The following is a 144179-nucleotide window of genomic DNA, read 5'->3' as shown; positions in this document are numbered from 1 at the left end:
TGTTAATAATATATATTGTGTAGCTGTTATGTGCTAGAGTTAATAATATATATTATCTAACTGTTATGTGCTAGTGTTAATAATATATATTGTGCAGCTGTTATGTGCTAGTGTTAATAATATATATTGTGTAGCTGTTATGTGCTAGTCTTAATAATATATATTGTGTAGCTGTTATGTGCTAGTGTTAATAATATATATTGTGTAGCTGTTATGTGCTAGTTTTAATAATATATATTGTGTAACTTTTATGTGCTAGTGCTAATAATATATATTGTGTAACTGTTATGTGCTAGTTTTAATAATATATATTGCGTAACTGTTATGTGCTAGTGATAATAATATATATGGTGTAACTGTTATGTGCTAGTGTTAATAATATATATTGTGTAGCTGTTATGTGCTAGTGTTAATAATATATATTGTGTAACTGTTATGTGCTAGTGTTAATAATATATATTGTGTACCTGTTATGTGCTAGTGTTAATAATATATATTGTGTAGCTGTTATGTGCTAGTGTTAATAATATATATTGTGTAACTGTTATGTGCTAGTGTTAATAATATATATTGGGTAGCTGTTATGTGCTAGTGTTAATAATATATCTTGTATAGCTGTTATGTGCTAGTGTTAATAATATATATTGTGTAGCTGTTATGTGCTAGTGTTAATAATATATATTGTGTAACTGTTATGTGCTAGTGTTAATAATATATATTGTGTAACTGTTATGTGCTAGTGTTAATAATATATATTATCTGTTATGTGCTAGTGTTAATAATATATATTGTGTAGCTGTTATGTGCTAGTGTTAATAATATATATTGTGTAGCTGTTATGTGCTTGAGTTAATAATATATATTATCTAACTGTTATGTGCTAGTGTTAATAATATATATTGTGCAGCTGTTATGTGCTAGTGTTAATAATATATATTGTTTAGCTGTTACGTGCTAGTGTTAATAATATATATTGTGTAGCTGTTATGTGCTAGTGTTAATAATATATATTGTGTAACTGTTATGTGCTAGTGTTAATAATATATATTGTGTAACTGTTATGTGCTAGTGTTAATAATATATATTGTGTAACTGTTATGTGCTAGTGTTAATAATATATATTGTGTAGCTGTTATGTGCTAGTGTTAATAATATATATTGTGTAACTGTTATGTGCTAGTGTTAATAATATATATTGTGTAACTGTTATGTGCTAGTATTAATAATATATATTGTGTAACTGTTATGTGCTAGTGTTAATATATATTGTGTAACTATTATGTGCTAGTGTTAATAATATATATTGTGTAGCTGTTATGTGCTAGTGTTAATAATATATATTGTTTAGCTGTTATGTGCTAGTGTTAATAATATATATTGTGTAGCTGTTATGTGCTAGTGTTAATAATATATATTGTGTAACTGTTATGTGCTAGTGTTAATAATATATATTGTGTAGCTGTTATGTGCTAGTGTTAATAATATATATTGTGTAGCTGTTATGTGCTAGTGTTAATAATATATATTGTGTAGCTGTTATGTGCTAGTGTTAATAATATATATTGTGTAACTGTTATGTGCTAGTGTTAATAATATATATTGTGTAGCTGTTATGTGCTAGTGTTAATAATATATATTGTGTATCTGTTATGTGCTAGTGTTAATACTATATATTGTGTAACTGTTATGTGCTAGTGTTAATAATAAATATTGTGTAACTGTTATGTGCTAGTGTTAATAATATATATTGTGTAACTGTTATGTGCTAGTGTTAATAATATATATTGTGTAACTGTTATGTGCTAGTGTTAATAATATATATTGTGTAACTGTTATGTGCTAGTGTTAATATATATTTTGTAGCTGTTATGTGCTAGTGTTAATAATATATATTGTGTAGCTGTTATGTGCTAGTGTTAGTAATATATATTGTGTAACTGTTATGTGCTAGTGTTAATAATATATATTGTGTAACTGTTATGTGCTAGTGTTAATAATATATATTGTGTAACTGTTATGTGCTAGTGTTAATAATATATATTGTGTACCTGTTATGTGCTAGTGTTAATAATAATATATTGTGTAGTTGTTATGTGCTAGTGTTAATAATATATATTGTGTAACTGTTATGTGCTAGTGTTAATAATATATATTTTGTAGCTGTTATGTGCTAGTGTTAATAATATATATTGTGTAACTGTTATGTGCTAGTGATAATAATATATATTGTGTAACTGTTATGTACTAGTGTTAATAATAAATATTGTGTAACTGTTATGTGCTAGTGTTAATAATATATATTGTGTAACTGTTATTTGCTAGTGTTAATAATATATATTGTGTAACTGTTATGTGCTAGTGTTAATATATATTGTGTAGCTGTTATGTGCTAGTGTTAATAATATATATTATGTAGCTGTTATGTGCTAGTGTTAATAATATATATTGTGTAGCTGTTATGTGCTAGTGTTAGTAATATATATTGTGTAACTGTTATGTGCTAGTGTTAATAATATATATTGTGTAACTGTTATGTGCTAGTGTTAATATATATTGTGTAGCTGTTATGTGCTAGTGTTAATAATATATATTGTGTAGCTGTTATGTGCTAGTGTTAGTAATATATATTGTGTAACTGTTATGTGCTAGTGTTAATAATATATATTGTGTAACTGTTATGTGCTAGTGTTAATAATATATATTGTGTAACTGTTATGTGCTAGTGTTAATAATATATATTGTGTACCTGTTATGTGCTAGTGTTAATAATAATATATTGTGTAGTTGTTATGTGCTAGTGTTAATAATATATATTGTGTAACTGTTATGTGCTAGTGTTAATAATATATATTTTGTAGCTGTTATGTGCTAGTGTTAATAATATATATTGTGTAACTGTTATGTGCTAGTGTTAATAATATATATTGTGTAACTGTTATGTACTAGTGTTAATAATAAATATTGTGTAACTGTTATGTGCTAGTGTTAATAATATATATTGTGTAACTGTTATGTGCTAGTGTTAATAATATATATTGTGTAACTGTTATGTGCTAGTGTTAATATATATTGTGTAGCTGTTATGTGCTAGTGTTAATATATATTGTGTAGCTGTTATGTGCTAGTGTTAGTAATATATATTGTGTAGCTGTTATGTGCTAGTGTTAGTAATATATATTGTGTAACTGTTATGTGCTAGTGTTAATAATATATATTGTGTAACTGTTATGTGCTAGTGTTAATAATATATATTGTGTACCTGTTATGTGCTAGTGTTAATAATAATATATTTTGTAGCTGTTATGTGCTAGTGTTAATAATATATAGTGTGTAACTGTTATGTGCTAGTGTTAATAATATATATTGTGTAGCTGTTATGTGCTAGTGTTAATAATATATATTGTGTAGGGTTATGTGCTAGTGTTAGTAATATATATTGTGTAGCTGTTATGTGCTAGTGTTAATAATATATATTGTGTAGCTGTTATGTGCTAGTGTTAATAATATATATTGTGTAGCTGTTATGTGCTAGTGTTAATAATATATATTTTGTAGCTGTTATGTGCTAGTGTTAATAATATATAGTGTGTAACTGTTATGTGCTAGTGTTAATAATATATATTGTGTAACTGTTATGTGCTAGTGTTAATAATATATAGTGTGTAACTGTTATGTGCTAGTGTTAATAATATATAGTGTGTAACTGTTATGTGCTAGTGTTAATAATATATAGTGTGTAACTGTTATGTGCTAGTGTTAATAATATATATTGTGTAGCTGTTATGTGCTAGTGTTAATAATATATAGTGTGTAACTGTTATGTGCTAGTGTTAATAATATATATTGTGTAACTGTTATGTGCTAGTGTTAATAATATATATTGTGTAGCTGTTATGTGCTAGTGTTAATAATATATATTGTGTAGCTGTTATGTGCTAGTGATAATAATATATATTGTGTAACTGTTATGTGCTAGTGTTAATAATATATATTGTGTAGCTGTTATGTGCTAGTGTTAATAATATATATTGTGTAACTGTTATGTACTAGTGTTAATAATATATATTGTGTAACTGTTATGTGCTACTGTTAATAATATATATTGTGTAACTGTTATGTGCTAGTGTTTATAATATATATTGTATAGCTGTTATGTGCTAGTGTTAATATATATTGTGTAACTGTTATGTACTAGTGTTAATAATATATATTGTGTAACTGTTATGTGCTAGTGTTAATAATATATATTGTGTAACTGTTATGTGCTAGTGTTTATAATATATATTGTATAGCTGTTATGTGCTAGTGTTAATAATATATATTGTGTAGCTTTTATGTGCTAGTGTTAATAATATATATTGTGTAACTGTTATGTGCTAGTGTTAATAATATATATTGTGTTGCTGTTATGTGCTAGTGTTAATAATATATATTGTGTAACTGTTATGTGCTAGTGTTAATAATATATATTGTGTTGCTGTTATGTGCTAGTGTTAATAATATATATTGTGTAACTGTTATGTGCTAGTGTTAATAATATATATTGTGTAACTGTTATGTACTAGTGTTAATAATATATATTGTGTAACTGTTATGTGCTAGTGTTAATAATATATATTGTGTAACTGTTATGTGCTAGTGATAATAATATATATTGTGTAGCAGTTATGTGCTAGTGTTAATAATATATATTGTGTAGCTGTTATGTGCTGGTGTTAATAATATATTGTGTAGCTGTTATGTGCTAGTGTTAATAATATATATTGTGTAACTGTTATGTGCTAGTGTTAATAATATATATTGTGTAACTGTTATGTGCTAGTGTTAATAATATATATTGTGTAGCTGTTATGCGCTAGTGTTAATACTATATATTGTGTAACTGTTATGTGCTAGTGTTAATAATATATATTGTGTAACTGTTATGTACTAGTGTTAATAATATATATTGTGTAGCTGTTATGTGCAAGTGTTAATAATATATATTGTGTAACTGTTATGTACTAGTGTTAATAATATATATTGTGTAGCTGTTATGTGCTAGTGTTAATAATATATAGTGTGTAACTGTTATGTGCTAGTGTTAATAATATATATTGTGTAGCTATGTGCTAGTGTTAATAATATATATTGTGTAACTGTTATGTGCTAGTGTTAATAATATATATTGTGTAACTGTTATGTGCTAGTGTTAATAATATATATATTGTGTAACTGCTATGTACTAGTGATAATAATATATATATTGTGTATCTGTTAACTGCTAATGAATAATATAACAGGGACAATGTGCTCAGTTTCTGTCATTCTTATGAATTTGCAGCATTACTTGTTAAAAAAACATCCAACCCGTTTTTTAAATAGTGAAACATTTTCTTTTTGCCAGATTGGCTGCTTCTTGACATGTGACTTTTCAGGGGATTTCTGGGAACTGTAGTTTTATACCATTCCTCCCCTTACTTACTTCCTGTACAGCTGCAGCTGGGTGAGTGAGTCAGGCTGTGTGTATTGTGTGATTATAAGTTTGTGTTTATTTCTGAACTGCTGAAAAATTATCAGTTTTTATAAATATTGTCCTTTTAGTGCATGTTATTCACCTGCTTGTGCCAGGCAATGAGATAGTAACTGATGTTTAATTGTTAGTGCTAGTGAAGGGTTAATACACACTGTGCTGCTCTCTGTGCTAGTGAAGGGTTAATACACACTGTGCTGCTCTCTGTGCTAGTGAAGGGTTAATACACACTGTGCTGCTCTCTGTGCTAGTGAAGGGTTAATACACACTGTGCTGCTCTCTGTGCTAGTGAAGGGGTTAATACACACTGTGCTGCTCTCTGTGCTAGTGAAGGGTTAATACACACTGTGCTGCTCTCTGTGCTAATGAAGGGTTAATACACACTGTGCTGCTCTCTGTGCTAGTGAAGGGTTAATACACACTGTGCTGCTCTATGTGCTAGTGAAGGGTTAATACACACTGTGCTGCTCCCTGTGCTAGTGAAGGGTTAATACACACTGTGCAGCTGTCTGTGCTAGTGAAGGGTTAATACACACTGTGCAGCTCTCTGTGCTAGTGAAGGGTTAATACACACTGTGCTGCTCTCTGTGCTAGTGAAGGGGTTAATACACACTGGGCTGCTCTCTGTGCTAGTGAAGGGGTTAATACACACTGTGCAGCTCTCTGTGCTAGTGAAGGGGTTAATACACACTGTGCTGCTCTCTGTGCTAGTGAAGGGTTAATACACACTGTGCTGCTATCTGTGCTAGTGAAGGGTTAATACACACTGTGCTGCTATCTGTGCTAGTGAAGGGTTAATACTCACTGTGCTGCTCTCTGTGCTAGTGAAGGATTAATACACACTGTGATGCTCTCTGTGCTAGTGAAGGGTTAATACACACTGTGCAGCTCTCTGTGCTAGTGAAGGGTTAATACACACTGTGCTGCTCTCTGTGCTAGTGAAGGGTTAATACATACTGTGCAGCTCTTTGTGCTAGTGAAGGGTTAATACACACAGTGCTGCTCTCTGTGCTAGTGAAGGGTTATTACTTACTGTGCAGCTCTGTGTGTTAGTGAAGGGTTAATACACACAGTGCTGCTCTCTGTGCTAGTGAAGGGTTAATACACACTGTGATGCTCTCTGTGCTAGTGAAGGATTAATACACACTGTGCTGCTCTCTGTGCTAGTGAAGGGTTAATACACACTGTGCTGCTCTCTGTGCTAGTGAAGGGGTTAATACACACTGGGCTGCTCTCTGTGCTAGTGAAGGGGTTAATACACACTGTGCAGCTCTCTGTGCTAGTGAAGGGGTTAATACACACTGTGCTGCTCTCTGTGCTAGTGAAGGGTTAATACACACTGTGCTGCTCTCTGTGCTAGTGAAGGGTTAATACACACTGTGCTGCTTTCTGTGCTAGTGAAGGTTTAATACACACTGTGGTACTCTCTGTGCTAGTAAAGAGTTAATACACACTGTGCTGCTCTCTGTGCTAGTGAAGGGTTAATACACACTGTGGTACTCTCTGTGCTAGTAAAGAGTTAATACACACTGTGCTGCTCTCTGTGCTAGTGAAGGGTTAATACACACTGTACTGCTCTCTGTGCTAGTGAAGGGTTAATACACACTGTGCTTCTGTCTGTGCTAGTGAAGGGTTAATACACACTGTGCTGCTCTCTGTGCTAGTGAAGGGTTAATACACACTGTGCTCCTCTCTGTGCTAGTGAAGGGTTAATACACACTGTGCTGCTCTCTGTGCTAGTGAATGGTTAATACACACTGTGCTGCTCTCTGTGCTAGTGAAGGGTTAATGCACACAGTGCTGCTCTCTGTGCTAGTGAAGGGTTAATACACACTGTGCTGCTCTCTGTGCTAGTGAAGGGTTAATACACACTGTGCTGCTCTCTGTGCTAGTGAAGGGTTAATACACATTGTGCTGCTCTCTGTGCTAGTGAAGGGTTAATACACACGGTGATGCTCTCTGTGCTAGTGAAGGGTTAATACACACTGTGCTGCTCCCTGTGCTAGTGAAGGGTTAATACACACTGTACTGCTCTCTGTGCTAGTAAAGGGTTAATGCACACTGTGCTGTTCTCTGTGCTTGTGAAGGGGTTAATACACACTGTGCTGCTCTCTGTGCTAGTGACGGGTTAATACACACTGTGCTGCTCTCACTCTGTGCTAGTGAAGGGTTAATACACACTGTGCTGCTCTCACTCTGTGCTAGTGAAGGGTTAATACACACTGCATACCTCCCAACATTTCAAAATTAAAAAGAGGTACACCCCCCCCCCCCCGGCAAAAAAAAATGACATGTGGTGGGCGGGGCTTAAAAAAATCATAAGACCAAAGTAATAAAAATAAAATTCTAAATAAAGTCATATATTTTAATACACTTACGGCTAGATTTAGAGTTTGGCGTTAGCCGTGAAAACCAGCGTTAGAGGCTCCTAACGCTGGTTTTAGGCTACCGCCGGTATTTGGAGTCACTGAAAATAGGATCTAACGCTCACTTTTCAGCCGCGACTTTTCCATACCGCAGATCCCCTTACGTCAATTGCGTATCCTATCTTTTCAATGGGATCTTTCTAACTCCGGTATTTAGTGTCGTTTCTGAAGTGAGCGTTAGACATCTAACGACAAAACTCCAGCCGCAGAAAAAAAGCAGGAGTTAAGAGCTTTCTGGGCTAACGCCGGTTTATAAAGCTCTTAACTACTGTACTCTAAAGTACACTAACACACATAAACTACCTATGTACCCCTAAACCGAGGTCCCCCCACATCACCGCCACTCGATTAATTTTTTTTAACCCCTAATCTGCCGACCGCCAACTACGTTATCCTTTTGTACCCCTAATCTGCTGCCCCTAACACCGCTGACCCCTGTATTATATTTATTAACCCCTAATCTGCCCCCCACAACGTCGCCGCCAGCTACCTACACTTTATTAACCCCTAATCTGCCGACCGCAAAGCGCCGCCACCTACGTTATCCCTATGTACCCCTAATCTGCTGCCCCTAACACCGCCGACCCCTATATTATATTTATTAACCCCTAATCTGCCCCCCTCAACGTCGCCTCCACCTGCCTACACTTATTAACCCCTAATCTGCCGAGCAGACCTGAGCGCTACTATAATAAAGTTATTAACCCCTAATCCGCCTCACTAACCCTATCATAAATAGTATTAACCCCTAATCTGCCCTCCCTAACATCGCCGACACCTAACTTCAATTATTAACCCCTAATCTGCCGACCGGAGCTCACCGCTACTATAATAAATGGATTAACCCCTAAAGCTAAGTCTAACCCTAACACCCCCCTAAATTAAATATAATTTAAATCTAACGAAATTAATTAACTCTTATTAAATAAATTATTCCTATTTAAAGCTAAATACTTACCTGTAAAATAAATCCTAATATAGCTACAATATAAATTATAATTATATTGTAGCTATTTTAGGATTAATATTTATTTTACAGGCAACTTTGTAATTATTTTAACCAGGTACAATAGCTATTAAATAGTTAAGAACTATTTAATAGTTACCTAGTTAAAATAATAACAAAATTACCTGTAAAATAAATCCTAACCTAAGTTACAATTAAACCTAACACTATACTATCATTAAATTAATTAAATAAAATACCTACAATACCTACAATAAAACCTAACACTACACTATCAATAAATTAATTAAATACAATTCCTACAAATAACTACAATGAAATAAACTAACTAAAGTACAAAAAATAAAAAAGAACTCAGTTACAAAAAATAAAAAAATATTTACAAACATCAGAAAAATATTACAACAATTTTAAACTAATTACACCTACTCTAAGCCCCCTAATAAAATAACAAAGACCCCCCAAAATAAAAAAATGCCCTACCCTATTCTAAATTAATAAAGTTAAAAGCTCTTTTACCTTACCAGCCCTGAACAGGGCCCTTTGCGGGGCATGCCCCAAGAAATTCAGCTCTTTTGCCTGTAAAAAAAACACATACAATACCCCCCCCCCCAACATTACAACCCACCACCCACATACCCCTAATCTAACCCAAACCTCCCTTAAATAAACCTAACACTAAGCCCCTGAAGATCTTCCTACCTTGTCTTCACCTCACCAGGTATCACCGATCCGTCCTGGCTCCAAAATCTTCATCCAACCCAAGCGGGGGCTGGCGATCCATCATCCGGTGCTGAAGAGGTCCAGAAGAGGCTCCAAAGTCTTCATCCTATCCGGGAAGAAGAGTAGATCCGGACCAGCAACCATCTTCTTCCAAGCGGCATCTTCTATCTTCATCCGATGACGACCGGCTCCATCCTGAAGACCTCCAGCGCGGATCCGTCCTCTTCTTCCGACGACTTCCTGAGGAATGACGGTTCCTTTAAGGGACGTCATCCAAGATGGCGTCCCTCGAATTCCGATTGGCTGATAGGATTCTATCAGCCAATCGGAATTAAGGTAGGAAAATTCTGATTGGCTGATGGAATCAGCCAATCAGAATCAAGTTCAATCCGATTGGCTGATCCAATCAGCCAATCAGATTGAGCTTGCATTCTATTGGCTGTTCCGATCAGCCAATAGAATGCAAGCTCAATCTGATTGGCTGATTGGATCAGCCAATCGGATTGAACTAGATTCTGATTGGCTGATACCATCAGCCAATCAGAATATTCCTACCTTAATTCCGATTGGCTGATAGAATCCTATCAGACAATCGGAATTAGAGGGACGCCATCTTGGATGACGTCCCTTAAAGGAACCGTCATTCGTCGGGAAGTCATCGGAAGAAGAGGACGGATCCGCTCTGGAGGTCTTCAGGATGGAGCCGGTCGTCATCGGATGAAGATAGAAGATGCCGCTTGGAAGAAGATGGTTGCCGGTCCGGATCTACTCTTCTTCCCGGATAGGATGAAGACTTTGGAGCCTCTTCTGGACCTCTTCAGCACCGGATGATGGATCGCCAGCCCCCGCTTGGGTTGGATGAAGATTTTGGAGCCAGGACGGATCGGTGATACCTGGTGAGGTGAAGACAAGGTAGGAAGATCTTCAGGGGCTTAGTGTTAGGTTTATTTAAGGGGGGTTTGGGTTAGATTAGGGGTATGTGGGTTGTAATGTTGGGGGGGGGTATTGTATGTTTTTTTTTACAGGCAAAAGAGCTGAACTTCTTGGGGCATGCCCCGCAAAGGGCCCTGTTCAGGGCTGGTAAGGTAAAAGAGCTTTTAACTTTATTAATTTAGAATAGGGTAGGGCATTTTTTTATTTTGGGGGTCTTTGTTATTTTATTAGGGGGCTTAGAGTAGGTGTAATTAGTTTAAAATTGTTGTAATATTTTTCTGATGTTTGTAAATATTTTTTTATTTTTTGTAACTTAGTTCTTTTTTATTTTTTGTACTTTAGTTAGTTTATTTCATTGTAGTTATTTGTAGGAATTGTATTTAATTTATTTATTGATAGTGTAGTGTTAGGTTTTATTGTAGGTAATTGTAGGTATTTTATTTAATTAATTTAATGATAGTATAGTGTTAGGTTTAATTGTAACTTAGGTTAGGATTTATTTTACAGGTAATTTTGTTATTATTTTAACTAGGTAACTATTAAATAGTTCTTAACTATTTAATAGGTATTGTACCTGGGTAAAATAATTACAAAGTTGCCTGTAAAATAAATATTAATCCTAAAATAGCTACAATGTAATTATAATTTATATTGTAGCTATATTAGGATTTATTTTACAGGTAAGTATTTAGCTTTAAATAGGAATAATTTATTTAATAAGAGTTAATTAATTTCGTTAGATTTAAATTATATTTAATTTAGGGGGGTGTTAGTGTTAGAGTTAGACTTAGCTTTAGGGGTTAATCCATTTATTATAGTAGCGGTGAGCTCCGGTCGGCAGATTAGGGGTTAATAATTGAAGTTAGGTGTCGGCGATGTTAGGGAGGGCAGATTAGGGGTTAATACTATTTATGATAGGGTTAGTGAGGCGGATTAGGGGTTAATAACTTTATTATAGTAGCGCTCAGGTCCGCTCGGCAGATTAGGGGTTAATAAGTGTAGGCAGGTGGAGGCGACGTTGAGGGGGGCAGATTAGGGGTTAATAAATATAATATAGGGGTCGGCGGTGTTAGGGGCAGCAGATTAGGGGTACATAGGGATAATGTAAGTAGCGGCGGTTTACGGAGCGGCAGATTAGGGGTTAATAATATAATGCAGGGGTCAGCGATAGCGGGGGGCGGCAGATTAGGGGTTAATAAGTGTAAGGTTAGGGGTGTTTAGACTCGGGGTACATGTTAGAGTGTTAGGTGCAGACGTAGGAAGTGTTTCCCCATAGGAAACAATGGGGCTGCGTTAGGAGCTGAACGCGGCTTTTTTTGCAGGTGTTAGGTTTTTTTTCAGCTCAAACTGCCCCATTGTTTCCTATGGGGGAATCGTGCACAAGCACGTTTTTGAGGCTGGCCGCGTCCGTAAGCAACTCTGGTATCGAGAGTTGCATTTGCGGTAAAAATGCTCTACGCTCCTTTTTTGGAGCCTAACGCAGCATTTTTTTGGACTCTCAATACCAGAGTTATTTTTATGGTGCGGCCAGAAAAAAGCCCGGGTAGCTAACGCACCCCCTTGGCCGCCAAACTCCAAATCTAGCCGTATGGTAGCAAATCAAACACAAGCTCAAACCACTGGTATGGCTATGTGAGCGCTGTATTTAATTAGCCTTTGCAAAGACATTGCTAAATATTTTTATCTTAATTGCACATTTATTAATAAATTCTTTAAAACTACTCTCTGCATTCCCCATTAATATTCTAGATTCTGGCCTTTAAAGTCAGCAAAAATGCACAGTAGCACTGTACCTAGCATACACTTACACATGCAGATATACACACACACACACACTACTTAGCATACACTTATACATGCAGATACACACATACTACATAGCATACACTTATACATGCAGATACACACACACTGCATAGCATACACTTATACATGCAGATACACACACTACATAGTATACACTTATACATGCAGACACACACACTACATAGTATACACTTATACATGCAGATACACACACACTACATAGTATACACTTATACATGCAGATACACACACACACACACACTACATAGCATACACTTATACATGCAGATACGCACACACACTACTTAGCATACACTTATACATGCAGATACGCACACACACTACATAGCATACACTTACACATGCAGATAAACACACACACACTACTTAGCATACACTTATACATGCAGATACACACACACTACATAGCATACACTTATACATGCAGCATACACACATACTACATAGCATACACTTACACGTGCACATACACACACACTGCATATCATACACTTATACATGCAGCATACACTTACACATGCAGATACACACACACTACATAGCACACACTTATACATGCAGATACACACACACACTGCATAGCATACACTTATACATGCAGATACACAGACACTACATAGCATATACTTATACATGCAGCATACACTTATACATGCAGATACACAGACACTACATAGTATACACTTATACATGCAGATACACACACACTACATAGCATACACTTATACATGCAGATACACAGACACTACATAGTATACACTTATACATGCAGATACACACACACACTACATAGCATACACTTATACATGCAGATACACAGACACTACATAGCATATACTTATACATGCAGCATACACTTATACATGCAGATACACAGACACTACATAGTATACACTTATACATGCAGATACACACACACTACATAGCATACACTTATACATGCAGATACACACACACTACATAGCATATACTTATACATGCAGCATACACTTATACATGCAGATACACAGACACTACATAGTATACACTTATACATGCAGATACACACACACTACATAGCATACACTTACACATGCAGATACACACACACTACATAGCATACATTTATACATGCAGATACACACACACTACATAGCATACACTTATACATGCAGATACACACACACTACATAGCATACACTTATACATGCAGATACACACACACTTATACATACAGATACACCCACACACTACATAGCTTACACTTATACATGCAGATACACACACACACTACATAGCATACACTTATACATGCAGATACACACACACTACATAGCATATACTTATACATGCAGCATACACTTATACATGCAGATACATACACTACATAGCATACACTTATACATGCAGATACACACACACTACATAGCATACACTTATACATGCAGATACACACACACTACATAGCATATACTTATACATGCAGCATACACTTATACATGCAGATACACAGACACTACATAGTATACACTTATACATGCAGATACACACACACTACATAGCATACACTTATACATGCAGATACACACACACTACATAGCATACACTTATACATGCAGCATACACTTTTACATGCAGATACACATACACACACTACATAGCTTACATTTATACATGCAGACACACACACACTACATAGCATAAACTTATACATACAGATACACACACACAGTTATGGATACAGATAGACACACACACCACATCATATATGGGTTTCTGTAATTCATTGTATGGGGTCCTGGGATTGGCAAGCACATTAGCTGGCAGTCTGCGGCTGCCACTGCTCATTGTATAAAACTGAAGGCATGCAAGTATTATCCCCAGGGGTTAGACGTCATCACTACCAGAGGTAGGTTAGAGAGGTCACCATTACCCGTGGTCAGAGTGTATACAGCCTTCTTACTCCTGCTTAACCCACACACCATTCCTTTTCCACAGGGAATATAACAGGTATCTAACCCTGTGAGAGCAAAGCCAGCTGCTTCTGAGTATGGGCCCAATAGAATTTAAAAAAAAAAAAAAATTTTTTTTAAAATGCCTGGGGCAAATCGGGACAGATGGCTAGCAACTCGGGACAGAGGGACAGACCCCTAAAATCGGGACTGTCCCGCGAAAATCGGGACAGTTGGGGGTATGCACACTGTGCTGCTCTCTGTGCTAGTGAAGGGTTAATACACACTGTGCTGCTCTCTGTACTAGTGAAGGGTTAATACTCAATGTGCAGCTCTGTACTAGTGAAGGGTTAACACACACTGTGCTGCTCTGTGTGCTAGTGAAGGGTTAATACACACTGTGCAGCTCTCTGTCCTAGTAAAGGGGTTAATACACACTGTGCTGCTCTCTGTGCTAGTGAAGGGTTAATACACACTGTGCTGCTCTGTGCTAGTGAAGGGTTAATACACACTGTGCTGCTCTCTGTGCTAGTGAAGGGTTAATACACACTGTGCTGCTCTCTGTGCTAATGAAGAGCTATTACACAATGTGCTGCTCTCTGTGCTAGTGAAGGGTTAATACACACTGTGCTGCTCTCTGTGCTAGTGAAGGGTTAATACACACTGTGCTGCTCTCTGTGCTAGTGAAGGGTTAATACACACCGTGCTTCTGTCTGTGCTAGTGAAGGGTTAATACACACTGTGCAGCTCTCTGTGCCAGTGAAGGGTTAATACACACTGTGCTGCTCTCTGTGCTAGTGAAGGTTTAATACACACTGTGCTGCTCTCTGTGCTAGTGAAGGGTTAATACACACTGTGCTGCTCTCTGTGCTAGTGAAGGGTTAATACACACTATGCTGCTCTCTGTGCTAATGAAGGGTTAATACACACTGTGCTGCTCTCTGTGCTAGTGAAGGATTAATACACACTGTGGTGTTCTCTGTGCTAGTGAAGGGTTAATACACACTGTGCTGCTCTCTGTGCTAGTGAAGGATTAATACACACTGTGGTGTTCTCTGTGCTAGTGAAGGGTTAATACACATTGTGCTGCTCTCTGTGCTAGTGAAGGGTTAATACACACTGTGCAGCTCTCTGTGCTAGTGAAGGGTTAATACACACTGTGCAGCTCTCTGTGCTAGTGAAGGGTTAATACACACTGTGCTGCTCTCTGTGCTAGTGAAGGGTTTAATACACACTGTGCAGCTCTCTGTGCTAGTGAAGGGTTAATACACACTGTGCTGCTCTCACTCTGTGCTAGTGAAGGGTTAATACACACTGTGCTGCTCTCTGTGTCAGTGAAGGGATAATACACACTGTGCTGCTCTCTGTGCTAGTGAAGGGTTAATACACACTGTACTGCTCTCTGTGCTAGTAAAGGGTGCTAGTAAATGCTCGTGCACGTGAAGTTATCTGGGAGCAGGCACTGATTGGCTAAACTGCAAGTCTGTCAAAAGAACTGAAATAAAGGGGCAGTTTGCAGAGGCTTAGATACAAGATAATCACAGAGGTTAAAAGTATATTAAAATAACTGCGTTGGTTATGCAAAACTGGGGAATGGGTAATAAAGGGATTATCTATCTTTTAAAACAATAAAAATTCTGGTGTAGACCCTTTAATACATACTGTACTGCTCTCTGTGCTAGTGAAGGGTTAATACACACTGTACTGCTCTCTGTACTAGTGAAGGGTTAATACACACTGTACTGCTCTCTGTGCTAGGGAAGGGTTAATACATACTGCTCCTTTCTGTGCTAGTGAAGGGTTCATACACATGGACCATGGTGTTGCTCTTAGTGCTAGTGAAGGGTTAATACACACAGATTTGATCTCTGTGCTAGTTAAGGGTTCATACACATGGACCATGGTGTTGATCCCAGTGCTAGTGAAGGGTTAATATGCACTGTGCTCCTCTCTGTGTACAGCCTATAATAGAGTATACTAGCTAGTGTTTTTTCTAATGGAATGTAATAAATATAAAGTGACAATGTAGTGTTTGTTGCAGTAGACTGTTAATATATAAATAGTTTTATGTACCATTAACAGTCCTGATACTGCAAGGTCACGGACAATACTTAGACTTTGTAAGCTCACAGACTATACTTCGAAGGCCACGGATACTTAGACTTTGTAAGGTCACGGACAATACTTAGACGGCCACGGATAATACTTAGACTTAGAAGGTCACAGACAATACTTAGACTTTCCCCTCTCCCCCTCTCCAAGCTACACCTCCCCCCATACACCTACCCCCCATACACCTACCCTTTATCCACAGGAAGTTTTACCTTTAAAACCATCTTTCTCACACAGACCTCACAGCAACAAGCAGTCCTACAGGCTCTCTGCAAACAACATACATTTAAAGATCCCACAGTCGTTCTGCAAACACAATACTTGGACAATACTTGGACTTAGGAAGGTCACGGACAATACTTAGACTTTGTAGGTCACAGACAATACTTAGAAGGTCACGGACAATACTTGGACTTAGGACGGTCATAGACAATACTTGGACTTAGGAAGTTCACGGACAATACTTTGTAAGGTCACAGCCAATACTTAGACTATGGAAGGTCACAGACAATACTTCAACTTAGAAGGTCACAGACAATACTTGGAATTTGGAAGGTCACGGACAATACTTAGACTTTGGAAGGTCACATACAATACTTGGACTTTGGAAGGTCACAGACAGTACTTAGACTTTATAAGGTCACGGACAATACTTAGACTTTAGAAGGTCACATAAGATACTTGGACTTTGGAAGGTCACAGACAATACTTAGACTTTGGAAGGTCACGGACGATACTTAGACTTTGGAAGGTCAGGGACAATACTTGGACTTATGAAGGTTATGGACAATACTTGGACTTTGTATGGTCACAGACAATACTTAGACTTAGAAGTCCACGGATAATACTTAGACTTAGAAGGTCACAGACAATACTTAGACTTTCCCCTCTCCCCCTCTCCAAGCTACACCTCCCCCCATACACCTACCCTTTATCAACAGGAAGTTTTACCTGTAAAACCTTCTTTCTCACACAGACCTCATAGCAACAAGCAGTCCTACAGGCTCTCTGCAAACAACATACATTTAAAGATCCCACAGCCTTTCTGCAAACACAATTGTGACAGACCCTTCTGTCAGGACTGAAGGAGTTAATTGTGTTTAGCTAAGAAACTAATTTCTAAAGACAGAGTTGCTGGCTCCAGCTATAATCTAATTAGTGCTAAGCATTCTATTGTTTGATCACCTAACGCCTAAGTGATAAGAAGGGCCAAGAGTGTCTTGTGGTTGAAGTGTTTAAGTAATATAATTCTATTGTATCATGTCAAAGGGCTTGTTCCCTCCATGTAATGTACAACAGCCTTTCAACCCCCATCTGGGGGGGGGGGTCAGACCTGCATAAATACTAGGCATAGCCTTTTAATAAATGTCATTCTGTTTTAAACCTGAAAACTGGCTGGGTTGTGAATTGCTGATTCCCTATGCAGGACATTGTTCATCTTATATTAACCTTGGTACACTGTTGGTACCGTAACAATTGGTGGCAAGCGACGGGATGAACCTTATCGCCCAGAAGAGCAACTACACAAGCCAGTAACCTCAGGAAGAGGGGGATTATTACAATACTGACTAAGATGGAAAGAGTACCAGGGACAGAAGGAACCAATGGGCCCAGCATATCAGACAGAACCCCTGAAGAAGCAAGCTTTGATCGGGCGGTTAAAATAAGACTGGCATATTATGGCCCCAACCCATCTGCGGAAATTATCGACCGGGTCATAGCAGCTGTGGAGGCCAACCTACTTCGCCAAAGCAGCGCTGCAGCAGCCCAAGTGGAAAAGAGAAAAGTAAATTTTGCAGCTTTTAAAAACTTCCTGGAAACAGAAGGAGAGATTGATGGGTTCCTTGCGGATTTTGAGAGGCAATGTGCACTACACAAGGTACCCGCAGAGGACTGGGTCACGATATTATCCGGAAAATTATCCGGCCGGGCCAATGAGGCTTTTCGGGCCATTCCAGATGAGGAGGTTGGGGATTATAATACTGTGAAAGAGGCTCTGCTCTCCAGGTATGCGGTTACACCGGAGGCATACCGGAGGCGGTTCAGAGACACTGTTAAATTAGCTGGTGATTCCTACGTTGAGTGGGCATGTAAGGTGCACCGCACAGCAGCTCACTGGATAGCGGGGTGCCAAGCCGTATCTGGGGAAGAGGTGCTGCAGCTATTCCTGTTGGAACATTTCTTTGACAAGTTATCAGCAGGAGTTAGAGAGTGGGTTCGGGACCGTAAACCCTCCACCCTGCATGAAGCTGCTCGCCTGGCAGATGAGTATATGGATGCCCGCAAACTGGACACTGCTACCACTAAGCCCCCTGCTAGAGTGGAGTACAGACCCCCAGTCACCCCAGCAGCTGCCAGTTACCAATCCCCGGCGCACCGCTATACCACACGGCCTCCGGCCACGAACTACCCTCAGAGAGCCCGGTTCAATTCACGGGGCTACTCACAGCCTATTTGGTGCTTTGGATGTAAGCAACTAGGACACAAAAGACCAGAGTGTCCCCTAAATGCAGCGAACCAAGCACAGTCCTGGAGAAGACCCGCCGGCGGAATTCCATGTAACTCTCAGCCTGCGGCCCGCTACGTAGAGGCGCAAGAATGCTGGAGCATCCTACATGAGGCAGACCTTGTGCAAGCTGCCCACCGGAATAACCGGCAACTGGTTAAAGTGAATGGGAAGAAGGTCAGTGGTCTACGGGATACTGGTGCTACCATGACCTTGCTTCAAAAGAACTTGGTGTCTGAGAAACAGTACACTGGAGACACTGTGGCTGTGAGGGTAGCAGGGGGCGATGTGTTCAGCCTACCTGTTGCCAGGGTACATTTGGATTGGGGAGTGGGTGCTAGACCTGTGAATGTGGGGGTCAAGAAGGACTTACCTGCTGATGTTCTTCTTGGAAATGACTTGGCTCCCCTTGTTTCTGCCTATGCTCCCATGGGTCCCGCTGATGTTAACCCTGTGACTACCCGTGCTCAGATCCATGCAGCAGAGACTGACCCCCCTGCTGCTAAGCCCCAGGACGCTGAGCTCAGTAAATCTCTATCCGCTATTGATACGTGGAAGTCCCGTTACAATGCGCTGATGAAGGAGAAGAGGAGCGCAGAGGAAAAAGCACGTTTAGAACGTGAATCTCTGCTAGACAAGCTGCACCGACAGACTGCAGAAAACACCAGCTTGAGAGTGGGACATGAAACATTAAAGACAAACTTAGCGACACTTGAGGAGAAGCTGACGCTGGCTCATAGTGAGGTGCAGCAACTCAAGGGCACCCTATGTCAGTATGAAGGGATTGTGGATACCTATAAAGAGCAGGTACAGAAAACTCGTAAAGAAGCTGATGGGATTTTGAAGGACTGTTTAGCCCTAGTCTGGGCACTGAGGAAGTTGAACCCTTCTTTGTATGGACAGGAATTCTCTCTCATAACGGGAATACAGATGGATTGTCCTGGCAAACTGACATGCCTACCACCTCCTAGTCCGGTCATCCCCAGGTTGACCCGCCAAAGGGTCAAGCCGGGTCTGCCGGAGTGTTCCACAAGGGGGGAGATATGTGACAGACCCTTCTGTCAGGACTGAAGGAGTTAATTGTGTTTAGCTAAGAAACTAATTTCTAAAGACAGAGTTGCTGGCTCCAGCTATAATCTAATTAGTGCTAAGCATTCTATTGTTTGATCACCTAACGCCTAAGTGATAAGAAGGGCCAAGAGTGTCTTGTGGTTGAAGTGTTTAAGTAATATAATTCTATTGTATCATGTCAAAGGGCTTGTTCCCTCCATGTAATGTACAACAGCCTTTCAACCCCCATCTGGGGGGGGGGGGGTCAGACCTGCATAAATACTAGGCATAGCCTTTTAATAAATGTCATTCTGTTTTAAACCTGAAAACTGGCTGGGTTGTGAATTGCTGATTCCCTATGCAGGACATTGTTCATCTTATATTAACCTTGGTACACTGTTGGTACCGTAACAACAATACTTGGACAATACTTGGACTTAGGAAGGTCATAGACAATACTTAGACTTTGTAGGTCACAGACAATACTTAGAAGGTCACGGACAATACTTGGACTTAGAAAGGTCATGAACAATACTTAGACTTAGGTCACAGACAATATTTACACTTTCCCCTCTCCCCCTCTCCAAGCTACACCTCCCCCATACCTACACCCCATACACCTTCCCATTTATCAACAGGAAGTTTTACCTTTAAAACCTTCTTACTCACACAGACCTCACAGCAACAAGCAATCCTACAGGTTCTCTGCAAACAACATACATTTAAAGATCCCACAGCCTTTCTGCAAACACAATGCTTGGACAATACTTGGACTTAGGAAGGTCACAGACAATACTTAGACTTTGTAAGTCACAGTCAATACTTAGAAGGTCACGGACAATACTTGGACTTAGGAAGGTCATGGACAATACTTGGACTTAGGAAGGTCATGGACAATACTTGGACTTTGCAAGGTCACAGACAATACTTAGACTTTGGAAGGTCACGGACGATACTTGGACTTTGTAAGGTGACAGACAATACTTAGACTTAGAAGGCCACGGATAATACTTAGACTTAGAAGGTCACAGACAATACTTGGACTTAGGAAGGTCATGGACAATACTTGGACTTTGGAAGGTCACATACGATACTTGGACTTAGGAAGGTCATGGACAATACTTGGACTTTGGAAGGTCATGGACAATACTTGGACTTTGGAAGGTCACGGACGATACTTAGACTTTGGAAGGTCATGGACAATACTTGGACTTTGGAAGGTCATGGACAATACTTGGACTTTGGAAGGTCATGGACAATACTTGGACTTTGGAAGGTCATGGACAATACTTGGACTTTGGAAGGTCACGGACAATACTTGGACTTTGGAAGGTCACGGACAATACTTGGACTTTGGAAGGTCATGGACAATACTTGGACTTAGGAAGGTCATGGACAATACTTGGACTTAGGAAGGTCATGGACAATACTTGGACTTTGGAAGATCACAGACAATACTTGGACTTTGTAGGTCACGGACAATACTTAGACTTTATCACCTGTCATCAGTAACATTCACATAAGTGATGAAGATACTCATAACCTTGTTATGTTTTGTCTAATTATGTATTTGGATGATATAGTCAGAGGCGTAACTAGAAACCACAGGGCCTAGGTGCAAGAATCTAAGAAGGGCCCCCTACCCCCCCCCCCCCCAAAAAAAAAAAAAATAGGTGAATTTGATTTTTTTATTTTTTATTTTTACATTTAACACAGAAAAAAAAAATGTGAATCAGATTACATGTCTGCAAAAGGAGGTACCCTGTGCCCACAGTCTGTGAGATGGTCTGACCCACTATTACTGTATATTGTGACACTGTTTAACCCACCAGTACAGGTCAACATTTTTTATTTAAAAAAATAAATACATTTTAAGCTGGACCCCCACCCTCAGGGGCCCAGTCACAGTTGCGACCTCTGCATCCCCTGTAGTTCCGCCCCTGCCTATATACCTAGATTGTAAAACAATGCAAATGTTTCAGTTTTAAAGGTCTTTAAAGCATATATTATTTTATCTGCAGATATTTTATAATACTATTAATGGTACAATAGTCATGCTGAGACTGTAATTTAATATATTTAATTTTAAGTAGTGAAAAAAGCTTTGCAATATACAGTTGTGCTCATAAGTTTACATACCCTGGCAGAATGTATGATTTCTTGGCCATTTTTCAGAGAATATGAATGATAACACAATAACTTTTTTCACTCATGGTTAGTGTTTGGCTGAAGCCATTTATTATCATTCAACTGGGTTTACTCTTTTTAAATCATAATTACAACAGAAACTACTCAAATGACCCTGATCAAAAGTTTACCTACCCTGGTGATTTTGGCCTGATAACATGTACACAAGTTGACACAAAGGGGTTTGAATAGCTATTAAAGGTAACCATCCTAACCTGTGATCTGTTTGCTTGTAATTAGTGTGTGTGTATAAAAGGTCAATGAGTTTCTGGACTCAGCAGTGTTCAAACACTAGTCAAGAAGTGGAAAATGAGGGGTTCTGTTGAAACCAAACCACGGTCAGGTAGATCAACTAAAATTTCAGCCACAACTTCCAGGAGAATTGTTCGGGATGCAAAGAAAAACCCACAAATAACTTCAGGTGAAATAAAGGACTCTCTGAAAACATGTGGTGTGGCTGTTTCAAGATGCCCAATAAGGAGGCACATGAAGAAATATGGGCTGCATGGTCGAGTCTCCAGAAGAAAGCCATTACTACACAAATGCCACAAAGTATCCCGCTTACAATACGCCAAACAGCACAGAGACAAGCCTCAAACCTTCTGGCACAAAGTTATTTGGAGTGATGAGACCAAAATTTAGCTTTTTGGCCACAACCATAAACGCTATATTTGGAGAGGAGTCAACAAGGCCTATGATTAAGGGACACCATTCCTGCTGTGAAACACGGAGGTGGATCGCTGATGTTTTGGGGATGTGTGAGCTACAAAGGCACAGAAAATTTGGTCAGAATTGATGGCAAGATGAATGCAGTATGTTATCAAAAAATACTGGAGGAAAATTTGCATTCATCAGTCCCGAAGCTGCGCATGGGACGTACTTGGACATTCCAACATGACAATGATCCTAAACACAAGACCAAGTCAACTTGTCATTGGCTACAGCAGAATAAAGTGAAGGCTCTGGAGTGGCCATCTCAGTCTCCTGACCTCAATATCATTGAGCCACTCTGGGGAGATCTCAAACGTGCAGTTCATGCAAGACAGCCCAATAATTTACAGGAACTAGAGGCTTTTTGCCAGGAAGAATAGGCAGCTTTACCACCTGAGAAGATAAAGAGCCTCATCCACAAATACCACAAAAGACTTCAAGCTGTCATTGATGTTAAAGGGGGCAATACACGGTATTAAGAACTGGGGTATGTAAACTTTTGATCAGGATCATTTGGGTAGTTTCTGTTGTCATTATGATTTCAGAAGAGTAAACACAGTTGATTGATAATAAATGGCTTCAGCCAAACACTACCCATGAGTGAAAGAAAAGTTATTGTGTTATCTTTTATATTCTTTGAAAAATGGAGAAAAACATAAATTCTGCCAGGGTATGTAAACTTAAGCGCACAACTGTACTTTCATTATGTATTTTGTCCTCTCTTCCTATAATTTAACCCTGTAAATTGTGGGCTTTCTAATCTTTGTTAAGAGTGGAATTACAGACTCCAGACTAGGCAAGAGAGAAAATTCAGATTCAGCATTTATTTTGCACATACAACAGGCGAATGTTGCTGCCTGCGACCATATTCAGAATTTGTTTAGCAAAAGAATGACGAATCCAAACTTTTTCCCATGCCTACTCCAGACTGCTTTATTAAACTTGCTTGTTTGCACAAGCCAAAGACTCATTTAACTAGGTTACAACATGGCAACGCTCATTGCTCTTTGTTCATTAAAACATTACACTTATTTTTAATTATTAAAAAACAAATAATATTATAAAAAAATATTATTTTCAGGTTAATCTTTGCTTTGAATATATAATTCTGTCTAAGATTTATTTAGTGTCCCTTTAACTGCTGATGTATAAAAATGGATGTATTAACCAATTTATGCCATTAGGACATTCCATGATGTCCTATCAGCGCTGGGCTTTAACGCCGTTAGCACGGCATGGAACGTCCTGCCATTTATGGCATTACAAAGCTTCCTCCTTTTAGGCAAAAGCAGTCACGCATGATCTGATCACAGCCTTGAAATCACGTAATCACATCGACAATCACTTTATTTAATTCCTCATGCAAGTGTTGACATATGAACTTAGCCTCGGCATGAAGAGGGTTAAGGAATGACTTTAGAGTTGCTTTTAAAATAATAAATATCTCCCTCATGGATATTTTACTACTGTATCGTTTGCAATTTTTTAAGCCACCCATATCGTCCTCATAAGGCTTCATGACCAGTTATAGTTAACCCTTCTCTTACTGGGGAATCTAGAATTTGCAGTCACATAATAATCTATAATTACACCTATTTACAACCTCTTAGTCTTTCAAATAAACACATTTGTAAAATATTCTGTAAAAGTCAAAAGAAAAAAAAAATTTTTTTAGGACTCTAATGAAGGATTCATTTTCGTTGGTTTACATTTGTCCTTGGCATAAACCATATTCACAGACCCTGACATAAGTATATATTGTTGAGGAACAGAATATGGACCATCTAGTATAGGTGACACACAGTTCCATCCACTTATCTGTAACTTTTAGTAGGTCCTTTTATAGTGACATTTTTATTAAAAAATAAACACAAAATAGCTATAAATGCATTTCCCATTGTTTTATACTTGTAAATCCAAAACCTCTACACTGTAAATTATATTTTTTACTGAGTTTTGTCTTTAGATAATTTAATAAATCAGCAACATAATAACACAGACATAAAGGAAGTAAGAGATACAGGAGAATATGTAGATGATTTAAAATGTACAGTTTACTATAAATTTATCTCATGTTTAATGTGCTCCAATTATGCATTTTACCTCCTGGAGCACATAGTTATACACATACTGCCTTTACCTCTATCTTATGTGAAATAGCTGCCTTTGAATGTTGACTACTCGACCTATATTGAAAATAACATAGTATCGACTATAGAAGAGCTATGTAAACAAGGGACAGCAGCTGATGTCAAGCTCTCAGGGGGATGGGGAGAGAGAGATCAGATGGTTGAAATGCTGTTCCTGCAGCAGCTATAAATAAAAATGTTATATCTAAAAATATAAATTTCATTTTTATACAGTCAAGAATTAAAAGAAGTGGTATCTCATTTGAAAAGGACTGAGTTCCCTCTTTTTATTTTATTATTATCGGGAAATTTAGCAAAGTTACCCCCCCCCCGCTGTTAGATATAAATAACGGCTTCCTATGTCTATTTGCGCAGGATTTCCAGTAAATCTACCAGAGAGAGAGGAAGAGAAGATGGACACTGCAGATTATGAGACTACAATAAAGACTGAAGGTGTTACATCAGCTGGTGAGAATCTTCTAAACGTAACACGTGACTCTAACAGGGCCCTGATCTTACTGCTTCTAGTTGTCTAATTTGTGATATCCCAGATCCGGTAAAGTAACCCTCCTCATTCCTCACATATCACAGATCCGGTACAGTAACCCTCCTCATTCCTCACATATCACAGATCCGGTACAGTAACCCTCCTCATTCCTCACCTATCACAGATCCGGTACAGTAACCCTCCTCATTCCTCACCTATCACAGATCTGGTACAGTAACCCTCCTCATTCCTCACATATCACAGATCCAGTACAGTAACCCTCCTCATTCCTCACATATCACAGATCCGGTACAGTAACCCTCCTCATTCCTCACCTATCACAGATCCGGTACAGTAACCCTCCCCATTCCTCACATATCACAGATCCGGTACAGTAACCCTCCTCATCCCTCACATATCACAGATCTGGTACAGTAACCCTCCTCATTCCTCACATATCACAGATCCAGTACAGTAACCCTCCTCATTCCTCACATATCACAGATCCGGTACAGTAACCCTTCTCATTCCTCACATATCACAGATCCGGTACAGTAACCCTCCTCATTCCTCACATATCACAGATCCGGTACAGTAACCCTTCTCATTCCTCACATATCACAGATCAGTTACAGTAACCCTCCTTATTCCTCACATATCACAGATCTGGTACAGTAACCCTCCTCATTCCTCACATATCACAGATCTATCTAGTACAGTAACCCTCCTTATTCCTCACCTATCTCAGATCTAGTACAGTAACCCTCCTCATTCCTCACATATCTCAGATCTAGTACAGTAACCCTCCTCATTCCTTACATATAACAGATCCGGTACAGTAACCCTCCTCATTCCTCACATATCACAGATCTATCTAGTACAGTAACCCTCCTTATTCCTCACCTATCTCAGATCTAGTACAGTAACCCTCCTCATTCCTCACATATCTCAGATCTAGTACAGTAACCCTCCTCATTCCTTACATATAACAGATCTGGTACAGTAACCCTCCTCATTCCTCTCATATCACAGATCTAGTACAGTAACCCTCCTCATTCCTCACCTATCTCAGATCTAGTACAGTAACCCTCCTCATTCCTTACATATAACAGATCCGGTACAGTGACCCTCCTCATTCCTCACATATCACAGATCCGGTACAGTAACCCTCCTCATTCCTCACATATTACAGATCCGGTACAGTAACCCTCCTCATTCCTCACCTATCTCAGATCTAGTACAGTAACCATCCTCATTCCTCACATATCTCAGATCTAGTACAGTAACCCTCCTCATTCCTCACCTATCTCAGATCTTGTACAGTAACCCTCCTCATTCCTCACAAATCCGGTAAAGTTGTTTTCCACAATAGATATAAAACTTTAGTGACCTATTATTTGATGATCTCCCACTGCCTGTTATAATTAATTACCGTATTGCTTGTCATCTGGTTTTTCATTGGTTCCTTCAGACAGTTTAGAGGTGACGTTAGAGAATGCGGAGCCACACATTGAGGATCATCTGACCATCATAAAGACTGAAGTTGATACATTTCCTGTTGACCGTGAGTATATACATATATATATATATATCTTTTTCTAGTGGACAAAATGTATGTTAGAGACTAAGCATGTGGTTATGTGTGTTTATCTCAGAGAGACTGTTTGTGTGTGTGTGTTAGAGAGACTGTCAGCATGTGGTTATGTGTGTTTATCTCAGAGAAACTGTGTGACTGTGTGTGTGTGTGAGAGAGACTGTCAGCATGTGGTTATGTGTGTTTATCTCTGAGAGACTGTGTGACTGTGTGTGTGTGTGTGAGAGAGACTGTCAGCATGTGGTTATGTGTGTTTATCTCTGAGAGACTGTGTGACTGTGTGTGTGTGAGAGAGACTGTCAGCATGTGGTTATGTGTGTTTATCTCTGAGAGACTGTGTGACTGTGTGTGTGTGTGTGAGAGAGACTGTCGGTATGTGGTTATGTGTGTTTATCTCAGAGAGACTGTGTGACTGTGTGTGTGTGCGAGAGAGACTGTCAGCATGTGGTTATGTGTGTTTATCTCTGAGAGACTGTGTGATTGTGTGTGTGTGTGAGAGAGAGAGAGAGAGAGAGAGAGAGACTGTCAGCATGTGGTTATGTGTGTTTATCTCTGAGAGACTGTGTGATTGTGTGTGTGTGTGAGAGAGAGAGAGACTGTCAGCATGTGGTTATGTGTGTTTATCTCTGAGAGACTGTGTGACTGTGTGTGTGTGTGTGTGAGAGAGAGAGACTGTCAGCATGTGGTTATGTGTGTTTATCTCAGAGAAACTGTGTGACTGTGTGTGTGTGAGACTGCCAGCATGTGGTTATGTGTGTTTATCTCTGAGAGACTGTGTGACTGGGTGTGTGTGAGACTGCCAGCATGTGGTTATGTGTGTTTATCTCTGAGAGACTGTGTTACTGTGTTTTTGTGTGAGAGAGAGACTGTCAGTATGTGGTTATGTGTGTATCTCTGAGAGAATGTGTGACTGTGTGTGCGCCAGAGAGACTGTCAGCATGTGGTCATATGTGTTTATCTCTGAGAGACTGTGTGACTGTATGTGTGTGAGAGAGACTGTCAGCATATGGTTACGTGTGTTTATCTCTGAGAGACTGTGTGTGTGTGTGTGTGTGTGTTAGAGAGAGAGATTGTCAGCATGTAGTTATGTGAACTGAAAGACAAAAAAGAAAAACGTGGTGAATAATAAGAAAAGTTGGGTTGCACATCAGAATTATTCCCCCATTCAATATAGACAATATGACCATCATTCTTGGGTTTATAAACAACAGGAACATAGAAACAATTCGTATATACTGAACTTTCATTATAACTATAAGTCTGACCAAGGAACTAGTGAGAGGAGTGACTTTGGATATAAAGATGATTATTATAGACCTAAGGAGTACCATGATGTGAGACAAGAACCACTTGACCAGGGAGGAAATAGGGATAGTCCAAGATGTTTTCCAGAGAATAGAAACACAGGTTACACACACAGACGCCATGAGAATAGACAATTACAACATAAACCTCAGGTTTTTAAATTCAATCAAAAACCAAATCACAATCCACCACATCTAAGACATACCCCTATACGCTTGAAACAATTGGACAGAGTCCTAGTGAGAGAACAAGTAATCACACCTACAAAGAAAAGTTCATATGCAAATGTGGCAGCAGAGTGCGAGCTAAGTCATCCAAAAAGGAGAAACTTAAACGAATGAGAGAAGGCATATATAATTTATCCAGTCATGTTCTCACGAATGAGGAAGTCTGTGTTTTGATTGGAGACCTTTCCTTTTGCCTCTCAAATAATCATAATTTATTTGAATTGTTTGTTGATTTAAACAAATTTGTGCGGAAATTGTCAATTCAGAGATATTTCTGTGATAAAAAAATTAAAAGGTATGGGTCATTTACCCATCCTTTTAGATGACATGGTAGATAGACCAACAACAGAAATGATCTTTTATGAACCTGACACCTTGTGTGAGGATCTATTTGATAATTATATACACTCAGATTTAGTATCTAAATCTAACTTTAATCTCCCCCACCAAGGGATATAGTATACAATTATTCCAAAATCTTGTGCAGTGCAGGACTTTGGAAATCTACCAATGGGTAATGTTAAAAAATCCAATCTAAATAATTATGAAATTAAAGCTTTGTCCAAACTTGCGGCCAATAAAGATCTGGTTATCAGACAAGCTGATAAGGGAGGGGCTATAGTGGTGCAAAACATGGTTGATTATTTGAAAGAGGTGAATAGGATACTCATACATACTGAATACTCCAAAAAATTAACATTCAATCCCACAAATAATTTTTTAGCTAACTATCAAAATGGTAGACACAGGTTGGTTAGAGGGGATACTCACGAAAAAAAGAAAGAGAATATTTTACTCCATATACACCTAACCTTGCATATTATTATCACCTTCCAAAGATACACAAATCTGTCACCGAACCCCCAGGGAGACCGATTATTTTGGGGATTGGCAATTTAACATGTAATTTGTCAGAATATGTTGACCAATTCTTGAAAAAATCGGTAGTAATGTTGCCATCTTACATTAAAGATGCCCCTGATCTCATATCTAAATTGTCTACTATTAAGAAGAATAATAGGAAACTTCTTTTGCTTACCTGTGATGTCTCATCATTATATTCTAATATCTCCCACGAGTTTTAGAGGTGATTGAGATTTTTCTGAAAAGAGATATATACATGCCCGATAAGCAGAGGAATTTTTTATTGGAGTCTATATCATTTGTATTAAAACATAATTATTTTGTTTACCAGGAACAATTTTTCCTCCAAGTGAAAGGAATGGCCATGGGAACCAGATTCGCCCCAAGTTTTGCCAACTTATTTATGGGTGTATTTGAGGAGAGATACATATAACCCTCCACCCATGGGGTGAGTCTGGTCTTCTATGGCCGTTTTATCGATGATCTTTTATTTATAATGGGAGGGAAAAAAGACAGATGCATTGGATTTTGTGGAATTTTTAAATAACACAATGGGTTTAAATTTCACATCCAAAATTGAACAGAGTAGCATTGATTTTTTGGATTTGATTTTGGAATGGGACAAGGAAGGTTGTATCATCACTAAAACATTTTTCAAATCAGTAGACACTAACCGTTATCTAAATTATAAAAGTAATCATCATAAACCATGGAAAAGTAACATTCCGTAAAACCAATTCTGTAGGATACGCAAAAATTACACCCATATGGATATATATGAAGATCAACCCAAAATTTTTGAAAAGAGATTCTTAGAGAAACAATATCCCAGTGATCTTATAGAAGCCAGCTATCTGAGGGCTAGAAATAAATGTAGAACAGATATTTTTTTTTTTAAATAATGAATCAACAAGTATGCCAGGTAATCATTTGGATGAGCAAGCAGGGGGAAACAATAATACAAACAATAAAAAGAAGAATATAAGATTTATTACTCAATTCAGTAATAATCACAAGGAGATCAGGAACATTTTTAAAAAGCATTGGTTTGTTTCACTGGGAGACCCATTACTTAAAGATACTATAAGTCAAGACCCCATTTGTACTTTTAGAAGAGCACCAACTTTAAAGAATAGACAAGTAGTAAAGTGGTAATGAAATCATATAGTTCAAGAACTAGGAGCAAAAATAGCAATCTGAGTTCATTTTTAGGGAAACCAGGATTTTACAAAAGTAATTGACACAATTGTGGTCTTTGTGCATACACTACAGGCAAAATAACGTATTTTGTTTCTTTCGCGAGTAAAGAGAAATTCGAGATTAAGTCTCATTTTACTTGTGATTCTTCTTTTGTGGTGTATATGCTGGAATGCAGTTGTGGAATCCAATACATGGGGAGAACGTCAAGGCCCCTCAAAAAAAGATGGGGGGGAACATAATCAAAATATTAAGAACGCAATAAAAAATCATAGCGTCCCCAGACATGTGAATCTATGTCATTCTGGCCTAACTAACAGTTTTAGTATGTTTCCATTAGAACAGGTTAATTCCAAATGGGGTAGAAACAGATATGTTCATTTGAGACAAAGGGAGACATTTTGGAAATAGAAACTTAGGTCCTTGTCTCCCTTGGGCTTAAATGAGCATATTGATATGGCGGCTTTCAATTGATGACCACTTGGGTAGTTACATTATTAGCATCATTACTTAAGTAACTTTCATCACTGGGTAGTCAAAAAATATTTTCATAACTTTCATTATTTGGATTATTTAGAAGTAGGTCAATTACAGGGGAAGACACATTGCTAGATGTCAGTTTAGCATTTAGCGGGAGACACCAAATACCTCCAGTATATACACATTCCAGTTCTTTATAGGTATACTGATGATCACCACCTCCAATTGGAGCACAAACTACAATCAGCTTAGCTGGTTAGGTTATAACTAGGTTCTTTATAGGGTAAATACAATGCAAGATAAGATACCATTTTAGAGCTGCAGATACTCCATGCATTCCTATAGAGCAATATAAATTGGTATCTTCTGGTTATATTTATCACTAAAATGATCAAGTAGGACATAGGTAAAAGAATTTAGATGAACACAAATATATTTACCTTGTGGCAAGATCATCACTTAGGTGACAGAGTATTACTATAAGAATAAGGTAGTCTTTATGAATATATATATAAATTTAATATGTATGTGTATATACAACTATTGTTGAGAATAGATTAGGGAACACATGGCATATAAATTATAGATATATGCCATTTTTTAACATCCTAATAGATTTTATGTTTTTATATGAACGGCTTGGTTTTAGGTTTTTTTCATAGAAATTAGTTGTGTCATGTTAGACTCTTGCTAGTGCTAAAGGCCAAGGTTGTAGTTCTGTGACATTTGAGGACAATTTGATTCGTTATAATCGCAATCGCATTTTATAATAGGGGCACGTAGTGTATATGGCACGCTTTAGACGTATATCAAAAGGCGATCTATTAAGTAAGACATGCTGGCAAAGCAATGTATACACAATATTGACAATCATATGGTAAATGAGGAAATTTACATAAGTCAATCACGCCCCCTAGATTGATAATGATAGGCCAGCATTGTCTTCCAGCACTATGTCATATGACACTAGGAGGCTGGTAGAGGTTATTTCTTTATGATTGGTATAATAAGGACCAATGGAAGTTGAGATTGAGAAGCGATGTTTATACTTAGAACGTGGCAAACCTTCGCGCATATGCATTTAGAGGAGGCCGTTTTAGGATTTACAAGTCGTGGATAATGTATTGTATGTTTATGCACCTGATGAAACGGTCGTGTTGGATCGAGAAACGTTGTGTACAATATTAAAGTCTTTTTAATATTTCTAAACAGACTGGGATCCACGACTTTTTATTACATAGCCAACATTTATACTAGAACATAACTGATTTAGTTAATTAATTTATATTAGAACATAACTGATTTACCTCTTGGGCTACACACCGCACAGAGGCTATTATAGTGGGGCTGTCTACTTGGCTCTAAAGATCTCTGCATGACAATTGGACAAGGATTGTTCAATTCGCACTGCATCTTGGACAATATTACCGGAGGAAGTTGTCTGGATGACTTTTAAGAGTCCAGAAGGCAATTGTGACACTTCTCAAGTATCTGCGTTCAGGGCCTGAATGAACTATTGATTGTGCACTATGGAGCCGCCTTCTTCTTTTGTTTTTTGACCTTTCTGCCGATGTTATGTGTGTTTTTCTCATAGAGACTGTGTGAATGTGTGTGTGAGAGAGAGACTGTCAGCATGTTGTTATGTGTGTTTATCTCAGATAGAATGTGTGACTGTGTGTGAGAGAGAGTCTGTCAGCATGTTGTTATGTGTGTTTATCTCAGAGAGACTGTGTGACTGTGTGTGAGAGAGAGACTGTCAGCATGTTGTTATGTGTGTTTTTCTCATAGAGACTGTGTGACTGTGTGTGAGAGAGAGACTGTCAGCATGTTGTTATGTGTGTTTATCTCAGATAGAATGTGTGACTGTGTGTGTGTGTGAGAGACTGCCAGCATGTTGTTATGTGTGTTTATCTCAGACTGTGTGTGTGTGACTGTGTGTATGTGTGTGTGAGAGACTGCCAGCATGTTGTTATGTGTGTTTATCTCAGACTGTGTGTGTGTGTGAGAAACTGCCAGCATGTTGTTATGTGTGTTTATCTCAGATAGACTGTGTGTGTGTGTGTGTGTGTGTGTGAGACTGCCAGCATGTTGTTATGTGTGTTTATCTCAGATAGACTGTGTGTGTGTGTGTGAGACTGCCAGCATGTTGTTATGTGTGTTTATCTCAGACTGTGTGTGTGTGAGAGAAACTGCCAGCATGTTGTTATGTGTGTTTATCTCAGATAGACTGTGTGTGTGTGTGAGAGACTGCCAGCATGTTGTTATGTGTGTTTATCTCAGACTGTGTGTGTGAGAGAGACTGCCAGCATGTTGTTATGTGTGTTTATCTCAGACTGTGTGTGTGTGAGAGAGACTGCCAGCATGTTGTTATGTGTGTTTATCTCAGACTGTGTGTGTGTGTGTGTGAGAGAGACTGCCAGCATGTTGTTATGTGTGTTTATCTCAGATAGACTGTGTGTGTGTGTGAGAGACTGCCAGCATGTTGTTATGTGTGTTTATCTCAGATAGACTGTGTGTGTGTGTGAGAGACTGCCAGCATGTTGTTATGTGTGTTTATCTCAGATAGACTGTGTGTGTGAGAGAGAGACTGCCAGCATGTTGTTATGTGTGTTTATCTCAGATAGACTGTGTGTGTGTGAGAGAGAGACTGCCAGCATGTTGTTATGTGTGTTTATCTCAGAGAGACTGTGTGACTGTGTGTGTGTGTGTGTGAGAGACTGTCAGTATGTGGTTATGTGTGTTTATCTCAGATAGACTGTGTGACTGTGTGTGTGAGAGAGAGACTGCCAGCATGTTGTTATGTGTGTTTATCTCAGAGAGACTGTGTGACTGTGTGTGTGTGTGAGAGACTGTCAGTATGTGGTTATGTGTGTTTATCTCAGAGTGACTGTGTGTGTGTGTGTGTGAGAGAGAGACTGTCAGCCTGTTGCTATGTGTGTTTATATCAGAGAGACTGTGTGACTGTGTGTGCGAGAAAGACTGCCAGCATGTTGTTATGTGTGTTTATCGCAGAGAGACTGTGTGACTGTGTGTGTGAGAGAGACTGTCAGCATGTTGTTATGTGTGTTTATCTCAGACTGTGTGTGTGTGAGAGAGACTGCCAGCATGTTGTTATGTGTGTTTATCTCAGATAGACTGTGTGTGTGTGAGAGAGACTGCCAGCATGTTGTTATGTGTGTTTATCTCAGAGAGACTGTGTGACTGTGTGTGTGAGAGAGACTGCCAGCATGTTGTTATGTGTGTTTATCTCAGAGAGACTGTGTGACTGTGTGTGTGAGAGAGAGACTGTCAGCATGTTGTTATGTGTGTTTATCTCAGATAGACTGTGTGTGTGTGAGAGAGAGACTGCCAGCATGTTGTTATGTGTGTTTATCTCAGAGAGACTGTGTCACTGTGTGTGTGTGTGAGAGACTGTTAGTATGTGGTTATGTGTGTTTATCTCAGATAGACTGTGTGACTGTGTGTGTGCGAGAGAGACTCTCCGCATGTGATTATGTGTGTTTATCTCAGAGTGACTGTGTGTGTGTGTGTGAGAGAGAGACTGTCAGCCTGTTGCTATGTGTGTTTATATCAGAGAGACTGTGTGACTGTGTGTGCGAGAAAGACTGCCAGCATGTTGTTATGTGTGTTTATCGCAGAGAGACTGTGTGACTGTGTGTGTGAGAGAGACTGTCAGTATGTTGTTATGTGTGTTTATCTCAGAGAGACTTTGTGACTGTGTGTGTGCAAGAAAGACTGCCAGCATGTTGTTATGTGTGTTTATCTCAGAGAGACTGTGTGTGTGTGAGAGAGACTGCCAGCATGTTGTTATGTGTGTTTATCTCAGAGAGACTGTGTGTGTGTGAGAGAGACTGCCAGCATGTAGTTACGTGTGTTTATCTCAGATAGACTGTGTGTGAGAGACTGTCAGCATGTGGTTATGTGTGTTTATCTCATAGAGACTGTGTGACTGTGTGTGTGTGAGAGAGACTGTCAGTATGTGGTTATGTGTGTTTATCTCATAGAGACTGTGTGACTGTGTGTGTGTGTGAGAGACTGTCAGTATGTGGTTATGTGTGTTTATCTCAGATAGACTGTGTGACTGTGTGTGTGTGTGTGAGAGAGAGACTGTCAGCCTGTTGCTATGTGTGTTTATCTCAGATTGACTGTGTGTGCGAGAAAGACTGCCAGCATGTTGTTATGTGTTAGAGATTGCCAGCATGTGAGTGTGTGTGTTAGAGATTGCTAGCATGTGTGTGTATGTGTTAGAGATTGCCAAAATGTGTGTTTTAGAGATTGCCAGCATGTGTGTGTTTTAGAGATTGCCAGCATGTGAGAGCATGTGAGTGTGTGTGTTAGAGATTGCCAGCATGTTGTTATGTGTTAGAGATTGCCAGCATGTGAGTGTGTGTGTTAGAGATTGCCATCATGTGAGTGTGTGTGTTAGAGATTGCCAGCATGTTGTTATGTGTTAGAGATTGCCAGCATGTGAGTGTGTGTGTTAGAGATTGCCAGCATGTGAGTGTGTGTGTTTTAGAGATTGCCAGCATGTGAGTGTGTGTTAGAGATTGCCAGCATGTGAGTGTGTGTGTTAGAGATTGCCAGCATGTGTGTGTGTGTTTTAGAGATTTCCAGCATGTAAGTGTGTGTGTTTTAGAGATTGCCAGCATGTGAGTGTGTGTTAGAGATTGCCAGCATGTGAGTGTGTTTTAGAGATTGCCAGCATGTAAGTGTGTGTGTTTTAGAGATTGCCAGCATGTAAGTGTGTGTGTTTTAGAGATTGCTAGCATGTGAGTGTGTGTTAGAGATTGCCAGCATGTGAGTGTGTGTGTTAGAGATTGCCAGAATGTGTGTGTGTGTTTTAGAGATTGCCAGCATGTAAGTGTGTGTGTTAGAGATTGCTAGTATGTGAGTATATGTGTGTGTTTGAGTGTTAGAGATTGCCAGCATGTAAGTGTGTGTGAGTGTTAGAGATTGCCAGCATGTGCGTTTTAGAGATTGCCAGCATGTGTGTGTGTGTTAGAGATTGCCAGCATGTGTGTGTGTGTTAGAGATTGCCAGCATGTGTGTGTGTGTGTTAGAGATTGCTAGTATTTGAGTATATGTGTGTGTTTGAGTGTTAGAGATTGCCAGCATGTGAGTGTGTGTGAGTGTTAGAGATTGCCAGCATGTGCGTTTTAGAGATTGCCAGCATGTGTGTGTGTGTTAGAGATTGCCAGCATGTGTGTGTGTGTTAGAGATTGCCAGCATGTGTGTGTGTGTGTTAGAGATTGCTAGTATTTGAGTATATGTGTGTGTTTGAGTGTTAGAGATTGCCAGCATGTGAGTGTGTGTGTTAGAGATTGCCATCATGTGCGTTTTAGAGATTGCCAGCATGTGAGTGTGTGTGTTAGAGATTGCCAGAATGTGTGTGTGTGTGTGTGTGTTTTAGAGATTGCCAGCATGTGAGTGTGTGTGTTAGAGATTGCTAGCATGTGAGTGTGTGTGTTAGAGATTGCTAGCATGTGAGTGTATGTGTGTGTTTGAGTGTTAGAGATTGCCAGCAATTGAGTGTGTGTGTTAGAGATTGCCAGAATGTGTGTGTGTGTGTTTTAGAGATTGCCAGAATGTGTGTGTGTGTGTTTTAGAGATTGCCAGCATGTGAGTGTGTGTGTTAGAGATTGCCAGAATGTGTGTGTGTGTTTTAGAGATTGCTAGAATGTGTGTGTGTTAGAGATTGCCAGCATGTGAGTGTGTGTTAGAGATTGCCAGCATATGTGTGTGTGTGTTAGAGATTTCCAGCATGTGAGTGTGTGTGTGTGTCTTAGAGATTGCCAGTATGTGAATGTGTGTGTTAGAGATTGCCAGCATGTGAGTGTGTGTGTTAGAGATTGCCAGCATGTGAGTGTGTGTGTTAGAGATTGCTAGCATGTGAGTGTATGTGTGTGTTTGAGTGTTAGAGATTGCCAGAATGTGTGTGTTAGAGATTGCCAGCATGTGAGTGTGTGTGTTAGAGATTGCCAGCATGTGAGTGTGTGTGTTAGAGATTGCCAGCATGTGAATGTGTGTGTTAGAGATTGCCAGCATGTGAATGTGTGTGTTAGAGATTGCCAGCATGTGAATGTGTGTGTTAGAGATTGCCAGCATGTGAGTGTGTGTGTTAGAGATTGCCAGAATGTGTGTGTGTGTGTTTTAGAGATTGCTAGAATGTGTGTGTGTGTGTGTGTGTGTTAGAGATTGCCAGCATGTGAGTGTGTGTTAGAGATTGCCAGCATATGTGTGTGTGTGTGTTAGAGATTTCCAGCATGTGAGTGTGTGTGTCTTAGAGATTGCCAGTATGTGAATGTGTGTGTTAGAGATTGCCAGCATGTGAGTGTGTGTGTTAGAGATTGCTAGCATGTGAGTGTATGTGTGTGTTTGAGTGTTAGAGATTGCCAGAATGTGTGTGTTAGAGATTGCCAGCATGTGAGTGTGTGTGTTAGAGATTGCCAGCATGTGAGTGTGTGTGTTAGAGATTGCCAGCATGTGAATGTGTGTGTTAGAGATTGCCAGCATGTGAATGTGTGTGTTAGAGATTGCCAGCATGTGAATGTGTGTGTTAGAGATTGCCAGCATGTGAATGTGTGTGTTAGAGATTGCCAGCATGTGAATGTGTGTGTGTGTGTTAGAGATTGCCAGCATGTGAATGTGTGTGTGTGTGTGTGTGTTAGAGATTGCCAGCATGTATGTGTGTGTGTGTTAGAGATTGCCAGCATGTGAGTGAGTGAGTGTGTTTGTGTTAGAGATTGCCAGCATGTGAGTGTGTGTGAATGTGACGAACCCCGGCTACCTCGACTGGGTAGCTCGGCCAAATGGGTCCTGCTTCCTCCCAGCCTACTGCAGCTGTGTAGCCGCCAAGTGATTGTAGCCCACCTCTGTTGGATACCAGCTACCCCGACTGTTTAGCTCGCCAGAAGGATCCTTCCTATAGCTGGAACAGACTGCTATGTATCGAAGAAAGTGATTATAGCGAGGCCCCCCAAATAACTAGACAGAATAGTATTCAGGAGCCCACCCAAAGAACTAGACAGACTAGTATTCAGGTGAAACAAGAGCTGATTTAATGTGAAACACACACTGGTAATATATACACATTTAGAGCCTTATCTGATATGAAGATCTCCCGCCATTCCCGCCCCTCCATAGGAGCCACAGTCCCATAGAGTCCCCATAGTACTTAGGTCGGGGTGATCCCGGGGGAGCGGCGTCACTTCCAGGGTGTCATTGGAAAGCCCTCGGTCCCCAGATGCCACAGTCCAAATTACAGCCTGGGGAAGTTATGGGGGTAGGGGTGTCCAAAACCCCTGGTTCCCAAGGGAGCTCCCTTCCAGCAATCACCCCCTCTGGTCCTCCCTAGGGGCTATCAATGTGTGCTTGTGTGTGTTAGTGATTGCCAGCATGTGTGTGTTAGAGATTGCCAGCATGAGTGTATGTGCATGTGCGTTAGAGATTGCCAGCATGTAAGTGTGTGTGTTAAAGATTGCCAGCATGTAAGTGTGTGTGTGCGTGCATGTGTTAGAGATTGCCAGCATGTAAATGTGTGTGTTAGAGATTGCCAGCATGTAAATGTGTGTGTATGGGTGAGTGCAAGGGGCGGTGTGATGGATCTCCAGCTACCCCGACTGGGTAGTTCCGCCAACGGGTCCTTCCGACCCCTGGAACCAGCCACTATGTAGCAAAGATAAAGATTTTGAACCAGGCCCCACCCAAATAACTAGACTTACCAGTATTCAGGTGGACAAAGAAGAGAATTTTATTAGGGAACACACACAACATTTATAAACCAACTGATCTTGATAACATGCCTTATCTGACCCTAACATCTCCTGCCATTCTGCCCCTCCAGACAGACTAATGCCTTCATTGTGTCCATTGTTCCCCCAGGGTTCAGCGGTACAAAGATGGTGTATTCAGGGTGATCCCGGGGGAGCTGCGGCCCTTCTAGTGTGTCATTGGAAAGCCCCTGACCACCAGCTGCTTTAATCAAAAAAGCACCTTAATCCATGGCTGGGAGTCGGAGTTATGGCTTGCCCAACGTACACCGGGCAGGCCATTGGGTAAAGGGGTAATGAGGGGGGGTCCGAGACCCCTGGTTCCTGAGAGAGTGCACCCCTGAAAATCACCCCACCTCGGATCCTTCCCAAGAGGCATTAATTTCCCAAATAGCGGAGCTCTGGAACAAAGGACCGCTGGAGCTACCTGGGATGAAGAGGGCAGGGGATCCGAGCTGATGTGACCATCTGGCGGTTCCATGGGGCTGGCCTAGTGAAGGGCGGTAGATCCAGGGGCCCGGCTGGCCTGAGAGCGATGTGTCGGTCTGTCACGCTTCTGCGTTGTACCTTTAAGACCTAGTATAGGAGCCCTATTTAAGGCTCCTCCTTTCAGGTCTCATTGCTAGGTAATGAAGTCTTCATACAGGAAGTGCAACTTCTCATTCTAGCCTCGAGCTGAGCTACTCTTTGCGCTCATTCCGAGCCTCCTTCGTCTACACTTCCAGTGCTTCTGGAAGACCCCTGCAAGCCCTCAGCTGCCTCTCTCTAACGGAGTTGGTTTGATCACTCCGTTTCTTCAGCAAACTACAGACTGTGTTCCGCTGCTTTCGGCATTCACTTGTGAGTTCTGACGTCACCTGCTCACTCTGTCCTGCAGCACCGGACTCTCTCCCTCTGAGGTGGAACAGCGGATATCGGTAACTCTGTATCAAAACATTGTAATCTGCAAATTGCCAGCTTGTTTTTGCAAACATTCATAGTCTGCTTACTCAGTACCTTCTTCATGTTATGTGGCGTTTCTCAAGCTTTTTAACAACAACTGCTTTAACCTGCTGCACTCTACTCTCTGCTTATACGCTGTGGGTCTGATTACAAAAGTTATCTCATTCTTCGTAAAATATTCCTCATATGAACTACTATTAATATAAACTGTGTCAACGTTGTATATATGTATATATGAAATTAGCAACAGCTTCTCATGAAATAAGCCTCATATGAATTCTGTCAGCTTGGAAAATAATCAACTTAAGATCACCAATTCTAACCAGCTGCCATGGACTAAATGAACTGCCTATGCTAACTATTTAACCCTACTAATACTATTCTCTGAATTTATTTATTGGCATCCTGCTTTGCTGAGATTGGAAGAGTATTGCTGAATATTTATCATTTCTCGTGCACATAACTTACCACACTTGTGTTATATGTAGTTATGAACTGAGACAATTACTGTTAACTTATATTCTCTGAACTACCAGCAATATTTTATCATCATAAGAGTCTGATTGTTGTATATTCCACCATACTATAATCCTCTTTACCTACGTATTGCCTTATTAATATGACTATATCGTCATCCCACAGTCAATGAGCATATTTGAAATCTGATTATAACATCCATAGATTTCAGGTCTTGTGTGAGACTGTGTGGCAATTGTTAGTGTAAATTGGCTATCAGGCTTATAATAGCAGTAGACAGCAAATTACTACCCTGCCATACAGGGTGTACCTTACACGGTCAGAGACCAGCTCTTTCAAGATCAGGTTTCACAGAACAAAATAAGGTCAATAAGAGCTCTAGGAGATCATTGTTGCTCTGTGGAGCCCAATACTGCTGAGATTCAAGAGGGGGTAGGTGGTGGGGGGAGGGGTAGGAGCTTAACCCCTGCAGCCCGGCATCTGTGACAGGCGGGTTATAAATCTGTGATGCTTACACAGCCTCAGGACCTATGATCTAGAGCAAAAGAGTTCCCTATGCAATTCAGGCAGCTCATTTGCTCTGTGCATGTATGTGAGGTTATCAGTATGTTTGTATGTAGTCAGTGTGTATATTGGAGATGAAATTGTGACCAGGTGTTTGCATGTGAGAGAGAGACTGTGCATACGGTTTTCTCTGTATACCCTTAGGGCAAAATTTATCAAGCCCAGAAAAAATGCGCCTAAAAAGTCGTGATTATTTCCGCAATAGTTCAAAATGTGTGAAGTCAATAATGTTGCCAGTATTTATCAAAATTCTAGAGACATTTTTGGGGCAAATTTTTTATTCTACAAGATATGACGAGTCCACAGATTTCATCCTTACTTGTGGGATATTAACCTCCTGCTAACAGGAAGTGGCAAAGAGCACCACAGCAGAGCTGTATATATAGCTCCTCCCTTCCCTCCACCCCCAGTCATTCTCTTTGCCTGTATTAGTAATAGGAAGAGGTAAAGTGAGGTGCTAGTTTAGATTCTTCAATCAAGAAGTTTTTTATTTTAAAATGGTGCCAGTGAGTATTATTTTTCTCACAGGGAAATCATTAGTCTATTGCGTCCCAAGAGGAGTGGAGACATCTTATTTTCTGCCCTGATGTTCATGATCTTAGCAAACACTATTTAAGATCCATGATGGTTCCCACAGCACAGCTGAAGGTAGTGTGAGAAAATCTTCAGTGTGGAGAACGGTGTCTTGCTACAAGCAGCATTGAGGTATGTTCAGTCATTTGTTTCTGGGGAGACTTGATGCATTAGAACAGGCTGACATTGTTCCCTATATGGGGAAGGGTAAGCAGTATGCACTATATGAAAGGAAATGGTGTACCTGAAATCTTTTTATTTTATTTGCCAAAGTATGTAAATATACCTTTGAGGCTTATTTTGGGCTGGACGCTGGGAGTTGCGGTTTGCTTAAGGGCTGTTAACTTTATTGCTGGCCTGAAGGAGTGCAGTGTTACAATGTTGTCTGCGTATACAAGAGGGCACATGGCTTATGTTTTTTCTTACAGTCAGCATGTTGTTTTTACTTGCGACCCATGCGGGTCTAGTCAGGATTAGAGTAACGCCCACGGTGGGCGGGGCCTATTTTCGCGCAGTATCATCCGGATCGCATAGCAAGCAGAGGCTGGGGCTCTGGTGGGGCCTAAGTTGTCTACAACCTATGGAAGGGTTTTTCAAGCTTATCAGGCTACAGCAAGTGCATTCCGGGGGCAGGGGCCAAATTTAGATAATAAATTAATTCCCGTTATAATCGATATATATTGTCTTCTTACATATCTAAGCAAGTGGATGCAATACTAAGAGAATATTTTGGGCACTTTAAAAATAAAAAAAAATTGTTCCAAACACGTTTTTGCAGATATCAGAAAAATAGTTGCGCTTTTAAAATTTAAAGGCGCAGTACAGTTTTTTTGGCATTAACTTTTTCGGATACAATTTGAATTCAGAGCTCAATATTTTAAGCAAAGTACGACTATTATTAATATTGCTAGTCTGTTTAACATGTCTGGCACTGAGGAGGAGACTCCTTGCTCTATGTGTTTAGATGCCACTGTGGAACCCCCTCTGGTTTTTTGTCCCTCGTGTACTGAGAGGGCCTTACAATGTAAAGCACAAATTTTATGTAAAGAAAATGTGTCTAAGGATGATTCTCAGTCTGAGGAGAATCAAGGTATACCGCTAACTTCTCCCCAAGCGGCACAACCTTTTAAGCCCACCCAAGCGACGCCTGGTTCTTCAACCGCGTCTAATTCATTTACTCTGCAGGATATGGCTGCAGTTATGCCAACTACCCTTACAGAGGTATTATCTAAGTTGCCAGTGTTACAGGGCAAACGCAGTAGGACAGAGGTCAATGTGAATACTGAGTCCTCTGATGCTTTGTTAGCTATTTCCGATGTACCCTCACAGGGATCTGAATTGGGGGTCAGGGAACTTCTGTCTGAGGGGGAACTTTCCGATTCGGGAAGTGCGTTACCTCAGACGGACTCGGTCGTCATGTCCTTTAAATTTAAGCTTGAACACCTCCGGAGGTTTTAGCGACTCTGGATGACTGTGACCCTATTGTGGTACCACCAGAGAAATTGTGTAAGATGGACAAATACTTAGAGGTACCTGCTTACACTGACGTTTTTCCGGTTCCTAAGAGAATCTCGGAGATTATTATGAGGGAATGGGACAGACCGGGTATCCCGTTTTCACCCTCTCCTAATTTCAAGAAGATGTATCCCATATCTGACACTGTTCGGGACTCTTGACAAACAGTCTCTAAGGTGGAAGGAGCTATATCTACCTTGGCTAAGCGTACAACTATTCCTATTGAGGACAGCTGTGCTTTCAAATACCCTATGGATAAGAAATTGGAGGGTCTTCTAAAGAAATTGTTTATTCATCAGGGTTTCCTCTTACAACCAACGGCCTGCATTGTACCAGTTACCACTGCGGCGGCCTTCTGATTTGAGGCCATAGAAGAGTCCCTTAAGACTGAGACTCCTTTAGAGGATATTTTAGATAGAATTAAGGCTCTTAAGATGGCTAATTCTTTTATTTCAGATGCCGCCTTTCAGATTGCCAAGTTGGCGGCTAAGAATGCAGAATTTGCTATTTTAGCGCGTAGAGCGTTATGGTTAAAATCTTGGTGATGTGTCATCTAAATTAAAGCTTTTGGCTATTCCTTTCAAGGGGAAAACCCTATTTGGGCCTGACTTGAAAGAGATCATTTCTGACATTACGGGAGGTAAGGGTCATCTCCTACCTCAGGATAGAACTGCTAAACTGAGGGGTCAACAAAATAATTTTCGTTCATTTCGGAACTTTAAAGGAGTCCCCTCTTCTTCCTCTTCCTCCGCCAAGCAGGAAGGGAATTTTGCTCAGGCCTAATCCGTCTGGAGACCCAACCAGGCTTGGAACAAGGGTAAACAACCCAAGAAGCACGCTGTTGCTATCATGAAGGGGCGGCCCCCGATTCGGGACCGGATCTAGTAGGGGGCAGACTTTCTCTCTTTGCCCAAGCTTGGGTAAAAGATGTTCAGGATCCTTGGACACTGGAGATTGTGTCCCAAGGGTATCAGCTGGAATTCAAAAGTTCTCTCCCAAGGGGGAGGTTTCTTCTGTCACGATTGTCTGCAGACCAGACAAAAAGAGAGACGTTCTTACGTTGTGTAAAAGACCTCTATACTATGGGAGTAATTCGTCCCGTTCCAAGACAGGAACAGGGACAGGGGTTTTACTTAAATCTTTTCTTGGTCCCCAAGAAAGAGGACACGTTTCAACCCATTTTAGATCTAAAGAGTCTAAACAAGTTTCTCAGAGTCCCATCCTTCAAAATGGAGACTATTCGAACAATTCTACCATTGATACAGGATGGTCAATATATGATTACCGTGGACTTGAAGGATGCATACCTTCATATTCCTATCCACAAGGATCATCATCAGTTCCTAAGGTTTGCCTTCCTGGACAAACATTTTCAGTTCGTGGCTCTTCCCTTCGGGTTGGCCACAGCACCCAGGATCTTCATGGAGGTTTTAGGGTCCCTTCTGGCGGTTCTGAGGCTGCGGGGTATTGCAGTGGCGCCTTATCTGGACGATATTCTGATTCAGGCATCGTATTACCATCTGACAAAGTCTCATACAGACATGGTTCTGTCCTTTCTGAGGACTCACGGGTGGAAGGTGAATCTAGAAAAAAGTTAATTAATTCCACAGATCAAGGTTCCCTTCCTGGGAACTCTAATAGATTCCATAGCCATGAAAATATTCTTGACAGAGGTCAGAAAGGTAAAGATTCTGAATACATGCCGAGCCCTTCAGTCCAATCCTCGGCCAACAGTGGCCCAGTGCATGGAGGTAATTGGATTGATGGTGGCGGCAATGGACATAATTCCGTTTGCTCGTTTTCATCTCAGACCACTATAGCTGAGCATGCTCAGACAGTGGAATGGAGATTATGCAAATTTGTCTCCTCAGATAGATCTGGACCAGGAGACAAGAGACTCTCTTTTTTGGTGGTTGTCTCAGGATCATCTGTCCCAAGGGACATGCTTCCGCAGACCCTCATGGGTGATAGTGACGATGGACGCCAGCCTTCTAGGTTGGGGTGCGGTCTGGAATTCCCTGAAGGCTCAGGGGGTGTGGACTCAGTCAGAGTCACTTCTTCCAATCAATTTTCTGGAATTGAGAGCAATATTCAATGTGCTTCAGGTGTGGCCTCAGTTGGCTTCGGCCAAATTCATTCGCTTTCAGTCGGACAACATCACGACTGTGGCCTACATCAATCATCAGGGAGGAACAAGGAGTTCCTTAGCGATGACAGAAGTATCCAAGATAATTCAGTGGGCGGAGGCCCACTCTTGTTATCTGTCAGCAATCTACATACCAGGAGTGGACAACTGGGAAGCGGACTTTTTAAGCAGACAGTTGTTTCATCCGGGGGAGTGGGAACTCCATCTGGAGGTCTTTGCCACTCTGATCCTCAGATGGGGCAGACCGGAGTTGGATCTGATGGCATATCGTCAGAATGCCAAGCTTCCAAGATACAGATCCAGGTCAAGGGATCCTCAGGCCGAACTGATAGATGCCTTGGCAGTGCCTTGGTCGTTCAACCTAGCTTATGTGTTTCCACCGTTTGCTCTCCTACCCCGGGTGATTGCTTGTATCAAACAGGAGAGGGCTTCAGTTATTCTAATCGCTCCTGTGTGGCCTTGCAGGACTTGGTATGCCGATCTAGTGGACATGTCCTCTCTGCCGCCGTGGAAGCTTCCATTGAGGCAAGACCTTCTCATTCAGGGACCCTTCCAACACCCAAATCTAGTTTCTCTGCAACTGACTGCTTGGAGATTGAACGTTTGATTTTATCTAAGCGGGGGGTTCTCTGATTCGGTCATTGATACTTTGATTCAGGCACGTAAGCCTGTCACTAGAAAGATCTATCATAAGATATGGCGTAAATATCTTGTTTGGTGTGAATCCAAAGGCTACTCATGGAGTAGAGTTAGGATGCCTAGGATTCTGTCTTTCCTCCAAGAAGGATTGGAGAAAGGGTTATCAGCAAGTTTCTTAAAGGGACAAATCTCTGCTTTGTCAATTTTACTGCATAAACGTTTGGCAGATCTTCCAGACATTTAGTCTTCAGGCTCTAACCAGAATTAAGCCTGTGTTTAGATCAATTGCTCCACCCTAGAGTTTGAATTTAGTTCTTAATGTTCTTCAAGGGGTTCCGTTTGAACCAATGCATTCCATAGATATTTAGTTGTTATCTTGGAAAGTTTTATTTTTGGTTGCTATTTCTTCTGCTCGTAGAGTTTCGGAGCTTTCAGCATTACAATGTGATTCGCCTTATCTTATCTTCCATTCTGATAAGGTGGTTTTACGTACCAAACCTGGTTTCCTTCCTAAGGTTGTTTCTAATAAGAATATTAATCAGGAAATTGTGGTTCCTTCATTATGTCCTAATCCTTCTTCTAAGAAGGAGCGTATGTTGCATAACTTGGACGTGGTCCATGCCCTGAAGTTTTACTTGCAGGCGACTAAGGATTTCCGTCAATCATCTTCATTATTCATTGTTTTTTCTGGAAAGCGTAGGGGTCCGAAAGCTACGGCTACCTCTCTTTCTTTTAGGCTGAGGAGTATCATCCGTCTGGCGTATGAGACTGCTGGACAGCAGCCTCCTGAAAGAATTACGGCTCATTCTACTAGGGCTGTGGCTTCTTCATGGGCATTTAAAAACAATGCTTCTGTTGAACAGATTTGCAAGGCTGCAACTTGGTCGTCTCTTCACACTTTTTCCAAATTTTATAAATTTGATACTTTTGCTTCTTCTGAGGCTATTTTGGGAGAAAGGTTCTTCAAGCAGTGGTGCCTTCCGTTTAGGTTCCTGTCTTGTCCCTCCCTTTCATCCGTGTCCTGTAGCTTTGGTATTGTATCCCACAAGTAAGGATGAAATCCGTGGACTCGTCATATCTTGTAGAAGAAAAGGAAATTTATGCTAACCTGATAAATTGATTTCTTCTACAATTTGACGAGTCCACGGCCCACCCTGTCATTTTTGAGACAGGTATATTTTAGTTAAACTTCAGTCACCTCTGCACCTTTGGCTTTTCCTTTCTCTTCCTAACTTCGGTTGAGTGACTGGAGGTGAAGGGAAGGGAGAAGCTATATATACAGCTCTGCTTTGGTGCTCTTTGCCACTTCCTGTTAGCAGGAGGTTAATATCCTACAAGTAAGGATGAAATTTGTGGACTCGTCATATCGTAGAAGAAATAAATTTATCAGGTAAGCATAAATTTCCTTTTTTTGCAATGTCAAGCGAATGGCTGATCCTAGTTTTCTTTCGAAAATATCATTTTCACTTTATTTATCAATCTTAACTTTAGACACCGGTAAATGGTTTATTGTTTTAATCAAGTGATTGTTTGTAAGAATGTTTTTTCTTATATATTAAAGTTATTTTTATTTTGCCCCTTCTTTGGCTCTCTTTCATTGAGGAAGGTTGCCGTTTTTTGGAACTTATCTTTGTTCTTTTTAATACACTTATTTCAATTGCACTTTATTTTACAATTTATAAATTTGTGTATACCTTTTTGTTATTTAATTATTATTATTATTATTCAGGTTCTGCGCCTTGTTGTGGGCAATTTCTAACCCTAGATACAGCAAGAAATCTGTTTGGAGATTTCTGTGTCAGTATCTGGAGATTTCTGTGTCAGTATCTTTGTCAGTATCTGTTTGGATATTTCTGTGTCAGTATCTGTTTGGAGATTTCTGTGTCAGTAGTATCTGTGTCAGTAGTATCTGTGTCAGTATCCATGTCAGTAGTATCTGTGTCAGTTTCTCTGTCAGTATCTGTATCAGTACCTGGAGATTTCTGTGTCAGTATCCGTGTCAGTATCCATGTCAGTAGTATCCGTATTTCCAGACAACTTATTTGCATATATTTAAGACTTGCGAATGGTCATAAGTCAGTTTGTTCGCACATATGAAAAGTTGTGACTTTTTTGGCACACAAACTTTCATAAATATGGTGATATAATTTGTGAAGATTTTTTGGTAATAAACGTGAGCATTTTCTTATTCTCACTTTGATAAATTTTGCCCTTAGTTTGATAATACAAGCTGCCATTCATGATCAGTTTACTAATTTCCCTCTGTGTCAGTATCTGTTTGGAGATGTCTGTGTCAGTATCTGGAGATTTCTGTGTCAGTATCCGTATCTTTGTCAGTATCTGTTTGGATATTTCTGTGTCAGTATCTGTTTGGAGATTTCTGTGTCAGTAGTATCTGTGTCAGTAGTATCTGTGTCAGTAGTGTCTGTGTCAGTAGTATCTGTATCCATGTCAGTAGTATCTGTGTCAGTAGTATCTGTGTCAGTTTCTGTGTCAGTATCTGTATCAGTACCTGGAGATTTCTGTGTCAGTAGTATCCGTGTCAGTAGTATCCGTGCCAGTAGTATCCGTGCCAGTAATATCTGTGTCAGTAATATCTGTGTCAGTAGTATCTGTGTCAGTATCCGTGTCAGTAGTATCCGTGTCAGTAGTATCCGTGTCAGTAGTATCTGTGTCAGTAGTACTGAAAAAGTGGTGGGTATATGGTGCGCAAATCTGCCCCTTGCAATACACACTAATCTGCTCCCATAAAGCAGATAATGCAAGAACTGGTACAAAGAAAAAGAGAGATGTGTTAATGCGCTAAACAGCTCTGGGGATGATGAATATTCTATAAATATATATTAGTATATTTAGAGATATGAATTATGAAGGTATATATTATGAAAACACTTTGTGTGGCATAAAAATATAGTGTAGGTGTTACAGAGTCTACCTGTGCGACTGATTTAAATCAAATATCCAAGCAACTAAAATGAATCAAATATCAAAGCAATATGTATATCAAAATAAAATTTATTTATCTTAATTAAAATAACAATGAAATATTGTCTACTGATACTGTGATAATATGACCGGTCATATATAGTAACAAACTCTATGCTAAAACATAAAAAATAAGCTAAAAATAGCTGACTATTTGTGCAGCTCAGTCTAAAATTATATTGGGATAGTAGCCCTATATGAAAGAGTAAATCCACCTATGGAATCTTGGCTTTTATAACAGTGAAAGTTCCGTTTGGGAAAGAGGTAGATATCAAACTACCTAGGGATGAAGTATTATTATGGCTCCGTTATAGGAGTAAACAGGTGTTAAAAGTCTAAATTGGCAAGATGAGTATATTTTGGCAACCAGCGACGTAAGCTCGCTGTACACCAGTATCAAACACGATAAGGGCATTGCAGCCATAGATTGGTTCCTAAAAAGCGAGAACAGCTTCCAATTGAACCATAAACAATTTATATTAACATGTATTGAATTTATACTGGAAAACAATGTTTCTCCAACATAGGTGTGTCCGGTCCACGGCGTCATCCTTACTTGTGGGATATTCTCCTCCCCAACAGGAAATGGCAAAGAGCCCAGCAAAGCTGGTCACATGATCCCTCCTAGGCTCCGCCTACCCCAGTCATTCTCTTTGCCGTTGTACAGGCAACATCTCCACGGAGATGGCTTAGAGTTTTTTAGTGTTTAACTGTAGTTTTTCATTATTCAATCAAGAGTTTGTTATTTTCAAATAGTGCTGGTATGTACTATTTACTCAGAAACAGAAAAGAGATGAAGAATTCTGTTTGTATGAGGAAAATGATTTTAGCAACCGTAACTAAAATCCATGGCTGTTCCACACAGGACTGTTGAGAGCAATTAACTTCAGTTGGGGGAACAGTGTGCAGTCTCTTGCTGCTTGAGGTATGACACATTCTAACAAGACGATGTAATGCTGGAAGCTGTCATTTTCCCTATGGGATCCGGTAAGCCATTTTTATTAAGATAGTAAATAAGGGCTTCACAAGGGCTTATTAAGACTGTAGACTTTTTCTGGGCTAAATCGATTCATTATTAACACTTATTTAGCCTTGAGGAATCATTTATTCTGGGTATTTTGATATGATTATATCGGCAGGCACTGTTTTTGACACCTTATTCTTTAGGGGCTTTCCCTAATCATAGTCAGAGCCTCATTTTCGCGCCGGTAATGGCGCACTTGTTTTTGGAGGACAGCATGGCATGCAGCTGCATGTGTGTGGAGCTCTGATACATAGAAAAGTCTTTCTGAAGGCATCATTTGGTATCGTATTCCCCTTTGGGCTTGGTTGGGTCTCAGCAAAGCAGATTCCAGGGACTGTAAAGGGGTTAAATATAAAAACGGCTCCGGTTCCGTTATTTTAAGGGTTAAAGCTTCCAAATTTGGTGTGCAATACTTTTAAGGCTTTAAGACACTGTGGTGAAATTTTGGTGAATTTTGAACAATTCCTTCATACTTTTTCGCAATTGCAGTAATAAAGTGTGTTTAGTTTAAAATTTAAAGTGACAGTAACGGTTTTATTTTAAAACGTTTTTTGTGCTTTGTTATCAAGTTTATGCCTGTTTAACATGTCTGAACTACCAGATAGATTGTGTTCTGAATGTGGGGAAATCAAGGTTCCTTCTCATTTAACTATATGTATTTTATGTCATAAAAAATTTAGTAAAAATGATGCCCAAGATGATTCCTCAAGTGAGGGGAGTAAGCATGGTACTGCATCATCCCCTACTTCGTCTACACCAGTCTTGCCCATACAGGAGGCCCCTAGTACATCTAGTGCGCCAATACTCCTTACTATGCAACATTTAACGGCTGTAATGGATAATTCTATCAAAAACATTTTAGCCAATATGCCCACTTATCAGCGAAAGCGCGACTGCTCTGTTTTAGAAAATTCTGTAGAGCATGAGAACGCTGATGATATGGTTTCTGAAGGGCCCCTACACCAGTCTGAGGGGGCCAGGGAGGTTTTGTCTGAGGGAGAAATTTCAGATTCAGGAAACATTTCTCAACAAGCTGAACCTGATGTGATTAATTTTAAATTTAAGTTGGAACATCTCCGCGCTCTGCTTAAGGAGGTGTTATCCAATTTGGATGATTGTGATTATCTGGTCATGCCAGAACCACTATGTAAAATAGAAAAGTTCTTAGAGGCCCCGGGGCCCCCCGAAGCTTTTCCTATATCCAAGCGGGTGGCGTACATTGTTAGTAAAGAATGGGACAGGCCCGGTATACCTTTAGTACCTTCCCCCATATTTATAAAATTGTTTTCCTATAGTCGACCCCAGAAAGGACTGATGGCAGACAGTCCCCAAGGTCGAGGGGGCGGTTTCTACTCTACACAAGCGCGCCACTATACCCATAGAAGATAGTTGTGCTTTCCAAGATCCTATGGATACAAAATTAGAAGGTCTGCTAAAGATGTTTGTTCAGCAAGGTTCCCTTCTACATCCAATTGCATGCATTGTCCCTGTCACTGCAGCCGCGTGTTTCTAGTTTGATGAGCTAGGAAAGGCGATTATTAGTAATTCTTCTGTTTATGAGGAGATTATGGACAGAATTCGTGCTCTTAAATTGGCTAATTCTTTCACCCTAGACGCCACCTTGCAATTGGCTAGGTTAGCGGCGAAAAAATTCTGGGTTTTGCTATTGTGGCGCAGAGCGCTTCGGTTAAAATCTTGGACAGCGGATGCGTCTTCCAAGAACAAATTGCTTGACATTCCTTTCAAGGGGAAAACACTCTTTGGCCCTGACTTGAAAGAGATTATCTCTGATATCACTGGGGGCAAGGGCCACGCCCTTCCTCGGGATAGGTCTTTTCAAGACCAAAAATAAACCTAAGTTTAAGCAGGAAGGTAATACTTCTCAAGCCAATCCAGCCTGGAGACCTATGCAAGGCTGGAACATAGGAAAGCAGGCCAGGAAACCTGTCACTGCTACCAAGACAGCATGAAATGCGGGCCCCCGATCCGGGACCGGATCTGGTGGGGGGCAGACTCTCTCTCTTCGCTCAGGCTGGGGCAAGAGATGTTCTGGATCCTTGGGCGTTAGAAATAGTCTCCCAAGGTTATTCTCTGGAGTTCAAGGGGCTTCCTCCTAGGGGGAGGTTCCACAGGTCTCAGTTGTCTTCAGACCACATAAGAAGACAGGCATTCTTACATTGGGTAAAAGACCTGCTAAAAATGGGAGTGATTCATCCTGTTCCATTAGGAGAACAAGGGATGGGGTTCTACTCCAATCTGTTCATAGTTCCCAAAAAAGAGGGAACGTTCAGACCAATCTTCGATCTCAAGATCTTGAACAAGTTTCTCAAGGTTCCATCGTTCAAGATGGAAACCATTCGAACACTTCTTCCTTCCATCCAGGAAGGTCAATTCATGACCAAGGTGGATTTCAAGGATGCGTATCTACATATTCCTATCCACAAGGAACATTATCGGTTCCTAAGGTTTGCATTCCTGGACAAGCATTTCCAGTTCGTGGCGTTTTCTTTCGGATTAGCCACTGCTCCTAGGTTTTTCTCATAGGTACTAGGGTCCCTTCTGGCGGTGCTAAGACCAAGGGGCATTGCTGTAGTACCTTACTTGGACGACATTCTGATTCGAGCGTCGTCCCTTCCTCAAGTATAGGCTCACACGGACATTGTCCTGGCCTTTCTCAGATCTCACGGATGGAAAGTGAACGTGGAAAAGAGTTCTCTATCTCCGTCAACGAGGGTTCCCTTCTTGGGAACTATAATAGACTCCTTAGAAATGAGGATTTTTCTGACAGAAGCCAGAAAAACAAAACTGCTAGACTCTTGTCGGATACTTCATTCCGTTCCTCTTCCTTCCATAGCGCAGGGCATGGAAGTGATAGGTTTGATGGTAGCGGCACTGGACATAGTTCCTTTTGTGCGCATTCATCTAAGACCATTACAACTGTTCATGCTCAGTCAGTGGAATGGGGACTATTCAGACTTGTCTCCGAAGATACAAGTAAATCAGAGGACCAGAGACTCATTCCGTTGGTGGCTGTCCCTGGACAACCTGTCACAAGGGATGACCTTCTGCAGACCAGAGTGGGTCATTGTCACGACCGACGCCAGTCTGATGGGCTGGGGCGCGGTCTGGGGATCCCTGAAAGCTCAGGGTCTTTGGTCTCGGGTAGACTCTCTTCTACCGATAAATATTCTGGAACTGAGAGCGATATTCAATGCTCTCAAAGCTTGGCCTCAGCTAGCGAGGGCCAAGTTCATACATCAACCATCAGGGGGGAACAAGGAGTTCCCTAGCGATGGAAGAAGTGACCAAAATCATTCTATGGGCGGAGTCTCACTCCTGCCACCTGTCTGCTATCCACATCCCAGGAGTGGAAAATTGGGAAGCGGATTTTCTGAGTCGTCAGACATTGCATCCGGGGGAGTGGGAACTCCATCCGGAAATCTTTGCCCAAGTCACTCAACCGTGGGGCATTCCAGACATGGATCTGATGACCTCTCGTCAGAACTTTAGAGTTCCTTACTACGGGTACAGATCCAGGGATCCCAAGGCGGCTCTAGTGGATGCACTAGTAGCACCTTGGACCTTCAAACTAGCTTATGTGTTCCCGCCGTTTCCTCTCATCCCCAGGCTGGTAGCCAGGATCAATCAGGAGAGGGCGTCGGTGATTTTGATAGCTCCTGCGTGGCCACGCAGGACTTGGTATGCAGATCTGGTGAATACGTCATCGGCTCCACCATGGAAGCTACCTTTGAGACGAGACCTTCTTGTTCTAGGTCCGTTCGACCCACTCCAGCTGACTGCTTGGAGATTGAACGCTTGATCTTATCAAAGCGAGGGTTCTCAGATTCTGTTATTAATACTCTTGTTCAGGCCTGAAAGCCTGTAACCAGAAAAATTACCACATAATTTGGTATATCTGTTGGTGTGAATCTGCAGGATTCCTTTGGGACAAGGTTAAGATTCCTAAGAGTCTATCCTTCCTTCGAGAAGGATTGGAAAAAGGATTATCTGCAAGTTCCTTGATGGGACAGATTTCTGCCTTGTCCGTGTTACTTCACAAAAAGCTGGCAGCTGTGCCAGATGTTCTAGCCTTTGTTCAGGCTCTGGTTAGAATCAAGCCTGTTTACAAAATTTTTGACTCCTACTTGGAGTCTCAACCTAGTTCTTTCAGTTCTTCAGGGGGTTCCGTTTGAACCCTTACATTCCGTTGATATTAAGTTATTATCTTGGAAAGTTTGTTTTTGGTTGCTATTTCTTCTGCTAGAAGAGTTTCAGAATTATCTGCTCTGCAGTGTTCTTCTCCTTATCTGGAGTTCCATGCAGATAAGGTGGTTTTCCGTACTAAACCTGGTTTTCTTCCAAAAGTTGTTTCTAACAAAGACATTAACCAGGAGATAGTTGTACCTTTCTTTGTGTCCTAATCCAGTTTCAAAGAAGGAACGTTTGTTGCACAACTTGAATGTAGTTCGTGCTCTCAAATTTTACTTAGCAGCTACTAAGGATTTCAGACAAACTTTGTCTTTGTTTGTTGTTTATTCTGGTAAACGGAGAGGTCAAAAAGCAACTTCTACCTCTCTCTCCTTCTGGATTAAAAGCATTATCCGATTGGCTTATGAGACTGCCGGACGGCAGCCTCCTGAAAGAATCACAGCTCACTCCACTAGGGCTGTGGCTTCCACATGGGCCTTCAAGAACGAGGCTTCTGTTGATCAGATATGTAGGGCAGCGACTTGGTCTTCACTGCACACTTTTTCCAAATTTTACAAGTTTGATACTTTTGCTTCTTCTGAGGCTATTTTTGGGAGAAGGGTTTTGCAAGCCGTGGTGCCTTCCATTTAGGTGACCTGATTTGCTCCCTCCCTTCATCCGTGTCCTAAAGCTTTGGTATTGGTTCCCACAAGTAAGGATGACGCCGTGGACCGGACACACCTATGTTGGAGAAAACAGAATTTATGTTTACCTGATAAATTTCTTTCTCCAACGGTGTGTCCGGTCCACGGCCCGCCCTGGTTTTTTTAATCAGGTCTGATAATTTATTTTCTTTAACTACAGTCACCACGGTACCATATGGTTTCTCCTATGCAAATATTCCTCCTTAACGTCGGTCGAATGACTGGGGTAGGCGGAGCCTAGGAGGGATCATGTGACCAGCTTTGCTGGGCTCTTTGCCATTTCCTGTTGGGGAGGAGAATATCCCACAAGTAAGGATGACGCCGTGGACCGGACACACCGTTGGAGAAAGAAATTTATCAGGTAAACATAAATTCTGTTTTTCGCTTTTAATGATGATATATATCTTCAAACACAAGGTACAGCAATGGGCACGAGGTTTGCTCCCAGCTATGCTAACTTGTTTATGGGTAAATGGGAACACCATTTCACCCAAGAGCATGAGTTGGGAGCAAACCTCGTGCTGTTCAAAAGATATATCGACGATATTTTAATAGTATGGAAGGGGAGTGAGGAGAGCTTAATAACCTTCTTCCAAGATATGAATCACAATGATCTAAACTTGAAATTCACTTACACAATAAGCAGACAACAAATAACGTTTTTAGATTTGGACATCTTTATAGAACACGGAGAACTAACAACTAAAAACCATTTCAAAACAACGGATGCCAATAACTATATCCCCACACATAGTTGTCACCTGAAAAGGTGGATAAACAACATCCCTAAAGGTCAATTCCTTAGAATTAGACGCAATTGCTCCAAACTTTCTGATTACGATACACAGGTTAAGATCCTAGAGGACAGATTCTTAGAAAAAGGATATGATCAACATATTCTGAAAGATGAAATCATTAAAGTGAGAAATATGGACAGACAAAATATACTCTCAAAAAAACCAAAAGTTGATAACCAAACCAATGAAATCTTAAAAGTACCATTAATAACTAATTATAATTATCATCACAAACATCTAACTAGAATTTTAAACAAACACTGGCATCTGATTAAATCTGATCCAATTTTGGGAAACAGTATCTCCGATCACCCTAGTATTGTGTACAGGAAAGCAAATAACATTAAAAATATTCTTGCACCTAGCGACTTTAAGAAAGCAAACCATAAAACCAAAGAGAAAGATTTGATGGGAAGAAAATTAAGGGGATACTACCCATGCTATAGCTGTAAAGCTTGCCAACATAGCACAAAATGTAAAGATTACAAATCCTTCAATACAGGCAAGACATACAATATCAAAGAGACCATTAGATGCAGTGATAAGGGCATCATATACCTGATTCAGTGCACATGTGGCAAACAATATTTGGGAGAAACCTCCAGAGTTTTACGCACTAGAATTAGGGAACACCTCAATCTCATAAAAAAAGGTGACCAAGAAACTAGGCTGTATGAACACTTCAGGACAGTACACCACAATAACACCAACGACCTTAAATATTGGGGTATTTGCAAGATCGCAAAACCATGGAGAGGAGGAAATTTTGATCAATTACTCCTTAGAAAAGAAGCAGAACTTATTTTTGAATTAAATACATTATTCCCACAAGGACTAAATTCGGAGCTAGATTTAAATCCATTTATTCTAGACTGCTAATCTTACAACTCCCCACCATTCCAACATTGTACACACCAGTACAATAGCCAAATAATAGCCTCAATGGAATTGTATTTCAAACATTAAAACATAATACCTTCCCATATGTACCCTACTATAGATTCAATGATCCTTTTTAAGATTCTTTATACGATTACCTTACCTTTAGAGTCACAGTTCATATAAGACATTTTAGTGAATATAATTGGGATCCACAATTATTATATAAAATACACAGTCATACAATATTTAAAAACTTCTGAACCAATTAGGTCATACATATTTTTGAGACCAAAGACATTTATGGGACCTTTTATCTTACAAGACCAACTATTAAGTACTGACATCTAGGGTTAATAACGGTTTAACAACAATAATGTTGTATAATTTTTAACTCACATATGCTAATACTGATAGAAAAAGAAAAAGTTCTAATGAATAAAGATGTAAGCTTTAATTATATCAGTCCCAATTTTAGATGATCTGTATAATGTATGCATGAACGACGAGTTTGTATTGTGCATATATTTACAGTATATAACTTTGTATACTATTTTTAGGATTCTATTACCAATTTTTAAAGAAACACTACTATGTTTATATTATACTAACTCCATTTATATGTTTTATAGAATATATCAATTGAGTAAAAGGAATTAATTTTTAATATACAGATCTTACATTTTTACACCATAAGAAATCATATATATACACAAAAGCATCTATATACAAACTGCATTAAGAAATAGCTCTATTCAATACAAAAAGAGAACCTAGATAATCCACTTTAAGTAAATCAACCTTTAAGCAAATCCACCTTAAGGAATCAACAATTTATCAATTAACTTATGACCAATCACAGATGAACTACACATTTATAAAGGATCTCAGAACCAGCTTAAACCATCTTGATAAAGCCATTCTATATGGTGAAACGCGTTGATGGACCTAGAAGAACAACTACAAAGTGAAAATATATAATTATCTACAAGGATTGCAAAGGATTCGTTGGGATTATTTGATCCACTTCTAAATACTCTGCGCAGAGTTTTTTCATCGAGACCGGACCTACATTCGACACGCATCCAGCGTTCCTGACGTCACCAGCTGTAGTGAGCCGCGCCGGACACCTGTGCCATACCTTGACGGAGGATTCAGCTCGACTAAAGAGCAGGTAGGCACCATAGAGGTGTAGCGGTCCTGCAGCGTGGTTGTCAGTGGGTTATTCCTAAAAGAAGGTATCAACTTATTTTCACAGAAACTGCCAATTACGGAACTTTCAATATCTCCATACGGGACTTTTAACACCTGTTTACTCCTATAACGGAGCCATAATAATACTTCATCCCTAGGTAGTTTGATATCTACCTCTTTCCCAAACGGAACTTTCACTGTTATAAAAGCCAAGATTCCATAGGTGGATTTACTCTTTCATATAGGGCTACTATCCCAATATAATTTTAGACTGAGCTGCACAAATAGTCAGCTATTTTTAGCTTATTTTTTATGTTTTAGCATAGAGTTTGTTACTATATATGACCGGTCATATTATCACAGTATCAGTAGACAATATTTCATTGTTATTTTAATTAAGATAAATAAATTTTATTTTGATATACATATTGCTTTGATATTTGATTCATTTTAGTTGCTTGGATATTTGATTTAAATCAGTCGCACAGGTAGACTCTGTAACACCTACACTATATTTTTATGCCACACAAAGTGTTTTCATAATATATACCTTCATAATTCATATCTCTAAATATACTAATATATATTTATAGAATATTCATCATCCCCAGAGCTGTTTAGCGCATACACACATCTCTCTTTTTCTTTGTGTCAGTAGTATCCATGTCAGTTTCTGTGTCAGTTTATGTGTCAGTCTCTGTATCAGTATCTGGAGATTTCTGTGTCAGTATCCGTGTCAGTATCCGTGTCAGTATCCATGTCAGTAGTATCTGTGTCAGTAGTATCTGTGTCAGTATCCGTGCCAGTATCCGTGCCAGTATCTGTGTCAGTAGTATCTGTGTCTGTCAGTAGTATCCCTGCAAGTATCTGTGTCAGTATCCATGTCAGTAGTATCTGTGTCAGTAGTATCTGTGTCAGTATCCGTGTCAGTATCTGTTTGGAGATTTATGTGTCAGTATCCATGTCAGTATCTGTGTCAGTATCCATGCAAGTATCTGTGTCAGTATCCATGTCAGTAGTATCTGTGTCAGTATCCATGTCAGTAGTATCTGTGTCAGTAGTATCTGTGTAAGTTTCTGTGTCCATATCTGTATCAGTATCTGGAGATTTCTGTGTCAGTATCCGTGTCAGTATCCGTGTCAGTAGTATCCGTATTTCCAGACAACTTATTTGCATATATTTAAGACTTGCGAATGGTCATAAGTCAGTTTGTTCGCACATATGAAAAGTTGTGACTTTTTTGGCACACAAACTTTCATAAATATGTTGATATAATTTGTGAAGATTTTTTGGTAATAAACGTGAGCATTTTCTTATTCTCACTTTGATAAATTTTGCCCTTAGTTTGATAATACAAGCTGCCATTCATGATCAGTTTACTAATTTCCCTAAGTGTGATGTATCTAGGTGTGTATCTGTGTCAGTATCTGTTTGGAGGTTTCTGTGTCATTATCCGTGTCAGTTTCTGTGTCAGTATCTGTTTGGAGATGTCTGTGTCAGTATCTGGAGATTTCTGTGTCAGTATCAGTATCTTTGTCAGTATCTGTTTGGAGATTTCTGTGTCAGTAGTATCTGTGTCAGTAGTATCTGTGTCAGTAGTGTCTGTGTCAGTAGTATCTGTGTCAGTATACGTGCCAGTATCTGTGTCAGTAGTATCTGTGTCAGTATCCGTGTCAGTATCTGTTTGGAGATTTATGTGTCAGTATCCATGCCAGTATCTGTGTCAGTATCTGTTTGGAGATTTATGTGCCAGTATCCTTGCCAGTATCTGTGTCAGTAGTATCTGTGTCATTAGCATCTGTGTCAGTATCCATGTCAGTATCTGTTTGGAGATTTCTGTGTCAGTATCTGTATCAGTATCTGTGTGGATGTTTCTTTGTCAGTTTCTGTATCAGTATCTGTGTCAGTATCTGTTTGGAGATTTGTGTCAGTATCTGTTTGGAGATTTGTGTCAGTATCCGCACACAATATGTAGCAAGACCCTAGCTTTCACAGACACCTCTGTAACAGGGTATGATGTACCTTTCAGGTACAAGATGCAAGCCTTATTTGGGGAGGTACCTGCAAAGCCCAGAGATACCAATGCCATATTCCTACAAAAACGGTTGCAGGATTCTACTGCCAGAGAGGGAGTGTATGAGATGGGACAAAATGTTCTGGTACTAACACCCATGAGGCAGAACAAGCTACAGGCTACATGGGAGGGTCCCTGCAACATATTAAATCAGCTGGGTAGAGCAAATTGTGTGTCATTTTTAAATGGAGGGCATCCGGATGGCAAAACTGCTATATGCGGTTCGTCTGGCAATGGCGTTATCACCGCAAGTGGAAGATCCCTTTGATACTCAGCTGGAGTGGCTTGTAGCCACATCCCTTTGCGTCTCTTATTTGGGGAAGGTGTCATGAATACCCCATTATTGAGCTGCCAAGGGGTTAAGTCTCTTTAGTTTGTGAGCTAAAAACAGTTGTTTCTTTTTTAAGAACTGTGTGCTGTGTTAGGGAAGCATATGATTTCCATTTGATTTGCCAGAACCCCTAATAAATAGTTTCTAAGTCCCACTTGACTAAATGTTATCATATAGGCATTGGTGCATCCAGGCAGTAAAAGTGTCGGTTTTAGAGACTCAGAGCAGTGCTTCTTCCCAGAAACTGATAAGGCCAATAAAGGCACATGGGTATAATGTATATATGTGTTTAAAACATGACATTAGATGAAGGGAAATATGGCAACCATGTCATATTTTGTATCAAACTGATTCTCACAATGTAAATAAGAGATTGCCTTTTATATATATCTATATGAAAATGAATGTATCTAGCAGAAAATTATAATGTGTTCTCTGATGTCAGCCAAAGGTACTTAATGTTTATTGACTGTTGTAAAAGATAGGGGGTTTCCCAGCCAGCCCCTGCAAAGGGGGTGAGGTCAGGTAACCTGATCTATTGAAAAAATGTATAAGGGTCTTGTGTTTTAACAATGAAAGGATCATTCTTACAAGGGAGGCTGTGACGAATGAGTAAGGACCCATTGCTTCATGCCATATCCCTGGCACAGATATTAAGACTAGTAAAGTATAAAATCTGCTTTTTTCTCCCTTTTTATTTTAAAAAACTGTTTGCTGTGTGTAATTTTACTTGTAACAACTTTTTATCAATAATGCATAATAATTTTTGGCATAATAAATAATTAATTTATTAAGCTTTGGCCTTTGTCTAATATTTGAACCACGTTACTGAAAGAGACTGGTAGTTATAAGACGGTATAGTAGGTTATTTTTTGCTAAATTGTATTCTTAGAGTTAATGTGTAAATCCTGGGGTTTCCTTAAAGGGACACTAGCCAAAAAAAATATTTTGTGATTCAGATAGAGCATGCAATTTTAAGCAACTTTCTAATTTACTCCTATTATCAAATTGTCTTCATTTTCTTGGTATGTTTATTTGAAAAGCAAGAATGTAAGTTTAGATGCCGGCCCATTTTAGGTGACCAACCTGGGTTGTCCTTGCTGATTGGACAGCACCTTTAAACAAGTGCTGTCCATGGTTCTGAACCCACAATTTGCTGGCTCCTTAGCTGAGATGCCTTCTTTTCAAATAAAGATTGCAAGAGAATGAAAAAAAAATTGATAATAGAAGTAAATTAGAAAGTTGCTTACAATTACATGCTCTATCTGAATCATGAAAGAAAAAATTTGGGTTCAGTGTCCCTTTAAGATTTCCCATATCATATAATCTTAAGTGGTGGCAGCTAGATATTATAGTTAGTTTAGTGTGGGTGGCATTAAAGGGGAGTTTTGGGCATTCTTTTTACGTCTAGTACAGACTAGAGAGTGTTGTTAACCCTCGCACCCACTGAACTACGTCACAAGCTTGCCTGGCATGGCTAGATTGTGATCGATTAGTACAGTAGAAGGGTTCTGATAACCCTTTCGGTGCCAAAAAAGTGACTGGCGCAGGGTTGGTTAACCCTGTTTGTCACAAATCATGTGACAACCGATCCAAAAAAGAAACTTCCTTCCTGTCAAATAAGGATTCTCATTCCCCTCTAAGCAGAAATGTCAGGAGATCGCCTTTTTCGCACAGTGATCACCTGCATCCTAGGGGAGACAAGTGAATGCTCCGTTTTATATGCCAACTTCTAACTTTTCAAATGTTATTTCACTTGTCGCTCTAGGTGAACAGGGTAGAGTTAGGGGCTCTATTAGAACCCACCCTCTACTAAATTAGTCAGTGCAGATAATCGCTTTGCATCATATTTTGGGCAAGTAAGCAATAGTTTGTAAGAACAGGCTCGCCTCTTTCAAGAGAAGGGTCTCCTACCTATATAAGTGAAGTTGATATAGGGGCTGTGTAATAGCCTCCGTAAAAAAAACAACTTTCTAATACCCTGACGCAGATGATCCCTGTTTCTAACAAGTGATCACCTGAAGCCTAGGGGGTAAGTTATCTTTCATTTTAAGGTGTAGATTTTCTAGGTTTAGGAGTGTTAAGCTCAATGTATCTAGGGGCCTCTGGCCAAGTGGTCTTCTCCTATGGGGCCTGCATTAACAGAGTGAGTGCTCTGGAACTGGATAAGTGCATATCCTAGGAACTGGAAGTAGCATTTACCTATATAGTAGTGGATGTTGGATTTGTAGCCCACAATAGACATACACTGTTGTCTATATGTATCTTGTGAGTGCCACATGAAGTGATCATTCTGTATAATGGTGTAAAAAGTGATCTTTATCCAAGCAGTACTTGGTGAGTGTCTACACTGGACAATGCATGCTTGTCTTTATATTTACCTTGAGAGCGCCTGTAAAGAGCATCAACTAGTCATATTTCTTAGAACCCTAAAAAAATGAGTGTGCCCAAATGAATGATTTACCTAATAAACAAGGGAGGGTCAGATGAAAATATCTTCAAGAATGTATGTGGCCCAAGGGCTGGTAGGTTGTGACCACTACTTTAGGTCAAGTGGGGGGAAGATAAGGGCTCTTTTAAAACCCCTCCTTCTCAGCTAACAGTTGCTGCAGGCAGTCATCTACATCTTACAAGGTCAAGTGACCACCTCAACCTTTCCAAACCAGGGTCACTTGTCCCATTGTAGGGGGCAGAAATATAAACTCCAGAATATATATCCCACTCAACCATGAAAAACCGATTTCTCCTGCTGCAGACTGCGCTTTCAAATATGGTGTCACATATAGCTTTTATTTGTTTGTATATATTTATGTTTATATTTTTGCATATCTGTATAATCTGCGCATTTGTGTGAATATCTATGTGCATGTGTATATTGCATCATGTGTATACTATGTGTTTCTGTGTCTGTGTACCAACCTACCTAGTGACCTGACAACCTAACAAACTACCTACCTACCGACCTGTTTACTGATCTATAGCTGTACCTGTCTAACTACAGAAATAACTAGTTACAGAAATATTGACCTATAAGTGGGTATCTGTGGATGTGATTGTACGCATACGGTTAATTTATATTTAATACTTTTTTGGGGGTGTAGGGGCAATAAAACAATCCTTGCGCCCAGATTCCAAATACCCCTGGCTAAACTCTGCTTGTTTTCAAACTTTACATATGCAGATATAGATGGTTTCATTAAAGCACCAAGAAACCGAGGTGTTCCTGACTATGGCTTGGTGAAACTGCAGGAAGACCAGGTTTGTTATTTACTAACTTTAGAGTATTAACATCCAGGTGGGGCATACAGCTGAAATTTGAGTTGTTTTTGCTGATTTTATATAAAGGATAATGTCGCTTATAGGTTTTATACCACTGCCCCTTGCACCTAACAATATTTCCCAAGGCCTTTAAATGTCATCCTGGTACCACAAATATCTTGAAATTAAAGCACCTACTGCAAGATTGTTTAAGTGGGGAACTTCCAGCTTTGTTCTTTTAACTATTAACTTTGTTTATCCATAATAACATTACTAAATGAATGTGTAATTATTATCCATAATACCATTACTAAATGAATGTGTAATTATTATCCATAACAACATTACTAAATGAATGTGTAATTATTATCCATAATACCATTACTAAATGAATGTGTAATTATTATCCATAATAACATTACTAAATGAATGTGTAATTATTATCCATAATAACATTACTAAATGCATGTGTAATTATTATCCATAATACCATTACTAAATGAATGTGTAATTATTATCCATAATAACATTACTAAATGCATGTGTAATTATTATCCATAATAACATTACTAAATGCATGTGTAATTATTATCCATAATACCATTACTAAATGGATGTGTAATTATTATCCATAATAACATTACTAAATAATTGTGTAATTATTATCCATAATAACATTACTAAATAATTGTGTGATTATTATCCATAATAACATTACTAAATGGATGTGTAATTATTATCCATAATAACATTACTAAATAATTGTGTAATTATTATCCATAATACCATTACTAAATGAATGTGTAATTATTATCCATAATAACATTACTAAATGCATGTGTAATTATTATCCATAATAACATTACTAAATGCATGTGTAATTATTATCCATAATACCATTACTAAATGGATGTGTAATTATTATCCATAATAACATTACTAAATTAATGTGTAATTATTATCCATAATAACATTACTAAATAATTGTGTAATTATTATCCATAATAACATTACTAAATGAATGTGTAATTATTATCCATAATAACATTACTAAATAATTGTGTAATTATTATCCATAATAACATTACTAAATAATTGTGTGATTATTATCCATAATAACATTACTAAATGAATGTGTAATTATTATCCATAATAACATTACTAAATAATTGTGTGATTATTATCCATTATAACATTACTAAATGAATGTGTAATTATTATCCATAATACCATTACTAAATGAATGTGTAATTATTATCCATAATAACATTAATAAATGCATGTGGAATTATTATCCTTAATAACATTACTAAATAAATGTGTAATTATTATCCATAATAACATTACTAAATAAATGTGTAATTATTATCCATAATAACATTACTAGATAAATGTGTAATTATATGTCAGTTTGTTCATCATATTTCCTGTACACAGTGTGTGACCGAACTCTATGTTAATAGTCTGTATTTAATTACAGAAATATATTGGTAGATGTACATAGAGCAATATTTAAGAAACAAGTTGAACGTTGCCACCATCTCTGGCATTGTACCTTCAGATTTGCAACTATACATTTTGTCTAATAACTTATTTTTATATTGGTTACCACTTTTGGTGTTACATATAACACGATAATAGCAGGAAGGTGATATTGTTCTAGTCTTTTGTTGTATTGATCTGTGTTGGCTAGTGTGTACAGTATTTTGTTGTATTGATCTGTGTTGGCTAGTGTGTACAGTCTTTTGTTGTATTGATCTGTGTTGGCTAGTGTGTACAGTATTTTGTTGTATTGATCTGTGTTGGCTAGTGTGTACAGTCTTTTGTTGTATTGATCTGTGTTGGCTAGTGTGTACAGTCTTTTGTTGTAGTGAACTGTGTTGGGAAGTGTGTACAGTCTTTTGTTGTATTGAACGGTGTTGGCAAGTGTGTACAGCCTTTTGTTGTATTGATCTGTGTTGGCAAATGTGTACAGTCTTTTGTTGTATTGAACTGTGTTGGCTAATGTGTACAGTCTTTTGTTGTATTGAACTGTGTTGGCTAGTGTGCACAGTCTTTTGTTGTATTGAACTGTGTTGGCAAGTGTGTACAGTCTTTTGTTGCATTGAACTGTGTTGGTGTGTACAGTCTTTTGTTGTATTGATCTGTGTTGGCAAGTGTGTACAGTCTTTTCTTTCATGTAATTAGCAAGAGTCCATGAGCTAGTGACGTATGGGATATACATTCCTACCAGGAGGGGCAAAGTTTCCCAAACCTTAAAATGCCTATAAATACACCCCTCACCACACCCACAATTCAGTTTTACAAACTTTGCCTCCGATGGAGGTGGTGAAGTAAGTTTGTGCTAGATTCTACGTTGATATGCGCTCCGCAGCAAGTTGGAGCCCGGTTTTCCTCTCAGCGTGCAGTGAATGTCAGAGGGATGTGAGGAGAGTATTGCCTATTTGAATGCAGTGATCTCCTTCTACGGGGTCTATTTCATAGGTTCTCTGTTATCGGTCGTAGAGATTCATCTCTTACCTCCCTTTTCAGATCGACGATATACTCTTATATATACCATTACCTCTGCTGATTCTCGTTTCAGTACTGGTTTGGCTTTCTACAAACATGTAGATGAGTGTCCTGGGGTAAGTAAATCTTATTTTCTGTGACACTCTAAGCTATGGTTGGGCACTTTGTTTATAAAGTTCTAAATATATGTATTCAAACATTTATTTGCCTTGAATCAGAATGTTCAACATTCCTTATTTTTCAGACAGTCAGTTTCATATTTGGGATAAATGCATTTGTTTCAATCATTTTTTCTTACCTTAAAAAATTTGACTTTTTCCCTGTGGGCTGTTAGGCTCGCGGGGGCAGAAAATGCTTCATTTTATTGCGTCATTCTTGGCGCGGACTTTTTTGGCGCAAAATTTTTTTTCTGTTTCCGGCGTCATACGTGTCGCCGGAAGTTGCGTCATTTTTTGACGTTTTTTGCGTCAAAAATGTCGGCGTTCCGGATGTGGCGTCATTTTTGGCGCCAAAAGCATTTAGGCGCCAAATAATGTGGGCGTCTTTTTTGGCGCTAAAAAATATGGGCGTCACTTTTGTCTCCACATTATTTAAGTCACATTATTTATTGCTTCTGGTTGCTAGAAGCTTGTTCACTGGCATTTTTTTCCCATTCCTGAAACTGTCATTTAAGGAATTTGATCAATTTTGCTTTATATGTTGTTTTTTTCTTTTACATATTGCAAGATGTTCCACGTTGCAACTGAGTCAGAAGATACTTCAGAAAAATCACTGCCCAGTGCTGGAGCTACCAAGCTAAGTGTATCTGCTATAAACTTTTGGTATCTGTTTCTCCAGCTGTTGTTTGTATTGCATGTCATGTCAAACTTATTAATGCAGATAAAATTTCCTTTAGTACTGTTACATTACCTGTTGCTGTTCCGTCAACATCTAATTTTCAGAGTGTTCCTGATAACATAAGAGATTTTATTTTTTAAATCCATTAAGAAGGCTATGTCTGTTATTTCTCCTTCTAGTATACATAAAAGTCTTTTAAAACTTCTCTTTTTTCAGATGAATTTTTAAATGAACATCATCATTCTGATACTGATAATGGTTCTTCTGGTTCAGAGGTTTCTGTCTCAGAGGTTGATGCTGATAAATCTTTGTATTTGTTCAAGATGGAATTTATTCGTTCTTTACTTAAAGAAGTATTATTTGCATTAGAAATAGAGGATTCTGGTCCTCTTGATACTAAATGTAAACGTTTAAATAAGGTTTTTAAATCTCCTGTAGTTATTCCAGAAGTGTTATCTCCCTGATGCTATTTCTGAAGTAATTTCCAGGGAATGGAATAATTTGGGTAATTTATTTACTCCTTCTAGACGTTTAAGCAATTATATCCTGTGCCATCTGACAGATTAGAGTTTTTTGGGACAAAAATCCCTAAGGTTATGGGGCTGTCTCTACTCCTGCTAATGTACTACTATTCCTACGGCAGATAGTACTTCATTTAAGGATCCTTTAGATAGGAAAATTGAATCCTTTCTAAGAAAAGCTTACTTATGTTCAGGTAATCTTCTTAGACCTGCTATATTTTTAGCGGATGTTGCTGCAGCTTCAACTTTTTGGTTAGAAGCTTTAGCGCAACAAGTAACAGATCATAATTTTATAGCATTATTATTATTCTATAACATGCTAATAATTTTATTGGTGATACCATCTTTTGATATCATTAGAGTTGATGTCAGGTATATGTCTCTAGCTATTTTAGCTAGAAAAGCTTTATGGATTAAACTTGGAATGCTGATATGTCTTCTAAGTCAACTTTGCTTTCCCTTTCTTTCCAGGGTAAATAATCATTTTCGTTCCTTTCCTCACAACAAGGAACAAAAGCCTGATCCTTCATCCTCAGGAGCAGTATCAGTTTGGAAACTATTTCCAGTTTGGAATATATCCAAGCCTTATAGAAACCTATAGCCAGCTCCTAAGTACCTATGAAGGCGCGGCCCTTATTCCAGCTCAGCTGGTATGGGGCAGATTACGTTTTCTTCAAAGAAATTTGGATCAATTCCGTTCTCAATCTCTGGTTTCAGAACATTGTTTCAGAAAAGTACAGAATTGGCTTCAAGTTAAGGCCTCCTGCTAAGAGATTTTTTTCTTTCCTGTGTCCCAGTTAACACAGCAAAGGCTCAGCATTTCTGAAATGTGTTTCAGATCTAGAGTTGGCTGGAGTATTTATGCCAGTTCCAGTTCTGGAACAGGGGCTGGGGTTTTATTTTATCTCTTCATTGTACCAAAGAAGGTCAATTCCTTCAGACCAGTTCCGGATCTATCATTATTGAATCGTTATGTTAGGATACCAACATTCAAGATGGTTACTGTAGGACTATCCTGCCTTTTGTTTAGCAAGGGCATTATATGTCTACAATAGATTTACAGGATGTGTATCTGCATATTCCGATTCATCCAGATCACTTTTAGTGTCTGAGATTCTCTTTTTAGACAAGCATTACCAGTTTTTTGGCTCTACCGTTTGGCCTAGCCTCAGTTCCAAGAATTTTTTTCAAAGGTTCTCGGTGCCCTTCTTTCTGTAATCAGAGAACAGGGTTTTGGTATTTCCTTATTTGGACGATATCTTGGTACTTGCTCAGTCTTCTCATTTTCGAAGAATCTCATACGAATCGACTTGTGTTGTTTCTTCAAGTTCATGGTTGGAGGATCAATTTACCAATCAATTCATTGATTCCTCAGACAAGGGTAACCTTTTTAGGTTTCTAGATAGATTCAGTGTCTATGACTCTGTCCTTGTCAGACAAGAGAAGTTTAACATTGATATCAGCTTGTCAAAACCTTCAGTCACAATCATTCCCTTTGGTAGCCTTATGCATGAAAATGTTGGGTCTTAGGACTGCCGCATCAGATGCGATCTCCTTTGCTCGTTTTCACATGCGACCTCTTCAGCTCTGTATGCTGAACCAATGGTGCAGGGATTACTCAAAGATATCTCAATTAATATCTTTAAACCGATTTTACGACACTCTCTGACATGGTGGACAGATCACCATCGTTTAGTTCAGGGGGCTTCTTGTTCTTCCGACCTGGACTATAATCTCAACAGATGCAAGTCTTACAGGTTGGGGAGCTGTGTGGGGGTATCTGACGGCACAAGGGGTTTGGGAATCTCAGGAATAGAGTCTGGAAGACTTATATTTCTTGGTGTCTTTCTCATCATTTTTCTTGGCATTCTTGTAGAATACCGAGAATATTACAGTTTCTTCAGGATGGTTTAGATAAGGGTTTGTCCGCAAGTTCCTTGAAAGGACAAATCTCTGCTCTTTCTGTTCTTTTTCACAGAAAGATTGCTATTCTTCCTGATATTCATTGTTTTGTACAAGCTTTGGTTCGTATAAAGCCTGTCATTAAGTCAATTTCTCCTCCTTGGAGTTTGAATTTGGTTCTGGGGGCTCTTCAAGCTCCTCCATTTGAACCTATGCATTCATTGGACATTAAATTACTTTCTTGGAAAGTTTTGTTCCTTTTGGCCATCTCTTCTGCCAGAAGAGTTTCTGAATTATCTGCTCTTTCTTGTGAGTCTCCTTTTCTGATTTTTCATCAGGATAAGGCGGTGTTGCGAACTTCTTTTGAATTTTTACCTAAGTTGTGAATTCCAACAACATTAGTAGAGACATTGTGGTTCCTTCATTATGTCCTAATCCTAAGAATTCTAAGGAGAAATCGTTGCATTCTTTGGATATTGTTAGAGCTTTGAAATATTATGTTGAAGCTACTAAGTCTTTCCGAAAGACTTCTAGTTTATTTGTTATCTTTTCCGGTTCTAGAAAGGCCAGAAAACTTCTGCCATTTCTTTGGCATCTTGGTTGAAATCTTTAATTCATCTTGCCTATGTTGAGTCGGGTAAAACTCCGCCTCAGAGGATTACAGCTCATTCTACTAGGTCAGTTTCTACTTCCTGGGCGTTTAGGAATGAAGCTTCGGTTGATCAGATCTGCAAAGCGGCAACTTGGTCCTCTTTGCATACTTTTACCAAATTCTACCATTTTGATGTATTTTCTTCTTCTGAAGCAGTTTTTGGTAGAAAAGTACTTCAGGCAGCGGTTTCAGTTTGAATCTTCTGCTTATGTTTTTCATTAAACTTTATTTTGGGTGTGGATTATTTTCAGCAGGAATTGGCTGTCTTTATTTTATCCCTCCCTCTCTAGTGACTCTTGTGTGGAAAGATCCACATCTTGGGTAGTCATTATCCCATACGTCACTAGCTCATGGACTCTTGCTAATTACATGAAAGAAAACACAATTTATGTAAGAACTTACCTGATAAATTCATTTCTTTCATATTAGCAAGAGTCCATGAGGCCCGCCCTTTTTTGTGGTGGTTATGATTTTTTTGTATAAAGCACAATTATTCCAATTCCTTATTTTATATGCTTTCGCACTTTTTTCTTATCACCCCACTTCTTGGCTATTCGTTAAACTGAATTGTGGGTGTGGTGAGGGGTGTATTTATAGGCATTTTAAGGTTTGGGAAACTTTGCCCCTCCTGGTAGGAATGTATATCCCATACGTCACTAGCTCATGGACTCTTGCTAATATGAAAGAAATGAATTTATCAGGTAAGTTCTTACATAAATTATGTTTTGTTGTATTGAACTGTGTTGGCAAGTGTGTACAGTCTTTTGTTGTATTGATCTGTGTTGGCAAGTGTGTACAGTCTTTTGTTGTATTGAACTGTGTTGGCAAGTGTGTACAGTCTTTTGTTGTATTGAACTGTGTTGGCAAGTGTGTACAGTCTTTTGTTGTATTGATCTGTGTTGGCTAGTGTGTACAGTCTTTTGTTGTATTGAACTGTGTTGGCAAGTGTGTACAGTCTTTTGTTGTATTGAATTGTGTTGGCTAGTGTGTACAGTCTGTTGTTGTATTGAACTGTGTTGGCAAGTGTGTACAGTCTTTTGTTGTATTGATCTGTGTTGGCTAGTGTGTACAGTCTTTTGTTGTATTGATCTGTGTTGGCAAGTGTGTACAGTCTTTTGTTGTATAGAACTGTGTTTGCAAGTGTGTACAGTCTTTTGTTGTATTGAACTGTGTTGGTAAGTGTGTACAGTCTTTTGTTGTATTGAACTGTGTTTGCAAGTGTGTACAGTCTTTTGTTGTATTGAACTGTGTTGGCAAGTGTGTACAGTCTTTTGTTGTATTGAACTGTGTTTGCAAGTGTGTACATTCTTTTGTTGTATTGAACTGTGTTGGTAAGTGTGTACAGTCTTTTGTTGTATTGAACTGTGTTGGTAAGTGTGTACAGTCTTTTGTTGTATTGAACTGTGTTTGCAAGTGTGTACAGTCTTTTGTTGTATAGAACTGTGTTTGCAAGTGTGTACAGTATTTTGTTGTATTGATCTGTGTTGGCTAGTGTGTACAGTCTTTTGTTGTATAGAACTGTGTTGGCAAGTGTGTACAGTCTTTTGTTGCTGAAAGTTCAAAGAATAGTCCTAGTAATATCACAAAAAATAAGTAATTTAAGAAAAAGATAAAAGGTCCCAAAAATCCACAGACGATAAGATTAAATGGTGATGAATCCAGAAAATCTTCTCACTACATGGGTACCTAAATTGAAAATGACAGAACACAAAATAGTGCAACCCTATATGCGAATAAATAAAATATTCAGGATAAAAGTACTCACCGGATGGTTCAAACAGCCTATGCGTTTCGACCTATAATGCATTGAACTGTGTTGGCGAGTGTGTAAAGTCTTTTGTTGTATTGAACTGTGTTGGCTAGTGTGTACAGTCTTTTTGTTGTATTAAACTGTGTTGGTAAGTGTGTACAGTCTTTTTTGTTGTATTCATCTGTGTTGGCAAGTGTGTACAGTCTTTTGTTGTATTGATATGTGTTGCCAAGTGTGTACAGTTTTTTGTTGTATTGATCTGTGTTGGCTAGTGTGTACAGTCTTTTGTTGTATTGAACTTTGTTGGCAAGTGTGTACAGTTTTTTGTTGTATTGAACTGTGTTGGCTAGTGTGTACAGTCTTTTGTTGTATTGAACTGTGTTGGCAAGTGTGTACAGTCTTTTGTTGTATTGATCTGTGTTGGCTAGTGTGTACAGTCTTTTGTTGTATTGATATGTGTTGCCAAGTGTGTACAGTTTTTTGTTGTATTGATCTGTGTTGGCTAGTGTGTACAGTCTTTTGTTGTATTGAACTTTGTTGGCAAGTGTGTACAGTTTTTTGTTGTATTGAACTGTGTTGGCTAGTGTGTACAGTCTTTTGTTGTATTGAACTGTGTTGGCAAGTGTGTACAGTCTTTTGTTGTATTGATCTGTGTTGGCTAGTGTGTACAGTCTTTTGTTGTATTGATATGTGTTGCCAAGTGTGTACAGTTTTTTGTTGTATTGATCTGTGTTGGCTAGTGTGCACAGTCTTTTGTTGTATTGATCTGTGTTGGCTAGTGTGTACAGTCTTTTGTTGTATTGAACTGTGTTGGCTAGTGTGTACAGTCTTTTGTTGTATTGAACTGTGTTGGCTAGTGTGTACAGTCTTTTGTTGTATTGAACTGTGTTGGTAAGTGTGTACAGTATTTTGTTGTATTGATCTGTGTTGGCTAGTGTGTACAGTTTTTTGTTGTATTGAACTGTGTTGGCAAGTGTGTACAGTCTTTTGTTGTATTGAACTGTGTTGGCAAGTGTGTACAGTCTTTTGTTGTATTGAACTGTGTTGGCAAGTGTGTGCAGTCTTTTGTTGTATTAATATGTGTTGCCAAGTGTGTACAGTTTTTTGTTGTATTGATCTGTGTTGGCTAGTGTGTACAGTCTTTTGTTGTATTGATATGTGTTGCCAAGTGTGTACAGTTTTTTGTTGTATTGATCTGTGTTGGCTAGTGTGCACAGTCTTTTGTTGTATTGATCTGTGTTGGCTAGTGTGTACAGTTTTTTGTTTTATTGAACTGTGTTGGCAAGTGTGTACAGTCTTTTGTTGTATTGAACTGTGTTGGCAAGTGTGTACAGTCTTTTGTTGTATTGAACTGTGTTGGCAAGTGTGTACATTCTTTTGTTGTATTGATCTGTGTTGGCAAGTGTGTACAGTCTTTTGTTGTATTGAACTGTGTTGGCAAGTGTGTACAGTCTTTTGTTGTATTGATCTGTGTTGGCTAGTGTGTACAGTTTTTGTTGTATTGAACTGTGTTGGCAAGTGTGTACAGTCTTTTGTTGTATAGAACTGTGTTGGCAAGTGTGTACAGTCTTTTGTTGTATTGAACTGTGTTGGCAAGTGTGTACAGTCTTTTGTTGTATTGAACTGTGTTGGCAAGTGTGTACAGTCTTTTGTTGTATTGATCTGTTTTGGCTAGTGTGTACAGTCTTTTGTTGTATAGAACTGTGTTGGCAAGTGTGTACAGTCTTTTGTTGTATAGAACTGTGTTGGCAAGTGTGTACAGTCTTTTGTTGTATTGAACTGTGTTGGCAAGTGTGTACAGTCTTTTGTTGTATTGAACTGTGTTGGCTAGTGTGTACAGTCTTTTGACTATTTTGGCCTTTAGAAGTTCCCCTTTATTATACAAATCGTAACTATGTGTATGACTTTATGTACCAGGATGTAGAGCGTGCTGGTATACCAAAACCACCCCTAAAACACCCCTGTGCCAATTGGAGTGTAAAGAAATGGAATAGAAAACACAAATAAGGGGAATCCCTTAAACTAAGGGTAAATGGTATATTGTGTCTAACAAGGTTTATTACAACTGCAGTACATCAACCTATACATAAAAACAAAAAATAATAAAAAAAATAAGAGCTCAAATATGAAATGTTCTAATCTAAGGTACCTCTGGTATACCAGGATATGAGTGATATCGTGTCAGTCATGAAAGTTCAAAGAATAGTCCTAGTAATATCACAAAAAAGTCATTTGAGAAAAAGATAAAAGGTCCCAAAAATCCACAGACTGTAAGATTAAATGGTGATGAATCCAGAAAATCTTCTCACTACATGGGTACCGAAATGGAAAATGACAAAACACAAAATAATGCAACCCTATATGCGAATACATAAAATATTGAGGATAAAAGTACTCACCGGATAGTTCAAACAGCCTATGCGTTTCGACCTATAATGGTCTCTTTTCAAGGCTCTGTTTGACCATCTGGTGGTGCCTTTAAATATCCCCTGTCTCGTAATCAGTCCCTATTCTTTTGGTGCCAAAATGTGGAAAATGCCATAGCACTTCCGGTTCCGGTCGGAGTCTAATGACGTCACATCCAGTCCGCGGGAAAAACCATCACTTCTGGTGTGACGTATATTAACGTCACTTCGGGTCTGCCATCTTATTAAAGGGACAGTCTAGTCAAAATTAAACTTTCATTATTCAGATAGGACATGTAATTTTAATCAACTTTCCAATTAACTTTTATCATCAAATTTGCTTTTTTCTCTTGGTATTCAAAGTTGAAACTAAACCTAGACAAACTCATATGCTAATTTCTATGCCTTTGAGGGCTGCCTCTTATCACATACTTTTTAAATTTATTTTCAACACAAAGAGACTGAAAGTACACGTGGGCCATATAGATAACACTGTGTTCAGGTACAGAAATTTATTAAAGATTTAGCGCAACACAATGCTAAATGCAAGACAATAAACAGACACAGTCATGTGATCAGGGGGCTGGAAGAAGGTTCTTAGATACAAGGTAATCACACAGATAAATAGTATATTAATATAACTGAGATAAGGAGCAGTCTGCAGAAGCTTAGATACAAGGTAATCACAGAGGTAAAAAGTATATTAATATAACTGTGTTGGTTATGCAAAACTGGGGAATGGGTAATAAAGGGATTATCTATCTTTTTAAACAATAAAAATTATATTGTAGACTGTCCCTGTAATTTAACAGAATGCATCATGTAGTTCATAATTCCCTACATGCGAGCACACAATCGGCCATATTTGGCAAAGAGTGTACACTCCAATGCATTTATATATATATATATATATATATATATATATATATATATATATATATATATAAAAAATGTTATTTACTATTTGGTGAATAATCTAAGTGGCAATAATATAAGTGAATCCCTACCATAGTATGTTATATAACCCTTAACTATTTGGTGAATAATCTAAATGACAATGATACATTTTGTGAATTCCCTACTGGAATATATATTGTGTAACCCCTAATGGTAGAGGACATAGATAAAGTGGAAAAAAATTATATATATCGATAGCAGATGTATATTATCCACCCTATTTAAATAAGTGATATAAAGCCTTATTATATTAAAAGGCTGGTGTAAGCAACATCACACAGCTAAATGCGTGTTTAAAAGTGAAATACAAAGTGTATGTGTGTACAATATATACATTAGTTATAATCGTAGGATAAAATAGCTAGAATAGATGATAGTATATCAACATAACAATTTGAAAAGAAAGCTAAAATGAAACCACTTGAAATACACACAAAATAATATAAAATTAAATATTATATAAAATGTATCTTAAAATATTATTTCAAACTTATATATTTCTCATAATTATAAAACGTTTGTAGGAATCAATGTAAATCTTTGTACAATAGTTCAGCATTGAGGCCTCTAGGTGTAACTGTATCCATCTGGAAGATCCATTTGGATTCTGTAGTGAGCAGTTTTTTTTCATAGTTTCCTCCTCGCCAATCTTTAGTTATTTTTTGGAAAAATGAGAAAACATTTTTTGTGAATCTTGTCCCATGAGTGTGGATCTGGTCCTATATAAGTGGTACATTGATTATATTTTTATGATTTGGAATGGGTCAGAAGAATCTTGAAACTTTATCTTAAAGGTAACGAACCATAATGAAGCTAATTTGAATTTTACTTCTGAAATTGGTAGGACCCAGATTGACTTCTTAGATGTATTGCTATATAATACAGATAAAGGAATAGAACCCAAAACCTTTTTTTAAAAAAAGTAGATTGCAACAATTACATCCACTATAACAGTTGTCATCTAGAAATGTGGAAGACAAATATTTTCCTGAAAGGCCAGATACAGAGAATAGGCAAGAATTGAAGTCAGGATGAAGACTTCCATAAACAGACATTAGTACTTAGAGACAGATTCTTAGATCGGGGCTATGACGAATCACTTATAAATAACACTATAAAAGAAGTGAGTGAATTAGATAGAAATCAACTCCTCACATACAAGACTAAGCAATGAGGAAAGATAAATTGGAGTTCTCCTTCATTACAGAATACAGTACAAATAGTCATTTTGTAAAAAAGAATGATCTATAATCACTGGCACTTATTACGTAATTACACCTTTTTGGGAGAAAAAAATAAGCAAAAAAAATAAATTAATTTTTAGGAAAACCAAAAACCTTAAAAAAACATCTTGGCACCAAGTAAATTACCTACAACCTGTGTCAATAGTAGACACGTTGATCTAACAGGTGCCAAGTTATCTGGTTTCTTTCCGTGTATATCATGTAAGGCCTGTAAATTTGGTAAAAAAGTTAAAAAATGTCACATCGCATGTGAATGGACAGAAATATACTATTAGAGACACAATTAGATGTTGTGACACAGGTGTCATTTACATGATTGAATGTGGATGTGGTCTGCAGTATATTGGCCAAACCTCACGACCACTTAGGGACAGAATTAGAGAACATCTTTTACAGATAAAGGACCCTAAAGACAATTTTCTGATATACAGACATTTTAAAAAGAAACATAAAAAAGTACTAGAGATATGTGATCTTGTGGTCTCCAGAAAATAACTAAAGATTGGAGAGGAGGAAACTATAAAAAAAGACTGCTCACTACAGAATCCAAATGGATCTTCCAGATGGATACAGTTACACCTAGAGGCCTCAATTCTCAACTATATATATATATATATATATATATATATATATACAGTATATATATATATATATTCTAATATCTAATTTATATCTTAGTTCAATGATTTTATGTCTAGTTTTTATATTAAGATTTTATGGATGTACCATTTTGGTTTTATTATTTTTAACTGGGGATTTACTCGCCGGATGGTCAACTAAGACACTGTGTTCAATGTGACAATAATTTTATATAATATTTTTTATATAATTTTGTGTGTATTTCAAGTGGTCTCATTGTAGCTTTCTCTTCACATTGTTATGTTGCTATACTATCATCTATTCTAGCTATTTTATTCTACGATTTTAACTAATGTATTTACATATTGTACACACATACACTTTGTATTTCACTTTTAAACACACATTTAGCTGTGTGATGTTGCTTACACCAGCCTTTTAATATAATAAGGCTTTATATCACTTATTTAAATAGGGTGGATAATATTACTTTTTTGTAATATTACTAGGACTATTCTTTGAACTTTCAGTGCAGGCACAATATCACTCATATCCTGATATGCCAGAGATACCTTAGAACATTTCGTATTTGTGCTCCTATTTTTTATTATTTTTTTGTTTTTATGTATAGGTTGATGTTTTTAATTTGTAATAAACCTTGTAGGACTTTAAGAGACAGAATGCTGCAGGATTCCACCTAGACCTTCTCATTCTTAGCCACGTGTAACTGTAATTGAAAAGGGTAGTAAACTGAACATTTGCTTGGTTTCTAAAACTGTCCAAAAATGTTACCAACTTTTTAATCTTATTCTTTAAAATGAAGACTTGTTTTTCTTTCCTAAGATATGGTGAGTCCACGGCTTCATCAATTACTGTTGGGAATATCACTCCTGGCCAGCAGAAGGAGGCAAAGAGCACCACAGCCAAGCTGTTAACTATCACTCCCCTTCCCACAACCCCCAGTCATTCTCTTTGCCTTTGGTGCATGGAGGAGGTGAAGTTTTGGTGTCTGAAGAAAAATTGGATTTTCACTACAAGCAAGTTTTGGGGTATAGCCGTATTCCACGTTAATCCTTGCTTTCCACGTTAATCCATGCAGTCTGGTAGTGGTGGCTTTAAAGCAGTTAGGAACTTGTAAGGAGGTCCTTGCTACATTTTCCTAACAGTTGCTGCCCTAGTATAGAAAGCCAGAGTTGGATACTCTGTTCTTTCTCTTCCAAAGCTCTCTGTGAGGAACTGTCTTTTCTCATACCTTGTGACTGTTTACATGCCGGACAGTGGAGCAGGTAAGTGCTTTTTCTTCCAGGTGGGGAGACTATGCACTTAACTACTGAAGAGACCCTGCTTATTCATTGGGACATAGATAATCTTGTGTTATGGGTTACATTTGGGCATGATGCAGGCACTGTAGTGACATGTGTGATACTGACATTATTCTTTTATGTATAACATGTGTGAGACTGACATTACTCTTTTATGTGTAAGGGTTAATGTTTTTTTGTATGGGCTTTTTTATTGTTTAACAATCATGAGGATTGAGAGTGTATGTTACACGCAAGTAAATGTGTTTCTGACTTCTCACAGGTCTGAGCCGGTTTACTTCTTGACAATCAGATGCAGTAGTCTTAGCCTGTTTCTTGGGTACGTTGCATTGTCTGTGGCTCAATCGCCTTGCTAGCAGTGTCTTAGTAGTGTAGACAGAACTGGATATTTGGGCTCAGTTTTACTTTCACTGATACGCAGCGTACCAGGAAGTAACTTTTTCGCGCCTTCTTGTGGCGCAGTAGACGAGTCCAGTAAAATGAGCGGCTTCTTCTACTTCGGAGCGGTGCTCTGTGACTGTGATCTGCAATACTCCAGACATCCAATTCAATTGTGGTGAAGGTAGGCTTGGAGCAACCTGAGGGGGCTTTTAGGAGCAGATGAGCTCTAGTAATTTGTTTAAAAAGGACTAATGCGAAGCTCTGGGTGACATAAAGAGTGTGTTATTTAGGTCTTATTAGTAGGCATTTATTTTTGAAACAAACGTTTTTTGGAGTCATCAAATTTAAAAGCATAATATTTTATTTTTTTGGCTGTTTTTCTCTTAGTGTGTCATACTTAGAGAAAAGATGTCTGATATGGAGCAGAAGTCTGCTCTGATGAATTCTTGTCTTTTGTGCTTAGAAGTGCAAATTGCAGCCCCCATGCAATTTTGTTCCTCATGTGTCAAGAAAACCTTGCAGAATAAAGAAAAGTTTTTTTGTGTTGAGCCTATGGTCTCTCAGGATAATGCTGTTCTCCTGTTTCATCCCAAGCCTCAATGGCATCAACCGCAGTGTCCTTCGGTTCCTCTAACTCCTAGTGGAGTCTTTTTGAAAGCAGAAATTGCTGCCCAGGTATCTTCAGCTGTATCTGCAGCTTTCCCAGGTTACAGGGAAAACGCAAGAGGAAATCTAGAGATTCAGAGAGTAAGGTTTCTGTTCAAGGTTCTGCTACCCAAGTTGGTCTTTCTCATGATGTCTGATGAGAAAGATACAACGGGAGCTTCTGAGGGTGAAATCTCAGATTCGGACAGTGTAATTCCTTCTTCTGAGACTGAAGTAGTATCCTTCAGATTTAAGCTTGAACACCTTTGTGTACTATTAAAGGAGGTTTTGACTATTTTAGATGACTCAGATACTCCTGTCATTGTCACTCCTAAGAAATCTAGTAAACTTAATAGTTACTTTGATGTTCCTTCCTCTTTGGAGGTTTTTCCTGTGCCAGACCGTGCTATGGAGATTATTTCACAGGAATGGGAAAAGCCAGGGGTAGCTTTTTCTCTGTCTCCTATTTTTAAAAAGATATTTACTGTCGCTGATTCCATTAAAGATCCATGGCACACTGTGCCCAAAGTACACAGATGACACAGTAATCTATGCAAGCAAATCCGATCTGCTGCAGCTTGAGGCAGTGCTCCAAGACCAGTTCACAGAGGTAGAAAAGGGGATCTCAAACAACAAACTCTTCCTAAACACTGACAAAACTGTCACAATGATCTTTGAACGGTACCTAAATTACACAAACTACAAAATTTCCATCTACACATCAAAACAAAATCAAATTGCACACTGACCGCAGTCCACTCTTTCAAATACTTGGGTATGTTGTTAGATCCCAATCTATCTTTTGGCCTCCACATAGAAAAACTTGCATCTTAACTCCAAAACTAGGTGCCCTGTACAGAAACAAATCTTGCCTAAGCCCTACAGTAAAGGAAAAGATAGTACAGCAAATGCTGATGCCAATCATTGATAATGGGGATGTAGTTTATGCACCTGCACTGCTAACGCACCTTAATAAACTTAATACATTGTATAACTCGTTCTGCCGCTTTGTGCTACAATGTAACTACAGGACCCACCATTGTGACATGCTAAAATAACTAAACTGGTTGTTGCTGGAATCTAGACGCACCCTCCATCTTTCCAGCTTTGTGTTTAAAAGCTTTTCTGGGAAACTCCCACCCTACCTGAGCAGAATCCTCTCCCTGGCTGTTCCCACCTCCTATAACCTCCGATCCAGTACCAGCACATTATTTAGTTTGTCTCAATACAAAAAGAAAGCAGCTTGATCCTTCTTTTCCTACAGAGCACAACAATTATGGAACAACCTCCTGCACACTTTCAAACCTTCCCCAAGCCTAAAATCCTTTAAGAGATCCCTCTCTACATATCTCAAAACAGAATGCACCTGTCATGGTTGATTATATATTTCATACCTGTTCTATGTTAAATTTTGCATATATTATGTATTTAATATTATTTTTGTAGTTTTTATTGTACCCTATTGTATCAATGCAATGTTTTGTGGACCCAGGTCATACTTGAAAACAAGAGAAATCTGAATGTATCCTTTCTGGTAAAATATGTTATAAATAAGTTGAAGGGGCCATTTCTACTCTGGCTAAAAGAACTACTATTCTTATTGAGGATATCTGCTCTTTTAAGGATCCAATGGACAAGAAACTGGAGGCTTATTTGAAGAAGATATATGTTCATTAAGGTCTCCAATGACAACCTGCGGTGTGTATTGCCACTGTGACAAGTGCGGCATCCTATTGGTTTGATGCCTTGTCTGATTCTCTTTAGGCAGAGACTTATTTGGATGAGATCCAAGATAGGATAAAGGCTCTTAAACTAGCCAATTCTGTTATTTCTGATGCTATTTTACAGGTTGTTAGACTGGGGGCAAAAATGTCCAGTTTCGCTGTGCTAGCCCGTAGGGCTTTGTGGTTGAAGTCTTGGTCAGCAGATGTTTCCTCTAAGGTCAAGCTTCTGGTGATTCCTTACAAGGGTAAGACCTTGTTTGAACCTGGTCTGGCAGAAATAATTTCTGATATTACCGGTGGAAAAGGGTCTTTACTACCTCAAGATAAGAAGAACAGACCTAAAGGAAAGTTTTCTCCTTCATCTTCCAAGCAGGAGCAGTCCAAGTCCTCTTGGAAACCCAGTAAGTTTTGGAACAAGGGGAAGCAATCTAAGAAACCTGCAGCTGACTCTAAATCAGCATGAAGGGTTTGCCACGATCCGGGATCAGATCTAGTGGGGGGCAGACTATCTCAGTTTTCTCAAGCCTGGATACGTGATGTTCCAGACCCCTGGGCTATAGATATAGTATCCCAGGGTTACAAATTGGAATTCAATACCTTTTCCTTTCAGGGGCAGGTTCCACCTCTCACAGTTATGTGTAGACCAGATAAAAAAGAGGTGTTCTTGAAATGTGTTCAGGATCTTTCCTCCCTAGGAGGTTTCTATTCCAATCTGCTCGTGGTTCCCAAAAAAGAGAGAACTTTCTGACCTATTTTAGATCTGAAATGTCTAAACAATTTTCTCAGAGTTCCGTCCTTCAAGATGGGAAACTATCCGCTCCATTTTTCCTTTGGTGCAAGAGGGTCAGTTTATGATGACCATAGACCTAAAAGATGCGTACCTTCATGTTCCCATTCACAGGGATCATCACAAATTTCTGAGATTTGCCTTTCTGGACAAACACTTTCAGTTTGTGGCTCTTCTGTCTGGTCTTGCCACAGCTCCCAGAATTTTCTCAAAGGTTCTGGGGCTCTCTTGGCAGTGATCCGGTCCTGGGGAATTGCCGTGGCGCCCTACCTGGACGACCTATTGGTTCAGGCACCATCTTTTCAACAAGCAAAATCTCACACAGAGATTTTGTTGTCTTTTCTACGTTACCATTGATGGAAAGTGAATCTGAAAAAGAGCTCTCTTGTTCCAGCTACAAGGGTTGTCTTCTTAGGGACTATAATAGATTTCCTGTCTATGAGAATTATTTTCCTAATGGAGGTCAGAAGAGTCGAAATCCTTTCTTCTTGCCTGTCTACAGTCTACTGTTCTGCCATCAGTGGCTCAATGTATGGAGGTAATCAGTCTGATGGTGGCTTCCATGGACATTATTCCCTTTGCTCGATTCCATTTGAGAGCTCTGCAGTTGTGCATGCTCAGACAATGGAACAGGGATTATGCGGATCTGTCTCAGAGGATAGATCTAGATCAGTCAACAAGAGACTCTCTTCCGTGGTGGCTTTCTCAGGAACATCTCTCAGGATACATGCTTTTGGAGACCCTCCTGGGTGATTGTGACCATGGACGCCAGCCTGCTGGGCTTGGGAGCAGTCTGGGACTCGTTAAAGGTGCAGGGACTTTGGACTCGGGAGGAGTCTGCTCTCCCCATTAACATCTTGAAGTTGAGTGATTTACAATGCTCTGATGGCTTGGCCTCAGTTGTTCTTAGTCCAGTTTATCAGGTCGGACAATATAACCTCAGTGGCTTACATCAACCACCAGGAAGGAACTCAGAGTTCCTTAGCCATGAAAGAGGTGTCTCAGATTATTCAATGGGCGGAAGCTCACAATTGCTGTCTATCTGCCATCCATATTCCAGGAGTGGACAACTGGGAAGCGGATTTCCTGAGCAGACTTTTTATCCCGGGGAATGGGAACTCAATCTGGAGTTGTCCTCCAACTTAACCCTCAATTGGGGGGTGCCGGAGTTGGATCTGATGGTGTCTCAGCAAAATTCCAAGCTTCCAAGGTAAGGTTCAAGGTCAAGAGATCCACATGCCGCTCTGATAGATGCTCTGGCGGTTCCGTGGGATTTCAAGCTAGCATACCTGTTTCCTGCGTTTGCTCTCCTTCCACGAGTCATTGCTTGTATCAAACAGGAGAGAGCGTCTGTGTTTCTAATAGCCCCTGCGTGACCTTGCCTAGTGGATATGTCATCTCTCGCACCTTGGAGACTGCTTCTGAGGAAGGACCTTCTGATCAGGGTCCTTTCCTTCATTCAAATCTTTTTTTCTCTGAAGCTGACTGCTTGGAGATTGAACGCTTAGTTCTGTCTAAGCGTGGTTTTTCTGAGTCGGTCATTGAAACCATGATTCATGCTCGCAACCCAGTTACGAGAAAGATTTACCATAAGATATGGTGTAAATATCTAAGGGCTACTCTTGGAGTAGGGTCAGGATTCCTAGAATTTTGTCCTTTCTCCAGGAAGGTCTGGAAAAGGGTTTGTCAGTCAGTACTCTGAAGGGTCAGATTTATGCATTATCTATTTTGCTGCACAAGTGTTTGGCGGATGTGCCAGATGTGCAATCTTTTTGTCAGGCCTTGGTCAGAATCAGGCCTGTGTTTAAGTCTGTTGCTTCTCCTTGGAGCCCTAACCTTGTTCTTAAAGTTTTGCAGCAGGCTCCGTTTGAGCCATTGCATTCCATAGATATTAAATTGTTATCTTGAAATGGTTTTGTTTCTTATTGCTATCTCTTCTGCTTGGAGAGTCTCGGAACTCTCAGCTTTGCAGTGTGATCTGCCTTACCTTATCTTTCATGCCGATAAGGCGGTTCTTCGAACTAAGTTGGGTTTCCTTCCTAAAGTGGTTTCGGTCAGAAATATTAATCAGAAAATTGTTGTTCCTTCTCTATGTCCTAATCCTCCTTCTCACAAGGAACGTCTGTTGCACAACTTGGATGTTGTGCGTGCTCTTAAATTCTATCTACAGGCGACTAAGGATTTTCACCAGTCTTCTGCCCTGTTTAATTGTTTCTCTGGGAGACGTAAAGGTCAGAAAGTTACTGCCACTACTCTTTCTTTCTGGTTACAGAGTATTATTCATTTGACTTATGAGACTGCTGGTCAGCAGCCTCCTGAGAGAATTACGGCTCATTCCATGACAGCTGTTTCCTCTTCTTGTGCCTTCAAAAATTAAGCGTCTGTGGAACAAATTTGCAAGGCTGCAACTTGGTCTTCTTTGCATACTTTTTCAAAATTTTCCAAATTTTATACTTTTGCCTCGGCTGAGGCTTCTTTTGGGAGAAAGGTTCTTCAAGCGGTGGTGCCTTCTGTTTAGGTCTGCCTGTCTTGTCCCTCCCTATTCATCTGTGTCCTCTAGCTTGGGTATTGGGTCCCAACAGTAATTGACGAAGCCGTGGACTCACCATATCTTAGGAAAGAAAACAAAATTTCTGCTTACCTGATAAATGTATTTATTTCCAGATATGGTGAGTCCACGACCCCGCCCTTTATTTCAAGACAGTTATTTTTTACTGCACCTCTGGCACCTTTACACCTTGTGTTGCTCCTTTTTTTCTCCATTTCCCTTCGGTCGAATGACTGGGGGTTGTGGGAAGGTGAGTGATACTTAACAGCTTGGCTGTGGTGCTCTTTGCCTTCTTCTGCTGGCCAGGAGTGATATTCCCAACAGTAATTGATGAAGCCGTGGACTCACCATATCCGGAAAGAAATACATTTATCAGGTAAGCATAATTTTTTTTTATTCTCATACTTTTTAGGTTGATCATGAGGTGGTTATGCTTATGAACGAGGAAGAGTTATCTACATATTTACCACAATATGGAGACAGTGTGTTTGCAAGAAACTGCTTGGACGTTGTAGACAGGCCAGAGAGTGTTAAAGACATGAAAGAAAAGTTGATCAACCGCATGAGGCAGAAAACGAAACTCCAAGAAGCCAGAATGGAAAGATCTGTTTATAACATTGGAAATAAAAATGCAGAAAGGAAAACCCGACAGATGGAACTCGGGTGGCTGCATTATCAAGCATTCTGCTATAAACAGGTACGACGACCATTAGGGGGAGGAACTCGCATAATAAATGTGAAAAAAGATGATACAGTGTCCAATATAATGGATATTGGGAAGAATCTTTTTTTCCCAAATGGAATCTCAAAGAAAGGCAGACTAGTGGATATGGATATCATGGTATCTCTGCTTGGTACATATGAACCACTGCAACCTGATTTAACTGTTCGTAACCTATTTGATCAAACACAGCACAAACATCTCAGATTGTACATATGCAGTAAACCTAAAGTTTCAGACCACTGTCCAAACCGTTCCATGCCGTCAACCAGTGCTGATTCTCCATACAGGCATTCAGCTAGTACTCACACTCTAGAAAGTCCATGTCTGCTTCTCGGGCCTCCTGACAATAGACACAAATCTCCAGTGTTCTTCTCTAGCAACAGTCAAGATTGTGTAGATGATCTGAATGAAACACTGATTCATTCTCCTTTCCAAATTAAAACCAAATCATCTGGCGAAGTCTTGTTGGATACCACCATACAGCAGTCTCAAGAATTCAGTCCACTTCCAGAAGTGGTTTATCAACATTCATCAGGTTCTAGAAGCAATTGTGTTACAAGAACAATCTGTGAAGACCAAACAAATGTAGCTGAAAAGCAAACCATTCCAATCCACTGTTCTAACATTCTTTCTGACATGGTTAAAGCTTTTACTGATGAGAACATTTTGCATGCTACCATAATGTTTAAGAGGCTGCTTGAGAATGGGGAAGAAGAATCTGCTGTTGGTAAAGCGGTAATCCAAGATTGTCTTACTGATTTTTGGAATCAGTTTTATGAGAGGAGAACAAGTGGAACCACCTTCAAGATTCCAACTCTCCACTATTGCTACCAGGAAAAAGAATGGAAAGCAATTGCAAGAATATTTGCATATGGATGGCGATTTGGCTACTTGCCAGTGCAACTTGCTCCTCCGTTCTTAGTAGAGGTTCTGACTCTCCCACCAAAAGAGAGCTCTCTGATGGATACATTTTTTAATTACATAAGCCAACCAGAGAAGGATATCTTAACCGAAGGTTTAAATGATTTTAACAATGCAGACATAGAAGAAATAATCAGTGTACTCTCGGGCCATAATTGTTCTACTATGCCAACAGAGCAGAATTTTTCAAGACTTTTAGAAGAGATTGCTTGCAAAGAATTATTGCAACAACCTGCTTACATTATCAATTGCTGGAAGCCAATTCTGAGAGAAGTTGGGGATTGTGTACGTGTCAAGGGATTTGAGAGAATACTTTCTGATCTCAAGCCTAATGCAAGAAAAGTGGCCAAATTCATCAAATTACCAGCCAACATGTCTTTACAAGAAGCCACTACTTCCAGCTATTTGTTGCGTTTTATAAGAGAAAGGGACGATAAAGCGCTCAGTCTCTTTCTGCGATACTGCACTGGATCAGATTTGTTTTTGTCAAAACCAATCAGTGTAACATTTAGAGAAATGTCTAACTTTGAGAGACATCCTTTGGCCCACACCTGCTCTTGTGAATTAGAGTTAGCATCTAATTACTCATCATATATTGATTTTCGAGCAGAATTTTCCCAAGTACTCAATAGTGCATTTGGTTAATCAATACGATTTAGCGTTAGACCACTGTAATTTTAACAATACTTTATATAAATCTTCCGTTTCTAATTCAGCAGCAAGTACAAGTCATTTTTTTCTTTTTAACACTATTTGGCTAAAGCTTACTCTTCCAATCAATAAATACATTGCAAGGAGGAACCTTTGCATAGAGTCCAAGATGGCTGCATCTTATGGGACCAATTTATCCTATTTTATTCCTAAAGATTTTATATTTTGTATACTGAGATCCTAAAGGGGCATCTGCTGATCATTGAAGGGCTTTGTGTTATTTATATTTAACTTAATTTTTTGAACATTTGTTTTGTATAGTTGGACTTTCAGGAAACCAAATTGTATTGTCCTATTTTTGTTACATTAAGATGTTCCTTTTATTTTGTGCCTATAAGCAAAACCAAATGTACCTCTGTAAATGTATTTAAAAGTTTAAAGAGAAATGGGCATATTAGTGAAGTAAGTTCCACTATGATATTAGCGTAACTGTTTTTATGTTAAAGGGACATAATACCAATATGCTAAATTACTTAAAAGTAATGCAGCATAACTATAAAAAGCTGACAAGAAAATATCACCTAAACATCTCTGTAAGAAAGGAAGATATTTTACCTCAACATATCTTCAGCTTATTAGAGTAAGTGCTCTGGTAACAGTTAGACTTCAGCTACTGTCCAGCTGCAAGTTGAAGAAAAAACAATAGCCAATCGGCATCAGCAGTGCTGAGGTCATGCTATGCTTTGCTGTGATCTCATGCGATTTCACTGAAATCTTGTGAGATTTCATAGTACATTTCCTTAAAATGCGTAGGTAAATAACATGACTGTGCCTGCACATGTAAGTCCTGGGACTAGTATCTTGATTGGCTGCTTAAAGTCCCTTTACAATGGGATATCAATACTTAGGACATTTTGAGGTCAAATATATTCCTTTTTTACATAGAGATGTTCAGGTGATATTTTCTAGTCAACTTTTTATAGCTATGCTGCATCACTTTCAAGTGCTTCAACATTTGGGTATCATGTCACTTCAAATGTTTATCGTAGGTTGTAGTTTGTTTTATATTTAAAATGTTATATCTGTAAAGGGACTGCTGTCTTTATGGCTCCCCATTTTACACTATTGTAACTGAATGAGACAAAATTATCAAAAGTGTTGTAACTGAATGAGTTACATTTTCACAATTGACACGTATTGGAGAAATGCTTTTAATAAAAGCTATCAGCTCTCATACGCTATGCACCTCCTGTGCCTGATCAGAGTGCCAGCAATGGTATCTTGTTACGTTTATGTTATATAAGCCAGTCTAAACTGGGAAGACTGGAAGTGCATAGCATATGCCCTTAAAATAGTGATCACTTTTTATTGCAATACTTTGCTAATAAAAGTAAGAACTGAAACGACCACTATGTTCCTTGTAGTAAGATGTAATGTGATGACTTGAATGGTACAGTTTTATGTTTTCCCATCTCCTGTGATTGGAGAAACAGAATCTTGCATCGAATGCTATTGTTAGAAGTTTTTCAAGTTATATATTTTTTTGGGTTTTATTAAAACAGAAAGTTTCTTAAAACGTGTTGTGGTGTAATCACTTTCGCTTTCATGTCTTCAGTTCTTTATATAACACCCGAGAAAGAAGTTAGATAACAAACATAATGTACTCTATGGGATTGATGCTATAATTGGCTTCAGTTTATACTTTTATATACATATACAGCATGTTTACTGTATCTTTAAGTCAATAACGCATGCTCTTTAAGCAGAGGTCTAAGATTTCTGTAGAGTCTCAATGTCTCTGAGGCAGTTTCAACCAGTTGTACTTCAGTAATCTATTGCTTGATAAAGCACTTAAGGAAGTGTCTCCCATGATGCAAATAGTTGTTTCACATCTTCACAACCGTGTCTAATTCATTCTATAAATAACGTTTATTAGAGATGTATGAGGACCTAGTCTGTAATGCAATGAGCCTCATAATTTCTCATCATCTTGGCAATTAAATGAAAAGTTACTTTCTAAAATGTATTTCATTAAAATATATCCTAGGTTTATAAAAATAGAAGACAATGAACAGATGTGCAATAAATACAGCAAATAAAAAAACAAGCATATTCACATATTGATGCAGACAGTGCCAAGAGCATTGTTCCTGTAGGAACAATCTAAGCAGGATGGTGGATAATATAATAAAAATATTTTATGGAATTTGCTATATATGGTGAAAGATGATTTGCTTTCCTGAACTGGTGGGTTTTTAAAGAGGATTTGAAAGTTTGGGGAGTTTTGGAGTAAGCAAGGTAGGAAGTTTCAGAGCAGCACATTTAAAGTCTCCCAGACAGGCAGGGGGGGGGGGGTAGTAATGATGGAATAGGGGAGGTCATGAGAAAAGTAAAGAGAGAGTGATGTATGTATTTGGAAATTTAGGCAGAAATATGAGGAGCAGTACTAGAGAGAACTTTGAAGGTTGGAGACAAGATTTTAAACTATTCTGTTGGGTGTGGAAGTCCAGTGAAGGCAAAACAAGGCTGCTAAGGAAGTACACTGGGTAATTGTATGAGTCTGATGTAAATAGGGGATGGATTTTTGATTTATTGCAAACGTTATTATGGGAGAGCAGAGTCCAATGTGACTCCAAAATTTGCACTTGGGAAGCCGATAATATAGATTCTGTGTCAACGTTAAGAGTAATTCTAGGTAGGTGAGTTTAAGGGCATTAAAAGTAGCAGCTATAATATTTATTATAATATAATTAGGTAATGGGATAACAATAGGATGAGGGATAGGACTGAGATTGAGAGAGTAGAGAAATAAATTTGCCTCTTATTAGTTGGTATTGGAACACAAAGCAGAAGATTAGATTTCCAAGCGAAGAAGTTTAAATGGTAAAGAGAAAGTGACTGAGACCTGAGGTACTCCAACAGGGACGGATAAAAATACAGTAAAAGACCTGTTAGAGTACTTATTGTTGTTTGTATGACATAACATGAGTGTATTGGATCCTGTTACTATAAATAAAGAAATAAAGAAAGACCTGTTAGAGAGAAGTTAAACTAGCAGAGGAAGTTACCTAAGAAGGTTCAAAACAAACCTTAAAATATAATACTCAATAAAATAAGCAGTAGTAAAATATGACACTCATCTCTCATACAAAGTGAAACTCTTACTTTAAATATTACTGAGTGAAAATTATTTCAAACAATGCAAATAAAAAAATGTATTGAAAGTTAAAAGTAAAAATGATACTTTGTATTTGTCTTGTGTAATGAGTCTCAGTCTTAATAAGTGGCCTGTTCAGGGTGAAACAGGAGTGTTTTTTGGGAGTATCTGAAAATATTTCACCGGTCACTTCAAACATTTTACTCATTAATTGTCTTGCTAATTTATCTCACTATTTTTAATCTATTGAGTTCACAATGCACAATACTCTTATTACATTATCAGGAGAAGAAATTTATGTGAAGCTAATACAAGTTAAATTACCCAGTAAGCACTGCAGTTTGTTTTGTATTTATTGAATACAAAATGAATATTTGCAGTTGTGTCATCTCCTGCTAACGTTGCTCTCCCCTGTGAATTTCTTTAGTCTGGAGAACTTCATTACTTTCTATCGCCTAGATTTAGAGTTGGGCGGTAGCCGTGAAAACCAGCGTTAGAGGCTCCTAACGCTGGTTTTTAACGCCCTCTGGTATTTGGAGTCAGTCAGGAAAGGGTCTAACGCACACTTTCCAGCCGCGACTTTTCCATACCTCAGATCCCCTTACGTCAATTGCGTATCCTATCTTTTCAATGGGATCTTTCTAACGCCGGTATTTAGAGTCGTGGCTGAAGTGAGCGTTAGAACTCTAACGACCAAACTCCAGCCGCAGAAAAAAGTCAGTAGTTAAGAGCTTTTTGGGCTAACGCCGGTTCATAAAGCTCTTAACTACTGTGCTCTACAGTACACTAACACCCATAAACTACCTATGTACCCATAAACCGAGGTCCCCCCACATCGCCACCACTCTATTAAATTTTTGTAACCCCTAATCTGCCGACCGCCACCTACGTTATACTTATGTACCCCTAATCTGCTGCCCCTAACACCGCCGACCCCTATATTATATTTATTAACCTCTAATCTGCCCCCCACAACGTCGCCGCCAGCTACCTACAATAATTAACCCCTAATCTGCCGACCGCAAAGTGCCGCCACCTACGTTATCCTTATGTACCCCTAATCTGCTGCCCCTAACACCGCCGACCCCTATATTATATTTATTAACCCCTAATCTGCCCCCCACAACGTCGCCGCCACCTCCCTACACTTATTAACCCCTAATCTGCCGAGCGGACCGCACCGCTACTATAATAAAGTTATTAACCCCTAATCCGCCTCACTCCCGCCTCAATAACCCTATAAGAAATAGTATTAACCCCTAATCTGCCCTCCCTAACATCGCCGACACCTAACTTCAAACATTAACCCCTAATCTGCCGACCGGAGCTCACCGCTATTCTAATAAATTTTTTAACCCCTAAAGCTAAGTCTAACCCTAACACTAACACCCCCCTAAGTTAAATATAATTTAAATCTAACGAAATAAATTAACTCTTATTATATAAATTATTCCTATTTAAAGCTAAATACTTACCTGTAAAATAAACCCTAATATAGCTACAATATAAATAATAATTATATTGTAGCTATTTTAGGATTTATATTTATTTTACAGGTAACTTTGTATTTATTTTAACCAGGTACAATAGCTATTAAATAGTTAAGAACTATTTAATAGCTAAAATTTCTTTCATGTAATTAACAAGAGTCCATGAGCTAGTGACGTATGGGATATACATTCCTACCAGGAGGGGCAAAGTTTCCCAAACCTTAAAATGCCTATAAATACACCCCTCACCACACCCACAAATCAGTTTTTACAAACTTTGCCTCCAAGGGAGGTGGTGAAGTAAGTTTGTGCTAGATTCTACGTTGATATGCGCTCCGCAGCAAGTTGGAGCCTGGTTTTCCTCTCAGCGTGCAGTGAATGTCAGAGGGATGTGAAGAGAGTATTGCCTATTGAATGCAGTGATCTCCTTCTACGGGGTCTATTTCATAAGGTTCTCTGTTATCGGTCGTAGAGATTCATCTCTTACCTCCCTTTTCAGATCGACGATATACTCTTATATTTACCATTTCCTCTACTGATTCTCGTTTCAGTACTGGTTTGGCTTTCTACAAACATGTAGATGAGTGTCCTGGGGTAAGTAAGTCTTATTTTCTGTGACACTCTAAGCTATGGTTGGGCACTTTATTTATAAAGTTCTAAATATATGTATTCAAACATTTATTTGCCTTGACTCAGAATGTTCAACTTTCCTTATTTCCAGACAGTCAGTTTCATATTTGGGATTATGCTTTAAATTATCATATTTTTTCTTACCTCAAAAATTTGACTTTTTTCCCTGTGGGCTGTTAGGCTCGCGGGGGCTGAAAATGCTTCATTTTATTGCGTCATTCTTGGCGCGGACTTTTTTGGCGCAAAAATTCTTTTCCGTTTCCGGCGTCATACGTGTCGCCGGAAGTTGCGTCATTTTTTACGTTATTTTGCGCCAAAAATGTCGGCGTTCCGGATGTGGCGTCATTTTTGGCGCCAAAAGCATTTAGGCGCCAAATAGTGTGGGCGTCTTATTTGGCGCCAAAAAATATGGGCGTCGCTTTTGTCTCCACATTATTTCAGTCTCATTTTTCATTTGCTTCTGGTTGCTAGAAGCTTGATGTTTGGCATTTTTTTTCCCATTCCTGAAACTGTCTTATAAGGAATTTGATCTATTTTGCTTTATATGTTGTTTTTTCTCTTACATATTGCAAGATGTCTCACGTTGCATCTGAGCCAGAAGATACTACAGGAAAACCACTGCCTGCTGGATCTACCAAAGCTAAGTGTATCTGCTGTAAACTTTTGGTAGCTATTCCTCCAGCTGTTGTTTGTAATAATTGTCATGACAAACTTGTTAAAGCAGATAATATTTCCTTTAGTGATGTACCATTGCCTGTTGCAGTTCCCTCAACATCTAAGGTGCAGAATGTTCCTGATAACATAAGAGATTTTGTTTCTGAATCCATAAAGAAGGCTTTGTCTGTTATTTCTCCTTCTAGTAAACGTAAAAAGTCTTTTAAATCTTCTCTCTCTACAGATGAATTTTTAAATGAACACCATCATTCTGATTCTTTGGACTCTTCTGGTTCAGAGGATTCTATCTCAGAGATTGATGCTGATAAATCTTCATATTTATTTAAGATGGAATTTATTCGCTCTTTACTTAAAGAAGTACTAATTGCTTTAGAAATAGAGGATTCTAGTCCTCTTGATACTAATTCTATACGTTTGGATAAGGTTTTTAAAGCTCCTGCGGTTATTCCAGAAGTCTTTCCTGTTCCTAATGCTATTTCTGCAGTAATTGCTAAGGAATGGGATAAATTGGGTAATTCATTTACTCCTTCTAAACGTTTTAAGCAATTATATCCTGTTCCGCCTGACAGGTTAGAATTTTGGGACAAAATCCCTAAAGTTGATGGGGCTATTTCTACCCTTGCTAAACGTACTACCATTCCTACATCAGATGGTACCTCGTTTAAGGATCCTTTAGATAGAAAAATTGAATCTTTTCTAAGAAAAGCTTATCTATGTTCAGGTAATCTTCTTAGACCTGCTATATCATTGGCTGATGTTGCTGCAGCTTCAACTTTTTGTTTGGAAACCTTAGCGCAACAAGTAACAAATCGTGATTCTCATGATATTATTATTCTTCTCCAGCATGCTAATAATTTCATCTGTGATGCCATTTTTGATATTATTAGAGTTGATGTTAGATTTATGTCTCTGGCTATCTTAGCCAGAAGAGCTTTATGGCTTAAGACCTGGAATGCTGATATGGCTTCTAAATCAACTCTACTTTCCATTTCTTTCCAGGGAAACAAATTATTTGGTTCTCAGTTGGATTCTATTATTTCAACTGTTACTGGTGGGAAAGGAACTTTTTTACCACAGGATAAAAAGTCTAAAGGTAAAAACAGGGCTAACAATCGTTTTCGTTCCTTTCGTTTCAACAAAGAACAAAAGCCTGATCCTTCGTCCTCAGGAGCAGTTTCAGTTTGGAAACCATCTCCAGTCTGGAATAAATCCAAGCCTGCTAGAAAGGCAAAGCCTGCTTCTAAGTTCACATGAAGGTACGGCCCTCATTCCAGTTCAGCTGGTAGGGGGCAGGTTACGTTTTTTCAAAGAAATTTGGATCAATTCTGTTCACAATCTTTGGATTCAGAACATTGTTTCAGAAGGGTACAGAATTGGTTTCAAGATGAGACCTCCTGCAAAGAGATTTTTTCTTTCCCATGTCCCAGTAAATCCAGTGAAAGCTCAAGCATTTCTGAATTGTGTTTCAGATCTAGAGTTGGCTGGAGTAATTATGCCAGTTCCAGTTCCGGAACAGGGGATGGGGTTTTATTCAAATCTCTTCATTGTACCAAAGAAGGAGAATTCCTTCAGACCAGTTCTGGATCTAAAATTATTGAATCATTATGTAAGGATACCAACGTTCAAGATGGTAACTGTAAGGACTATATTGCCTTTTGTTCAGCAAGGGAATTATATGTCCACAATAGATTTACAGGATGCATATCTGCATATTCCGATTCATCCAGATCATTATCAGTTCCTGAGATTCTCTTTTCTAGACAAGCATTACCAATTTGTGGCTCTACCGTTTGGCCTTGCTACAGCTCCAAGAATTTTCACAAAGATTCTCGGTGCCCTTCTGTCTGTAATCAGAGAACAGGGTATTGTGGTATTTCCTTATTTGGACGATATCTTGGTACTTGCTCAGTCTTTACATTTAGCAGAGTCTCATACGAATCGACTTGTGTTGTTTCTTCAAGATCATGGTTGGAGGATCAATTTACCAAAAAGTTCTTTGATTCCTCAAACAAGGGTAACCTTTCTGGGTTTCCAGATAGATTCAGTGTCCATGACTCTGTCTTTAACAGACAAGAGACGTCTAAAATTGATTACAGCCTGTCGAAACCTTCAGTCTCAATCATTCCCTTCGGTAGCCTTATGCATGGAAATTCTAGGTCTTATGACTGCTGCATCGGACGCGATCCCCTTTGCTCGTTTTCACATGCGACCTCTTCAGCTCTGTATGCTGAACCAATGGTGCAGGGATTACACGAAGATATATCAATTAATATCTTTAAAACCGATTGTTCGGCACTCTCTAACGTGGTGGACAGATCACCTTCGTTTAATTCAGGGGGCTTCTTTTGTTCTTCCGACCTGGACTGTAATTTCAACAGATGCAAGTCTCACAGGTTGGGGAGCTGTGTGGGGATCTCTGACGGCACAAGGAGTTTGGGAATCTCAGGAGGTGAGATTACCGATCAATATCTTGGAACTCCGTGCAGTTTTCAGAGCTCTTCAGTTTTGGCCTCTTCTGAAGAGAGAATCGTTCATTTGTTTTCAGACAGACAATGTCACAACTGTGGCATACATCAATCATCAAGGAGGGACTCACAGTCCTCTGGCTATGAAAGAAGTATCTCGAATTTTGGTTTGGGCGGAATCCAGCTCCTGTCTAATCTCTGCGGTTCATATCCCAGGTGTAGACAATTGGGAAGCGGATTATCTCAGTCGCCAAACGTTGCATCCGGGAGAATGGTCTCTTCACCCAGAGGTATTTCTTCAGATTGTTCAAATGTGGGGGCTCCCAGAGATAGATCTGATGGCCTCTCATCTAAACAAGAAACTTCCCAGGTATCTGTCCAGATCCCGGGATCCTCAGGCGGAGGCAGTGGATGCATTATCACTTCCTTGGAAGTATCATCCTGCCTATATCTTTCCGCCTCTAGTTCTTCTTCCAAGAGTAATCTCCAAGATTCTGAGGGAATGCTCGTTTGTTCTGCTAATAGCTCCGGCATGGCCTCACAGGTTTTGGTATGCGGATCTTGTCCGGATGGCATCTTGCCAACCATGGACTCTTCCGTTAAGACCAGACCTTCTGTCACAAGGTCCTTTTTTCCATCCGGATCTGAAATCCTTAAATTTAAAGGTATGGAGATTGAACGCTTGATTCTTGGTCATAGAGGTTTCTCTGACTCCGTGATTAATACTATGTTACAGGCTCGTAAATCTGTATCTCGAGAGATATATTATAGAGTCTGGAAGACTTATATTTCTTGGTGTCTTTCTCATCATTTTTCTTGGCATTCTTTTAGAATACCGAGAATTTTACAGTTTCTTCAGGATGGTTTAGATAAGGGTTTGTCCGCGAGTTCCTTGAAAGGACAAATCTCCGCTCTTTCTGTTCTTTTTCACAGAAAGATTGCTATTCTTCCTGATATTCATTGTTTTGTACAAGCTTTGGTTCGTATAAAACCTGTCATTAAGTCAATTTCTCCTCCATGGAGTTTGAATTTGGTTCTGGGAGCTCTTCAAGCTCCTCCGTTTGAACCTATGCATTCATTGGACATTAAATTACTTTCTTGGAAAGTTTTGTTCCTTTTGGCCATCTCTTCTGCTAGAAGAGTTTCTGAATTATCTGCTCTTTCGTGTGAGTCTCCTTTTCTGATTTTTCATCAGGATAAGGCGGTGTTGCGAACTTCTTTTGAATTTTTACCTAAAGTTGTGAATTCCAACAACATTAGTAGAGAAATTGTGGTTCCTTCATTATGTCCTAATCCTAAGAATTCTAAGGAGAAATCATTGCATTCTTTGGATGTTGTTAGAGCTTTGAAATATTATGTTGAAGCTACGAAATCTTTCCGTAAGACTTCTAGTCTATTTGTTATCTTTTCTGGTTCTAGGAAAGGCCAGAAAGCTTCTGCCATTGCTTTGGCATCTTGGTTGAAATCTTTAATTCATCTTGCCTATGTTGAGTCGGGTAAAATTCCGCCTCAGAGAATTACAGCTCATTCTACTAGGTCAGTATCTACTTCCTGGGCGTTTAGGAATGAAGCTTCGGTTGACCAGATCTGCAAAGCAGCAACTTGGTCCTCTTTTGCATACTTTTACTAAATTCTACCATTTTGATGTATTTTCTTCTTCTGAAGCAGTTTTTGGTAGAAAAGTTCTTCAGGCAGCGGTTTCAGTTTGAATCTTCTGCTTATGTTTTTTGTTAAACTTTATTTTGGGTGTGGATTATTTTCAGCAGGAATTGGCTGTCTTTATTTTATCCCTCCCTCTCTAGTGACTCTTGTGTGGAAAGATCCACATCTTGGGTAGTCATTATCCCATACGTCACTAGCTCATGGACTCTTGTTAATTACATGAAAGAAAACATAATTTATGTAAGAACTTACCTGATAAATTCATTTCTTTCATATTAACAAGAGTCCATGAGGCCCACCCTTTTTTGTGGTGGTTATGATTTTTTTGTATAAAGCACAATTATTCCAATTCCTTATTTTATATGCTTCGCACTTTTTTTCTTATCACCCCACTTCTTGGCTATTCGTTAAACTGATTTGTGGGTGTGGTGAGGGGTGTATTTATAGGCATTTTAAGGTTTGGGAAACTTTGCCCCTCCTGGTAGGAATGTATATCCCATACGTCACTAGCTCATGGACTCTTGTTAATATGAAAGAAATGAATTTATCAGGTAAGTTCTTACATAAATTATGTTATTTAAAATAATTACAAAATCACCTGTAAAATAAATCCTAACCTAAGTTACAATTAAACCTAACACTACACTATCAATAAATTAATTAAATAAAATACCTACAATTATCTACAATTAAACCTAACACTACACTATCAATAAATTAATTAAATACAATATCTACAAATAAATACAATGAAATAAACTAACTAAAGTACAAAAAATAAAAAAGAACTAAGTTACAAAAAATAAAAAAATATTTACAAACATTAGAAAAATATTACAACAATTTTAAACTAATTACACCTACTCTAAGCCCCCTAATAAAATAACAAACCCCCCCAAAATAAAAAAATGCCCTACCCTATTCTAAATTAAAAAAGTTCAAAGCTCTTTTACCTTACTAGCCCTGAACAGGGCCCTTTGCGGGGCATGCCCCAAAGAATTCAGCTCTTTTGCCTGTAAAAAAAACACATACAATACCCCCCCAACATTACAACCCACCACCCACATACCCCTAATCTAACCCAAACCCCCCTTAAATAAACCTAACACTAAGCCCCTGAAGATCTTCCTACCTTATCTTCACCATACCAGGTTCACCGATCCGTCCTCGGAAGTCTTGATCCAAGCCTCGGAAGTGTTGATCCAAGCCCAAGCGGGGGGCTGAAGAGTGACGTCCATCCTCGGGCTGAAGTCTGGATCCAAGCGGCGGCTGAAGAAATCCATCATCGGGCTGAAGTCGGAAGTCCATCATCGGGATGAAGTCTTCTATCAAGCCGCATCTTCAATCTTCTTTCTTCTGGAGCGGAGCCATCTTCTTTCCAACCGACGCAGATCCAACCTCTTCAACCGACGCCTACTCGCCGAATGACGGTTCCTTTAAATGACGTCATCCAAGATGGCGCCCCTCGAATTCCGATTGGCTGATAGGATTCTATCAGCCAATCGGAATTAAGGTAGGAATATTCTGATTGGCTGATGGAATCAGCCAATCAGAATCAAGTTCAATCCGATTGGCTGATCCAATCAGCCAATCAGATTGAGCTCGCATTCTATTGGCTGTTCCGATCGGAATTCGAGGGACGCCATCTTGGATGACGTCATTTAAAGGAACCGTCATTCGGCGAGTAGGCGTCGGTTGAAGAGGTTGGATCCGCGTCGGTTGGAAAGAAGATGGCTCCGCTCCGCTCCAGAAGAAAGAAGATTGAAGATGCGGCTTGATAGAAGACTTCATCCCGATGATGGACTTCCGACTTCAGCCCGATGATGGATTTCTTCAGCCGCCGCTTGGATCCAGACTTCAGCCCGAGGATGGACGTCACTCTTCAGCCCCCCGCTTGGGCTTGGATCAACACTTCCGAGGCTTGGATCAAGACTTCCGAGGACGGATCGGTGAACCTGGTATGGTGAAGATAAGGTAGGAAGATCTTCAGGGGCTTAGTGTTAGGTTTATTTAAGGGGGGTTTGGGTTAGATTAGGGGTATGTGGGTGGTGGGTTGTAATGTTGGGGGGGGGGTATTGTATGTGTTTTTTTTACAGGCAAAAGAGCTGAATTCTTTGGGGCATGCCCCGCAAAGGGCCCTGTTCAGGGCTGGTAAGGTAAAAGAGCTTTGAACTTTTTTAATTTAGAATAGGGTAGGGCATTTTTTTATTTTGGGGGGCTTTGTTATTTTATTAGGGGGCTAAGAGTAGGTGTAATTAGTTTAAAATTGTTGTAATATTTTTCTGATGTTTGTAAATATTTTTTTATTTTTTGTAACTTAGTTCTTTTTTATTTTTTGTACTTTAGTTAGTTTATTTCATTGTATTTATTTGTAGATATTGTATTTAATTAATTTATTGATAGTGTAGTGTTAGGTTTAATTGTAGATAATTGTAGGTATTTTATTTAATTAATTTATTGATAGTGTAGTGTTAGGTTTAATTGTAACTTAGGTCAGGATTTATTTTACAGGTGATTTTGTAATTATTTTAACTATTTTAGCTATTAAATAGTTCTTAACTATTTAATAGCTATTGCACCTGGTTAAAATAAATACAAAGTTACCTGTAAAATAAATATAAATCCTAAAATAGCTACAATATAATTATAATTTATATTGTAGCTATATTAGGGTTTATTTTACAGGTAAGTATTAAGCTTTAAATAGGAATAATTTATTTAATAAGAGTTAATTTATTTCGTTAGATTTAAATTATATTTAACTTAGGGGGGTGTTAGTGTTAGGGTTAGACTTAGCTTTAGGGGTTAATCCATTTATTACAGTAGCGGCGAGATTCGGTCGGCAGATTAGGGGTTAATGTTTGAAGTTAGGTGTCGGCGATGTTAGGGAGGGCAGATTAGGGGTTAATACTATTTCTTATAGGGTTATTGAGGCGGGAGTGAGGCGGATTAGGGGTTAATAACTTTATTATAATAGCGGCGCGGTCCGGTCGGCAGATTAGGGGTTAATAAGTGTAAGCAGGTGGAGGCGACGTTGTGGGGGGCAGATTAGGGGTTAATTAATATAATATAGGGGTCGGCTGTGTTAGGGGCAGCAGATTAGGGGTACATAGGGATAATGTAAGTAGCGGCGGTTTACGGAGCGGCAGATTAGGGGTTAAAAAAAATATGCAGGGGTCAGCGATAGCGGGGGCGGCAGATTAGGGGTTAATAAGTGTAAGGTTAGGGGTGTTTAGACTCGGGGTACATGTTAGAGTGTAAGGTGCAGACGTAGGAAGTGTTTCCCCATAGCAAACAATGGGGCTGCGTTAGGAGCTGAACGCGGCTTTTTTGCAGGTGTTAGGTTTTTTTTCAGCTCAAACAGCCCCATTGTTTTCTATGGGGGAATCGTGCACGAGCACGTTTTTTAAGCTGGCCGCGTCCGTAAGCACCGCTGGTATCGAGAGTTGCAGTGGCGTTAAATTATGCTCTACGCTCCCTTTTTGGAGCCTAACGCACTGAAAACCCAGCCATTCTGTGAACTCTAAATACCAGCGGTATTTAAAAGGTGCGGCCAGAAAAAAGCATGCGTTAGCTACGCGGGTCGTTACCGACAAAACTCTAAATCTAGGCGTAAGGGAATTAGTTTGCAACTCTCTGGGACGTCCATATTCAGCACCTTTTCTTAGAGATTTCAGTGAGGTGAGCAAAGGTGAACTTAAACTGACAATCCACTCCATGCCACTGAGTTTTTTAGACTCCAGCGCTATGTGTATGGTAAGATTGAAAATACTAAATTAAGTCTACTACTTCTAAACCTTTTGAGTTAGATTTGGTATAAAGGAAGACACTTATATGATGACTAATCGCTATGACTCTACGCTACATATAAATACAGCGGTATCTTGTTAATAAATAATTTAACCAGTAGTTGCACAAACATATCAGCAAAACCAGATAATAAGGCCCATTTATCAAGTGCTGAATGGAGCTTTTGGGCCCGTGTTTCTAGCTAATCTTCAGACTCGCCAGAAACAGCAGTTATGAAGCAGCGGTCTAAAGACCACTGCTCCATAACCCTGTCTGCCTGCTCTGAGCAGGCGGACAGGAATCGCCACAATTCAACCCGTTCGAGTACAATCCGGTTGATTGACACCTCCCTGCTGGCGGCCGATTGGCTTTTGTGAGCTGCTGGTGCAATGCCGAATATGGAGAGCGTATTGCTCTCCGCATTCAGTGAGGTTTTGTGGACCTGATCCGCACTGACAGATCAGGTCCGCAAGACCTTTGATACATAGGCATCTATTTATCAAGCCGTCAACCGCATATACACTGGAATTCCGCAGCGTATTTGTGGCGAGCCTAATTCCCCTTAGTTATCAAACCCTATAGACTGGCAAAATTCAAATTTTGTGACGGGCAAAGTCCGACACAGATCGATGCTTACGTCATTACAGATGTTCTGAATGCAAATGCCACTCCCGGAGCCCACCGCCACCTACATTATATTTATTAACCCCTAATCTGCCGCCCTGACACCGCCACCACCTACATTATATTTATTAACCCCTAATCTGCCGCCCCTACACCGCTGCCACCTACATTATATTTATTAACCCCTAACCCTAAGTCTAACCCCCCTAACTTAAATATAATTTAAATAAATCTAAATAAATATTCCTATCTAAAACTAAATACTTACCTGTAAAAAAAAAACTAATCTAGCAACAATATAACTAATAGTTACATTGTATCTAGCTTAGGGTTTACCCTAGGTCTAACCCCCCCTAACTTAAATATAATTTAAATAAATCTAAATATTCCTATCATTAAATAAATTATTCCTATTTAAAACTAAATACTTACCTGTAAAAAAAAAAATAATCTAGCTACAATATAACTAATAGTTACATTGTATCTAGCTTAGGGTTTATTTTTATTTTACAGGCAAGTTTGTATTTATTTTAACTAGGTAGAATAGTTACTAAATAGTTATTAACTATTTACTAACTACCTAGCTAAAATAAATACAAAAGTACCTGTAAAATAAAACCTAAACTAAGTTACAATAACACCTAACACTACACTACAATTCAATAAATTAACTACATTGAATGCAATTAAATTAGCTAAAGTACAAAACCCCCCCCACTAAATTAAAGAAAATAATAAACAAATTACAAGATTTTTAAACTAATTACACCTAATCTAATCCCCCTAACAAAATAAAAAAGCCCCCCCAAAATAAAAAAAAGCCCTTCCCTACACTAAATTACAAACAGCCCTTAAAAGGACCTTTTGCGGGGCATTGCCCCAAAGTAATCAGCTCTTTTACCTGTAAAAAAAATTACAAATCCCCCCCCAACATTAAAACCCACCACCCACACAACCAACCCACCAATACCCCCTTAAAAAAAACGAACACTAACCCCTTGAAGATCACCTTACCGGGAGAAGTCTTCACCCAACCGGGCCGAAGTCCTCAACGAATCTGGCAGAAGTGGTCCTCCAGACGGGCAGAAGTGGTCCTCCAGACGGGCAGAAGTCTTCATCCAGACAGCATCTTCTATCTTCATCCATCCGGCGCGGAGCGGCTCCATCTTCAAGACATCCGACGCAGAGCATTCTCTTCTTCCGACGACTAAAACAGAATGAAGGTACCTTTAAGTGACGTCATCCAAGATGGCGTCCTTTAGATTCCGATTAGCTGATAGAATTCTATCAGCCAATCGGAATTAAGGTTAAAAAATCCTATTGGCTGATGCAATCAGCCAATAGGATTGAAGTTCAATCTTATTGGCTGATGCAATCAGTCAATAGGATTGAGCTTGCATTCTATTGGCTGATTGGAACAGCCAATAGAATGTGAGCTCAATCCTATTGGCTGATAGGATTTTTTCAACCTTAATTCTGATTGGCTGATAGAATTCTATCAGCCAATCGGAATCTAAGGGACGCCATCTTGGATGACACCATTTAAAGGAACCTTCATTCGTTGGTAGTCGTCGGAAAGAAGAGGATGCTCCACGTCGGATGTCTTGAAGATGGACCCGCTCCGCGCCAGATGGATGAAGATAGAAGATGCTGTCTGGATGAAGACTTCTGCCCATCTGGAGGACCACTTCTGCCCGTCTAGAGGACCACTTCTGCCGGATTCGTTGAGGACTTCGGCCCGGTTGGGTGAAGACTTCTCCCGGTAAGGTGATCTTCAAGGGGTTATTGTTAGGTTTTTTTAAGGGGGTATTGGGTGGGTTTTAGAGTAGGGTTGGTTGTGTGGGTGGTGGGTTTTAATGTTGGGGGGGGATTTGTAATTTTTTTTACAGGTAAAAGAGCTGATTACTTTGGGGCAATGCCCCGCAAAAGGCCCTTTTAAGGGCTATTTGTAATTTAGTGTAGGGAAGGGCTTTTTTTTTATTTTGGGGGGGCTTTTTATTTTGTTAGGGGGATTAGATTAGGTGTAATTAGTTTAAAAATCTTGTAATTTGTTTATTATTTTCTGCAGTTTAGTGGGGGTTTTTTTGTACTTTAGATAATTTTATTTAATTGTATTTAATTCAGGGAATTAATGTAATTATAGTGTAGTGTTAGGTGTTAGTGTAACTTAGGTTAGGTTTTATTTTACAGGTACTTTTGTATTTATTTTAACTAGGAAGTTATTAAATAGTTAATAACTATTTAATAACTATTCTACCTAGTTAAAATAAATACAAAGTTGCCTGTAAAATAAAAAATAAATCCTAAGCTAACTACAATGTAACTATTAGTTATTTTGTAGCTAGTTTAGGGTTTATTTTATAGGTATTTAGTTTTAAATCGGAATAATTTATTTAATGATAGGAATATTTATTTAGATTTATTTAAATTATATTTAAGTTAGGGGGTGTTAGGGTTTTACTTAGGTTTAGGGGTTAATAAATTTAATATAGTGGCGGCGGTGTAGGGGGGGCAGATTAGGGGTTAATAAATATAATGTAGGTGGCGGCGGTGTAGGGGGCAGCAGATTAGGGGTTAATAAATATAATGTAGGGGGCGGCAGATTAGGGGTTAATAAATATAATGTAGGTGGCGGCGGTGTAGGGGGCAGCAGATTAGGGGGTTAATAAGTATAATGTAGGTGGCGGTGGGCTCCGGGAGTGGCGGTTTAGGGGTTAAACCCTTTATTTAGTTGCGGCGGGGTCCATGAGCGGCGGTTTAGGGGTTAATACATTTATTAGAGTTGTGGTGGGCTCTGGGAGTGGCGGTATATGGGGTAAACAGTATAGTATAGTGTGGGTGTTTAGTGACAGTATACCAATAAAGCTGTGAAAAAGCCGAAGAGCAGCGAGATCGATGACTGTTAGTTAACAACAGTCTGCTGCTTATCGCCCCCTACTTGGTGCGTGGCTTTTTGACAGCTTTTTTGGTAACTTTGGAGAGCGTATTCAGGTCCACGGCAGCGATGTTAGGCGATCTTAGGCGAGCGTATTGGTGCCGTCGAATGCAAGTAAGTTGACGGCTTGATAAATAGATGCCATAGGCCTCAATGGCTCATTGCTTCCTTTATTTAGCAAGTGACACTTTGAGTGCATAATCCAAATATGAATAAGCTATAATCACATACATGATGCCACCATCTTGGGTCTATGGCATTGTTTCTTCTAAGGCCTCATTTGGTTAACGGCCCAGCAGATAAACAGTTATTACGGTAACTTTACCTTGTAGTCTGCATTGTGTAGTTTTTCTAGCGGCAAGGTGTGGTTCCCTAATTAACAATTTCACTGCTGGACCTCTCACAAAATGTCGCTTAAGAAGGAACATTGGTCTATGGTATAGCCAGGTGGCATTGAACACATGCACCTAGCTCAATAAATGTCCTTAGCCAGCTCATAGCTGGAAGCTTCACAGTCTGTTTCATTGCACAGGCTACAGACTGGCCTTTAAACCAAGCACATTCATATAATGTAATTCAGATGTACCATGTCTGCTTACATGTATGCCACAACTATGATAGCTCATTCATTTTATCATTATGTACTTGAGAGATACTTTCTGAATAAAAAAAAAGCCCTCAGAAGAAAAAAAAATGGAAAGCAAGGTGACACATTTCTATCCCTTCCTGGGGAAGAGGTCATATCCCTTCTAATGGTGCAAGTCCATCTTTGGAGGTAGTCTAGTGTGCCATGGTTGTAGTTGGGTGTGGGGGATGCAGCACAGGGTGAGTTGTACTTGTCCAGTGATGATGTATAATTTTATTGTAAGGTGGCAAGTTCAAGGCATGAGGAATTTATTATAGTAGAGAATGTGTTGAATAGTGTTTGAGAGCATCTCTGTGTTAAAGGCATGGAGGTTTCTATAGGTGTGTAAAGATCAAGAAGATGATGATGTAGGGTTGTGTAGGCACATGAATAAAGAAGCGCTGGTCAGAAAGTGGAATGTTGGCAAGAGAAGTCAAGGAATAAAGACAAAAGTAATAAAGTAGTAAATAAGTAAGTACTCATAACAATGTATTGAAAAAGTGGTTGATTGTGAGGTTCCCAAGGTGGAGGGTAAAGACTGGAGTTTGGAAGTAAAATGGTAAAGCCATGAGTATTAGACATCATGCATTGCAGGAAAGGAAACCAGGAAGCAAAGGGAGTTTAAAAATGGGGGGGTTTGTAAATGCAAGTGACTCCTAGAGAGTGGGAGAGAACAGGTAAAGGAGGGGGCACACATAATATGGTACAGTTTGGGGAGAATACCTATGCCATTTCCATATCCCTTATCTGGCCTTGAATGTTATTAAAATGAAGGTCTCTGGGAGCAAAAGAAGCACCGCTAGATTATGAGTTGAGGGCAAATGGTGTCATTTGCTCAAGCACCCATAGCACTTGAGAAATATGGCATTGCGCAAGCAGCTCTTTGCACTTAATATGTGTTGTGGGCTATGGATTTTAGCTCAAGCACAAAATATTTTGCCAATGTTATTAGCATGAGCATAAATTACATTGATAGCCAAATTCCTACACTCCCCTCACTCCCAATACAACCATCACTAACACCGACTTGAAATAAAGGGTAAGCACCTAACCACTGTATACTGACACAACATTGACCCCTTCACTGCCTATATGAAGTCTACAATTAACCCCTTAGCTACTTATCCATACTGCAATGTTAACCCCTATACTACTGCTATTAAACTAAGCTAAACCCCAATCCACCAAACCCTGCTGCACTATACACTGCTCCTATCTTACTAAAGGTTAACCCCTAAACCAATGTTTAGCAAATTAATCCCAACACTATTGCTATCTAAACTGAGGTTAACTCTTCAGTGGTGTCTTCTCCGGCAGTCTTTGGTCCTCTGATGCTCCTCCACTGCTGCCTCCACCACCTCTGATCCTTTTCTGATCTTTGGCCAAGTCCACCCCATGAAATCCCAAATCCCAGCACTTTTATTCTATTGGTCAGTAATTGGCCAATAGAATTTAAGATGATTCTGATTGGCTAATTCTTTAATTACCCAATCAAAAGTGCCACAATTTCATGTTGGTAGCTTGTCAGGGCTGGATGTGGTCACAGATCAGAAGAGGGCCAGAGGGGAATTTCAGTTTTGGTGTTTTTTAATTTTCTATGGTACATTTTTTATTTTTCCTCATTTTATTAATTTTTTTTTTTTTTTTTTTGGTAATGGGAGTTTTTTATTTTGGGTTTTTTTCTAACGATTTTTTATTCCATTTTTTTGCAATGGGCAATTCTGAAAGAGGTTAGAAAAAAACAGGGGTAACAGCAAAATACCTCCAGAAAACTCTACAAACTGTGAAGTTCTTTATCTATGAACTTTAATGCTGTTCATGGAAGGACCCCACTAAGAAAACCACTGCTGTCTTATTATTGCAGCATGTCTCCAGTTTGCCTAGGATGTTCCATAATACTTCAGGGAAATTGTGCTGGGAACAGATGAGACAAAAACAAAAAAAGCAAAATACGTGGAGGAAATAGAGATCTGCTCACCAACGCCAAAACCTCCAACTATGAAGCATTGTGGAGGGAGCATCATGGTTTGGGGATACTTTGCTGCCACAGGGCCTGGACACCTTGCAATCATTGAGGGAACAATTCCTTCAAAAGTGTATCAAGACATTTTACAAGAGAATGGCAGGGCAGCAGTCCATGACCTCAAGCTTAAAGGGACATGAAACACAACATTTTGAATCAGATAGAGAATATAATTGTTAAAATGGTTCCAATTTACTTCTGTTATCAAATTTACTTCTTTCCCATGTTATTCTTTGTTGAAAAGATATCTAGATAGAGTGCATATATCTGGAGTGCTGCATAACAGGAAATAGTGCTGCCATCTAGTGCTCTTGCTAATGTGTAATATTATTATAAAACTGCTGCCATCTAGTGCTCTTACTAATGTATAACATTATTGCAAAACTGCTGCCATCTAGTGCTCTTGCTAATGTATAACATTATTATAAAACTGCTGCCATCTATTGCTCTTGCTAATGTATAACATCATTATAAAACTGCTGCTATCTAGTGTTCTTACTAATGTATAACATTATTGCAAAACTGCTGCCATCTAGTGCTCTTGCTAATGTATAACATTATTATAAAACTGCTGCCATCTAGTGCTCTTACTAATGTATAACATTATTATAAAACTGCTGCCATCTAGTGCTCTTGCTAATGTATAACATTATTATAAAACTGCTGCCATCTAGTGCTCCTGCTAATGTATAACATTGTTATAAAACTGCTGCCATCTAGTGCTCTTGCTGATGTATAACATTGTTATAAAACTGTTGCCATCTAGTGCTCCTGCTAATGTATAACATTGTTATAAAACTGCTGCCATCTAGTGCTCTTGCTAATGTATAACATTATTATAAAACTGCTGCCATCTAGTGTTCTTACTAATGTATAACATTATTGCAAAACTGCTGCCATCTAGTGCTCTTGCTAATGTATAACATTATTATAAAACTGCTGCCATCTAGTGCTCTCACTAATGTATAACATTATTATAAAACTGCTGCCATCTAGTGCTCTTGCTAATGTATAACATTGTTATAAAACTGCTGCCATCTAGTGCTCTTGCTAATGTATAACATGGTTATAAAACTGCTGCCATCTAGTGCTCTTGCTAATGTATAACATTATTATAAAACTGCTGCCATCTAGTGCTCTTGCTAATGTATAACATTATTATAAAACTGCTGCCATCTAGTGCTCTTGCTAATGTATAACATTATTGCAAAACTGCTGCCATCTAGTGCTCTTGCTAATGTATAACATTATTATAAAACTGCTGCCATCTAGTGCTCTTGTAATGTATAACATTGTTATAAAACTGCTGCCATCTAGTGCTCTTGCTAATGTATAACATTATTATAAAACTGCTGCCATCTAGTGCTCCTGCTAATGTATAACATTGTTATAAAACTGCTGCAATCTAGTGCTCTTGCTGATGTATAACATTGTTATAAAACTGTTGCCATCTAGTGCTCCTGCTAATGTATAACATTGTTATAAAACTGCTGCCATCTAGTGCTCTTGCTAATGTATAACATTGTTATAAAGCTGCTGCCATCTAGTGCTTCTGCTAATGTATAACATTATTATAAAACTGCTACCATCTAGTGCTCTTGCTAATGTATAACATTATTATAAAACTGCTGCCATCTAGTGCTCTAGCTAATGTATAACATTATTATAAACTGCTGCCATCTAGTGCTCTAGCTAATGTATAACATTGTTATAAAACTGCTGCCATCTAGTACTATTGCTAATGTATAACATTGTTATAAAACTGCTGCCATCTAGTGCTCTTGCTAATGTATAACATTGTTATAAAACTGCTGCCATCTAGTGCTCTTGCTAATGTATAACATTGTTATAAAACTGCTGCCATCTAGTGCTCTTGCTAATGTATAACATTATTATAAAACTGCTGCCATCTAGTGCTCTTGCTAATGTATAACATGGTTATAAAACTGCTGCCATCTAGTGCTCTTGCTAATGTATAACATTATTATAAAACTGCTGCCATCTAGTGCTCTTGCTAATGTATAACATTGTTATAAACTGCTGCCATCTAGTGTTCTTGCTAATGTATAGCATTGTTATAAACTGCTGCCATCTAGTGCTCTAGCTAATGTATAACATTGTTATAAAACTGCTGCCATCTAGTGCTCTAGCTAATGTATAACATTATTATAAACTGCTGCCATCTAGTGCTCTAGCTAATGTATAACATTGTTATAAAACTGCTGCCATCTAGTGCTATTGCTAATGTATAACATTGTTAGAAAACTGCTGCCATCTAGTGCTCTTGCTAATGTATAACATTGTTAGAAAACTGCTGCCATCTAGTGCTCTTGCTAATGTATAACATTGTTAGAAAACTGCTGCCATCTAGTGCTCTAGCTAATGTATAACATTGTTATAAAACTGCTGCCATCTAGTGCTCTTGCTAATGTATAACATTGTTATAAAACTGCTGCCATCTAGTGCTCTTGCTAATGTATAACATTATTATAAAACTGCTGCCATCTATTGCTCTTGCTAGTGTATAACATTATTATAAAACTGCTGCCATCTAGTGCTCTTGCTAATGTATAACATTATTATAAAAACTGCTGCCATCTAGTGCTCTTGCTAATGTATAACATTGTTATAAAACTGCTGCCATCTAGTGCTCTTGCTAATGTATAACATTATTATAAAACTGCTGCCATCTAGTGCTCTTGCTAATGTATACCATTATTATAAAACTGCTGCCATCTAGTGCTCTTGCTAATGTATAACATTGTTATAAAACTGCTGCCATCTAGTTCTCTTGCTAATGTATAACATTGTTATAAAACTGTTGCCATCTAGTGCTCTTGCTAATGTATAATATTGTTATAAAACTGCTGACATCTAGTGCTCTAGCTAATGTATAATATTGTTATAAAACTGCTGCCATCTAGTGCTCTTGCTAATGTATAACATTGTTATAAAACTGCTGCCATCTAGTGCTCTTGCTAATGTATAATATTGTTATAAAACTGCTGCCATCTAGTGCTGCAGACATGCGCACACTCCTGAGTTTTCCTTCCTACTTTTCAACAAAGGTTAACAAGAAAATGACAAAAATTTCATTATAAAAGTACATTGGAAAATTGTTTAAAATTGTATGTTCTATCTGCATCACAAAAGAAAAAAATAGTTTTATGTCCCTTTAAGAGAGGTTGGGTAATGCAACACAAGTAATTCAACTGAAGAATGTCTGAAAAAGAAGATCCATGATTTGTAATGGCCAAACAAATTAGAACATTTTATTTAAACTGTTAAGGCCTTTTAATATCCCTTTAAAGTGATTGTCAATCCGTTTGTGAAACGCTCGAATTGACCATTGGGACAGATAAAGGGGACTTTCTTTCATGATGTATAAATACTTTAAAGTTAAAAGTTCCTGTTTTGTTTCAAGCGTTCGCCGCACTGAGCTCCTCAGGGAGCCCGCGGCATCACACTATGCTGAGAGGTGTCATTTCCACCTCTTAGCCAAAAGCCGTGCGGGAAATCCAGCTTGACCCCCTGCTGGAACGCACAGCTATTTGCTAATGGTGGAAACGTCACCTCTTAGCAAAACAGCAATATGCTGTGGGCTGCCTGAGCAGCTCAGTGCCGCAAACACTTCCAACAAATAAAGGAGCTTTCAGCATGAAGTATTTTATACTCAGTCCCTTTTATTTGTTCAATGGCAAATCCTAGGGTTTCACAAACTCTAGGATTGACAATGACTTTAAGCACAAAGAACAGGCAGCTGTGGCACAGAATATCCAGTATTGCCCGCGTTTTACAAGGTGAAACACAGAGAGATCTGTCAGCAATGAAAAGCAATTCTATTTCGTTACCAATGGCCTATACATGAATACATTTGTTAAAGGAAAGTTACCTGAATTAAAGTAAATTAGTACAAGGCCCTCGTTAACTGCATCACCTATAAATTCAGTAGTTGACTGCAGTTTGTTGAATGTATTTATTCAGAAGACAGCTGATTGTCCATATGTCTTGTGTCTAGTGCATTTGTGGATATGTGTGCACATGTATTTAGTGTTTTGTGTGTAGTGTGAGGGCAGGTGTTCAGTGCGTGTGAGTAGTGTCACGTGCAGTCATAGGAGGCAGGTGAGGCTCCTATGTGTGTAGTTACACTTTTTTAATAAATGTTTAAAAATGTTTTTAAAGTTTTTAATATATACATATATATTATCCCAAGGTATACCCCCCCACCCCGCCGCCATGCAAAAAAAGTAAACTTGTAAACTTAAGGCACAAGACTGAAGATTGACATATCCAATCCATATTGCACAAAGGAGGGGGAGCTGAACGGCTCACAGCCTCTCCTTCTTTGCGCAATATGAATTAAAGGGGCAGTCAAGTCCAAAAAAAACTTTTATGATTTAAAGAGGGAATGTAATTTTAAATAACTTTCTAATTTACTTTTATCACCAATTTTGCTTTGTTCTCTTGGTATTCTTAGTTGAAAGATAATTCTAGGTGGTTCATATGCTAATTTCTTAGACCTTGAAGACTGCCTCTAATCTGAATGCATTTTGACCACTAGAGGGCATTAGTTCAAATGTTTCATATAGATAACATTGTGCTCATGCACGTGAAGTTACCCTGGAGTGAGCACTGACTGGCTAACATGCAGAAGAACTGAAATAAGGGGGCAGTTTGCTGAGGCTTAGATTCAAGATAATCACAGAGGTAAAATGTGTATTAATATAACAGTGCTGATTATGCAAAACTGGGAAATGAATAATAAAGGGATTATCTATCTATTTAAACAAAAATCCTGGTGTTGACTGTCCCTTTAAGTCTCTTTAGTTTGCGCGGCCCATATTGCTCAATAGAGGCTATGTCTATTGGCAGCCTCGACAGGAGCACAGCCAATCAGCGCCACTCTCTTCAGTAGGTAGGTCTGGGCGGGAAACAGCCAAGGTGCGGAGTGATACAAGCAGCAGTGAGCAGTCACTGTGGTGCTGCTGGTGAGGAGGAGTCGGGCATTTACTGTGTAAGGAGGACTTTATTTTTATGGGCTGAATTTGTAAAGATAGCATAAGTAGAGCGTGTGAGAGTGTGTTTGTGAGAGTGTGTGTGATAGAGTGTGCGTGATAGCGTGTGTGTTTGTGATAGAGTGTGAGAGTGTGTGTGTGAGAGAGAGAGTGAGTGAGAGTGTGTGTGTGTGTGTGTGTGTGTGTATATATATATGTTTCTCGGGCTTATCACAGTCAGTGCCTCACCAGCCTCTGACCTCACCGCTCGATGTGTTCTGCTTTTGCATAGTGTGCATGTGTAAGTGTATAGTGTGTGTGCATGTGTTAATTTTGTGAGTGTGAGCATTTGTTTAGTGTGTGTATAGTGTACATGTGTGTGCAGTGTGTATACCGTTTAGTGGCTTAGATTAAAAGTAATCACAGAGGTAAAAAGTATATTAATATAACTGTGTTAGTTATGCAAAACTGGGGAATGGGTAATAAAGGGATTATCTATCTTTTTATTTTTATTTGAGGTTCATTTAAAGGTATACAACATTGCATAAATAAAATTCTTATGTCACATGAGATAAGATATCAGTGTTACAAGAGGTTCTGACAATGAAAATTAGATTATAGAAAAACACAGAGCTAATAATATATAAACCATGTGAACATTATATTACTGGAGTGTCTGTCACCTAGGGATCTTCTAGATAGTACAGTAGGGCCCTCTTGGACCCTCTATCATACACAACATTCTGACCTAGGAGGCCTCCTATTGATCTCAAATGATAAACCTCATTTTTATTGCACTTTATGTCTAGCATATCAAATAAACTTGAGATATTTTTCTTGTAGCTTAATAGGCCACTATTAGACCTAACTAAAATATCAACTCAGGGTGGGAGAGAGAAATTATTTAATATGTTCAGTTTGCAGGTAATGGTGAAAATCATGGTGAAGGTTGCGGCATAGGCGAGAAAAGCCGCGTGTTTAGTTCTCCTTAACAAGGAGACACGTTGTGGGTTGGGGGGGGGAGGTGGGTGTATATATATATATATATAGTAGGTTATATGGTGTGAGAAGCATGGAGCTGAGGAAGCTTTTTATGTTATAATTCAAGGTAAGCACGCTGTGATGAAACAGGGCATCACAGCACTGTGAAGAATCATCTAAGGACCTGGTTTGCTAATATGTGTGTAGAGAGGGCTACTCGCGCATTAGATTGATGCAAAACCTGAGCCCCCAGAATTTAAAAAAATATTGGTGAATAAATGTATCAAAGGTTTCGTGGTTCAGTTTTGGCACTATCAGGAGGTGGACTATATAGAATGCAGGACCAGCCTGTATAAGTATACATGTGAAATGCATAGATGAAAGGCTACATATAGCAGTGTATAGGTTCTGATGAGGGGCAAATGTTTGGAGCTATCTGTAAGGATTTATGAATATATCTAATGGAGAATATTAGTATTTCCCATCTAACTATTCAGTCTTCTTTCCATATATGATGTCTATGTCATCTATAGGGGTGCAGATGAGAAGGCTCAGGGGTCTCGGCCGCAGACACCTAAGCCTTAGAGGCAGTCAAAATGTCAGGGGACAGCATGACACATTTTATTTCAATCCTCAGTGTCAATAAACTATATAGGGTGTGTAAGGGAGTATAAATGTGTATATATATATTAGTTCTATAGGCGGTCAGCTGGATCCTAACAAACAGCCTTCATATGAAACCAATGCATTTATAAACAAGGCATGGTAAATACTATCGTCTAACACTTTAGAAACAAGAGCTCATCTAAAACACCTTTAACCCATCAAGCTAGAATATTGTAAAATTGTATAGAACTGTAACCCTCCTATATTTATACATGAATACATATGTCCCTCTTGTGCAAAATCAGTTTGGAAGAGAAGAAACACATTTAATCAGCAGCATGCTGCTGTCAGCTATTATGCTAAGGGATAGGGTAGTTATAGCTATGGTAATGCAATATAGTCATACTTGATATAGCGCAGGTCATTTGGCAATAGCATAACACACAGAGTATCCAACCAAATAATATCACGCAGAGCTAGAATTACATCGTTTACACATGTGCTCACAGCCAACCTTACAATACTATAGAACATTTAGCTAGATTGGTATCTATCTATGATATAAACAGTTTTTAAACATGGTATGGAACCCAGATTAATAAACAAACATATGAGCTATATTAAGCACCCAGAATAGGCAAAATGAGCAATACAAATATAAGAGACCATATTGCAGTAAGGGCATGGGCAACCAACAATAGGGGAAGAATATAATGGAGGGGGTGTCTCGGTATAACAATTAGCTCATTAAAGCAGTCAACAGAGTTGCTATTATATAGTTAGACAAGCAATAACTTTTGCATAACCCATAAGCTCAATTCCTTTTGAACTGAGAGGGGTCCTCTGAAATACAAACATTGTAAAGATTAACTCTCATTGTCTGCACAGGAAATGGCCCATGGTAGCTGAGCATAGAACACTGAAAACTTAAAAGTAGTATAACATCTACAGTAGCTATCAGCAAGAAAGCATTTAATCAACAGTGCTGTGGAGTGATATGTCCCTCATTCCAAATATTATGCGAGTAGGAAAGCAAGTCTAAGAACCCAGCACCCAGACCAGGAGTCTAGGCATAGGAGCGTGGTATAGGCATAGGAAAAAGCTGGATACCTCAAAATATTACTAGTTCATATACAGAGTCCCAGACTCGCAAGTGTGTCTCCCATTATAGGCACTTGATCTATGTCCAAACTATCCGATCCCCTTTCTGAGACCATAAGGGATCGCCACCTCCAGGCTCCATGTGCTGCCGTAGCACGGCAGGAAAGCTAGTGATGACCGCTTGGGTGAGTTGGGCCTATTCTTATGCGGCGCTGGGAAAGTGCTCAGCTTGCGTGGTAGAGTACATAATGGTGCTGTGTTGAGCTGTGAAGAGCCGACAATCAGGAAACGTTCCCCATGTGTTTCCATCTGGTACAGGGTACATGCTCTGTTAATCCGGACATCGCCATATGCCTCACCTTTATGCCCGACTGGTTCTCGACACTTAGGAGAGGAAATATGCTGCACGGTGGTAGCTGCACTAGACAGTGCTTGCAATGGGCTACAGTCCTCAGTGCCCGCATGCTCTGCTGGCGAGTCCCGAGGGAGGTCGACTCTGGGAGGGTCGGCAAGTGCAGCTCCTAGGATGCTGTCAAAATCTTTCTGGTACTGCTCAAGTAAGGAGCCAAGTTCGGCAAGAATATAAGCCGTTAGGTCCATATTTGAAGAGGGAGTAGTTATCTCCATCGGCAATCCAAGTGGCGACTCTCGCCAGGTTTAATTATTGATAGAATAGCTTAGTGCGCCTTGTCCCCGCTGTTCAATGGATTTTGAAGCTTCTCCTGATGAGCAAGCGTCTATTCACCCAAGCAGATCTCTCTGGGGTTTAAAAGTTAGCAGGTCAAGCTCGTGGAAAGGCATCCACATTGAAGTAGCAGACTACCGCGTGGCTGTTCAGTTACATTTAGATTAGGCTAACAATATGACACTCCGCTCTCACGGTCCTCTCAAACCTTGCATAGGTAGCCCCGTTATTGAGATGCAAGTTGTACCTTGTAGGGGATAGATAAATCAAGATATTAACTAAAAGTTCCAAATTGAGCTCTGGAGCTCCTCTAAATTGCGTCCTGCCATTGCAGAAGTTGGCTCCGCCCCCTATCTATCTTTTTAAACATTAACAATTCTGGAGTAGACTGTTCCTTCTAAACCAATCACTAACTGGCCACAGCAAAAGAAAGCCATCACATGGTTAGTGTATCATGCGTTCTGTCAAATAGCATGTGACCTTGGTATCGTTTCACTTTTCTAGCATGCTGCAGATATATAGCAAATTATTTATTATTATTATTATTATTATTATCGGTTATTTGTAGATTGCCAACAGATTCCGCAGCACTAATATTATTACACGTATGTTAAAGTTACATTCAAACTCCAATTACTAGAGGCAAAAAAGCACATTCTGTAAGCATTTTCAACCTCTCCCTCAGCACCGGTATATTTGCCTCATCGTTGAAACATGCACTTGTCACACCTATCCTCAGAAAACCTTCCCTTGATCCTACCTCCCCATCCAACTACCGCCCTATTTCCCTCCTCCCTCTTGCCTCAAAGTTTCTAGAAAAACTAGTATATGCATGTCTATCCCATTTCCTTACGTTAAATTCCCTTCTTGACCCACTGCAATCCGGATTTTGTCCCCATCACTCCACAGAGACAGCTATTGTTAAGGTTACCAATGACCTACTTACAGCTAAATCAAAAGGCCACTTCTCTCTGCTTATCCTCCTTTATCTGTCCGGAGCCTTTGACACTGTTGACGACCCTCTTTTGCTCCAAACCCTCCAATCCTTCGGCCCTTTCGTGGCTCTTTTCCTACCTGTCAAACCATACCTTTAGTGTAGCCTTCTCTGGGGCCACTTTAGTGAATATGTATAATGATGATAATTCACAGTTCCCTACAGCAGTTTTACCTAAGCCTAAAAAACAGCATTCCAGTTTTTATCCCACTAATTTCAGAGGGCCTTTAATAAATGCATTTCAAAAAGCAGTACAAAAAGATATTTTACAATTGGAAGACAGTGTAGTTAACAATGCTACCTCCCCTAATCTGACAATTGTTGAACGTAAGGCTATTAAAAGCCTACAGCAGAACAACAATATTGTAATACGTAATTCGGACAAGGGAGGTAGCACAAGGCTTCTGATGACGGCGTAAGCCGAAACGCGTCAAGCTCTTAATTTGCACTTGCAAGTGTTTGTTTTATTTGTTCCATGCTGTGGTACAAACCAATAAAGTAATTTTGGACTTTTAAGTTTATCCCGTAGCACCGCTTCTTTTTGTTTTTCGAGGTAGCATTGTTATCATGAACAAAAGTGCATATTTTGATGAGGCATATAAACAACTTTTGAATAATAGCACATACCGTAAATTACCCAATAATCCTACTTTTATTTTTAAGAGAGAATTGGAAAAACTTATTAAAGATGGTATATTGTTGGGTATTTTTGATGAAAATTATATTAATGCATTAATCCCTGCTAATCCTATTTGTCCTATTTTTCATCACGTACCAAAGATACATAAGGATGCGCGGTGTCCTCCGGGTAGACCAATTGTCGCAGGCATTGGCTCATTATTTGAGCCACTAGCTGAATGGCTAGATACCATCTTACAACCTATTGCCATGTCACAGTTGAGCTACCTGCAGGACACCTCGCATCTCTTGTCTACCTTAGAACATACAAAATGGCAGACTAAGTATTATTGGGGAGTTATAGATATAACTTCTTTGTACACTTCCATTCCCCAAATACAGGGCATTTTGGCCGTAAGGTATTTTTTGGAGAGAGATTCTGTTTACACTACGGTAGAGATAAATTATATCTGTGAGGCTTTACAATTTTTGTTATCACATAACTACTTTTTATTTAACAATGAATATTTTTTACAGATATGTGGCACGGCGATGGGGGCAAAATTTGCCCCCTCCTTTGCCAATATCTATGTAGCATGGTGGGAGCAGGTACATCTTTATTCTCTTGACAATCCTTGGTGTGATAAAATAGCACTTTATGTGCACTATATCGATGACTTGTTGCTTATATTCAAAATGCCTATGGATGATGGCTCGTTTCAAGACTTCATCTCATACTGTGATAACAATGAGATGAACTTAAGATTCACAGGTGAATATAGTAAAGAACAAGTTAACTACTTGGATTTAACACTAGAAATTAAAAATAACAACATTACCACTAGGACTTATAGAAAGCCAACAGCAGGCAATACAATTTTGCATGCTAAATCCCAGCATCCTCAACACTTAGTACAATCCATTCCCAAATCACAATTTATAAGAATTAGAAGAAATACAAAATTGGATGAGATATATGAAAAGCAGTCTGTAGATCTTAAAAATAGACTAATTAAGAGGGGATATAAATCTAAAAAGTTAGAAGAAACAAGAACAACAATAAAACCTTATGATGGCAAGCCAAAAAGTAATGAGAATGAAAGAAATCTAGCATTTGATGATGCCATTGTTTTTTCAACCCCTTTTAGTCCACAGTATAATCAGGTAGTGCAGATAATTAAAAAACATCTTAACCTGTTAAAAGCTGACGAAGTTTTAAAATCATTTATAAAAAAATGTAAATTTGTATCCAAAAAGTCAAAAACTTTGGCACAAACACTGTCTCCAAGCTTGGTAAAAAAACACTACAAGCCAATAGGTGGCTCAATAAGAAAGGTACCTTTAAATGTGGTACTAGAACATGCTTGGCTTGTCCTAATGTTTTGCAGAGAGATAACTTTGTATGCTCAGTTAATAAGAAAATGTATCCGATAGATTTTTATGCCAATTGTAGTTTTAAATATGTTATTTATTTACTTACATGTAATATTTGTTTTTTCAATACATAGGAAAAACTACACGCACAGTAAGAACACGCTTTAATGAACATATAAGGGATGTTAAAAACTTCTGCAAAGCCTCTGCTGTGGCGGATCACTTTAATAATGTACATTTTATGAACAAAGCAAATTTATCATTGCAAATAAGGGGAGGCAATAGAGATAAGATACTGGAAAAGAGGGAACTCTTTTGGATTTTAAAATTATGTACACGCTCACCATTGGGCATGAACAGGGAATGTGACATTAGTTACTTCATAGATAATTGACTGTAGTTCCCTCCTTTATCTTACTCATTTTCTTGTCCCTTATAAAATAAGAGCTACATAATTATGGAGTTTATAATAACTTTCATCAAATAATACATTATATCAGTCTTCTTTAGGGAAGATGTGTTCCAAATACAACATACAAATCCTATTAAAAATAATTTGGTTCACAACAATTTTAAAATATTATATTTAAGAATGTTTCAAAAATGTTTCGATTATCGTGTTTTTTGCATAATTTGAAGAGTATAGTTTATAATATCTGTGTATCCTTAGACTGTATTGTCTAAATTGTACTGTTTAAATACTATCACCTGTTGCAGTTTGTTGCAACAACGGTTTGTAATAACTGTTTACAAATTATGTTTCTACTTTCTTATCATTCTCTAAGTGTATATCAACTATCTATCTTTTTTAATTTAAGATGTTACCAACACAGAGATAAATTAGATACTATCGGCTAGATTTAGAGTTTTGTCGGTAAGGACCCGCGTAGCTAACGCCGGCTTTTTTCTGGCCGCACCTTTAAAATAACTCTGGTATTGAGAGTCCACAGAATGGCTGCGTTAGGCTCCAAAAAAGGAGCGTACAGCATATTTAACGCCACTGCAACTCTCAATACCAGAGTTGCTTACGGACGCGGCCAGCCTCAAAAACGTGCTCGTGCACGATTCCCCCATAGAAAACAATGGGGCTGTTTGAGCTGAAAAAAAACCTAACACCTGCAAAAAAGCCGCGTTCAGCTCCTAACGCAGCCCCATTGTTGTCTATGGGGAAACACTTCCTACGTCTGCACCTAACACTCTAACATGTACCCCAAGTCTAAACACCCCTAACCTTACACTTATTAACCCCTATTCTGCCGCCCCCGCTATCGCTGACCCCTGTATATTATTTTAACCCCTAATCTGCCGCTCCGTAAACCGCCGCTACTTACATTATCCCTATGTACCCCTAATCTGCTGTCCCTAACACCGCCGACCCCTATATTATATTTATTAACCCCTAATCTGCCCCCCACAACGTCGCCTCCACCTGCCTACACTTATTAACCCCTAATCTGCCGACCGGACCGCACCGCTATTATTATAAAGTTATTAACCCCTAATCCGCCTCACTAACCCTATAATAAATAGTATTAACCCCTAATCTGCCCTCCCTAACATCGCCGACACCTAACTTCAAACATTAACCCCTAATCTGTCGACTGGAGCTCACCGCTATTCTAATAAATGTATTAACCCCTAAAGCTAAGTCTAACCCTAACACTAACACCCCCCTAAGTTAAATATAATTTACATCTAACGAAATTAATTAACTCTTATTAAATAAATTATTCCTATTTAAAGCTAAATACTTACCTGTAAAATAAATCCTAATATAGCTACAATATAAATTATATTTATATTATAGCTATTTTAGGATTTATATTTATTTTACAGGTAACTTTGTATTTATTTTAACCAGGTACAATAGCTAAAATAGTTAAAATAATTACACAATTACCTGTAAAATAAATCCTAACCTAAGTTACAATTAAACCTAACACTACACTATCAATACATTAATTAAATACAATATCTACAAATAAATACAATGAAATAAACTAACTAAAGTACAAAAAATAAAAAAGAACTAAGTTACAAAAAATAAAAAAATATTTACAAACATCAGAAAAATATTACAACAATTTTAAACTAATTATACCTTCTCTAAGCCCCCTAATAAAATAACAAAGACCCCCAAAATAAAAAAATGCCCTACCCTATTCTAAATTACTAAAGTTCAAAGCTCTTTTACCTTACCAGCCCTGAACAGGGCCCTTTGCAGGGCATGCCCCAAAGAATTCAGCTCTTTTGCCTGTAAAAAAAACACATACAATACCCCCCCCCCAACATTACACCCCACCACCCACATACCCCTAATCTAACCCAAACCCCCCTTAAATAAACCTAACACTAAGCCCCTGAAGATCTTCCTACCTTATCTTCACCATACCAGGTTCACCGATCGATCCAGAAGAGCTCCTCCGATGTCCTGATCCAAGCCCAAGCGGGGGGCTGAAGAGGTCCATGATCCGGCTGAAGTCATCATCCAAGCGGGAGCTGAAGAGGTCCATGATCCGGCTGAAGTCTTCATCCAAGCGGGAGCTGAAGAGGTCCATGATCCGGCTGAAGTCTTCTATCAATGGCATCTTCAATCTTCTTTCTTTGGGAGCCATCATCTTCCATCCGACGCGGAACATCCTCTTCTCCCGACGCCTACTCGCCGAATGACGGTTCCTTTAAATGACGTCATCCAAGATGGCGTCTCTCGAATTCCGATTGGCTGATAGGATTCTATCAGCCAATCGGAATTAAGGTAGGAATATTCTGATTGGCTGATGGAATTACAGTACAGTAATTTTGTAATTATTTTAACTATTTTAGCTATTGTACCTGGTTAAAATAAATACAAAGTTACCTGTAAAATAAATATAAATCCTAAAATAGCTATAATATAAATATAATTTATATTGTAGCTATATTAGGATTTATTTTACAGGTAAGTATTTAGCTTTAAATAGGAATAATTTATTTAATAAGAGTTAATTAATTTCGTTAGATGTAAATTATATTTAACTTAGGGGGGTGTTAGTGTTAGGGTTAGACTTAGCTTTAGGGGTTAATACATTTATTAGAATAGCGGTGAGCTCCAGTCGGCAGATTAGGGGTTAATTTTTTAAGTTAGGTGTCGGCGATGTTAGGGAGGGCAGATTAGGGGTTAATACTATTTATTATAGGGTTAATGAGGCGGATTAGGGGTTAATAACTTTATTATAATAGCGGTGCGGTCCGGTCGGCAGATTAGGGGTTAATAAGTGTAGGCAGGTGGAAGCGACGTTGTGGGGGGCAGATTTGGGGTTAATAAATATAATATAGGGGTCGGCGGTGTTAGGGGCAGCAGATTAGGGGTACATAAATATAACGTAGGTGGCGGTCGGCAGATTAGGGGTTAAAAAAATTTAATCGAGTGGCGGCGATGTGGGGGGACCTTGATTTAGGGGTACATAGGTAGTTTATGGGTGTTAGTGTACTTTAGAGCACAGTAGTTAAGAGCTTTATGAACCGGCGTTAGCCCAGAAAGCTCTTAACTACTGACTTTTTTCTGCGGCTGGAGTTTTGTCGTTAGAATTCTAACGCTCACTTCAGACACGACTCTAAATACCGGAGTTAGAAAGATCCCATTGAAAAGATAGGATACGCAATTGACGTAAGGGGATCTGCGGTATGGAAAAGTCGCGGCTGAAAAGTGAGCGTTAGACCCTTTTTTGACTGACTCCAAATACCGGCGGTAGCCTAAAACCAGCGTTAGGAGCCTCTAACTCTGGTTTTCACGGCTACCGCCAAACTCCAAATCTAGGCCTATGTAAATAAAGTCCAAGTAGGTATTTATAATTTTAATGTTATAAATCCAAGCTATAGAACTTCCAGTGTCTCATATATAGGCTTTGTTTTTACTCTATCTATTTTCCTTTTTTTGGATGTGAGGGGGTTAATTTGATTGCCTCATTTTCAAATAAAAGTGCTGAGTTTAGACACAGACTTTAGTCTATGAGTAAGCGCCTGTTGTGGCGTGAAACATATTAGACTGTCTGTCACCTATACTGCCTTGTCTGCATATATTCTTTTAATATTGTTCCAATAAAGTGTTATTGTTTTTAAATACTATTGCGGTTTGGAGAGTGCCTGCCTATTTTTGTTTTTGCTACTATTTTCGGCTTGATCCGCCGTTACGGCTACGGCATTCCAGGAGGTCAGGAGTCCAACGCCCTCACAGATTCTGGGGTTTCCGGGTCAAGAGCCGCTTGCCAAGGTTGTGGTAATCTCTACGTTCTCTGCAACATCATGTGTGGGTCAAACTGAAGCATACAGCAGTCCGTTGCAGTGCCTGTGCAGCTGTGCAATAATACATTCAGCGTGCACTGACTCATGTGGGACTGGAGTTCCGAGTATTGCGTACCCCTCCTGCACAGCTGAAGAGGAATGTACTTTTTTTTTTTATTATTAATTAATTTATTTTAATGGTGGCAGTCTGGGAGAGAGTTTGTGCATCTTATTTTTTTTAAACTTATTTTTTTATTGAGGTTTCAAAAATACACATAAAACAAATAAGCAACAACTCAACATTCCAGTGGTCAGTGGAGTTATAGAGCAAAATAGTGAGTAACATCTCTGCAAACATACAGTGTGAATTAACAACCTAGGTGTCATAGATATTATATTGGTATACAGTAGAATGAAGGTTCCGTACTGTAAACAAGTTTTAATAGAGAGACCTTGAATAATGTGTTACGTAGTGTTGAGTTGCTATTAAAGTGACCTCGGTTTTTAGTATAAATTAGGTTATGGTAGCTAGAGCTCAAGCATAGTGTAAATTAATGCGGAAACACCAAAAAAAAGGAAAGAGAACTTATGCTCAAATGAATTAGTGGGAACCTAGCGAGTTACCGCTAAGGAAAGGTAGTTAATCCATGGTTCCATAAGAGAGGGTTTAAGGTGTATAAACGATGAGCTTAGCTAGTGAGCAGGGTGTAAGGTTAGGAAGTACAGCGGACCAGAGCCGCTCAGAAGGGGGTGGGGGGATATTCTTATTATATAAACCGGACCTCTTAGGATATGTTATGAAGGATAGGAGTTGCATCTGGGAGTTATTAAAAGAGAGACATATGTGAGTGAAATCTTCCACAAGTAGACAAAGGGGTCCAAAATGAGTAAGTGAGGATGGCTATGTAGGGAGCAGGAGTGAAATTAACTAGGTATATGGCAGCTGATGGGATCTGTAGTCAGTACTGAGCTATGCAGGATAGAGTAAAGGAGGGACATAGTGTTACGAATTGTAAAATAATGGGGATAATTCCTTCATGTTGAGGGGAAGGGATAAGACCTAAAAGGCATAAGAGGTAGGATATGTTATATGGGGACTGTAGATAATGTTTAGCTGTATAGGATAGGAAAAGAAAAACGCTTTGTACATAATGAGAGCTAGAGAGCCAAATAAGTAGAAATGGCCAATCATAGTATACTATAATATCTTCTCTTTCTGTGTAATAATAAGTAACTGGGAAGATCTCACAACCCTTGCTGATCCATAGTGATATGTAGCTTTTATAGATGAAACCATAAAATAAATCAATCTGAGCTCAGAAGGCTGCAAGAGGCTACATATGGGAATAATAATAATAAAAAAGAAGGGATGGAACATGCTAGAAACTGCTGTATGGGTTGTGGATAAGAGAATAGGAGGATCAGTAATTGTATGATTTGAGGGTAGAGAATAAATGACTAATATGCACAAATAAGACAGTACTCTGCAATATATATGTCCCAGTAAGCTTATTATCTGTGTGTTCTGCCCTGACTGAACCCATATTATTAAACAACAGGGAAACTGCGCCATAAGCAGTCCGTGGTGTAAGTACATAACATTTCACACATTATGTTCAGACCAGAGCGTGATATTGGTTACAGAGATACCGACCAATATTAGGCAGGTTAATTACCCTGTTTGGTACTCATAGATGGGTTAAATTGCTAATAAGAGCTTGGATTGTCTAAATATGTGATAGATATAGTGAAATGGTATTGGTCTAAATGGGATGTTTATGACATAGTGGACCCCTTAATTTAAACTACGTTAAGGTAACAGCATTCCCACTGTGTAACTGAATACTACAAAACATGAGAGACATCTCAAAGAAACTACACAAATAACATGAATATCACCAACATCTATGAAACTGTAAGGAGGTAAATGAGTGTGAATAACAAGTTTAAATTTAGGATTAGTTCCCTGGCTGTAGGTAAGATTCCTGGTCGCCATAAGTAGCTGTGCTGTTTCATCCTATGCCCAACGGTTTGTGAAAGCAGGCATGTGGGTAGCAAATCCAGAAAAGTCCACTTTCAACATATGAAAAGTTCCGCTGGTATAGCCCTACAGCTGACATAGAATCATCTGGGCGCTTTGGAGCCCTATTCGTTGGTAAGTTCACAGTGGTGCAGGGCAGATAGATGATAGAGTGCTGCAGGGTAACACCTAACCGAAACCCTCCTTCGACCAGCCGCATCTCCAGTGGGTCCGGTCTCAGCTTAGTATCGCCGGGTAAAATATCAGGATGAAGGCGTGTAGGAAACATGGCGTCTGGCAATGAGGAGCAAGATGTGATCCCCGCAGCATCTCCAGGAAGAATAGCTAAACGGTCATCTCCATCTGGGAACAGAAGGCAATCACTGTTGCAAATTTCCATTATCTCGTTCTGTATAGTGCTTAGGTTGGAGTCAATGCTGCGACTCACAGCATCACCATTGTCAGGACTCTCTACTTTCAAAGCCGCCATGAGGGAGATGTGATGTCCATCTAACTTGCGTGAGAGTAAGTGCAGTAAGGCTGTTATTGCGGGTTCCATCGTGGGGAAGCGTAGTCTCGTCTGTTTGTAAAAAATAGTGGAGAATGATTTTCACTCCTTTTCAGCATGTAAACCTCTCTGTATTCTGATGCAACTGTTCTATCCGGCTTAGTATGAGGCCGGGGGGGAGAGATGGTAAAATCGTGAGTTGGGCCGCAGCCAGAGGTCTCAGTTGAGTAGGCTCATCTGCGGTACAGAAATGTATTAAAAGTAGGATCCTTAGATAGCACACCTCTTCTCCGGAAGAGATATAACAAATATATTGGAGGTATAATTCTGAAAGTTAAGAATAAATGTCCAAATTTTCGAGATAATATCGGAGCTACTAAGAGGCACTTCTGAACATGGCTGCGGCCAAGACACGCCCCCTGTGCATCTTATTTTAGTAGGGAGTCAGTCAGTTGGGAAAGTGTGCGCTGTTATTTAGAGCGGGAATCAGGAGGTAGTTTGTGAGCAACTGAGCACAGAGAAACGGCAGTGAAAGGGAAGTAATTTACCCTGACCCTTGGCAATGCTTTTTATAATTTTAGTCAGCAAGGAGCTGTTATACTAATAAGAATGTGACCACCTCCATTAGTCTCTATATATATGTGAGCTTACTGAGGCAGCAGGACACGGGAGGGTAAACAGTGGATAGCTTATAGCAATAGGAGCATAGCTATTCACTGTCAGCTGATTCCCCCCCCCTACAGCTTTTAAAGTGGGTATACCCCTGCTCCAGGAGTCCAGGCTGCAAGCTGAGCAAAGGAAAGCGCACTGGAGCAAATTAAATTACCTATACACTACTGGGAGTCGTGCACACAGCTGTATGTTTAGATCAGCCCTGCACTGCTCAAATTGGGGACTTACACTGTAGGTTGAACTCTATAGACAAAGTGATTGACACTTGTGACCGGAGCAGGAAAGGTCTGCGATCAAAGGATCTCAGTAAAAATGATATCCTCATATTTGAATTTAAGTCAATTGTGCTTTACACATAGTGCATACATTTGGTTGGCCTCTTGCATATTTTGACTGTTTTCACCGCATTTTTTTGCTAAAATCCTCACCCCCTGCCTGAGGCTTGCCTGCCGAAGCTGAATTCAGAGTGTGTTTATTTAAACTACCGAGCTCCTGTCCTTCCCGTTTGTTGAGTTATTTCCTTTGACAGTCGTGTGCTTGTTGTAATGGATGGGATCCCTCACTAATCAGGCGGTCCGGTGTCTTCTGCCCTGTTAAGCTTCCTACTGTAGAATCCAATGCTGTAAGGTAAGATGAAAGTTCAGATAAGTGTGCTGCCTAATAACATTAGTTGTAAATCAGTGACTTCCCTTCTCAAAGTTTTAATTTACTAAAAGGATTCTGAATGAAAGGCAGTCCCCATGTCTAAGATCATTTTAAGTTAACCTTTTAAAGCCGTTATGACGTTCTATTCCGTCATAATTAGACTGGGTTTTAAAGCCGTTATGACGGAATAGAACGTCATAACTAATGGCTGTCCTGAAGCCTTCTTTGCTGTCAGGATTTGATCGCGGTATGAAGGGCGTTCCTAGGGTTGTAGGGACGCCCCCCAGGCGCGATCCAATAATTGAAATCTCGCAATCGTGTGCACGATCGCGTGGTTTCAATTTGTCTACATCGGAACAGTTGTTCCGATTTAGGCACTTTAGCCCAGACTCGAAAGGGTTAAACAGTTTTTGTTTAACTCCTATTTAATTCCTGCAAGTGGGGAATCTCTTCCTGATGAATGTACATTTTGGATGCAGATTAAAAAAAAAAAAAAGTCTAAAGGGTTTTATTAACAGAATTGCTTATCAAATCCATTGTAAATATTAAAAAAATCTGTACTGTGTGTATTTCTTTTTGTTATTTCTTAAACTTTTAAAAACATTATTATTATTATTATGGCATAAAATAAAAGATGAGGAAGCAAAACATTTTCTTATATTAAAAAGCAATATGCCCATTTTATAATTTTTCATATAGGGGTCATTTTATTTAATGATGCATTCTATGAACATAAACGTTTTCTTTTAGTGTTTTTTTATGGGTTATTATTATTTTAACATATCATGTGACAGGTTGAGTGTCTCTCATTCTGTCACCAGGCTAAATAGAGGGGAACAGGGCCGGATTGGCCTACCAGGTAACCAGGAGATTTCCCGGTGGGCTGCAGCAGCTGGGGCTGGAAAACTACAATTTAAAGGGAGTATTAATGGATGCAATAGGGTTCTAGGGTGCCTATATAACATCAATCTGACATTTTTATTTAATACAAAGTAATATAATTTAATTCTGAAAAAATAATGGGGAAGGAGTAACCCTGTAATCCCCTTTGAGAAAAATGGTGCATGTGCATTCTACCTATTTTTCCAGAGCTGCTTTTTATTGCCAGTCCGGCCCTGGAGGGGAATAGTTTTATCTAATGTTTACTATCCCTTTAAAGTAAAATTCAATTGATTATTTTATTGTTAACAAGGACTATTTGCGAAAAAACAACAACTTTGTTTTCTTCAGCAGAATTGCACTTTTTTGTATGTTCTGTTTGTTATTCGTGTGACTGGTTTACAGTTGTTTGTGATATCATTTATAAGGACAAATATATATGAAATGTGGGTTGTATTGATAGTAGTGGAAGTCTCCATTTCTGTGTTGGGAATGGGCATCTATAAATTATGATAAAAGGCTAATGGGTGGGAAAGGGTATCAGAATCAGGTACATACTAATATAAACTTTATATAAAATAACAAAACATTATAGTCCTCCCTGACACAATTCCATGCATTAATGCCTTTGCAGCGGGACATTATCCCATGTGCTGCAAAAACACTATACTGTAGAAAAATGAGAATATATAAAGTGGGAGTAAATAAATAATAAAAGTGACTTTCTGCAAATATCCCCACTATTTCTCTCTCCTTTTGTTGTACATTCACAAGGACTCAAATCAGCACAAAAGATAGAAGCTATGTCAGAAATTTAAATTTTTCGTGGATTTCACCCCTTCCTCAGAGGTCTAAAGAAGGGGTGAAGTCTTTGAAAATGTTCACACAATAACATGTGCTTACATGCACATATTGCATGTTTGGTATACGGTTAAATAAGAAATGGTGAGTGGAGGGGAGGGGGCCTCTTTGCCCTAAAATGCCTGGGTCTTTTTTTGGTCCCAGTCTGGCCCTGCTCCAAAGTGTTGCGTGTAGGAGAAGAAGAACAGGGGGAGTGATAAGCAGGCTGACGGGAGGGGCAGATCTCCGCAGGTTCACCTGTGTGCCCTTCCCCCCCATGTAGGTAGGCCAGAAGATCTCATAAACCCTTAGTATCATCTCAAACCGAGCAGAGGGCCCTCTGCTATAGTCCGATGGCCGCTGTCCTCTTGTTGTCCTGGGTCTCATAGTATATCTATGCCGCCATAGTCAGCTCAAGTTATATATTTATATAGGTATTTAATAAAGTCGGCCATGATGGCCTGTTTTTTTACCTTCCACTAAAAGTTGACTATGTCTCAGTTATTGTGTGTATGGGATTGACTTCTACTGGGGACTGAGCTGTGAGGTCTTTAACTCTTAGGCAAGCTAAATAAATAATTCCGTTCATAAAATGCCTTGAGTCAGTAAATTATTTATTGTTATATATATATAAACAGCGGTAGAAAGTGCACTCACCAGGACTTTTAGAAAACTTTAATAAAATTATTTTCTAAAAGTCCTGGCGAGTGCACTTTCTACTGTTGCTTATGTACTTTGTTTGTTGCACCCCGGGCATTTGAACCGTAGGTCTGGAGAGCTAGTCTATACTGCCTTATATATACCGGTATATATATATTATATATATGCATACATACCTACCTACCTACCAACATTTCAAAATCCTGAGCAAGAGTGTGATATTGTGGTGGGCAGGAGCAGGGATGGGGTCTGGGAGTGGGCTTAACAAGTGGCAGAACACAACACACATGAAGTTTAAAAAAAAAAAGAAAGGATAAGCAATCTGATAAATGAGATAAACCTCCTATTACGTCCTTACATTCTTTAGAAACTAACTTCATAACAATAGTACACAAACACCTACTTTGGGAGAAAGACCAGTCACGGTCACATTTGCTATCATAAACTTAACTTAAATACGGCTAATATTATAAATGTTATAAAACTTTGTAATAAATATTTGAACTTGTAACAATTTCTTAAACATGGTGGCGGCATCTATTCACTAATCTGACCCCTACTCACAGATGGTCTAGGCCCCTCCGGTGCCTGCATCGTGGCACCTGGTTGCTCACGCTCAGTGGCAGAGAAAGAGAGTTGGATGATTGGAGCTCTTCGGCCTGCAATTCATAAAGGAGAGGAACCCCTAGGCTGTGTTCTATCAGATTTTCCTCCTTTGTCAGAATCTGCTCCCTCTGAGTGCGCATGCTCTGTATGACATAATTGCACTCCACATATGTTAATTAGGAATGCGTGGAATGCGATTATGTCAATCAGCAACATGCACACTCAGTGGGAGCAGATTCTGACAAGGAAGTTGTGTCGGATTTTGCTGCCGCTTTGAGATGCGTGCATGCGCTCTTGAAATGTAATAGTGTCAAACCAATTAAAAGTGCATAATATATATATTGACATAATCGCATTCCACACATTCCTAATTAACATATGTGGAGCGCAATTACATCATACAGAGAATGCGCACTTAGAGGCAGCAGATTCTGACTAAGGAGCAGAATCTGATAGAACACCAGCACCTAGTGGGCGTCACCTCTAAGTTTTCTAGGCCATCATTTAAGCTTGAGTATGTAGCAAACGATCGCATGAAGAGGAGTATCCACGTTGCTGAAGACCGCCGCCGCTGAATAGGACCAGCACCCCGGATGCGGTCCAGCGCTCTGGATCCGTGCATCGCCAAAGACCTGCACCTCCTGGAAGAGGATAGAAGATGGTGCTGCCCTGGAAGAAGATCTTTGCCGCCTGGAAGATGACTTTGCTCCCTCTCGGCTTCCGGACTTCAGGAACGGTGAGTACATTTTCTGGGATTAGTGTTAGTTGGGGGTTTTTTGGAGTGTGTTTTTTTTTTTTTAGATTAGGGCTTTTTTATTTTATTAGCACAAAAAGGCTATTTGTATTTTTTTGTTAATGAAGAGCTTCCACAGCAGTGGAAAATCCAGCATAAAATGGACCGAGAGAGGTAGAAAGTAAAATATAAACTTTATTAGGTATGCATTAAGAAACTTGTGAGTGTCCACAGTGAATCAGCCAATATCACAGCGTAGATAGAGTCAGCCTAGTAGCCCAACATTATACACTCCAACATGTTTCGTGCTGCAACAGCACTTCGTCAGGGATAGTAAGGGGTTAACTGCTCAGCCGTTATACGCATTTTTTGTCCAATCAGATATATGCACACAATTTCAAAACCAATCGTAATACCTCAAGAAAGGCTGTCATGTTGACTATTCAGGTTGATTGGTTCATTCGCATTATCTGATTTTACTTTAGGTGTGTGCAACAGCTGAGCAGAGTAAAAATACAATCATTTGTAAAAAGACACCAAATAAAACATTGGGTTACTCGGCTACAGATGCTAATCTATAAATGGATGAAAAAGTTTTAATAAAAAATACAGTTATGTCGTAAGGATTGAAAAAAGAACTTATGTAAATAAAATTATATAATATACACCTGCAATGTCGTCTTTTTTGTGTGTGTTACGATCTTTCTGTTAATGTGTAAAAAGACCCTTTCATGTATATATTGAAACACATACATAGTGGCTCTGATGATTATAGAATATAATCTTATACAACTAGGGTGGGCTGACCGAGTTATTTAGTATACTAACTGTATCAATAGTAAAAAAACGTTAGCGGGCCCCTTCTATGCATTACTATTTCAGAGCCATAATTCGAAAGATCTTTTCTAAGACATTCTTGTAAATATACATTAATATATGACCTGTTGGCAATTTGCAAAGCTAAAAACAGCAACTTGGAAATTAATTTTGATAAGCGAATACGAATGCAGAACATATGTATGGTCTGTCACTTGTTCCCAACCTGGTAGAAGTAAAGTTCACTAGTGGGCTCCAATTCTTTTTGACAACAATGTTGTCCCTACCCGGTCAGAATTAGCAGGATACTATATCTAGGACAATGTTATTTCCTTTTTTATAAAACTTTATACATGTTTGGTTTGGGGTGTTAGATTAAGTTATGTCACTTTAATTTTTCACCCACTATTATTATTTTTTAACAAACCTAGGTTATATATATTTATCTATATTTTATCTTCACATCTCACGCATTTTTTCCAACACGTAATCAGATGATATCCCAGTATATTTCCCTAGTCTTATTTTAACAACAATCAATATGGGAGCCCACTAGTGAACTTTACTTCTACCAGGTTGGGAACAAGTGACAGACCATACATATGTTCTGCATTCGTATTCGCTTATCAAAATTAATTTCCAAGTTGCTGTTTTTAGCTTTGCAAATTGCCAACAGGTCATATATTAATGTATATTTACAAGAATGTCTTAGAAAAGATCTTTCGAATTATGGCTCTGAAATAGTAATGCATAGAAGGGGCCCGCTAACGTTTTTTTACTATTGATACAGTTAGTATACTAAATAACACGGTCAGCCCACCCTAGTTGTATAAGATTATATTCTATAATCATCAGAGCCACTATGTATGTGTTTCAATCTATACATGAAAGGGTCTTTTTACACATTAACAGAAAGATCGTAACACACACAAAAAAGACGACATTGCAGGTGTATATTATATAATTTTATTTACATAAGTTCTTTTTTCAATCCTTACGACATAACTGTATTTTTTATTAGAACTATTTCATCCATTTATAGATTAGCATCTGTAGTCGAGTAACCCAATGTTTTATTTGGTGTCTTTTTACAAATGATTGTATTTTTACTCTGCTCACCTGTTGCACACACCTAAAGTAAAATCAGATAATGCGAATGAACCAATCAACCTGAATAGTCAACATGACAGCCTTTCTTGAGGTATTACGATTGGTTTTGAAATTGTGTGCATGCATCTGATTGGACAAAAAATGCGTATAACGGCTGAGCAGTTAACCCCTTACTATCCCTGACGAAGTGCTGTTGCAGCACGAAACATGTTGGAGTGTATAATGTTGGGCTACTAGGCTGACTCTATCTACGCTGTGATATTGGCTGATTCACTGTGGACACTCACAAGTTTCTTAATGCATACCTAATAAAGTTTATATTTTACTTTCTACCTCTCTCGGTCCATTTATGCTGGATTTCTCCACGGTTGTGGAAGCTTTTTACCTGTAATTTGTTTGGCGGTTTGTCCTGGCACTCTCCGCCTCCAGCAGCAGGCTAACATTCTCCCCTTTGAACAAACAACAGGGATCTACATATCCGGAGGGCTAATTCCCTGCTTGTGATCTACAAAGCTTTTTTGAAGCCGGCACCTACTAAGGAAGTAATACTCAGCCCCTGCACCATAAGAAGATGGGTGAGTGAATGTTTTTGCCTTTAAGCTATTGGATTCTCATATATTGTCACATATTGTCTCAATATATATACATCTTGTGGGACATTTCAATATCATATAACAAGGTCAGGAGTGACATACAAGGTAAACAGTTGCTACTGAAATATTTTATTATATACATGAAAATATCTGTCTAACCTTAAGGATACATCACTCCTTGACATACAAGAGATTCCAATATACTTATTAATTCCTTGTTACTTGCAAGAGACTTTAATGCAAGCATAAGGACATTGTTCAGTTTCTTTTATATTTTTTTGTTAGCTTAGGGGGTGTTTTTATTTTGGGGTGGCTTTTTTGTTTTTATAGTGCTTTTAGATTAGGTTTAACCCCTTAACGACGCATGTCGTACAGGGTACGTCGCACACAACCTGGTCTTTAAAGACCAGCGACGTACCCTGTACGACAATAGGGGTTTAAAGGTTTAAAGCGGCTGGAAGCGATCCTGCTCGCTTCCAGCCGCTTTCTGGTTATTGCAGTGATGCCTCGATATCGTCGAGGCATCCTGCAATAACACCCCTTGGCCATCCGATGCAGAGAGAGCCACTCTGTCGCCCTCTCTGCACCGGACATCGATGGCCGGTATCGTTGGTGGGAGCTTACGTGGGAGGCGCGCGCGTGTACGGGAGGGCGGGCGCGTGCACGGGGTGGAAGCGGGTGGGAACGGCTACACTACAAAAATGTAAAAAAAATAAGTGGGATAAGGTGGGGTAAAAAATTATTTAAAAAATATATCTAAATTATCTGGGAGGGGGTGGGGGGTTGCTCTTTGGCTGGGGGGAAGCTGCACTACAGAAAAAAATAATAAAATATAAAAAAGCAGTTTTTTTTAGTAAACTGAGTACTGGCAGACAGCTGCCAGTACCCAAGATGGCTACCAATAAGGTAGAGGGGGAGGGTTAGAGAGCTGTTTGGGAGGGGGATCAGGGAGTTTGGGGGCTAAGGGGGGATCCTACACATCAGCATATGTATAGGATACCTTTTATTTTAGTACTGGCAGACTTTCTGCCAGTACTTAAGATGGCGGGGACAATTGTGGGGTGGGGGAGGGAAGAGAGCTGTTTGGGAGGGATCAGGGGGTGTGATGTGTCAGGTGGGAGGCTGATCTCTACATTAAAGCTAAAATTAACCCTGCAAGCTCCCTACAAGCTACCTAATTAACCCCTTCACTGCTAGACATAATTCACGTGTGATGCGCAGCGGTATTTAGCGGCCTTCTAATTACCAAAAAGCAACGCCAAAGCCATATATGTCTGCTATTTCTGAACAAAGGGGATCCCAGAGAAGCATTTACAACCATTTGTGCCATAATTGCACAAGCTGTTTGTAAATAATTTTAGTGAGAAACCTAAAGTTTGTGAAAAAAATTGTGAAAAAGTTAACGTTTTTTTTTATTTGATCGCATTTGGCGGGAAAATGGTGGCATAAAATATACCAAAATGGGCCTAGATCAATACTTTGGGTTGTCTACTACACTACACTAAAGCTAAAATTAACCCTACAAACTCCCTAATTAACCCCTTCACTGCTGGGCATAATACACGTGTGGTGCGCAGCTGCATTTAGCGGCCTTCAAATTACCAAGAAGCAACGCCAAAGCCATATATTGTCTGTTATTTCTGAACAAAGGGGATCCCAGAGAAGCGTTTACAACCATTTGTGCCATAATTGCACAAGCTGTTTGTAAATAATTTCAGTGAGAAACCTAAAATTGTGAAACATTTCACATTTTTTTTAATTTGATCGCATTTGGCGGTGAAATGGTGGCATGAAATATACCAAAATGGGCCTAGATCAATACTTGGTGTTGTCTACTATACTACACTAAAGCTAAAATTAACCCTAGAAGCTCCCTACATGCTCCCTAATTAACCCCTTCACTGCTGGGCATAATACACGTGTGGTGCGCAGTGGCATTTAGCGGCCTTCTAATTACCAAAAAGCAACGCCAAAGCCATATATGTCTGCTATTTCTGAACAAAGGGGATCCCAGAGAAGCATTTACAACCATTTATGCCATAATTGCACAAGCTGTTTGTAAATGATTTCAGTGAGAAACCTAAAGTTTGTGAAAAAAAATTGTGAAAAATTATTTTTATTTGATCTCATTTGACGGTGAAATGGTGGCATGAAATATACCAAAATGGGCCTAGATCAATACTTTGGGATGTCTTCTAAAAAAAAATATATACATGTCAAGGGATATTCAGGGATTCCTGAAAGATATTAGTGTTCTAATGTAACTAGCGCTAATTTTGAAAAAAAGTGGTTTGGAAATGGCAAAGTGCTACTTGTATTTATGGCCCTATAACTTGCAAAAAAAGCAAAGAACGTGTAAACATTGGGTATTTCTAAACTCCGGACAAAATTTAGAAACTATTTAGCATGGGTGTTTTTTGGTGGTTGTAGATGTGTAACAGATTTTGGGGTCAAAGTTAGAAAAAGTGTGTTTTTTTTTCATTTTTTCCTCATATTTTATATTTTTTTTATAGTAAATTATAAGATATGATGAAAATAATGGTATCTTTAGAAAGTCCATTTAATGGCGAGAAAAACGGTATATAATATGTGTGGGTACAGTAAATGAGTAAGAGGAAAATTACAGCTAAACACAAACACCGCAGAAATGTAAAAATAGCCCTGGTCCTTGAAAAATGGCCTTGTCCTTAAGGAGTTAATTTTTATAATTTTGGATAATTTCATTTATTATTTTTGTAATCTTAGTGTTTTTTTATATTTCGTTCTTTTAGTGTTTTTTTGTAATGTTAGCTTTTTTTTAATTTTTTCGTAGTGTTGGGTTTTTTAATTTTGTAATTTTTTTTAGCTTATTTTCTTTTCTTAAAATAGTTATGTTAGGTCTATTTATAGTTTAATTTTATTTTTTTTTTTATTTTGCAGGTAAGTTTTTATTTATTTTAAGAGATAGTTATATTGTAAATTTAATTTAAGGTTGGGGGTGTTAGGTTTAGGGGTTAATAGTTTTATTTAGTGAGTTGCAATGTGGGAGCCCGGCAGTTTAGGGGTTAATAGGTTTAGTTTAGTAGTTGCAATGTGGGAGCACGGCGGTTTAGGGGTTAATAGGTTTAGTTTAGTAGTTGCAATGTGGGAGCACGGCGGTTTAGGGGTTAATAGGTTTAAATAGGTTTAGTTTAGTAGATGTGATGTGAGGAGCCGGTGGCTTAGGGGTTAATATGTTTATTTAGTGTCTGCGATGTCGGGGGCAGTGGATTTGGGGTTAATAGGTTTATTTAGTGTTGACGATGTCGGTGGGTGGTGGATTAGGGGTTAATACTTTTATTATAGTATGTGCGATGCGGGGGTGGCGGTTTAGGGGTTAATAGTGTAGTTTATGGGTGTTAGTGTATTTTGTAACATTTTTGTTATGAGTTTTGTGAAACATTTATGTAACTACTGGTCTCAGATCGTGGAATGGATTGCGGCGGTATATGCTATAACGCTAGCGGAAAAGCCTGACTGAAAAACTTGTAATACGGGAGAGCTCAAAATCTCACACTCAAAAGTCATTTTTTGAGTGCTGAATAGAGTTGTAAGATTACAGGCTAAAATGCTTGCGGTATAGCCGTACTGCCGCGACTTGTAAAACGGGAGACCTGCAATACAGCGCACAATGGCCAATTTTTCAGCGGGATAGCCGTACCGCAACACTTTTTTTAAGTGATCTGCAAATCACATTCCTGTATTATTGGATATTAAGCAGAAACAAATTGGTTAAATGTAAACTGTAATCATTTATTGTCTCTTAATAAAAAAAGGATCTTAATCATGAAAGAAAAATTGTGAATTTTATATCTATTTAATATTAGGCTTACCATAATTTGTAGAGGTGAAACTGGGACCACCTGGTGCGGTGCCAGTGGGGGTGTGGTCAGGAGCGTGGTCAAGGGGGCGTGGCAATTACCGGTCCTTTTAAAGTAGTAGCTTTTATGTGTGTAATGTTTTGTGGATACTCTACCCTTCCTCAAACAAGTGAATCACACAGTTTAAATAGACCATAACACCACCCCCTAGTGAAAAAGGCACCATTACGTTGTCATGGCAAATAAATCATTAATCTAAATCTCAGATTCTAAATAATGCCAAACATCAAGCATAATTATCACTTTCATAATTATCAATTTCACAATTTAATATCTGCATTGTAATATTTGTTTTATGTGTCTAATTAAGGAACAGAGCCAAATACTGATAAGGCATAAATACAACATTGAATGAAAGTAAAAAAGAAACACGTACCTGCTAAAGCTGTTTAAGAGGCTACTCTATACCATAATGCAGGAAGATTATAGCCAAAATGCTATCCTGCATGAAGTAAAGCAAGATCCAGGCCAAAAATCCTGCCTGTCTGTACTTCCTAGTCATACCCATATGATTCCCCTAAAGGTGTATTACCGGCAATGTCACCAGGGGTCGGGGGTCGGGGGGGTGTTAAATTCTTAGAAAAATAAACCAAGTAGTACTGCAAAATTTAAAAAAAAAAAACTATGCTGCTCACTCAGCCTGTATTACTAAATGTAAACTTTGAAGGACACGAACGTTAAGCTAAGCAGGGCTGTATGTAACAAAGTAACAGCATCCAACTATGCTGGAGAGCCACAGTCCAGTCATTTTGAATAATGTGTCTGGGTTTCAGGTGGGCTGAAACCCAGACACATGATTTGAAACCTGGAGGTGTCAACCTTACTGGGACAGAATGAACAACTGGGTGGGACACTGGGACAGTGCCTCCAAACTGGGACAATCCCAGTAAAAGGGGGACTTCTGGTAAGCCTATTTAATATAGATTTGCTAATCTAGTCACAATGTGTCAGTGTTCTTAATTTAAAAATAAAGCTGATTGAAACTTTACACCACCTCCTGTATATAAGATTGGCTACCACTAAACAGATGACTTCACAATGTGCATTCTGGGAATTGTAGTCCTACTGTTGTTTTAGTGTTATTGCAAGTTCCTGTGCAGCTGCAGAAAGGTGAGTAGTGATGAAACAGTGACTGTATTATGTGTCATGTAGTAGTCCTGTGATTATTTATATATATAGGCTGTGGTACTGTATAATGTGCTGTAATGTGTGTGTGTCATGTAGCCCTGTGATTAGATATATATAGGCTGTGGTACTGTATAATGTGCTGTAATCTGTGTGTGTGTCATGTAGTCCTGTGATTAGATATATATAGGCTGTGGTACTGTATAATGTGCTGTAATCTGTGTGTGTGTGTCATGTAGTCATGTGATTAGATATATATAGGCTGTGGTACTGTATAATGTGCTGTAATCTGTGTGTGTGACATGTAGTCCTGTGATTAGATATATATAGGCTGTGGTACTGTATAATGTGCTGTAATCTGTGTGTGTGTCATGTAGTCCTGTGATTAGATATATATAGGCTGTGGTACTGTATAATGTGCTGTAATCTGTGTGTGTGTCATGTAGTCCTGTGATTAGATATATATAGGCTGTGGTACTGTATAATGTGCTGTAATCTGTGTGTGTGTGTCATGTAGTCCTGTGATTAGATATATATAGGCTGTGGTTCTGTATAATGTGCTGTAATCTGTGTGTGTCATTTAGCCCTGTGATTAGATATATATAGGCTGTGGTACTGTATAATGTGCTGTAATCTGTGTGTGTGTCATGTAGTTCTGTGATTAGATATATATAGGCTGTGGTACTGTATAATGTGCTGTAATCTGTGTGTGTGTGTCATGTAGCCCTGTGATTAGATATATATAGGCTGTGGTACTGTATAATGTGCTGTAATCTGTGTGTGTGTCATGTAGTCATGTGAGTTTATATATATATAGGCTGTGGCACTGTATAATGTGCTGTAATCTGTGTGTGTGTCATGTAGTCCTGTGATTATATATATATATAGGCTGTGGTACTGTATAATGTGCTGTAATCTGTGTGTGTGTCATGTAGTCCTGTGATTAGATATATATAGGCTGTGGTACTGTATAATGTGCTGTAATCTGTGTGTGTGTCATGTAGTCCTGTGATTAGATATATATAGGCTGTGGTACTGTGTAATGTGCTGTAATCTGTGTGTGTGTGTCATGTAGTCCTGTGATTAGATATATATAGGCTGTGGTACTGTATAATGTGCTGTAATCTGTGTGTGTGTCATGTAGTCCTGTGATTAGATATATATAGGCTGTGGTACTGTATAATGTGCTGTAATCTGTGTGTGTGTGTCATGTAGTCCTGTGATTAGATATATATAGGCTGTGGTACTGTATAATGTGCTGTAATCTGTGTGTGTCATGTATCCCTGTGATTAGATATATATAGGCTGTGGTACTGTATAATGTGCTGTAATCTGTGTGTGTCATGTAGTCATGTGATTAGATATATATAGGCTGTGGTACTGTATAATGTGCTGTAATCTGTGTGTGTGTCATGTAGTCCTGTGATTAGATATATATAGGCTGTGGTACTGTATAATGTGCTGTAATCTGTGTGTGTCATGTAGTCCTGTGATTAGATATATATAGGCTGTGGTACTATATAATGTGCTGTAATCTGTGTGTGTGTGTCATGTAGTCCTGTGATTAGATATATATAGGCTGTGGTACTGTATAATGTGCTGTAATCTGTGTGTGTATCATGTAGTCCTGTGATTAGATATATATAGGCTGTGGTACTGTATAATGTGCTGTAATCTGTGTGTGTGTCATGTAGTCCTGTGATTAGATATATATAGGCTGTGGTACTGTATAATGTGCTGTAATCTGTGTGTGTGTGTGTCATGTAGTCATGTGATTAGATATATATAGGCTGTGGTACTGTATAATGTGCTGTAATCTGTGTGTGTGTCATGTAGCCCTGTGATTAGATATATATAGGCTGTGGTACTGTATAATGTGCTGTAATCTGTGTGTGTGTGTCATGTAGTACTGTGATTAGATATATATAGGCTGTGGTACTGTATAATGTGCTGTAATCTGTGTGTGTATCATATAGTCCTGTGATTAGATATATATAGGCTGTGGTACTGTATAATGTGCTGTAATCTGTGTGTGTGTGTCATGTAGTCCTGTGATTAGATATATATAGGCTGTGGTACTGTATAATGTGATGTAATCTCTGTGTGTGTCATGTAGTCCTGTGATTAGATATATATAGGCTGTGGTACTGTATAATGTGCTGTAATCTGTGTGTGTGTCATGTAGTCCTGTGATTAGATATATATAGGCTGTGGTACTGTATAATGTGCTGTAATCTGTGTGTGTGTGTCATGTAGTCCTGTGATTAGATATATATAGGCTGTGGTACTGTATAATGTGCTGTAATCTGTGTGTGTGTCATGTAGTCCTGTGATTAGATATATATAGGCTGTGGTACTGTATAATGTGCTGTAATCTGTGTGTGTGTCATGTAGTCCTGTGATTAGATATATATAGGCTGTGGTACTGTATAATGTACTGTAATCTGTGTGTGTGTGTCATGTAGTCCTGTGATTAGATATATATATGCTGTGGTACTGTATAATGTGCTGTAATCTGTGTGTGTCATGTAGCCCTGTGATTATATATATATAGGCTGTGGTACTGTATAATGTGCTGTAATCTGTGTGTGTGTCATGTAGTCCTGTGATTAGATATATATAGGCTGTAGTACTGTATAATTTGCTGTAATCTGTGTGTGTGTCATGTAGTCCTGTGATTAGATATATATAGGCTGTGGTACTGTATAATGTGCTGTAATCTGTGTGTGTGTGTGTCATGTAGTCCTGTGATTAGATATATATAGGCTGTGGTACTGTATAATGTGCTGTAATCTGTGTGTGTGTCATGTAGTCCTGTGATTAGATATATATAGGCTGTGGTACTGTATAATGTGCTGTAATCTGTGTGTGTGTGTCATGTAGCCCTGTAATTAGATATATATAGGCTGTGGTACTGTATAATGTGCTGTAATCTGTGTGTGTGTCATGTAGTCCTGTGATTAGATATATATAGGCTGTGGTACTGTATAATGTGCTGTAATCTGTGTGTGTGTGTGTCATGTAGCCCTGTGATTAGATATATATAGGCTGTGGTACTGTATAATGTGCTGTAATCTGTGTGTGTGTCATGTAGTCCTGTGATTAGATATATATAGGCTGTGGTACTGTATAATGTGCTGTAATCTCTGTGTGTGTCATGTAGTCCTGTGATTAGATATATATAGGCTGTGGTACTGTATAATGTGCTGTAATCTGTGTGTGTGTCATGTAGTCCTGTGATTAGATATATATAGGCTGTGGTACTGTATAATGTGCTGTAATCTGTGTGTGTGTGTGTCATGTAGTCCTGTGATTAGATATATATAGGCTGTGGTACTGTATAATGTGCTGTAATCTGTGTGTGTGTCATATAGTCCTGTGATTAGATATATATAGGCTGTGGTACTGTATAATGTGCTGTAATCTGTGTGTGTGTGTCATGTAGCCCTGTGATTAGATATATATAGGCTGTGGTACTGTATAATATGCTGTAATCTGTGTGTGTGTCATGTAGCCCTGTGATTAGATATATATAGGCTGTGGTACTGTATAATGTGCTGTAATCTGTGTGTGTGTGTCATGTAGTCCTGTGATTAGATATATATAGGCTGTGGTACTGTATAATGTGCTGTAATCTGTGTGTGTGTGTCATGTAGTCCTGTGATTAGATATATATAGGCTGTGGTACTGTATAATGTGCTGTAATCTGTGTGTGTGTGTCATGTAGTCCTGTGATTAGATATATATAGGCTGTGGTACTGTATAATGTGCTGTAATCTGTGTGTGTGTGTCATGTAGTCCTGTGATTAGATATATATAGGCTGTGGTACTGTATAATGTGCTGTAATCTGTGTGTGTGTGTCATGTAGTCCTGTGATTAGATATATATAGGCTGTGATACTGTATAATGTGCTGTAATCTGTGTGTGTGTCATGTAGTCCTGTGATTAGATATATATAGGCTGTGGTACTGTATAATGTGCTGTAATCTGTGTGTGTGTCATGTAGTCCTGTGATTAGATATATATAGGCTGTGGTACTGTATAATGTGCTGTAATCTGTGTGTGTGTGTGTCATGTAGTCCTGTGATTAGATATATATATAGGCTGTGGTACTGTATAATGTGCTGTAATCTGTGTGTGTGTCATGTAGTCCTGTGATTAGATATATATAGGCTGTGGTACTGTATAATGTGCTGTAATCTGTGTGTGTGTCATGTAGTCCTGTGATTAGATATATATAGGCTGTGGTACTGTATAATGTGCTGTAATCTGTGTGTGTGTCATGTAGTCCTGTGATTAGATATATATAGGCTGGGTACTGTATAATGTGCTGTAATCTGTGTGTGTGTCATGTAGTCCTGTGATTAGATATATATATATATATATATATATATATATAGGCTGTGGTACTGTATAATGTGCTGTAATCTGTGTGTGTGTCATGTAGTCCTGTGATTATATATATATATAGGCTGTGGTACTGTATAATGTGCTGTAATCTGTGTGTGTGTGTCATGTAGCCCTGTGATTAGATATATATAGGCTGTGGTACTGTATAATGTGCTGTAATCTGTGTGTGTGTCATGTAGTCCTGTGATTAGATATATATAGGCTGTGGTACTGTATAATGTGCTGTAATCTGTGTGTGTGTCATGTAGTCCTGTAATTAGATATATATAGGCTATAATACTGTATAATGTGCTCTAATCTGTGTGTGTGTCATGTAGCCCTGTGATTAGATATATATAGGCTGTGGTACTGTATAATGTGCTGTAATCTGTGTGTGTGTCATGTAGTCCTGTGATTATTTATATATATATATATATATATATATATATATATATAGGCTGTGGTACTGTATAATGTGCTGTAATCTGTATGTGTGTGTCATGTAGCCCTGTGATTAGATATATATAGGCTGTGGTACTGTATAATGTGCTGTAATCTGTGTGTGTGTCATGTAGTCCTGTGATTAGATATATATATAGGCTGTGGTGCTGTATAATGTGCTGTAATCTGTGTGTGTCATGTAGTCCTGTGATTAGATATATATAGGCTATAATACTGTATAATGTGCTGTAATCTGTGTGTGTGTCATGTAGTCCTGTGATTAGATATATATAGGCTGTGGTACTGTATAATGTGCTGTAATCTGTGTGTGTCATGTAGTCCTGTGATTAGATATATATAGGCTGTGGTACTGTATAATGTGCTGTTATCTGTGTGTGTGTGTCATGTAGTCCTGTGATTAGATATATATAGGCTGTGGTACTGTATAATGTGCTGTAATCTGTGTGTGTGTGTGTGTCATGCAGTCCTGTGATTAGATATATATAGGCTGTGGTACTGTATAATGGGAACGGTGTAAAAGCCGGAATGGAACGGAACAGGCCGGAACAGGCCTTTTATGTAGGAAATTGATTTAAAATATAATGGGATGTGTTAGAGACTCTTGAGAACAATTTTAGGAACAAGAATATTTGTGATATAATAATTAATTAACCCTTTAACTACAAAAATAGTGTCCGGAACCAAACATAACAGCCCGGAACAGCACCTTCACAGAAAACCAGATACACCAAATTCACCAGTCACACGTGACTAAATGTTATAAGTGTAATCAGCCACAAACCATCCACAGAAACCACATTATGATATCTGTTCCAGCCTTTAATACACTTTTTTTTAATAAAAAGTGACGGAACGGCACCTTCCCAGCAAAATATATAGACCAAATTCACCAGCCACACATAACTAGATGTGATAAGTGTAATCAACCACAAACCATCCACAGAAACCACATTCCAATACCCGTTCCGGCCTGTAAAATGCTTTTTCATGAAAAGTGACGGAACGGCACCTTACCAGCAAACAAGATACACCAAATTCACCAGTCACACATGACTAAATGTTATAAGTGTAATCAGCCACAAACCATCCACAGAAACCACATTATGATATCTGTTCCGGCCTTTAATACACTTTTTTATAAAAAGTGACGGAACGGCACCTTCCCAGCAAAATATACAGACCAAATTCACCAGCCACACATAACTAGATGTGATAAGTGTAATCAACCACAAACCATCCACAGAAACCACGTTCCAATACCCGTTCCGGCCTGTAAAACGCTTTTTCATGAAAAGTGACGGAACGGCACTTTACCAGCAAACCAGATACACCAAATTCACCAGTCACACATAACTAAATGTTATAAGTGTAATCAGCCACAAACCATCCACAGAAACCACAACATTATGATATCTGTTCCGGCCTTTAATACACTTTTGATAGAAAAGTGATGGAACGGCACCTTCCCAGCAAAATATACAGACCAAATTCACCAGCCACACATAACTAGATGTGATAAGTGTAATCAACCACAAACCATCCACAGAAACCACATTCCAATACCCGTTCCGGCCTGTAAAACGCTTTTTCATGAAAAGTGACGGAACGGCACTTTACCAGCAAACCAGATACACCAAATTCACCAGTTACACATAATTAAATGTTATAAGTGTAATCAGCCACAAACCATCCACAGAAACCACATTATGATATCTGTTCCGGACTTTAATACACTTTTTTTATAAAAAGTGACGGAACGGCACCTTCCCAGCAAAATATACAGACCAAATTCACCAGCCACACATAACTAGATGTGATAAGTGTAATCAACCATAAACCATCCACATAAACCACATTCCATTACCCGTTCCGGCCTGTAAAACGCTTTTTCATGAAAAGTGACGGAACGGCACCTTACCAGCAAACCAGATGCACCAAAATCCCCAGTCACACATGACTAAATGTTATAAGTGTAATCAGCCACAAACCATCCACAGAAACCACATTATGTTATCTGTTCCGGCCTTTAATACACTTTTTTATAAAAAGTGACGGAACGGCACCTTCCCAGCAAAATATACAGACCAAATTCACCAGCCACACATAACTAGATGTGATAAGTGTAATCAACCACAAACCATCCACAGAAACCACGTTCCAATACCCGTTCCGGCCTGTAAAATGCTTTTTCATGAAAAGTGACGGAACGGCACCTTACCAGCAAACCAGATACACCAAATTCACC

At 38.9% G+C, this 144179-nt stretch overlaps 1 protein-coding gene across 1 annotated transcript; it reads left to right on the top strand.

Moving 5' to 3' along the window:
- Window positions 1–25394: 25394 nt before the first annotated feature.
- On the top strand, window positions 25395–86802 carry LOC128659724 (uncharacterized). The gene is made up of 4 exons (XM_053713303.1): window positions 25395–25482; window positions 26973–27065; window positions 63151–63227; window positions 84405–86802. The coding sequence occupies exons 1-4, from the start codon at window positions 25428–25430 to the stop codon at window positions 86280–86282; spliced, it is 2103 nt and encodes a 700-aa protein (XP_053569278.1). The 5' UTR covers window positions 25395–25427; the 3' UTR covers window positions 86283–86802.
- Window positions 86803–144179: the final 57377 nt, after the last annotated feature.

Source organism: Bombina bombina, chromosome 5 (genome assembly GCF_027579735.1).
Source record: "Bombina bombina isolate aBomBom1 chromosome 5, aBomBom1.pri, whole genome shotgun sequence".
NCBI classification, from domain to species: Eukaryota; Metazoa; Chordata; class Amphibia; order Anura; family Bombinatoridae; genus Bombina; species Bombina bombina.
This window is presented reverse-complemented; position numbering and strand designations above follow the sequence as displayed.

Coding starts and splice junctions, on each gene's coding strand:
- LOC128659724 (XM_053713303.1), top strand. CDS start 25,428: ATGGACACTGCAGATTATGAGACTACAATAAAGACTGAAGGTGTTACA. Junction 25,483..26,972: donor TGAAGGTGTTACATCAGCTG/GTGAGAATCTTC, acceptor TGGTTCCTTCAG/ACAGTTTAGAGGTGACGTTA. Junction 63,228..84,404: donor TGAAACTGCAGGAAGACCAG/GTTTGTTATTTA, acceptor CATACTTTTTAG/GTTGATCATGAGGTGGTTAT.